The 144,179-nt window shown below is 34.5% G+C and overlaps 1 protein-coding gene across 1 annotated transcript; it reads left to right on the forward strand.

The window, feature by feature from the left end:
* Positions 1-45,869: 45,869 nt before the first annotated feature.
* LOC129951320 (uncharacterized) lies at positions 45,870-94,119 on the forward strand. The gene is made up of 2 exons (XM_056063414.1): positions 45,870-47,409; positions 92,630-94,119. The coding sequence occupies exons 1-2, from the start codon at positions 47,343-47,345 to the stop codon at positions 93,583-93,585; spliced, it is 1,023 nt and encodes a 340-aa protein (XP_055919389.1). The 5' UTR covers positions 45,870-47,342; the 3' UTR covers positions 93,586-94,119.
* The last annotated feature ends 50,060 nt before the right edge of the window (positions 94,120-144,179 follow it).

Here is a 144,179-nt window from a genome sequence, read left to right on the forward strand (position 1 = left end):
TTGACTCTACGAATGACAATCTCAAATCTGCAAGCTTGAAATTGTTTGCTATAAGTAGTTGAAATGATGTTAGTTTTAAGTTTAGATTAGATAGAAAATTATAAATCTTAATGGTTTGGACACCCTTAGGTCGAATTTATGTAAATTGTTCTCAGAACTTTTCTATAATTCTATCTCCCTCGATTTAAATTTACAAAAGAAAATATTAATCCTCAATTAATGGATACTTTTCTTAACAAGAATTCCTTTGGATCATTTTCTCCCCCCATAACCAAAAGAAAACAACTGTCTACATAAGGTGTCCCCACGCATAGTTGACTCAATTGGCATTCCTAAGCATCACTTTCCTTTCAATGTCAGTTCTTCTAAAATCAATACCAGCTGAAACAACACATATTCGTTTCTAGAAGACGAAGAAAACAAATTAAAATGACTCAACTCGGCAGTTGGTCGCCGCCGCCGTGCGTTGTGGACGTTTTCGTTTTCGTTCCAGGAACAAGAACAAGCACATCACGAAGGATAAATTTAGACAACAACAACAAAAAAAGACCACAAAGTTGAAGTTGGTGCTCTTTTGGGTATAGCTATGGGATGATGGTAACAGAAGGTAAATGTATTACCAACCGCAGTTGTCAATATAATCTACGCATTTTATTGCGTGTCGCGCTTAAGTGAACGCACCGCACATAACATACCTCCAACTTACTTGTAAGATAAATGTAGCTGTAGCCAGTTATCCAGAGGTTTTATTATCGGCAGCGTACTTCATCACGTTGTTAGTTTTTCTAGAGAACTATTGTAGAAAGAAGCTGTTTGGTAAAGGGGGGCTCTAGTTGGGCAATTAGGGGAATATTTTTCATAGAGAAGGCTTTCATCATTCTTGAGGGGGAAATGGGAAACTCTGGGAGTTTTGTATTAAATCGTCCCTGTAGATGCTGTCATATGCGGCCTTTAAATAGATGAAAAGATGGTGGGTGTCGATTTGGTGTTGTTGGGTTTTTTCTAGGATCTGCGTAATGTGAATATTTGATCAACTGTGGACTTTACTGGTCTAAAACCACACTGATAAGGACCTATCAGGTTGTTGACGATGGGCTTTAGACGTTCACATATTATGGCAGAGAAGATTTTATAGGCCATGTTAAGTAGACTGATTCCTCTATAGTTGGTGCAGTTTAAAGGGTCTCCTTTTTTCAGTATCGGGCAAACAATACTGAGGTTCCATTCATCGGGCATGCTTTCTTCCGAGCATATCTTACAGATAAGTTGGTGCATGCTCCTAATCAACTTATCTATAGCTGCTTTAAAGAGCTCGGCATTCAAGCCATCCGTCCCAGCGGCTTTATAAGGCTTCAGCTTAGATATGGCAATCTTTACTTCGTCTAAGTCGGGAGGACGGGATTGTTGGCTTTCGTCGTCTATGTTGAATGGATCATCATCCTGCCTGACAGCGGAATTCGGTTCGTCGTCACCGTTATACAGTCTGCAAAAGTGGTCCTTCCATATAGCATTGACGGCGGTTCCACTATGATGTTTCCACTTTCGTCTTTGCAGCCTTCGGTTCTAGGTTTATGTACCGCTTCTGCCCATAGAGCTCATGAGCAACTCTCGTCCTTTTATGCAGCGAAGCATTGCGTGCTTTTTGTTTGCTGCCGACATTCCTCATCAAACCAGGGGCTCCTTGTTGGTGGCTGTTTGAAACCCAGCACATCAGAGGCGGCTTCTCTGATTGCATTTTGGCAATGTTGCCACTGGTTTTTGATACATTATGTTGGCGGCAGAGAACTTAGAGAGAGGTTACTTCTAACTTGGTTGGAAAAGGATTTGGCGATCTCTGGTGATTGTAGCCGTGCGACGTTGTACCTTCTCCCAGCACCTCCCTGTTTTGTCTGGAAATCCGAAGTGCTACCTTTGCTACAAAGAGGTAGTGGTCCGAGTCGATGTTAGCTCCTCGGAAAGCTCCTCCAAGTTCCTTTTTGCTTGTTGAGGTGTGGAAAACGCGTACTGGCTACCATGACGTTTCGCCCCGGAGCAAAATCCATGAGCCTGAATCCGTTGTCCGAAGTGTTATTGTGCAGGCTGTTCTTCACGATTATTTCACCAAAGATGTCCCCTTCCTAGCTTGGCATTAAAATCCCCCAGGACAGTTTTAATATCATAGCTAGGACACTGCTCATATGTTTTGCGCATATTAGGCTAATGTTGACGAATTCAGCCTTGATGCGTATGGTCATGAGGCGCTCATTGATGCACCTATAACTCAAGACTTCTTGCCTACGTTAAGCTCCAATGAAAAAGCCGCATCCAAATAAGCGCTGTTGGTTTTCGTGGTAGCAGTCACCATAGTAAATATCGCAGTTTTTCATCCTCTTTTTGCCCGGCCCATCCCATCGTATTTCCTGGATGGCAGTGATATCTGCTTTATAGCGGTCTAAGACCTCCGCTAATTCTTCTGCCGCATGTGGTCTGTTAAGGGACCTAACATTCCACGTGCATATCCGAAGTTCGTTGTCCTTAATTCGTTTGCGTTGATTGTCAACAGTAAATCCGTCCGTATCCAAAGATTGTTGGTGCTTGTTAGCCAGGAAGTCAACCCGACGACACAACCCCCAACCTGGAGGGCCAGATCCTAAGTATAACTCCAGGGATGAGGAGCCGGATAAAACCCGCTCCTTATAGGCCTGGGCTCCAAATAAAACGAAAAAGCCCTATAAGGTGTTCACTAAGTAGTTCAATCTTACTGGAACTTTAGACGCCACCGTTGATTCTATCTCGGGAATTCCTCCGCTGCCGTCTGGATAAGGAAAGGTGCCTTAGTGGAAACACCTCTCCCCCCTTTCTTTCGTTTGCTGCCCCCAACAACTTTCCACTGGGGTTGGAACCCAATCTCCAGTTGAGGTGTTCACCACGGGGAGGTGAGAGTAGGAGTTGATAGGCAGAGGTGGGTTTTGAAAAAAACCTGTGGACGCTTGTGTTCTCTTGAATGCACATGTGTACCATTTGAACATCTCAATTTGGACAAAACTCTTCCGAAATTGGGCATATCGATCAGTATAATAATTACTATCCCGTAAAATGAATGCGTTTGAATTGCCACATTTTTAAGTTTTTGTGTGACACATCAAATGGCAATTGAGTTTGACAGGTGTCAAATGCCAGTGCTACTAACTTGAAAACATGAAATGAAGTGACACCATATAAAAGTGAAGTGAAATTAATAATGGCATGTAACACTTCTAGAATTTGTACAAAAACATTGGTCTCTGGCAAAAACAACAAACTCAGGTATCAGAGAAGTTCAGAGAAGGTATAAAATTATGGATAGCGATCATTTCCGACAAATGCTTTACAAATTCATCTAAAATTGGACTGAACAAATTAAAATTTTCTAATTATCAAAATTCACTGACAACTGTCAACCATTCCTTTGTGCGAGTAATACTTTCAGGGATGAAGGGGACCCACAGTTTTTAGCCGAATCCGAACTGCTAATTTGAAAAAGCCCTTTTCATTACAAGAATTACTCTTGGACGATTTGTCAATTCCTCGCAAGAGGCAGTACCCTTACAAAAAAAAACTGGCACTGGAAGGAATTAAATCCAAGACCTCTGGCATGACAGTCATGACGCAGTAACCATCACGCCACGCGTACAACTAAGTAACCACTGATGCGTGATAAAAAAAAATTACTGATATTTTCACAATCTTTGTGTTCCCACATCAAACTTCGGCCACAAAAGTTTGCAACACCATCCTTTATTTTTTGTAAATCAATCCGAAGAGAAATCAAAGGCGCTTCACAAATAAATAAACAATTACTCCTATTTAATGATCGACCGCATAAAAACACTTCAATTTTTCAAATGAAAGCGTAAAAAAGTACGCTCCCATTAACCCTGCATTGCTTCGCTATGCCGCCACCAACCGCTATCCACCGACATACCCCACGCATGTCTTCCAGGCTGAATTCCACCTTTTTCTGTATAGGATGATCATGGCGATGATGATACATCCCATCTGCGTATTGTATCTCAGCTGGGTAAGCGTATATTACTCCTTGTCCTTCTCGTTACTCGTTTCGTTACCCCATATCGTCGACTGCATCTCGTTAATGCAGTCAGCCTGGCAAAGATCTTCATGATGATTACTCCATGAGTGATTGAAATGCCCGATTCAATTTGTTGTTTTTCTGGCTCTGGCTCTGGCTGGGCTTGAGATGGCTGTGGACGTGGATTGATAAAATGAAGAGGCGCATGCATATTGCATAGAAGTATTCTGCCACCAGCAGCGCCACACCATGCCGCCAAGTCATATCATCCTCATTCCAAAATTAACAAAAAAAAACGAAAAAACGAATTATGCTTCACTTCTTTTAACCACACTTATCCCTTGGGAAGTGTCTTCGTCTACACTCTACACATTCCGTCCAGGTCCAGGCCAGGCGGAACAACAATTTCCGGATTAATTGAACTCAACACACATCGCACCAAATGGACTTGAACCGAAGAAACATTACAACTTGCTAGAAATCCAAATTAACCTTTTGTGGTGATGATGGTGGCAAATGGCAATGTAGATGGCGTGCTGAGGCTGATGCTGGGGCTACACGACGCGTTGAAGCACGAAGAACGAGAAGCAAAGAAAATTCATAGCTTTGTTGTGAAAGCGCTACTGTGTACCATCATGAGGCTTTATATATAGAACCAGATGTTTGGCTCTTGCCATATTTGATGGATGAGACAGCTTCAATAAAACAGAGCCGAACAAACACTTAGGATGGTGGAGATTCCTTGGGTCACCCTCGTTTGTTTCTTTCATATATAAGGAAGGGAATTCGCGTGATCTTTACTGTACTATATCGACACGCTCGTGTATCATCCGAAATACACCCCCACAAACAATCCATGGAACATAGTTTTTCATTTTTGTTTTTACATTAAGAACAGATGTTGCAGTCAATCTAAGAATATTGCATTAATAAGAGGGCTTAACATTAATAGCTGATGCAGAGCCTTCATAACATGGATAAAATGAAATGTTCAACGTGTTCAATTTATTGGTTTTGTATTTATATTGTATCTTGGGATTTCTGTATTTTGGGAAAGACGGACCTTTGAAAATTAGATTATATGTTGTTCCAAAAAACGGGATAATACTTTACACAAAAAATTATGTCATTCTTGCTTGGAGAAGTTTGCTTTTGGATTAGACAACCGAGGTTAGGCCGTAGCCTCTTTAACAAGTTCTTGCAACTATTAATGAACTGTGCGTCCTGGTGTACGACATATTTCCAACATGAACAAGCCATAAAATATCATAAAAAGCTCATTTCAATGTAGTTTCTCTTCGTACCTGTAAGTTAGAAGGTCTGCAAAACAGAAGATTGCCCAGCTTAGTTTTTATCTCAATATTTGTTTCTGTTGGCGAATTGTGTACACTTCAACTTTGAATTTACTTTTGAACACACCCTTTCACTAATAATTACCCAACTGTCATTATGTGATGTTACCATGCCAGTGAGACCACGAGTTGGTCGAAAATATAGCTGCTGTCCAGGCACTTCGTCCGAAGCATACGATCTAAATCAGTTAATTCTAAGTCATTCTCAAAAATTGGACATTGCTAAGACCACATGGAGAAATGAGAAAAAGACCCTGTGAAGGAATGAAAGAGCAACCGCAGTTTCTCAGCTCAAAGATCTAGAGGAGTCTCGGGCCAAGAACAACACCCGACATTTCTTTCAAAGGTCGAAGCATTTAGCTTCTGGTTTCAGAACCGGAACACAAGCTCTTCGAAACAGTGAAGGAAACCTAGTCACCGAAGCACAGGGAATTGTAGATGTTTTCAAGCAGCACTTCCAACAGCTGCTGAATGCGCAAAATGACGAGCAAGATAATGTCGAAAGAGAAGGAAGACCAGTCAATGAAGACCCAGTCCCAGCCCCCAGCAGATAAGAGGTAGAAATAACCATCCAAGAGCTAAAAAATAGCAAGTACGCGGGGTCGGATGGCATACCCGCGGAACTCTTTAAACATGGAGGAAATGTTTTGATAAACCCCATGCACCAGGACATCACCAAAGTGTGGAAGGAAGGATGCATACCCACTGACTGGTCGATAAGCTCCATATGCCCCATCTACAAAAAAGGCTACCCGATGTTATGCAAGAACTACGGTGGCATATCCCTGCTTAATGTTGCATACAAAATCTTATCCGATGTTCTGTGTGAGCGTCTTAAACCTTTCTGCAACACAAATATCGGCACGTACCAGTGTGGCTTTAGGCCATGCAGAACAACGATAGACCAAATATTCACACTGATTCAAATCCTGGAAAAGACCAACGAATTTCAAGTCGAAATCCACCATCTTTTCATCGACTTTAAAGCTGGTTATGATAGCATCCACCTCTAAGAGCTTATGATGGCGATGTCTGAATTTGGGATCCCGAACAAACCGATCCAGCTGTGCCGCATGACGCTAAACAATACAGTGCTGTGTGCATATGGGTAGCAGCTCGTCCGAGTTATTCCAAACTTGCGCAGGGTTAAGACAAGGAGATGCGTTGTTATGAGACTTCTTCAACTGGAGCAGATAGTGCGTAAGGCAGGTGTGGGCACGGAGAACACTCTCTTCAACAAATCCACATAGCTCCTAGGCTATGCAGACGACATAGACATAATCAGTCGATCCAAGAGAGCTGTGCTTGAGGCCTTCACAGCGATTGACGAACAGGCGAAACTAGTTGGTCTTGAAGTGAAGGAGGACAAAACATCTTATCAACAAACAAAGCAACATCTGTCCACCGCCTAGGACAAAACGTCACTGTTGGTGGCAGCAATTTCGAGGTAGTTAAGGAGTTCACCTACCTTGGAACATACATCAATCCCACGAAGGACACCTTAGTGGAAATCCGAAGAAGAAGTACCCTAGCAAACCGCTGCTGCTTCGGTTTGGCCAAACAACTGGGTTCAAAACTCCTCACTCGAAAGACAAAGTGTCTGCTATACATAACTTTGATTTGACCAGTCCTAATCTACGGCGCAGATTGCTGGACGATAAGTAAAAAGAGGAATTGATACTGGGCACTTTCGAAAGAAAAATTCTTCGGCGGATTTTTGGTCCCGTATGCGGCGATGGTGAATGGAGAAGAAAATACAACCGAGAACTGTATGCGCTGTACCAAGATGTGGGTGTAGTCCAGAAGGCCAAGAAAAGACAACTAAATTGGCTCGGCCACATTGAGCGAATGGACGACAACACTCCAGCCAAGAAAGTCTTCTCAGCCCAGCCCCCAGGTTTAAGACGACAAGGAAGACCGAACGTACGGTTCAAGGACCAAGTGACTGCGGATGCCAGAGAGCTTGGTCTCGGTGACTGGAGAGTGCATGTAAGGATCTTGGTTTCCTGCAGCCATAGAAGATCAAATTAGTTCAAGAATTGAAGCCCATGGATAGTTTGAAGCGACACGTTTATTCCCCACTTTGACTCTGGGAAAGTTGCGCCAAGATAATGAACTTCGTCTTAAAATCATTTTCAGTGGCGAAGCTAATTTAGGCTCAATGGGTTCGTCAAACCCATAGCAAAATATGCGTAGGGTGAAAATCCACAACTTTGCTTCATAGCGTTGTTTGGTCATACTTTTCGTCAACGATAACAAAATATTGAGACAGAGACGGAAAAATTAGTTTAACAGTTCTGTCATCAAGAAACGACATTAGTCTAAACTTTATCATCGACAGAAGTTACTTTGAGGTAGTTTCAAGACTTAACTGCAACACAGGAGACGACAAGAATGGGTTTAGCAGTTATGTCATCAAGAAAAGACATTGGTCTAAACTTTATCATCGACAGACGTTACTTTGAGGTAGTTTCAAGACTAAACTAGAACACAGGAGACGACAAAAATGGGTTTAGCAGTTATGTCATCAAGAAAAGACATTGGTCTAAACTTTATCATCGACAGACGTTACTTTGAGGTAGTTTCAAGACTAAACTAGAACACAGGAGACGACAAAAATGGGTTTAGCAGTTATGTCATCAAGAAAAGACATTGGTCTAAACTTTATCATCGACAGACGTTACTTTGAGGTAGTTAAGGACTCTGTCTTGAAATCAAAGATCAAATGAAGAATTGCTTTTGCCAACTCTTTGTCAAAGTGTCGCTACAAAAGACTTTAATCATCCCGGGCTGCTATGCGGTGCAGAACCCTGAAGTCCTGAAAGTATCAAAGGAAAGGGGAGAATAACATGGAAAGGTGAACTGTAGCGACGCAAATTTACATAGAAGGATAAAAGTTCAACGCCTGAAATGGCTATGTCACATAAAGCATATGGAAACCAAGACCCAGAAGGTCTTCGAATTCACGCTCACAGGACAACGCAATAGAGGAAGACCGCGGATCAGGTGGCGGTCAAAAATGGAAAGTGACCTCACCCAACTTGGATATCGCAAATGGAGACATCTATCTAGGGACCAAATTAGATGGAGAAGTTTGTCCGGTGCAGCTCTAATTCAGACAGGACTGTAGCGCCCTTTTAAGCGAGTAACGTAAAATGGGAATTTTCGACTCCTAGGTTTTGCTTTTGAAACGGAGAAATTAAGAATTTTAAAGAATAGTATGCCGTTTATGAAAAGTGGAAAACATAGCCATTTAATCTAGGACCGTAAAATATGGTATGGTATTTCGCAAGCTTATTTAATTTAAATTAAATTCTAAAGAAGCGGGAGTGAACCTCTTTAAACCGACCACACATAAGACCTCCAAGGAGAGGTAATACAAAAAAGTGGTCAACTTCGTATCGTCGGCGTTTATTTAAGCCTGTTTTCTTGGACTTGAAGTGATTCCCATGATATTCGGTGGTGTGTAGGCACAAACGTGCCATTGCCATCATACATTCAACTCTGTTATTGTTATGATAATGAATCGCCTCTCGTTTACCGTTTTCTCCATTAAAAACTGTTCTTTTTTCAGTCAAAAATTATGTTTGTCCTTTTTGTTTTTTCTTATATCCCTCTTGATATGGACATAAATAAACACAGGAGTCAAATTCAAACTGGGTACCGGTTTTATTGTGTCTTCTTCACGTCCTCGATGTTCGTCTTCGGTTTTGCTCTCTGTGTCGGTGGATGATGATGGTGTCAAAAGGATAAGGTGTCCTAATGTGACCTCGCTTGCACTTGAAAATCATAAAAATGGGATTTTATGAGAGGAAGACTTTGAATGGTTAGGTCGTCGTTCGTGTCGCCGTCGTTCAAATTATTATCCTTCTTTACAGAGATTCCATTTTCAGCCATGGGATTTGAAGAGAAGGCTAAAGGCACCTTATAGACTCTTGGGATTGAAAGTCGGTGTTAGGTTTGCAAGAAAATTTCATGCTACGAAAACGAACTTGTAATATGAGATGAAGATGATGGCGTAAGGTTCTTATACCTCAACTATACGTACAACTTGTTTGTAGAAGACTACCGCTCCACTATAATTAATTTGGCTTCTTTTAATGCCACACTCGGTTGCATGTGATGTGATGTGATGGTGTAATTTGGTAATCGATATTTGGAATGTTGCTCAGAATTATATTGGATCTTATTGGGTTTTAATCGGTAAATCTGAATTTATGTGTTTTTTGTTTGTCTTGATTTTATTAAAAGTGCGTCAACGAAAATTCTTTCTTTTCATTTTTTTCTGTTGCAAAAGTTGTCTGCAGGTGTTTGGGATTGAATCTCATGGGTTTTAGTTTTGGCGCCAAATTTAGCTCTGTTATGAATGAAATCATTCTAATGGAATTTTTGAATATCAGGATAAAAAAGTATAAAGAGTGTAATTAATATCGAAAGAAGAGTTGAAATTTTTTTTCTTGAAATTGTGTCAACGAAAAATTAAAACATTTCAAAGTTATTGAAAAAAGGTTTGAAATTAGAGCCAATTTTTTTTCGAAGTTTAAACTTTCTACAGTAAGTACTTACGCAAGTGACTCATAGAGTACTTATATGCAATGCCATTTGTATGATAGAAGATTTTCCTTGCAACAGTTTGAATGATGAGATTGTAACCCCGCCTCATGTAACATCAAGTTCTTCTATGGAAGATGAGTAGTATTGAAGAAACTCTTCTTTTTTGAGTTAAAAATTACCTTTTAAACTGTTCGTTTCAAGTTATACGAGTTCAAATCTAATATCGACAAAAAAAAGTTGGTGTGCCTCAGGGTTCTGTTTTGTTTCCGACACTCTTCTCCATTTTTATAAATGATTTAAGTTGTTTCACTGATGACAGTACCCTCAACTTTCGTTTTAAGATCCTCTTCCTTTTCCTTCGGACATGGACGTCTATATGCATCATATGATAAGCTCATTACCAAAAACCGCTCAATTCTTATAAAACTTAACGCTGTATGCTGACGCCAAAGCGCAAACCTCCCCGAAAGCCACTGTTAATAGGTGGCACTTTGATAGAGAAGACTGAACAAGTTTCAGTTCTTTTGTCGGGATCACGTATTTGACATTGCCAAAAATGCTACAAAGTGTTTAGTTATCCCCCGACGATGCAAGAAGCTTGTTAACCCTTCTGATGAGGCTAAAATTTACAAGGGTTTTTATTTTTCCAAAACCGAGTTTTAAGGCTGTTGAACCAATAACGTCCTTAAGTTCTTTGGACAGAATTGAAAAAAGAGCTCTTAAAATAAAATGCGATAGTTCTCTTGCTGAAATATTTGTTACTCTTGAACACCACCAAAAGGTTTCATGCTTATCATTGTTTTTTTTTTTATATTTTTACAAACAAATATCAATAGCATTCATCCTTCAAACAATTCAACTGTAATAACCCTTGGAACATACAGGTTCCGCAAAAGTCGTTTGAGAGTACTTTCCTATTAGGAAGTGTCTGGTTATGATTCATAACAATCTTCTTAGAGATATCAAACATCTTGAGTGCTGAGAATCTAGGGTAAGTTAGATATTTTTCGTGGCATAACAGGTGGGGATGCTATTCCACCTGATCTTGGTTTTCTTTATAGCGACTTGTTTAAGCAAAAAGCTTACACCAAGTGATGTCCAGCATTAAACAAACGTGGTAGAATGCGTAAAGTTTTTTTTTCAGCTTTACAACTTTCTTGAATTTCTCTATAGCCCAACACCCAGATAAGGTGAATCTCAATTAGAGATGATCCATAGTTCTGGACACTTATAGAGTTTGTATAGAGTTTCTAGAGATTTGATAGCAGCATTACTATCTAAAAAAATACGGATATAGAAGTGGATAGAATCGTCTTCCAGGAAGCCCTGTCGTACAAAAAAAGATGTTGAGAGGTTTAAAAGAAGGAATGAAGTTCGAAAGTTTTATGAACAGGTGAAACGAAATTCACAGGTACATAAACCTAAAACCCAAGGCTGCAAGACGAAAGTGGAAACATCATAGTGGAACCTCAGTCAATGCTGAGGATATGGAAGGACCACTTCTGCAGACAGTATAACGGCGACGACGAACCGAATTCCGATTTCAGGCAGAATGATCCATTCAACATAGACGACGAAAGCCATCAATCCCGTCCTCCCGACTTAGACGAAGTAAAGATTGTCATATCTAAGCTGAAGTCTAATAAAGCCGCTGCTGGAGCGGATGGCTTGAATGCCGAGCGCTTTGAAGCAGCTGGAAAAAAGGTGGTTAGGAGCATGCACCAACTTATCTGTAAGATATGGTCGAAAGAATGCAGCCCGATGAATGGAACCTCAGTATTGTTTGCCCGATCCTGAAAAAAGGTGACCCTCTTAACTGCACCAACTATAGAAATCAGTCTACTTAACACCGCCTATAAAACCTTCTCTGCCGTAATATGTGAACGTCTAAAGCCCATCGTCAACAACCTGATAGGTCCTTATCAGTGTGGTTTCAGACCAGGAAAGTCCACAGTAGATCAAAAATTCACATAACGGTAGATCCTGGAAAAAACCCAAGAACACCAAATTGACACCCACCATCTTTTCATCGGTTTCAAGGCCGCATATGACAGCATCTACAGGGACGAGCTGTATAGAGCCATGTCGAGTTTTGGCATCCCTGCCAAACTCGTCCGTTTGTGCAGGAGGACCATGGAGAATTCACGCTGCTCCAAAAAGGTTGGAAACAACTTAACAAAACCTTTCGATGTCAAAAAAGGTTTTAGACAAGGTGATGCGCTGTCATGTGATTTTTTTAATAGCCCACACGTCAACTCTAGAGGCACTATCTTTCAAAAGTCTGTCCAATTACTAGCTTATGCTGATGACATTGACATAATCGGAAGAACTCGGCGTGATGTCAATGGGGCTTTTGCGAGTATTGAGGCAGAGGCGGCAAAAATGGGTTTAAGGGTTAATGAGGACAAAACCGACCGTATATGCTGTCGTCAAGAAAGGACATACAACACCAACGTCCTGGTCAAAACGTCACCATTGACAGACGTTACTTTGAGGTAGCGCCACCTTTATCAATAAAGTAAGTAAACCTCATGAGCTTATGGTCTTAAAACATGGGAATGTATTAAAAGTTTAAACTTCCCCCAAACTGATTGTACAAAGTTAAGAAAGAAAAATTCGAAGTCGATCCTTCAAGATTGGTCCTGATGAAGAGGTGGTTTTAGTGGTTAAGAGGCCCACACTACTTGGTGTCGAATACTGCCAAGTCTCTTTTAAACATTTTTTCAAGTAAAAGAAAAGATTAAAGTAGTTTTAAGCCAAAATTTTAAAGTTTTGAAAAATATTTGAGTCTAATTTAAATTTGTATCTTTCTAAAAATCTTTTATTTTACATTTAGAAATGTCAAAATTTTCAATTCGACAAATCGGACCGATTACAATGACTTCCTCTGACAACTTAATGAAAAAATTACATACATAAATGTAGCATACGAATAAGTCTCCACACCAAGTTTTCCCTGAAGTCAGTATCACCCTAAAAGTTACATCAAAGTTGAATCGAAACATTGGCAAGAGCGAAGAAGGCGATGAAATGCAATCGGAATAGGACTCATGAAGAAGAAGTCGAAAGACGAAGACGTTCCTCTAATTTCAATACTTTTTATTATACTTTTTTCACCATTTGTTAAAGCCAATTCATTATTGTTTGATTAAAATTACATCTTAAGAAAAAAGAGCTTTTTATTCCCCACATAAATATTTCGGAAATGCTTAAATTTGCGAGTACTCGTAAATAAAGAAATAAATGCACTTACCCATTTCAATAATAATTATATCGCCATCAAAAACGCATCCGCCAACACTACCGAGACACTTGAATGTTCAACAAACAAAATTCAACTACACTCCAATTTAATTATACTACAAATAACTAAAAGCTTAAGACTTTTTTTTCTTAAGAATTTAACTTTAATACACACTTTTTAATTTAATTCACTATTTTACCGCACAAAATAATTTTATCACCAATGAGACTAAATTCAAATTTTCAAATAAAACCGCCAATCGAAATTACCCACCAACAAAACCACCGAACGGAGCTACATACTTATGTATGTACGTTATGAAAAACAAAAATTTAATTGTATTCTAATTCACATTTTACAACACAAAAAATAACACTTAGCTCACGAATTAACTGAATTTTTCTTCGATAAACTTAAACATTACAACTTAATCAACATTTTGCGTCAATTATTTTCTACCGAACATTGAACATAAATATTTTAATTTAATTTTTTATTTAGCAATTCGAGACGATCGCGAGTTTAAGAATTTCACAAAGACACAAACTGTAATTTCCCATTACCAAAGATAAACAAAGAAGATGAATTGTGTCATGGCGATTGCTTACACAAAGATGGCGATCTACCCGGTCGTGTTCAGCATGCTACTCTTTTGGGTTGAAATGCATGGATTCCAATTTCGATCCAGGTACGAGTATATGAGAATGTTGGATCGAAAGACGAATGAAAGTTTGAATTAAAATTGAATCACATTTATTTTAAACAAATAAAATGACGAGCATGATTGATTAATTCGCATTATTTCCCTTTAAAATGATGGTATTTTTTTCTCGGAGATATTCGGTTGTGTTAAATCTTATTAGTGTGATTTTTCTAACACAAATAAATTCTATTAAATCTGTCCATACGAAAGTCCTAACAATTTTAAAAAAATAACTCGTTTGTGGGTGTTTTTCATGGTTTTCAAGATATTTCCATCGAATCAATTTTTGGTAGTATTTTAGAATACCTTATTGTAATTAGTCTGATTTGTGGAATTGTAAATTTTGACATTTCTTGACGTTTTAAAGTACTTAGTATCTAGATAAAAGATATCGTACGTCCGAAAAGCTTCTTTCGTCATCCATATCTCAAGAACCAGGGAAGATATTGACTTCAAATACGAGATAACTATGCAGAAAAAGCAGAAACGACTGTAATTGGGCAAAAATTGATTTTTAACTTAGATATCGCTTCAAAAGTAAAGATTTCGACTTCAAACTATTTTCATCCTATAAAATATATTGTTTTCGACATTCAGTGAATTTTTTTAATAAAAATCCAACATTCAGTGAAAAATTAAATCTACAAAAATAGTACGCAATTTTGGTAAACATTTATATTCGATACTAGCTGACCCGGCAGACTTCGTACTGCCTCAATCGATAATTAAAAGACCTACACTTTTGTATAAATTAATTTCAAAACAAACAAAACATATCGAATAAAAAAGCATTTTTTAATGAAGAATGAAGTTTTATTATTATTTTCGACACATCATGTTGGTAACTTAAAAAAACAGCGTTTTCCTGAAATACTGGCTATTTATAGGGTTTACATTTTTGTTAACAGACACACACAGACACAGTTTGTTAATCAATTTAAAGCTTTCTCATAAACTATATTTTTTTGTTTTGTTTTGTGGTGCGTAAATAAACAAAGAAGACGGTTTTCTGATGTATAAGTCAAGATCCAAGTTGATTCCGCAAACTTCTAATAACTGCCCTTGCGATTAAATTATTGCCATCACAAAGGCCAGACGTACTGGATATTGTAAGCGTTTAAAATCTAATGGTAAATCTGTTGAAATCATCGGTATTCGCGGGATCAAGACATCCTCTCCTCGGTATTTTCCTTTTATGATTGTTGTCTCAATGACATTATTCATCAACTTTTCCACAGCCAGTTTTCTTATACATATTGCATAGTCGAGGTTGATTAATGTTACGCGGCATGATGACAACTGATCCTACTTTTAACTGCAAACTGTGAGGTGGTAATCCAGGCAATTCCAGTGAATTTAAAAACTCCATGGTTGTCGACTGTTTTAAAGGAAAAGAACTGTCCTGAAAGAAAATTTTGATTGGTTGCATTGAGATCATCGACATCTTTATTTTTCGCTGCCAATATTGCTCGTTCACCCAGCTGAATAAGCTCTTGTTTTGAATTGTGATGTAGCAGAAATCTGTGGGTAATTTGATGAATCCGGTCAAGGTGCCCATTGCAACTTTATTTCCAATATCTAACAACTACTTCGCAAACACATTTGCAGTTTCATCATGTTGCAAAAATACTCGCATGTTAGTTGTTAATTGGAGCAAAAATCCTCCATTGCCAAGATCGGAATCTCAGACTGACATTTCGGTTTGCCTACAAGCTAAGGCTATTGAAATGATGCAAAAACCAAACACATTCTCACATTTAGAGTTCCGGCCCATCAAAATGCTTCATTATAGTGTGCAGGCACAAATGCTTTATTTTGAATGTTTTATGCCCTCGTTCAAAAACTAAACAATCCGAACCAACAGAATCTGAAGTGCTGACATGGTCTTAAATTGGAAGATTTGTATAGCTTTTTAATTTCAATCCAAATAAACAGACAATGCTACGAGAAGCATACTTGTGAAGTTCCATTGCCAACTTTAGCTAGTCTAGATTCCTCAATTAAATTAGTATTTTCATCATTTAAGCAGTTTGATAATTGCAAGACCAAATTTTAGTTTTGTTTGTTGCAGGAATATTCCTGAAAATTTCTTTTTGAGGGACTATGTTAGAGTTAGAATTTCGTTTGTAGTTAGATTTTGAAATACAAATTTGAAGTAACCATGTTTTAAAAATAAGTTGCTTTGTTTAAAGCATTTTTGATAAATACTTATCTCATTAATTTTGTTATTATTAGCAGCACGTACCCTTTAAACAAGAATAAGTTAACTTGAACTTTGGTAACTAAACATTTTTACGGAATGAATGAAAATTAAATTTTGCGTTAAACTGCGGGAATTCACTTAAAAAACTTCTTTACGTCAACAATAAACATTAATGTCGATTATTTGATCTATTGAATGAGTTGTACATGAATTTAGAATGATTTTTTCACGTTTTCATTTTGTGGTATATGTCAAAATTTTTCATTTTATTTTTTCTGCACTTGTTCAACAGTTCGCTAGAATTGTTCGGATTAGTTTTTTAAAACATTGGTGTTCCTTTGATGAAAAGTGCCACCGTAATTTGAAAAAAAAAAATTAATTTTCGCGGGTACTGCCTCTTGCGAGGAATTGACAAATCCTTCAAGAGTAATTCTTGTCATGAAAAAGTGCTTTCTCAAATTAACCGTTCGGATTCGGCCTAAAATTGTAGATCCCTTCCATTCCTGACAACAGTACTCGCCCACAGGAATGGTTGAGAGTTTTAAGTCACTAGGCCCTGGTTCACAACGGACTGTTGCGCCACCCAATTTATTTATTTATTTAAATATACTTGGATTAGTTAAATTTAGACAGATTATGATTACTTGACAAAAAAAAATATTTGGGCCGTTCAATAACGAAAATTTATTATAATTCAATAAAAAAATTGCGCTCGCACCCTTAACTTGATGGTTCTTTGAACGCATCTTTGATACAGTAATCTGAGGTTAATTATGTAATTTAAAGAATTTCGTAGTAATTACTCTATATTAGTGACTTAATTATTGGACATTGGTTCGCTATCAACAAAATGACTGCAAAATTAAAGCTTAAAATTGACTTTTTCATCGAAAAAAGTAAAAAGAAAAACCTGGAAAAAACATATTTACCCCCCCCCCCCATTTTGTTTTTGCTTTGCAAAGTGCCGCTAGCCCACGGCATCGTTGTAAACAAACGGGTTTGGGAGAGTGAAACGTACGAAAGATTCTGATTTTGGTAAATGGAGTATTTTTGAATTGGAGTGTCTTTACGTACTGCTACAAATTTGATGATTTTAGGCATGCATTTTGTTCATCAGCAACAGTTTATCGGGTAATAACTGGAAGAGTCTGACGAAAATCACCTGACAACAGAATCATGGGCCTACCAAAAATATTTTGGTTGTCCCGAAGACCTTTTAATATTCCGTCCAGCGCCTCCAGTGACCTCTTAGGATCTTGGCCATTGCGCTATTTTTAGCGAAATATGAAACAAAATTTGGCGCTCCCTTACAAAACTGACTACCAACTGATCGATTTACTATGGGACTACAATTTTTTTTTCATATTTCGACCTATGTTCTTTGGGGAAAGTCGTTGAGTTTCATGAGCACATTCACCTCGTTCATTGTTGACACCCCCTTCCGTTACACACTGTATATATATTTTAGTACAAACTTGAATATTATAAAAAATACTTTGAAAGTGGGCATGAAATTGTCCTGTACAATATGTGTAGCGCCAAATGATGTCATCTGGAAACCGTTGTTATATTTCTGAATGTTGGCCAAGAAGTGGAATCATTTCCAATCCCAAAAACTAAAGAGCGTAAAGTTGGTGGGATTAATTGTGTCAATTTACCTCGACTCCAGCACAACATAATGCAATAGATTCACCAGAGTATATTAACGCCTTACAATGTTTACAATTATTTTCAATTCCCCAATTGTTACCGATTTGTCGGCACAATAATCAATTGCCGGACCATAGTGGAAAGCAGCTCGTTCAAGAATCTCAGGAGCACTGCGTCTGCGGATTCGCTGTTATTATGTCGTGCTCGCTGTTGTTGTGTTTGATGTGCACGAACTCGTTGCATTCTAAGCCTATCCACTTCATTGTCACTCACTAAATAACGCAATTCTGAATGCGACGACCTAAGTCAGGAGTTTACCTTTAAGCCATAAATCTCCGTGTTCTGATATTCATATTAGTTGGTTGTCAAATCTAATGTCAAATATTATGGTTGTGTTCAGAAAACAGTGACAAAACTTAAGATTTATCAAATTTAAACAAATAATCTGATAAAGTTACAACTGAAATTATGCAGCGGCAATAAATTGCAAATTGACTCTTGAACGTTAGGAACACACCTAATTTGCTAAGACAATAGTGAGTGATTATAATTTAATATGAACTTTATTGAATAGCAATAAAGTTTAAATTGACTCTAGAAAACGTTTGTATAGGAATAGATCAGAGCAAAGCTCTAACAAGATTATATAATTATGAAATGCACTTGAGCAACAAACTGTCATTTTGGTTCAAATTTTTTCCAAAAAAGTGAAAAATGTTTCTCCTTGGTTGCTTTCTCTCGATTGGCTCAGCCATTTTGGTTTGAGCAAGTTTATTCAGCTTTGAGCAAGCTCCGAGTAAGACGAAAAAGCATTCTATGGACCTTGAAACGTCGAGAAATGTAAATATTTAATATTTTCAATTCGACAAATCGGATCGATCACAATAACTTTAAATGGGGAGTTGAACAAAATTGAATTTGGCTTGAACCTGCTTAAATATTGAAAACCTAGAAAAATATTATGGAAAAAAAAACAACCACACAGAATGTTTCAGAAAATGTCAACCCCTCCGATTTAGTTTATAATAATTCTGAATAAGATAATTTAATACATTTTCCCTTATAAACCAATTGTTGCAAGGAACTTGTCCATTTAAGTTTAGGTAAGCACTCCCAAATTAATGTTCTCATTCTCTTACCCTTTGCACGCTGCCATGAATTTCTGATAAATTCGTGAAAAATTAATTCCAATTTTCAATGTGTGCGATAAATTAATATGAATATTAGATGTGTGCGTGTAATTGGTGTTTCAGTCTGTTTCAACTAGAATGACAGCTAGTTTTGCAGTCTTCATATGGAGACGTTACTGATGTTGTATATGGGTGTATATTCTATGTGTATTATTATTTAGACGGTGTTGTTGTCGCCGGGTGTGAAAACAAGAGCAAGAAGCTACCAAGAAAACGTTTTAGACTAAGTGATTGAAATTACTGAACAGCACTCTTTTCAATCGAATGCGTTGAGTGTTCCAGAAGGTTTTATCTTCAGTTCGAAAAGCTAATTTGACTCAATTGCGGTTGAAAAAGTTCTCACCAAGGCATCAATCTCCTGGCTTATTCTTTTTTGACAGAGCTTAAGCTGATGGCTTGCATGCGCATGACAATTGAGAAAGTCTGTAATCTGTAGAGCTATAGGGCCAATATTCTTCCATGAAATTTAACGTCTTAACGTATCAATAGTAGCAGTAGGTCAGACCTTTGTTTGTTTTTTTTTCGTTTCCCAGTGAAACAGAAGTTTTTAAATTACCAATAATTTCGAGAACTTTCACTTAAAGTGTTGAAAAGTCCTTTAATAGTTACTGATTTACTTCAAGATAAATAGAAGACAAGTTTAATTGATTGCTTCTGATTGAGTTTATATAACTTAAAATGTTAAAAACTCTTACGAAAACTTAAACAGGTTTTCCCAAAATAACGATGATTCAATTTGTCGTTCAGTATTCTATCATCTTTTTATGCAAATTTTCCTACAGTATTTCACTTTACATTTAGATTTGTTTTCGTGTAACACAAACAGTGCTGCCAATTTAGCTTAAAATCTCACTACGTTAATGAAAACACTTCCAAAATAAAAGGTGCTACTTTTTCTAAAATAGTCATGTTTTGTAAGATTTTAATATTGAAAACAAACAATAACGAATTAGTAAACAAAAATAGTAATGGATTTGTGAAATGTAGGTGGCAAATTGGTGGTGCCAAAAGAAATAAATAAGGTGGCGCTACAGTCCTGTGTGAACTAGGGCTTCACCCAACAAACTTCTCCATCTAGCTCGGTGTCTAGCTAGATGCCTCCAGTTTTGCGCTCGAAGTTGGGTGAGGTCACTTTCCACTTATGCGCGCCACCTGATCTGCGGTCTTCTTTTACTGCGCTATCCAGTGGATGTGGACTCGAAGACTTTCCGAGCCGGAGCATTGGTTTCCATACACTCTACGTGACCCAGCCATCTTAGTCGTTGGAATTTTACCCTTCTGGATAAGTCTACGTCGCTGTACAGTCCGTACAGCTCGTCGCGTCGTTCCATCTTCTCCTACACTCCCCTTCGATGCCTACGGAACCGTAGATCAAACGAAGAACTTTTCTTCCGAACCGACCCAATGTCGGTGCTTCTGCACCGTATAGCAGGACGGAGATGATAAGGGTCTTATAGCGTTAGATCTCAGCGCTGGTGTTGTTTTCTGCGTTTACAGCGGAACCTAGGTAGACGAAGTTCTTTACTACCTCAAAGTTACGTCTGTCGATGGTGACGTTTTGACCAAGACGTTTGCGTTGTATGTCCTTTCTTGACGACAGCATGTACTTTGTTTTGCCCTCATTAACCGTTAAACTCATTTTTGCCGCCTCTGCCTCAATACCCACAAAAGCCTCATTGACATCACACTGGGTTCTTCCGATTATGTCAATATCATCAGCATATGCTAGTAGTTGGACAGACTTTTAAAAGAGAGTGCCTCTAGTGTAAACGTGTGAGCTCTGCAATATTCTTTCAGGCACTATGTTAAAAAAATCACATGACAGCGCATCACCTTGTCTAAAACCTTTTTTGACATCGAAAGGTTATGTTAAGTTGTTTCCAACCTTTATGGAGCAGCGTGAATTCTCCATGGTTATCCTGCACAAACGGACGAGTTTGGCAGGGATGCCAAAACTAGACATGGCTCTATACAGCTCCTCCCTGTAGATGCTGTCATATGCGGCCTTGAAATCGATGAAAAGATGATGGGTGTCGATTTGGTGTTCTTGGGTTTTTTCCAGGATCTGCCGTAATGTGAATATTTGATCTACTGTGGACTTTCCTGTTCTATTACCACACTGATAAGGACCTATAAGGCTTTCGACGATGGGCTTTAGACGTACACATATTACGGCCGAGAATATTTTATATACGATGTTAAGTAGACTGATTTCTCTATAGTTGGTGCAGTTAAGAGGGTCTCCTTTTTTCAGGATCGGGCAAACAATACAGAGGTTCCATTCTTCGGGCATGCTTTCTTCCGACCATATCTTACAGATAAGTTGGTGCATGCTTCCAATCAACTTATCTGGAGCTGCTTTAAAGAGTTCGGCATTAAAGCCATCCGTTCCAGCGGCTTTATTAGACTTCAGCTTAGATATGGCAATCTTAACTTCGTCTAAGTCGGGAGGACGGGATTGTTGGCTTTCGTCATCTATCTTGAAAGGATCATCCTGCCTGACAGTGGAATTCAGTTCGTCGTCACCGTTATACAGTCTGCAGAAATGGTCCTTCCATATCCTCAGCATTGACGGCGGTTCCACTATGATGTTTCCACTTTCGTCTTTGCAGCTTCGGTTCTATGTTTATGTACCTGTGAATTTGGTTTCACCTGTTCATAAAACTTTTGAACTTCATTCCTGCTTTTAAACCTCTCAACATCTTCTACCGCACTCTTCTCATGCCCTCTCTTCTTCGTTCTGAGAAGTTGGCGTTCGTCTCGCCTCTTCTGCTCATAGAGCTCATGAGCAGCTCTCGTCCTTTTATGAAATAAATAATAAAGGTATGTTTGATGTTAGTGGGGCTAAGCCCCCATTTATTTCGTAATCAACTGAACAAGAGAGAAGTCGGTGTATGAAAAGTTCCTATAATGAGTTAAGGTTAAACAGATGGAAGCGGTCACGATAAGGTAATTGTCTGGCATTTGCTCTTATGGAGCTCAAAGCAATTTTCGGTAAACCAAATCGTCGAGATTTATTTAGAGGAGAGATATGTCTTCATGTGCTGTGATAACTTTGAAGACATTAGTATCGTCAGCGTAAAGGGATATTTGACAATGACCGTGCTTATGTCATTAATTGTAAAAATAAAGAAGAGAATTCCTAAATGACTACCTTGGAGGACACCAAAAGTGGCTTGAATAGTATTTGAACGTATAGATGTGAATCTGACATGATTTTTAAGGTAAGATGTAATCCATTTCGGGAAAAGATGCTCAGACCCTAAGGTGGATAGTTTGCAGACTATAAAGAACTGACATTTGTAAGTTGTCAAAAGTGGTTGCAAAAAAATCGGAGCTCTCTGAATAAATCTAAAAAAAAAAACATAAATTAAAATTCCTAAAAATTTATAAAGTGCTTTTAAGTTGTGTATCAAAATCAACTCTATAAGAAAAGATGTAGTAGATTGGGTACTTTACCAAAGCGCTGCATAGGTCAAGTATAAGAGAATGAAGTAAAGAAAATTATAATAAACATGAATTAAAGAAAACAAACGATAAATGTAAATGAAGTAAAATGAAGAGATTAGTCTAAGTTCAGCATTCATAGAATAAAGTTACATATATTATATTGTTTAAAAGTTTTTTTTTATATATATTTTGATTGAGATCTTCAGGTTATGGGCCCAGATCTCTCATAAAAATGTCAAATGTTATGGAATTAGTTTTTGCGAAAATAAAGCCCTTTGATGGGCGTAATTTTGATTCTTGGAAGTATCGGGTGGAAAATTTTCTCGAAGCGCAGAATGTTCTCGAAGTTTTGTCAAATGAGAAACCAGAGACAACGGCAGCTCAAGATGCCGCTAGATGGGATGAAAAAAACTCTAAGGCTAAAAATTTGATAATATGCCTAGTCGATGATAATCATCTTGAGTATATTAAAGGTAAATCTACAGCTAAAGATATGTGGAAAGCACTTGTTACCACATTCTCAGGGACAAATATGGCAAAGCAGAACATGTTACGCACACGTTTAGACAGGTTAAAATATGAGATGGGAAGTGACATGAAAAAGCATTTTACCAAGTTTGATGAATGCACAAGGGAATTAAGTGCAGCTGGAGCGAAATTAGATTCGACTGAAATTATTTATTATTTGTTTAAATCTTTCCCAGAAGATTTTCAGCCGCTCATAACGGCACTTGAAAATATGCCGGATGACACTTTAACCTTGGAGTATGCAAAGTCCCGCTTATTGAATGAAGAGATGAGACAACAGGTGAATAAAGAAACAGTCGATATCGATGTCGCTGGCGACGCAGCCTTTTCTGTACGTTTTGCTGGAGAATGTTTCAAGTGTAAAAGAAAGGGCCACAAAAGTTTTAACTGTCCCCAAAATCGACAAAAACCGACTTTTCGGAAGAAAGGTTCGTTTTCTAAAAATGCTAGGGATAGTAGTGCTGTTGCGTTTATGGTGGCCAACATGAATGCTGATAGGAATGTTTGGTTGTTAGACTCAGGAAGTACACGGCATGCAACAAATGATCTTGAGGCTTTGACTGAGGTTGAGGAGCTGCAGAATCATTTGGTAATAAACACCGCTGAAGAGGGTGGTGCAATGAAAGCAACACATAAAGGGGTGTTGAAGGGTCATACGTTTGTTGATGGAAAGATGGTTGCTATTGAGGTGACGGAAGTGTTGTATGCAAAAGAGCTACGAATGAATCTTCTTTCATTAAAAGCACTGCAAGAAAAGGGTCTTGAAATTTATTTTGTTCGTGGTCACAAAGCATTGATCAAATTCAATGGCATAACTGTTGCAACGGGTGTTTTGTCACATGGGTTGTATGAGTTGAAGCTATATCCTATAAAAAATCAAGTAAATATGTGTAAAACAGATGACGTGTGGCATCGTAGATTGGGTCACGTGAATGACTCATACTTAAAAAAAATTAAAGATGAAAATATGGTAACAGGCTTGGAATCGGCTGAGGAAAAGGTTTCATGCTACCCGTGTGCTCAAGGAAAGCAAACAGAAATGCCATTTTCAGGGCAAAGGCCAAAAACTACAAGAATTCTTGAAAGAATTCACACCGATGTGTGTGGGCCTATAAAGCCAAGTGCACATGGAGGACATAGGTACTTCGTGACTTTTCTTGATGACTTTAGCCATTTTGCACAAGTGTTTTTGATTAAACAAAAGTCTGAGGTATTTCAGTGCTTCAAAAATTTTGAAAGCCATGTGACAGCAAAATTTGGACATAAAGTCGTTTACCTGAGATGTGACCAAGGGACTGAATATATGTCGAATGAGCAAAAGAAGTTTTATGCTGCGAAGGGTATTCAATTGGAACCTACAGTTGGTTACTGTCCTAGGCAAAATGGTGTAGCGGAGCGCTTCAACCGAAGTGTAGTAGAGAGAGCTAGGACTATGATGATGGATTCTGGAGTTAAAAAGGAAATGTGGGGTGAAGCAGTTCTTACTGCAACCTACCTACTCAATAGGAGTCCAACGAAATGTGTTATTGGTAAAACACCTGCAGAAGTATGGTTTGGTGTTAAACCAGACATCAAGAAGCTGCGTATATTTGGATGCCAAGCATTTGCACATACACCCAAAGAAAAAAGGTCGAAATTTGATCCCAAAAGCAAAGCGATGATGATGGTAGGCTACGGAATAAATGGGTATAGGTTATGGGATTCGGATTCGCGAAAAATAGTTGTTGCCAGAAACGTAAGGTTTGATGAGCAGTATTTTCCGGCAAGAGGCAAGAATAATCATGAGTCAAGTACGATTGTTGTTAGTGAAAAAGTAAAGTCAGATTCAGAAGGGGAATCTATAAAATATGAAGAAACTGTTGATGATGTTGCTGCTGGTGACGTGGCTGCTGGTGACGTGGCTGCTGGTGACGTGGCTGCTGGTGACGTGGCTGTTGGGAACGAGTTTGATGATGTCGGGGTAGATGAGTTTGGTGACAGTGTGGTGCAGAATAGCGAAGATTCAACAGATACTCAATTTGAGTCCGCTTCTGAAGATGGATCCAAATTGGCGCTCCGACAGCACAAAAATTTGGCAAGTCAAAGGCAGAGCTGTCGTGAGCGCAGACCTCCGGGCAAGTTAGCTTATAATAGTAATTTTGAACAGATAAATCTGTCCCAGTTTAATTTTTCAGCTGAACCGAAGAACTTCAAAGAAATTGATCTGAGACCTGACCGGGAGCATTGGAAAGCCGCTGTTGTAGATGAGTTAAAGTCTTTAAAATTGAACGAAACTTTTGAGCTGGTAGAGAGGAGACCTGACATGAAAATAATAAGTTGTAGATGGGTTTTTAAGCTAAAGACCGACAAAGATGGTAAACCTATTACATATAAAGCAAGATTGGTGGCAAGGGGGTGTAATCAAGAGTATGGCATTGATTACGAGCAAACATATGCACCTGTGGCAAAGTTGGCAGCTATTCGAACTGTGTTGTCAGTGGCTATACATAAAAGCTATTTAATATCGCAAATGGATGTACGAACAGCTTTTCTTAATGGAGAATTGCAAGAGACGGTGTACATGCAAGTTCCTGAGGGTATGGCTGTTGCACAAGGTATGATATGCAAATTAAAAAAATCTTTGTATGGGCTGAAGCAGTCCCCTCTTTGCTGGTATCGTAAGTTCCATGACGTAGCTGTTAAAATTGGATTTGTGAGAGCGCAACATGATTACTGTATATATGTAAGGCAGTGCAACAATAATGTAAACTATTTGGTTCTTTATGTTGACGATCTCCTACTCATAAGTGGAAGCAAAGAGGACCATACTAAAGTAAAGAGTATGTTAGAAAGAGAGTTTGAGATGAAAGAATTTTTAGAGCTTGAACAATTCCTTGGTATAGGAATCAAACATAATATTGAAGAGTCATGGTTGAGTATGTGCCAAAAGAAATCTATCAAAGATTTACTCATATACATGAATATGACAGATTGCAATGGAGTTTCTACTCCGATAGACCAGTCAATAAAGCTCAAGAGAATCGAAGATGATGTTAAGAAAATAACGGTGCCATATAGAGAGCTCATTGGTAAGGTCATGTATATGATGCTTTGCAGCAGACCTGATATATGTTTCGCCATATCTCAGTTGAGTCGTTATCAAGACTCTCCAGGTGTAGAGCATTGGCAATGCGGTAAAAGGTTGGTGCGTTACTTGAAGGCCACGATGGATTATGCGCTCGTTTATAAAAAAAACAAAGAGGCAAAACCATTACTAGGATTTGTTGACGCTGATTACGCTTCGGATGAAACCGATAGGAAATCTACTAGTGGTTTTCTATTCAAAGTTTTTGGAAATGTTGTAAGCTGGTCGTCGAAGAAACAACAAGTTGTTGCATGTTCAACCACTGAAGCTGAATATATAGCTTTGGCACTAGCTGTACAGGAAGGTATTTGGTTACGTGGATTGTTAGCTGATTTGCTCATTGATGTTGATGTTATACCTATATTCGAGGATAACCAGAGCTGTATAAAAATGGCGTATAACATGGAAAACAAACGTGTAAAGCATATTGATGTCAAACATCATTTTATTCGACAGAAGGTAGATGAAGGTGATGTCACATTGCATTACGTTAATACGAAAGATCAGGAAGCAGACATTCTTACAAAGCCTTTGGCTAAATCACAATTCCAGTACCTGACAGAGAAGTTGGGACTTATGCATCGAGAAGGGGTGTAGTAGATTGGGTACTTTACCAAAGCGCTGCATAGGTCAAGTATAAGAGAATGAAGTAAAGAAAATTATAATAAACATGAATTAAAGAAAACAAACGATAAATGTAAATGAAGTAAAATGAAGAGATTAGTCTAAGTTCAGCATTCATAGAATAAAGTTACATATATTATATTGTTTAAAAGTTTTTTTTTATATATATTTTGATTGAGATCTTCAAAAGATCAACTTCAAGTATGTTCCATTCATAAGAATCCCTTAACATCCCCTGAACACCCACAAAGTGAAAAGCGCTAGTCATCTACAGCAATCACAGTTGTCAAATCTACTATGGGATCTTCTGGAATAGACGTTGAAGCGAAAAATGAAGTAATTGCTTAAGGAAAACAACGATGAACATTTTAAAAATATTGCAACCAAGTCCGATTTACAACGTGTTCATGAAGATTTTGCAAAGCCTAAAACAACGTCACGAAGAAGTGTCACAAAGAGTAGTCCAGCTAGAACGTCGTAACAAAACATTGGAAGAGAAGATGGACAAAATCCTTCAGAAAACGACGGAAGCAAATCTGGTGGTACGACTTCCCACAAACAACCCGGATTCCTGTGAGAAAGTTATGTCTGGTCTTCTGAATGAAACCAATGCAAGCTCTTTGGTCGAATCCGCTTATAGCATACGCAACCGCAACACACTTGGAGCATAATTGTGAGAATGAAGTCTTAGCCTGGAACGAAGTGAAACAGCCTGGAACGTGCTAAGAAACTCAAATACCCTGAAAGAAAATAAAAATAAGCATCCAGAAGGATCTACCACCAAATGTGCGTCATAGGCTAGTGAAGCTCCTAGGCATATGAAAGATGCTCCTTAAAAAGGTCCCACGAAAAGGAAAAATTGCTGTTCGCGACGACAGAATGATAATCGAGGACGACGTTTTTACCTGGGACTCCAAGTTCTGGCTGAAGTGTGGTGAAAATGATGGTGTCGATGTCCTGAAAACAATTTGTGGAGACATTTCTTCTTTAAGCTTATTAATGAATGAACTTTTAAATCAAAACAATGTGTATAATATGTCAAACTCTTCGAGAAATATAGCTGTCAACTCAATTGACAGCCAAGCTCACAGGGTGACAACGTATCAACCAACCAATGACTGTCATGTGTTTAATGTTCAATTGTCATTGGTATAACGTGTTGCCAAAAAATCATGGCTAATGTAATATGAAACGAAATCAACTATGCATGCAATTTGAGTTGGACTTGAAAGTTAAGTGATTTTGACGTTTCAAGCTTGTTTAAGACAAAGATGATAAAATTCGATGTTGGTATAGCATATAGCAAATGCGTTTCCAACTTTGAATTACCGTTAATTAGACCGCCAAAAATTTGACATACTCTTTTTTTTACTTTTTGTATGAAAAGTACGTCGGTATTGAAACAAGAAGTTATAAACGAATTAAAATAAAGTGGTAACACTGAATTCGGAATATCCTCTGGACCGTATCCCTGGACTGAAGCACTCACTTTTGAAAATTGTCGTTATCTACAACAACCGCACAATTTCCCTTTTCCTTGAATAACAACCTTGTTGTGTGTGCCAATTGGCATCGACCGAGAACACATAAAAATCGTACCGAAAATGGATGAGAATACAAAAAGATAAAACAAAAACAAAACAACAATTTGTGCGACGACTACGATGACGACGACTACGACTACGACGACGAGCGACGGCATGGTCGTCCTTCACTGAAATCGTGTTTAACCGCCAACACCAAAGTACCATACCATGCTTCATTCCATACCACTTCTAGAATGGATCCCCATACTTTTGGCTTTACATCTGGCACATGGATTACTGATGGCTCCATGGCCAGGCCAGAGCCAGAACTAGATACGAGTCGAGTACAAGGGTATGTAACGTTGTTTGTAGGTATGTTTGTACAGAAGGAACCAGCTAGATATTTAGATAGATTCGAACAAAGGATGGAAGCGGCACGGACCATCCATATCCACATCCAGTAAATGAACCCACTCTCGCCATTTCGCCATACTCCATTCCATGCTTATGTCCATGGTATGCGGCTGTGACACTCGAGGGCACCCAGCCAATATTAGACGCATCCACATCCTACGCAGGACAACCATGACGACGGCAACGTCAACAACAGGCGCCAGTTGTGTCATATTTACCCACAACCATAGCACATCCACCCATCGTTGTCGTCAGCGTCATCGTCGTCGCCGTCGCCGCCGCCGCCGCTCCTTTATTATACCACGAACGAATGATGGAACAGATTTGGATTTGGATTCCGATTCCTCTCTCTCCTTCTCTCTCCAAACCAGCTGTATGCATGGAGGATATGGTATAGGGTAGGTGCTCCTCTGTATGTCTACGGACGGAATGGACACGCACAAGCTTCGCCATCATCATCTGGGACAAGTTTACGTAGCAGAAAAAGCCATCTCATAAATGCACTACCGCACCGCGATGCGGATGAGCATATGAGGTACGAGTATATACGAGGTGGGTCATCATCTGTGGTGGCATGGAGGTCCAAGGAGTTAATCTGCTGATGCTGTTGGCGCTGCTGTTCTGATGCTGAGAGGTTGAGCTGAGCTGTGCTATTGCTGTAGCTGTGCTCTGGCTAAGTCGTTATAGCTGCTGTTGTTGCACCGCATTTGTGTTACTTGTGTGTGACGGTCCGTCGCGTCGCGTCGCTCCGCTGACGTAGTTGTCGCTGTAATTGTCGGTGTGCTTGCGTTGTAAAATCCTTCATTTGATAAATTCAATTGAAAGGGATTACTATGATGACAATAACAACAAGTAGAAACAACTAACATCCAAAGCAACACAAGCGATATACATACCAAAAGCTATATAGCCTGGTGCCTGTGATGTGATGCGGAGGTGGATGCTGATGCTGATGCTGTCAGCTTGCCAAACAGTATCAGCCGCCGAATCCAACCTACAACCTACGTGCAAATGGACAGCGTATAATATTCTTATATCTGTCCTATCCCAATACCGAGGACTGGAACCAGCCAAGCTAGCAGCCGCCAGCGATAAATTCCTAGTCGCCTAGTGGATCATTTGATACGACAGACAAACAGACAGACGGACGGATGGGTAAGGATTGCTGATGGAGCGATGAGCTAATGTGCTGTGTTGGTTGTTGTTAGATGGTAGTTGGTGTTATGTTGTCTTAGCAAAAATATGCCACAAAATATTGAGGCAGTAGGCAGGGACAGTGGGACCAAACAGAATTTATATAAGTTTGTATGAGGAAATATGCTAGGAAAGGGCTTGAGGTTGGGTCAAAAATGTCCTTCTGGAAAATCTATAGGTGGCGATATAACTGGGGTAGCGACTATAGGGACTTTTTTAAAAGGACGAATCAGGGAGCGTAGAAATTTTGTGACTCACTTATTGTTAACTTTCGGAACTGCTTCTATATAAAAAATACAGTCCTCTTCTTTCAATCCTTTACAATCCACCAGCAACTTTTGGAGAATTTAAGGCGTGCTCAACAAATTGGTCATATAACAATTGAGAATAATAATTCGGTCTAAAGCCCTTTGGTTTGAAAGCCATTGAGTTCTAATCTAACTTGTGATTTTGTTGGTATTTTCTTTTTTTGAAGACTGGTTTTGACAGTTCACACACGTTTCGAGTTTTGAGTCACTGTCAAAATTCTTCAGTTTGGTTTAAAATGTAACCATGAATCTTGTTCAAAACAAACAACGCTTCCGAATTATTGAACTTTATTATGAAAATTGGGGCTCTGTTAAGGAAGTATGGTCAATTTAATCGACTTTCTTAGGCGGCCGTTCAAGCTATTGGAACAAAATTTAGTACCAAATTTACTTTTTTGGACATTATACCACTAACAATGTTATGGTCCCAGCAATTGGTCGTTTCTTACACCAAGCTATTCAAAAACTCTCCAAAAAATATAGCTATTGCGAGAATTGAAGCCGAACGACCTTCGAAAACGACGTATTTTGTTTTTAACGGTCTCTTGAAAAGTTGGTAAAGATCCACTTTTTTGGTATTGAAAAACAGTGTTTTGTGACGAACCTCATTTCTAGTGAATGCACAAGTGAATAAGCTAAAATGTAGTTTTTTGAGTGAAAAGCATTGCAAGAGCTTTTAATGCCTCTAGAAAAAGTCAGTGTTTATAGATTATGCACCGGGCGGAGTCATTGGACGGTTTTTTTTTTTTTTTTTTTTTCAAAGATGGTATAAATCGCAACTTTACTTGAGTGCCGTGATAATACAGTTCATTTGCCCAAAAGGGAAGAGTTTGAGTTGCATATAGTACGCGTTAGAATGGACCAATTAAGATACGAGTTCGGTGCACAGTTTATTTCACGTTTGGGACATATCAATTGGCCGCTTATATCGTGTAAATAAACTCCTCGGGACTATGTTAAAACTTATGTCTGTAGTGGCAAGCCCGCTTCAATTGACACGCTGGAAGCCAACATACAAGTATTTATCCGTAAAATACCGGTCAAGACTATGTAAAACTTGTACTAAGGTGGTGGACCATTTTAAACGCAGCCCTGGCCAAAATTTGAAATGCAAATAATCATGCCATTTTATGTGTTTTTTTTTGTCTGTAAAGCTATAAACACCACAATCGGATTTTGAAATTCTAATGATGCAGAAATTTAGAGCTCTTTCTGTGCTAGTTAAGTGCTATAATAACGACTTATTTTAAAAATCCCTCCCCACTAACTTGTGGTGTTCCCAGCTTGACAACAAGCTGGAAACACAACACCTTTAGGTTCATAATTTAAAAAAACTGATGATGAAGGAATTTAGGGCTCTTTTTGGGCTTCTAAGTTATCGAAACTCCAAATTAGTATTTCCACCACTTACCGCCTAAATTGAGTCGGAAAGTTGAAATTTTTGGAGCCTTTCTAAACCAACAAAATTAAAAAAAAAAAACTAATGATGGGAACTCAAAATTGTTTTTTAAGCCCATATACCCAAACTTCAGTCGTAAAGCTAAAACTTTTGGAGACTTTCTTAACCAAACACAGTTTTAAAAATCTAATGATGGGGGTCTTTTCATGCTACGTCAAGCTGGAAACACCACACCTTAAGTTCATAATTTCAAAAAACTGCGATGATGAGGGAATTTAAGGCTCTTTTGCGCTCCTAAGTTAGTGAAACCCTATTTGGTATCTCAAGCCTTTACCCAATCCACCACGTCGCAAAGTTGACCTTTTCAAAGACTTTCTTAGCCAAACAAAATTTTAAAAATCTAATTATATGGTAAACTAGGGCCTATTTTATACTAGTTAAGTGCTCTTATAAAGGTTTGGTTCAAAAATCCCTTCCCCCTAAAGATTAATTTCCAAAGTTATAATATTTTTTTTATTGTTTGTAGTCAAGCTGGGAAGACCACAAGTTTAAGGAGGAAGGGATTTTTGCACTAAATCGGAATTAGAGCACTAAATTAGCACAAAAAGAGCCCCTAATTTCGGCACCTTTGCGGACCTTAAAAAATCTGTTATTATTTGCAAGAAAGAAAAGTAGTATGATTTTACCTTCTGTCTGTATTACATTTTGTATACATATGTAATCTCTCTCTAAGCAATTGGAAAGAAGAGATAAGGCTTTACGTAAGGCGTTTTTAAATTATAGCATGATTTGTATCTGTAGCAAAAGGCAAAGGCTCTTAAGTCGACTTAAGTGTTTTAGCTGTATATCTTTTTACCCTCATTGATAAATCTTTTAAATCGAGAAAGTTATTACCTTTTGTAAAATATCTTAAGTTTAATTCGTAGGGTTTTGCGAAAGTTAAAATAACTTAAGTAGAGGATGTCCTATGTATGTGATGTATCGGGTTTTCAATAAGGGCGGGTAAATGTTGTGTGTCGATGTGTCGGGGCGTTTGCTGTTTGGCACGTAGTGCGTGCTGGAACGAACCACTTGTCGTCTAAGTCCATGTTTTTCAATTTGGGCCATAAGAAATTAGTTATTAACCTAACGACGACTAACGTCGTTTTCAAAAAAGTACGGACTAATTACGCCGCCACCGGCCCAAAATTCACACCAAAAGGTAACTTTTTGAAGATGCATTATGACCTGGTGAACCTCACGTTGGTTGGTGTCGTCCCATATACAGCTATTTTGCTTGTTAACACAGCCGTTCATCCAAAAATGGGCTTCGTCACCAAACGATTGGAAGCCCAGTCAGCGAACAAACGGCGTTGTCTATGGTCATGAACCTTAAACTCCTGGGTCAGTTGGATCTTGTACAGGTGTAGGCCCTAGTCCCGAAGCAAAATTCGTCAAGTTGAAGTCTGCAAAAGACCGAGTTATAGACTGCCTCGGGTTGTGCTGTACACTTTCACGGACCGCGGCAATGTTCTCGACAGATCTTGCGTTTCTTAAACGTGCTGGTGTTATCTGATTGTTTACTGAACCGATCGTCTCAAATTTAACCACCAAACAGAACGTTGAAGAGTCAACTGTGAAGGGCCATAACGTCTACCGTAAAATTGGCGCAATACGCGCAACCTTTGCGTTAACGAAAACTCATTTTGATAATTAAGTTTAATAATTTAAACATTCTGTTCAATCGTGTAACTTGCCATGATGATTTGGCATAAACAAATCAATAATAAACAAAAGATTTGACAGTTGACACCAAACCAAAATGGCCGGCACTGGGCGATTAAATATACCAGCCCAAATATAAAACCCAATAGTTTCTATTTTTGAAAGAGACAGTTGCGAGAACTTCATCCAAATTGGTTGAGCTTTTTCGAAAAACCAATGATATGATAATTCCTGGTGTACCGCAGGGTTCTTTTCTGTCTCCGGTATTTTTTCCCATTTCTATTAATGATTTCCTGGCAGAAATTTCTTAGCCTGCTCCGTAGACAATAGGACTGTCAGCTTTTCATATTATTTTTAAGATTATCAGTACTCTTTTCTTTGGATGTGAACCTTCACTAACAATGTTGGCAGTTTTGGGTAAGCTTCTAACTTAGGAGCGACGAAAACTCAATACCCTGCTGTCGTTAAAGCATAATTTACCATCTTTGCCACTATTTATGAGTTGTGACTGAAAATCTAAAAATTCCCAAATCACCTCTTGTAGAAATGTCACTGTCGCCAAAAATTATGCTAAATCTTTGGGTTTTCTAAGGTGATGAAGGTTATTTTTCACCACCTCTTATCTCTGGGCTGGTTGTGCAACAGCGTAATTATGTCTCTTAAACAATATTGAATATAGAGAATAAACATTGATTGGTAATGATATACGGGCTGTACAGCGACACTGACCTAGCTAGCAGAATTAAAGTCCAACGGCTTAGATGGCTAGGTCATGTAGAGCGGATGGACATCAACGCTCCAGCCCGGAAGGTCTTCGAATCCAATCCCGAGGGACGGCGCAGTAGAGGAAGACCGCGACTCAGGTGGCGCACCCAGGTGGGAGAGGCCCTCAACCAACTTGGCGTGCGAAACTGGAGACAGCTAGCTAGGGACCGAGCTGGCTGGAGACGCTTGTTGGTTGAGGCCCAGGTCCGCCCTGGACTGTAGCGCCACCTTAAGAAGAGAGAGGAAGATAATGATATCATAGTTGAATCATTTCCTTCGCTTGAACATCATCCCCAAGTTTCTTGTCCTACCCTTTTTTATCGTTATTCTCAAGAGAAATGTTGAATTGCATTCCCCTCAAGTAATCCAACCGTCGTCGGAAAAGCAGTATATATTTAAGCTTACTCTCGGTTGTACTGTCAGGTACAGAGATTCGTTCTTTAACCGTACTAAGCGAATGTTCAATGCTTTACCACACTCTGTCTTTTCCAGTGATTGAAATATTCAGGACTTTACAACCAATATCTACCAACTTAAGAGTTAAGTATGTCCTACCTAAGTTAGCCCCTCAATGTAGTTTGTACTTCAATTGAAATAGTTACAGGGCTAGAATCTGAGTGAAAAACTAATTAAAATCATTTAATCCCTCAAGTTAAACAAAAATTTCAAAAAGAACCCCTACATAAAATTTTACTCCTAAACCTGGTTTTTCAAACTTTTACTGACACCCAACCACCCCACTGTTAATTACTGTGGTGGATCATCTCTAGTTAACGCCACCTCCGTCCTTCTTTGGCGCTGTCTATTGCTTCCATCGCATCGTCACCACATGACTGAGGAACTGAAGAAGATAACTATTGCCTTCAACTGTGTTAACTGCGCTATCATCTAAGATGATGGTGATGGAGCCTGGGTAGGATATTACTAGGTACCCATACCAGACACCACTGTCTCTATGTTGAAACATCACCCAACGAGCGACGACGGGCAGATGTAGGTATCGGCGCGGCAGCGGCGGTGGAATGTGGAATGTGTTTCTAGACCTACGTATCAACTAATAATTTATTACGTGCCATGGATTCGCCCTTCTATTTCCAAAAGCGAGAAGGATTAATAGAATCCAGTGGGATGATGCAGAGAGTAAACCTACACACAGGCAAAAACGAGGATAGATTCGAAGCAAAGCAAAGTCTCAAGAGGCATGCCTCAGCATGTACAATACAATGGAATGATGTTGCACCAGGATATTTGTCTAGTCAACGGAATCATTGATTCATCATCATTAACGGAACCAGTTTGGCAAGAATGAAATGTTTGTATATAGTCAGAGTCGGAGCTAAAGTCGGAGCCAGAACAAGAGCTATCACTGCGCCTGGTCTGAGTGGGTGGGTGGATCAGCCTGAAATTCTACCAGATCCACTATCTGCTTAGCTTATCCATCCATCCAACGACGACGAAGTGGTCATCATGGTCAGGGAGCTGTGTTGCTGGTCGGTCGTTGGCTGTTGGTCGAATGGTCGCCCATGAGCTTGACCATTGCTAGAGGTGCTTAAGGTGTGAGATGGAACTCCTACAAGCTGCAAACTTTAATGTTTATTTATTGCAGATCTTTATCTCGGTTTAATACATTTGACCGTGATGACTACGACTATGACTACACTCGTATACGAACTCTCGAAAGATAACCAGATCCAGCTTAGTTCAACTTGAGCTACGTGGACGTTAAAGTTACTTTGACTGGCCATCAACATCACCATCACTATCACAGCAGCCGGGGCTTGTCTGACGAGTCTATCTTCTCTATCCGGGTAGAGATGAGTCTGAGTCTCAGGTGGCGCAAAGACCAGCTCCCAGACCAACCCATAAACAAAAGACCAGACAGTAAATTTATTAAATTGCTGGAAATACCAGGTGTCGTCTTCGGACTCGATTGACTCGGCTCGGTTTGGCTTTGCTTGACTTGGCACTCCACTTGGACTTGGATTTGGACTTAGACTTGAGTATGAGTGTGAGTATGTTCTTATATGATGCTGGGTGACTGGTTGCAGAAGTATCATCATCATCATTGTCAGGTGTGTGGGGGCGGAATAATATGAATTGATTGTGGTATCGATAACTCGATTGATTCGATTGGAATAAATAAATAATTGAGCGTGCTGTCGGTCGGTCGCTCGAGGAGCTCGAGGTGACATTTTCTGTGCCAATTTCTATTTGTTATGTCAATTTTTGTTTGGATATTTGCATCTTTAAGGGAACTTTGGAATTTGGGTGTTGGTTTTTTGTTTAATTTATTATTATATTCAACAACGAGTAGGTTTTTATGTTGAAGATAATAATTTTTATTCATAGCTGATTTAATAGGACTTGATAATGAGTTTAGCGAGTATTTAATGTTAATTGGATCGCTGACTGAGACATAGACTTGAGACTGTTGGCTGAGGTGGTATAAACTTGTTGAATTTCTTTTGTTGATATATGGTTCCACCTACAGAATTTTTTGATAGCCAAAATTAAAATTAAATTTAAATAATATCAAACAAGCGCGTGTTATGTAGCTACATTTTTGAATTCTTACTAAGCAGGTTATGGATTTTTGGAAAACGAAGTTTTGATCTAAATAATAATTAATACGCTTTTTAGAACAACAATTCTTTTGCCAGTTTCTTGATCAGAATTTTAAATTGATTTTTGGAATCAGCTGTGAAAATAGTTGATGATTTCCGCGTCGCGTACATAGAAAAAACTGGAAAGGCATGAAATATCTTAGTTACGAGGGGTCTAATAACACGGATGACCTTAACTATTCTGTACAGCACCAGTTGCCAAATTATTTCTTTGCCTTCTTCGTCTTGAAAGTAAATATCAGTTAAGGCTTAAGCTCTTTGAGAAAAAACAGTAAACAACGGTGTGAACTTTTCATAAAGCAAGACATGTTCCCCATGCTAAAATCTTGAAAGCTGACAATAACGCTCCGAATTGATTGTGACAGTCGTTCCATTGTTGTTTTCGAAGAAGTAAGGTCCAACCACATCTCCGAACAAAAGGGCGCTCTAAAAAGTGACATTTTGTTAATGTAATGGCCTCTCTTCATGATTCTCAGAGTCCCAAATGCGACAATTTTGTTCATTAACATATCCACAGAGTGAGAAATGTGCTTGGTCGCTGAAGACAATTTTGGTCGAAAAATACCCGTGTACCGTCTGTTGGTTATTGTTACCACGTTGTGAATGGTCAGCTGGCTTCAGTTGTTGTGTGAGCTAGACGCTATAATGTGCTCTAAGACAGTTCTAATTTCTGAGAACTACAAGGAATAGACATATTTGAGTTTTCGGCAACACTTTCACTTACAGCAGCGATATTTTCAGTGGTAAGAGCAAAACGATGATGCACAGCCCTTACAATATCTGTAACCAATTCAGTCTCTTCAAATTTCTTCACAATTTTGCCAATTGTTTGATTAGTTGGACGATTATGTAAAACATAATCTCCACTTAAAGCACGATTTGTGGCCATTTTCTCAAGAAATGGCCTGACAGATTCTTATAAAATTTTCTCTCTTCTTATTAGTTTTTTTTCGATTATGGTATAGATGGAGGAAATTGATTAAGAATGATGACGGATTTGCAGAGTTACCAGCAATGCTTGACTAGGGAACTATATTTGTTGAAGGAAGTATCTCCAAGTCCATCCTTGGAACTTGGAAGAATTATAAGCTGTTATAAAGAAAGCATATCCACATCAATCTAACCTGCTTAAAACTCGAAAAAAAAACAAGCAAATCTGGTTTCGTTTTCGTTCCTAACCTTGTTCCGCTCACCTAATAATGAGAAATTTAAACTATGGCACGTAGAGTCAAACATAAAAAAAACTTGTGCTTGCAAAAAAAGCTAGACTATAATACAAGTGTAGTCACCACACGGTCAATGACAAAATCGTCTGCTGAATTTTGGAAAGGATTGAAATTAGTAAGTGGGGCTAAGCTTACTATAGGGTGCGGTCTTAAGGTATGCAAGACCTCAAAGTTCCACTATGCTGCGCCATATATCAAAGATAATTTTCAGGATTCAACCTTTTCGGAATAAGAATTTATTTCAGCAAAACTACACAAGGCAACTGGAACAGACCGAATTCCAAATGAATTTTTCAAGTATGCTTCCCGCGATTTAAAAGACTTCTTTGCTATTATAATGAAATCTTCGAGTTTGGAGTACTTCCTCCTAGTTTTTTTGTCTTCTGTGATTTTCCCATTATTTAGAAAAGGAGACGCATCTGTTCCAGAAAGTTATTGAGGGATATCTTTTTTAAACGGGTCTATGATGATATTTGCGAGTATGATATTCAGTAGACTTATTTCATGGGTAATCGTGAACTCCAAGCTGCACGCTGGATTTTTTTTTGGGTATTCAACTACAGATTAGGTGTTTTTGCTTCTTAATATTGCAAAAGTGTACTTTAATCGTGGTCAAAAATAATATGCCTTTTTAATAGATTTTAAGGCAGCATTTGACAGCATTGATCGAGAGGCACTTTTTCTAAAACTTTTGAATATCGGCATATCTTACAAAGTTATCAGTATTTTAAGAGCTATTTATGCTAAAGATTCAATAGCCGTTAGGGATAGAGAATGCCTTTCCGAAGATTTCAGTTCTTCAATGGGCCTAAAACAAGTATGTGCGTTGAGTACTCCATCATTAACTCTATTACTTTTATTCGGAATCCTCAGACCAACTCCAAGAAATGATCGTCAAACTTGGAAAATACTGCAATACATGGAATTTATCAGTCAACCTTAGCAAATCTAACATAATGATCTTCAGAAAAGGACACGGAAGATACGCTTGCTATGTAAAATGGAAGTATCAGGATCAGGAAGTTCAAGTTGTTAAGGAACTTAAATGAAAAAACTTATCAAATTAAAACTTCAGGAAGCAAAGGCTGCCCTCTGCGTTTCCTGGAAAAACTGCATTGCAAATAAATCCATCCACCACTCAGCAAAATATATACTGTTTCAAGCTGTGACAAAGTCTATTATGCTTTACTCCTTGCAAATGTGGGGCTACAGGGAATATGAGGATGGGGACAAATTATAACGTTTCTTTTTTAAGCGAGTCTTTGCTCTCATCAACAACGCCTAATTATTTGCTTTATATCGAAACAGATTTGCCACCGTTGTTCATCGACACGCTCAAGATTCATTTCCATTACACGTTATCAAAAGTTATGAAGTTTTTACTCCCTTGTTGCGAAATCGGATGAGAAATATTGGCAAAACTTCATCGACCACGCCAAGTCATCGCAGTATAGGGACTTCTATAGTAAGTTGGAGTTTAATCTTGGAGAATCAAACTACTTCGAACACAATGGATATAATTTCTTCAATTCTACAAGCCGGAGGTGTGATACTTTTTCTGAACTACATACCTCACAGACCAGACCTATCAAGTGCCAACTCTTCAACAAACATTTTGGAGAGAATATCGGACACTTTTTAGAATTTCTTCTAATTATCCAAGAAATTCGTAGAGACATTTTTGGGAAGAACCAATATGTAGCTGAAAATATAATCCAAACCCTTAATGGAGCAAAAGGATGGAATAAACTTTACAAATTTACAAAGTTTTCAATTGAATTCATTTAAAAAAATAACAAAAATTTAGCAACAATATTTTTGATACGATAAAATCAGTTTGATTTCCATGTAGCTTTTTTTCTCAATATTTTTAGTGGAAAAACAATGTTTATCAAATAGAGTACCAGTTTTTGAAACATTTCATTAATTGGAATAAAAAACACTATTTTCGAAATATTCGAATCGAATATCGGTTGTTACCATTTTTGCGGATTCTCTCTTTTTTATTAAAAACAAAACTGACAGTTGAATTTTTATAAACATTTTATTGGCAACAATATTTTCTTTAAGATATTTATGCTGAAAATCAATTTTTACCTTCTTTGGGTAGTGTTTTGTAGGTTTTTACTTTTTCTCAAAACTTTACCAAATGTCAAAAACGTTAATCTTCATTTAATTCTTCATTTCTCATTAGCTCATGAACCGATTTGAATGATTTTTCTCCTGCTCAAGGTCCTATGATGTCTAAAAAATAATTGTTTCACTTAACCTAAAGACGGGTTTGTGGGCATCGCTCAAAAATTTTGTTTATTTTTTTTAAACCTTGTGCTGTTTTCGATCTTAATGGATGTAGACAAGCATTTACGTCACATTGGTATAAAAAATATATTTGACAAAATAAACGACATGTGCCCTTTTCAAAATTGCATATTCATATGTAGATGAAAAAAGTCCGAAAACGAGAAAGTTTTCAAAAAATTAGTATCTTTTTTCGTAGAAAAATTAAACAGAATTTATTATGAAGACAAATTCTAAAAAGTTGCCTGAAGTTTCTGCACATATTTTGATCAAAAAAGATAAAACAAAAATTATAAATTTAATACATAAAATATATGTTTTTTTTTGAATTTAATAAAATAGGTGTAATTAACTACAAAGTTTCGCCAAAAATTAAAAATATAGAAACTAAGGTTAAAAAAATTCTTTCTGAAGAAACTATAGTGTGACACTCAAAAAATACAAGGAACAGAATCTCTTCTCAATTCAGTTCTGATTCAAGACAGCAAAAACTCTATCGCCTCTTCTCAGATTTAGGCGCCAGTTATAGCTATCATTGGTTTTCATCATTTAAAACAAACCTTGGATTTTTTTTGACAGGTTGCTTATAGCTGTCATTTTTCGTCATTGAAAAATGTTTCCTTATTGAAAGCCACCGAAAAATTTGTACTGACAGAAATCTGTCATTAAAATTGTGTGAAATTGGAACACAAATCCGTGGAACGATTCGTTTTACTTTTGAACATAAAAGTATCAGCTGTTCAAGAAAATGAATTTGCGTCCGGAAAATAGAAAAATCCATTTTTAAAGAAAAATAAATGCACCATTGCACTTTTCTTCTCAAAAAAATTCTTTGTCTGATTTCCGATCTATCAGTATAAAATTTTCATTTCTAATCGAAGCGAAACAACGTCTAATATCAATTCTTACATTTTTCCGGATCGATTTCAATGATAGCTATAACTGACCCCTTAGGTCTTTATTTCTGTTCCAACTTAAAATTTACACATCACATTAATCTTATTGTCAATAAGGCAAGTTCTATGCTTGGTTTTATGAAACTCAAAGGAGTTCAATGATCCCTATGTTACTCTTTCTTTGTAAAATTGCCATGTCCGTCCTCATCTTGAATATGCTTCGCAGGTATGGACTCCCTGCTACGAAATTGAAAGTAAATCAATTCAAAAAAAGAGGCTGGGATGCGACCCACACCGATAACTTCCCATTCCGTCTGTCGATTTGTCTTGTTTGTAGGATTTCGTGTTGGGTTAAAAAAGACAAGACAATGTTTTTAATTTTTGAAAAGCTATTTGAATCGAAAGCAATTTTTTTTCCAAGTTTTAGTATTGTTTTTTAAGGTTTTTATTTTTTGTAAAAAAAACTGTCAATTTAATTTTTCCCAAAAATTGTCTGAATGTAGAAAACAATATTTCTTATAAGTTTAATAAGTTGAAAGCCATAATCTCAAGTTTTTGAAAAGACATTTGAGTCGAAAATCAATTTTTACCAACTTTCATTAATTTTTTTGTTAAGCTTTTTATTTTTTGTAAAAAAAAATGTCAATTTTTCGAAATGTTGAAAACAATATTTTTAATGAATTAAAATTACTTTGAAACTATTATCCTAAATTTTTAAAAAAGTTATTTGTGTCGAAAACCAATTTTTACCAACTTTTGTTAAATTTTCTTTTATGTTTTTATTTTTTGTAAAAAAGACTGTCATTTCAATTTCAAAATAAAATTAGTTTGAAGACGTAATCTCACGTTTTTGAAAAGATATTTGTGTCGAAAATGAATTTTTACCAACTTTGAGTAATTTTTTGTTAGTTTTTTTTTTATTTAAAAAAAAACTGTCAATTAATTTTTTCTCAAAATTTAATCGAATGTTAACAACAATATTTCTATGGAGTTCTTTTTTCTTTTCTTTTCTGAACTCAGGCTTAAAAATTTCACAAGCGTTATACAGCAGAGACTGAACTCATGGCTGAATGAGAACTCAATTTTTTCGGAATTCTAAGCTGGTTTCCGTAAGGGCTTTTCTATACGGTGGATCACATTTATGTGTTGCCAAACGCTGTTGAGCTGTATATGGATAAACTTAAAAAGGTGTATGCGTGTTTTGTTGATCTTAAAGCAGCGTTTGATTTAATTGAAATTAGATCTCTTCTCTACAAGTTGGCAAACAAAGGACTTTCGTACAAGTTACTCAAATTTATCGAAGCCATGTATACGGAAAGAAGTGCAGCGATATGGAATGGAGAAATGCTTTCAGCCTACTTCTGAACTGAACTTGGATTAAGACAAGCTTGCACGCTAAGTCCCACTCTATTTTCACTGTACATAGAAGATCTGCCGGACATATTACCTGGCGGTATTCATTTGAATGAATAGAACTTAAAAGTTTTAATGTACGCAGATGATTTAGTGTTACTAGCAGAGTCTCCAGAAACGTGACTACTGTATGCTATGGAACTTGTCAGTAAACCTAGGCAAATCTGAGGTCATGATCTTAAAAAAAGGAGGAAGAATGCGTGCAAGGAATGAGTGTTGGCATTATGGTGGAGAAAGTATGGAAGTGGTAAAAGAATACGTTTATCTGGGTCCCACCTTAACAACTTCACTATATCTTGTAAAAATGTATGAAGTCCAAGGTAGCCATAAACATGACGTGGAAAAATTGCTTTAGTAACGATTCAGTACCAAACGCACTCTAACACAGAATTTTCGAAGCAACCTCAAAGTCAACTTTATTCTACGGAGCACAGTACTGGGGACAGTTGAAAGACTTTTATCATATTACCTTAAAAGAACTTTCAAACTACCGATGACAACTCCCTCATATATGCTTCACTTGGAGACTGGGCTACCACCGTTGTACATACAAACTATGAAGCTGCATGAGGACTATATACGTAGAACAATTGGTATGGACGAAGGTCGAATGCCCAAAAGAATCACAAAAATTGCAATTTCAAAAGGAAAACTGTGGTTTAATGATTGGAAGTAGTTGGCGATTCAGTGTGGGAAGACTTTTGAACTAAATTTTGCAAACGTAGAAGAATGTAGAGGAATTTTCTCTACTCGGAGAAAACTCCTATTCTAGTAACCGGTACAATACAGAGGTCATCTCCGCTATTTTTCAAGCAAGTGGAGAGCTGCTGCGTCTGAACTTTGTTCCACATCGTGAAGACCTGCCACTGAGTTGTAATCTATGTAATGCGGGAGTGAGAGAAAATACAATCCATTTTCTAGGCAAAAGTGCGATTTTTAGGGAAATAAGGAGGGTATATTGGAGAGTCAATTATCTCAACAGGTACGAGGTGCGGGAAATTTCAAACGGGAAGGACTTGATGAAATTATTCGAGTTCTGGAAGGAGCTGCTAAATTATCGCAAAAGAATCATCAACGACCTTTTCTAATTACATCAGTACATAATATCAACTTTAATTTTGCGAATATTTAATAATCAAATAGTTCTAACTACTCAAACTTTTTTTTTCTTATTGAACTTATAATAAAAAGAGGCTGGGATGCGACCCACACTGATAACTTCCCATCCCGTCTGTCGATTTATCTTGCTTAAAAGTTTGTCTATATGTACTCGTATCAATTTTTACCAAATTTGCGTACTATTTTTTGTAGATTTTATTTTTTATGAAAAAACCGACTGTTGGATTTTTATATAAAAATTACTGAATATCGAAAACAATATTTTCTGTGAAATAAAATAAGTTTGAAGCCAATATTTTTAATTTTTGAAAAGCTATTTGAGTCGAAAATAAATTTTTACCAACTTTTGTTAATTTTTTTTTAGGTTTTTAATTTTTTGTACAAAAACAGTCGATTCGATCTTTTTCAAAATTTTACTGCATGTTAACATCAATATTTTTTGAAAGATAAAATTAATTTGAAGCCAATATTTCAAATTTTTGAAAAGACATTTGAGTCGAAAATAAATTTTTAAATACATTTTTTTTTTGGTTTTTATTTTTTGTAAAAAAACTCAAAATTTGTCCTAATGATGAAAACAATATTTCTTATAAATAAAAAATTAATTAGAAGCTATTATGTCAAATTTTTAAAAATATATTTGAGTTGAAAATCATTTTTTACCAACTTTTGTTAATTTTTTTCGGTTTTTAATTTTTTGTAAAAAACCTGTCAATTCTATTTTTTTTCAAAATTGTATCGAATATTGAAAACTATATTTCTTATAAGATAAAATAAGTTTGAAGCCAATATTTTAAAGTTTTGAAAAGATATTTGAGCCGAAAATCAATTTTTACCAACTTTTATACATTTTTTTTAGGTTTTTATTTTTGTAAAAAAAAACTGTACATTCGATTTTTATCAAAATTGTTCCAGATGTCAAAAACATTATTCTTCGTTGCACAAAATTGTTTTGGAGATGAAATCATATTTTAGTCGTAAAATTTTGGAGTTACCAAATTTTTTCTTTCAGATTTTTTGATTTATAAAAAACCCGTTAAATGGATTTTTTTCAAAAAATATATTTCTTTAATATCACGTTTCAATTTATTATATAAAATTTAATTCAAGTCTCTAGTGTTTTGGGTTCGTAAGATATTTGGGGTTAACCAAAATGTTCCTCTTTTTTTCAAACTGCTATGGTAAAAAAACCACCCACGCAATTTTCTTGAGAGCCCTTTCTGCATCTTTCTGCCTAATTATCTGTATAACAAAATTTATTTGAAATCGATATCTTTTCTGGTTCTTGAGCTTTGAACTTCGCGAACGTACACACGCACGCTCAGACATCTCTCCAAATATCTTCAATTTCGACTCTAGGGGCCTTGAAACGTCGAGAAATGTCAAAATTTTCAATTCGACAAATCGGACCAATTACCATAACTTCCTTAGGAAGTTAATAAAAATACCCATTTTCAACATCATTTTTATATATTATAAAACCTTGGTATAATAGAATTGCTTAGACGACGGATTCGGTTCAAGAAACAAAGCTTATTTTTACACTATGTTGTCGTTCTCTATTTAAAACCGTTTACCACAATTGGTTAAGCATTTCTTTCAGATTTTTAGGACATATGCTTTCAATATTTCAACTGCAAATCGAAGAAATTGATTAAGTGTTTGGGAAATTAGCACGAATTTTATTGAACAAAAAAAAATTACTCCATGAATTTAGATAGCCTCAAAAACCCTATATATGTACGTGTTTTTGTTCGAATTTTAAAAAGTAATATCTTAAAAAGCTTATGTGAGTAATTTTGAAGTCGAATTAGAATTGAGGCCATCAAAATTCCTTGGAAAAAGTGGAAACGAATACAAATTATTCAACATTCCACCAGAAATGGTTAAAGATAACAAGCCCGTACTGAAAAACTCAAACTTTAACGACCTAAGTACCAAATACTATGTGACGTCAAAAACGGCGCATATCTTCAAATAATTGAATTATTTATGAAAGATATGTTTTGTAGTTTCTCATGTAAAATCTCACCAGAGAAGGAATGCAGAGTAAGCCGCGCTGCCGGCTTAAATTTTCCGCGATATGGAATACCTAAGTGGCGTCTTGGTCTTTCTATACTTCACTTGTGTATCTTCGTCATCGTTGTCTCGACCATTTTCACTATCGCTACACCATTCCAACAGAATCAGTAGAAAAACAACAACAACACAATACAAAACTCTCAGTCTCAACTACAAAAACAAAATATGTATATTATATACATCCAACAATAATATTCCAATACATTATTATCTTTATCTACACTTCACATTTCTTACTATCATCCCTCTAGTATTGACTTTAAAGCAAAATTAATAGTAACTCTCATGCGAGAAAACTCCCATCCAATCCATTCATCAATCCCATCAAACGCAACATGTTCGCATCGAACTGATATATATTGCACTTGTGATGAATCGAACCAAAAGTATCTTTTGTTTTTGTTTTCTTTTTTCACCCCGATGACGATGAACGAGAACGACGAACGCCGACGAGCGTCTACACCAACAACGAACGAAGTCGAAGTCGTAGCGCCCTTTTGCCTTGAACAGGTTGAAGTTAAAAAATATCAGACAACAATTCGTTTTCGTTTCAAAATTCAAGCAGGCTTCTCGTTCTCGTTCTCATCCTCGTACCTCGTCGTTCGGTCTCGGTGTTATGTTTTAGGGGCTGGCCTGGCCTGGCGCTCGGCTTCGGAAAATCATATGAAGAATTGAAAAGATAGATAGATTGCTGCTGCTACTCCTGCTGCTGCTGCTGTTCGGTTTAGCTTCAGCTGTAGACTGTAGAAAGATACTTTTGCACCGTATATCGTGGAATAATTCCCACTATATTCAGTCACATTGCGACTTTGTTAGATGACGGACGTGAGCTCTAAAAATTAACTGAAGCACTTTTTTAATCTTTTGTTTTGAAATTTGTGTACTAAATGTGAAGAAAGTGGATAACGTGAATTTTTGAATTGAAAGTAAAAACAAAAATATAATAAAAACCATATTTATGACGAAAACGTTCCTAAACAAAAGATAAATAATTTATCAAAACATCAACAAATTAAAAAAAAATATTATTTTGTTCTTTTGGTATTTTACTACCAATGTATTTATATATTTTAACGTAGAGCTGCATATTTTCATGTGGAATTGTGGAACAGGTGTATGAGATACATTTTGCTATATTGTATCTATTTAATAATAATAATAATAAACAACGGAAAATATTTTCTGAATGAAAAGAATTCAATTTTTGAAGAAAAAAAATTTGTTTACAAATTTAGTGTGTTATGTTTAAGTGAAGAAAAATAAATTTAATCATTTATTTAAATAAATACAAAAAATAAAAATAATGATTATATACCTAAGTGAATATTTCAAACAATAATTTAAAGTTTGAATGTTTTTTTTTTTTTGATTTTGTTAAAAAGTGTGATTTATTAAACAAAATCTATTGGAATAAATAAATAATTTAAATAAAATAAGATATTGTATCTTTGGAAGCAGAAACAAAAACCTTGTTAACTCTCAAATCATTATAACAACCCTTGTCCTCTGTCTCTCTTTATCTCTCTGACAATTTGTGGATTATAATCACTTTTTTGGATTAATAAATAAATCAAGAAGATTTATTTAAACTTAAAAAGAAAATAAACAAAAACATTTAAGGATATATAAACAATAACAATAATTATAATTTTAATTATTATCATCAAAACCATTAACCGGCACAAATTTTTGTAAGGACTATAAATGGCGAACACAGACAACATGTGTTTGCAACTTAATGCATCGGAATTGTCAGCAATTATGATGAAAGGTGAGTTCTTTAAACTTTTCTCAAAACTTAATGGCTTAAAATTTTTAAGAAAACTTTTGTTGCAAACAGGGATTTTAAAAGATTTTTCAATTCAACCTGCATCTTGAATTTTTATTAATGTTGAGTTTTTGAAGGATTAAGTAATCAAAAAATAAATTTCATACATTTTCAAGACCATCAGACTTTAGGAAAATAATACATTAAGACCTTTGAATTTTACGTAGAATTTCAAATTCTACTTTTTTAAAAAGAAGAATTAAGCTTCAACTTTGAAGCTGTAGCCAAAAACTTATCTCGTTTATCTTTTTTAATTGTCAAGGTGTTACGAATGTTGTTTTCTTTTCTTCGATGTTATTTATCTTTCTTAAATCTTTTCTACAACTTTCAAATGTTAAATAATCATCAGGTAGAGAATTTAGTAGGAGGTGTTTTGATATCAAAATTCGGATAGTACGACTTAAGAAATAAAAAAGAATTTAAATCTACGCTCTTATGCAGTGAAACATCCGATCTCCTGGATAAGAATGATCAAAATGAGCGTGTTTTAGAGAGTGAAGAGTTAAACTAGCTTTAACAATTGAAAAATGGGATGGTCTTAAAAGTTTTGAGAATTTTTTTTAAAAGTATTGATCTGTTTGTTTGATAGAGTCATTCATTTCGAATTGTGTTATGCAAATATGAAAACACATTTAAAATAAATCGGATCAAATGTTTTGGTTAAGAATTCAAAATGGTGCTAAATAAAAACGACACTTGTATAACTTAGCAATAAAATACGATAAAAACTTAGCTTTTAATTAATTTATTTCAACTTTTTACGGTTTTGACAACAAACTTACTTAGAGTTTTCAGAAAACCAAAAATGAAAGAATCTTGATATTACATTAATTAAGGAAGATAGAGGTCAGCCATTTTGAATTTTGTCATCCATTTTGTTTTATGTGATACGTGGTTGCCATCACCGCAGAACACTTCAGTTTGTGAATTTGTTTAAGGTCTTGGAGTGGAAAATTTTGAAACTTGGGCAATTTCTATTTTAGCAGGTTTGGTGAAATTACTCATTATGGCTCATAGGGATCCCTTAAGTAGTGGAGCTGCACATCAGGTGATCATGATCAATATCAATTGAAAATTTGTTTTATTTTGATAAGTTAATAGTTTTGATAAGGTCATTCGCGTGGAGATTTCTTCATAGAAATTTCGCTTAGTCCTCCACTTTCTGAAAAACCTTTTTATTCAACTTATAATTGACTCACTTTTATGATACCAGCACAAATGCCGAAGATTCGCATATTTGAGGCTTTATGTCCTTGATATCTTCTGAATTTCCATCCGTAAGGTCTTGAAAGTAGTATACCCGTAGCGTGATAGTGAATGCGTTGGACTGTCATGCCAGAGGTCTTGGGTACAATCACTGTTATTTTTCTTCAAGGGTACTGCGTCTTGCGAGGAATTTACAAATCTTTCAAAAATAGTTCTTGTCATGAAAAGTGCTTTTTCAAATTAGTCATTCGCCGCTTAAAACTGTAGGTCCCAACCATCCTTGACAATATTTCTCGCACACAAAAATGGTTGAAAGTTGTAAGTGACTAGACTGTTGCGCCATTTAATTTATTTATTTGCATCCATAAGATCTTGACTCGAATATTGAAGATGACCTTATCTTTCATGTGGACCCAAAGAAAAAAGTCTTAAGGTGTAAGATCATAAGGTCAGAAAACTTTTCTTGCAAAACTTTGTTTCCTAATAGTTTGCCGTGAAACCAAAAATTTGATAATTTTCTGAGATGTTCTTAAGGAGGTCTTATGGCGAAACCCAAATCCATGTGTACAAAATGTATTTAAGATCTCCTAGAACAAAGAGTTAATATAGTAGTTCTTGAAGTTTCAAAAGTGACAGCTGCTTAAATAGTGGGCTAAAATGAAAACCTCTTATTGGAAAACCACAAAGAAACCTCACAACTGATCAATTTAAAGATCAAGACAAGACCCTTTTGTTCTTCTATCGTATATTCTAAAATAATTGTTGCCATAATACAACCGTCATAATGTATCTATTTGAAAAGAATGTTGTTTAAAATGCGTCACAAAACCAATATCTCTTAATTACTTGTCACTCACTATAGCTTAATTATAAACATTTAACTATAATAAATAAATTAAAAATAATTCATATAACATTATTATAACACATAACATAACAAACAATATAATTTTATTTCCAATCTGATGAGTATTTGAAAACTACTTGTCAAAAAGTTCTTAATCTGTATTTATTTATGTATATAAATGCGATTAATTAAAATAAAAGATAAATAAATTAATTTAATTTATTATTTTTGCAATCATATGTTTTTTTTATTATATTTTAAAAAAGGTCATATAACAGAAAATATCATAGTTTCAAACTAGTTTTGAAAATATTGATATAGATCAGTTATTTTACTATCTTGTTGAGATTTATGTATCTATCTAAACACACCTTAGGTGTAAATCAGTATTATATACATTGTATACAAAAATGTTCTAATTGTGGTAGGCACTGGTGTTTGTACGACGCGAAGCCTTTCAATAAATTTTCAAACAAATTAATTCAGCGATTTATTTAAAAGTGTATAATTTGACTTTATTTTATTGAGAAAATCGTGATAAAGTCAGAGGTGTTTAGTTTGTTCTGAAAAGGGCCTCGATATAATCAAACCCGTTTAAATGAACAGAAAGCAAATTTTTGGTAAGCATTTTTTGAAATTTCAAAAGCTGAGACAGATAGATTATGTTGGTAAAAAGCAGAAATGTAAAACTAAAGATTTTGTCCTGAAATTATTGATGATGCAATTCATGAACCAAATTGATTTGAATTCAAAAAAAAAAAACAGCTGACACACACAAAACATATTCTTTGACCTAAAATCTAATTTAATTTATAAATATTACAAAAAATCACACATAAAACTGAAAATTCAATCAATTTTCATAGTTTTCCAGTTAAAAAAAAACACAAAAACAAAAACAATTCTTAAAAACACATTAAATTCATTTGAATATTGAAATATTACCGCCATATGGTCGTTTTTCAATGGAAAGAAACACAAAAACAAAAAAATTCCAAGAACTTTTAATTTTTATTGATGTTTATATAAATTTAAATACAATATGTTTGTGCATATCTACATATTTACCTAACCTAACCTAATGGGAGTAATAATATTTTTATGTTTTTTATTTTTATATTTGTTTTTGATATTATTTAGTTTTTTTTTTAATGATTTTAATTTTTAAGTACCAAATTAACATTTAAAAAATATACACACAAAAATCAAAGACAAATCAAAATGTATGTATGTTTTGTAATGTGCTAATTAAAAAATCATAAAATAAACCTTGAACAACAATTAAAATCAATTAAATAAACATTTTAAAACTTCCCATATGTATTCGAAATAATGAGTGAGGGGTTGAAAAAAGAAAGACATAAATAACCTACATTTTATGAGTGACTGTTTTGTTTTTTTCTAGCACATATTCTCACGGGGGCTCTAAAAACTTTTTGATCCATATTTTTATGTTGGTTAAGTCGTAAATTTTAACTCACTTAAGCTAGAAATAAAATTAATCTATATAACTTTCAACTGTCCAATTGGCTAACTACTCTTTTAAAGAATCAGAGATCTTGGATACAAATTCTAAACTAGAAACAAAATACATTTAAATGACAAATAAAGGAAGCGTTTTTAAAGAAATGTTGCTTAAGAATCTACACAATGCAACCAACATCAATAAACAACAAAAATATCTTTAATTTTTGTTTCTAAATGCTTAATGTTTATAAGCCTCAATAAGTTTTTAACATAAGCTAGAAGGGAAGTATTTTCTAGAGATTTGTCATTTGTTGACATTCATTTTTACTCTAAACACGCTTTCCTTTACTTCATGTCTTTCTCTCCATCAAACCAAAGGTTGATAAAGAAACGTGTTTATAAACACTGACTCAGTAAGAGTTTCACATAACACATTTAAATTTAAAGTTTTTTCCATTCGAGGAAAAGAGATTCTATTGATTTTTTGACGTTTATTTGTATCCTCCACATTCTACATTCATTTAGTTTATCCTTTTCTCTAAAACCAACTTAAAACTCATTGAAAAATGTTTATAAACAATGTGCATAAACCTTAGTTAAAAAAAATTAATTTCAAAGTCCTTTTCACTCGAGGAAAGTATTTTCTTGTGATTGTTTGACATTAATTTTTACTCTTAACACTCTTCCCTTTCACTTCATGTCTTTCCCTCCATCAAACCAAAGGTTGATAAAGAAACTTGTTTATAAACATTGACTCACGAAGATTTTCACATAAGACACTTAAATTCAAAGTCCTTTCCATTCGTGGAAAGAAGATTCTGGTAGTTTTTGATGTTTATTTTCACCATCCATATTCATTTCTTTCACTTCATGTTTTTCTCTACAACAAACCTAAAGTTGATTATCAACATTGTTTCTAAACAAAGTTTCAAACAAGTGTTTCACATAGGGAATTTAAATTAAAAGTCCTTTTCAATCGAGAAAGTTAGTTCCTAGTCAACATTCACTCCTTTTACTTCATGTATTTCCCTCCAAAACAAACCAAAAGTTAATGGAACAAATTGTTTAGAAACAATGTTTATAAGACTAAGCAAGTGTTTCAAATTTTAAAGGCCTTTTTTACTCGAGGATAGTAATTTCTAGTGTTTTTTCACTTTTAATTATACCATCCACATTAACTCGCTTTGCTTCGTGTCTTTCTATCCAATAAACCAAAAGTTTATACACAAGATTGCTTATAAACAATGTATGTAAGCCTCAGTGAATGTTTAATATATTAGGAATTTAACTTCAAAGTCCTTTTCACTTGAGGAAAATAGTTTCTAGTCCATATTCACTCATGTGTATTTTTTTCAAAACAAAAAAAAAGAATGTTTATAAACAATGTTTATAAGCCTAGGCAAGTGTTACACATAGGGAATTCAAATTTGAATGGCTTTTTCACTCAAGGAAAGTAGTTTCTAGTGTTTTTTCCTTTTAGTTAAACACTCCACATTCACTCCTTTTGCTTCGTGTCTTTCTATCCAATAAACCAAAAATTAATACACAAAATTACTTATAAACAATGTCTATAAGCCTCAGTAAATGTTTAATATATTAGGAATTTAACTTCAAAGTCCTTTTCACTTGAGGAAAGTAGTTTCTAGTCCACATTCACTCATTTAACCGTGTGTACTACTCTCCAAACAAACCAAACATTGATGGAAAATTTGTTTAGAAACAATGTTTATAAGCTTTAGGAAGTGTTTGACATAAGGAATTGACATTCAAAGTATTTTCCTGTGATTTTTTGACGTTTCGTTCTTCCATCCACATTCACTAATTTGATGGAAAAATCTGCTTCCCCGTATGAAAACGGTCTAGTCCCATACCGCCAAGTGCGTCTTGCTTATAAAATTCCATCTATTCTGACTTCTCTCAACTTATTTTCACTAAAACATAAAACTCCAACCTATATTTGCCAATATTCATATCAAATCACGTTAGTGTTTAAACTCAAAATCAACATATTCCACAACTTGATACCTTTTGAGCAAATGAACAAAAAAAAACGGCACAACCTGACAAAAAGATTTCATACGCACCAAAAACTCGACTTCTGACTGCATTGATGATAAATTGCCTACCTGTTCAATAAAACTATACGAACAAAAAGATTGCTTTTAATTCAACTCTGTGTTCATATAAATGTAAACCTAGACTCTCTGACCAAAGACCAAACGAACCTATAACCTATATTTATTATTATATCGACTGAAAACGAACGGATACTTAAAATGTATATGTATACAAAAAATAGGATCATGTTTCGTAATATTTTATTGACACACCTGTTTTTTTTTTGCATACTATGTAGCACATTTTTTAAACTCTGAAGAACCCCCAATGGAGTTTTCTTTTTTTTTTAAGTGAGACGAACTTTTAAACTTTAATTTCAATAATTGGTCAATACTAGAAATATAGGAGCAGCTGTATAGTTTATATACAACCAACAGCTAGCAATTTAAATTAAATCAAAAGTATTCGTTATGACTAATGTGAACTTCAAGTCGTATGAAGTTGATCTTAATTTGTTAAAATGTGCTACTTTAATTGCCTGAGAACATTTATTTTAAGTACAAGCTTTGGCTCACTTCAAGACCCCGTTAAACTCATGAGTTGGGTCCTTCATAATAGAAGTTATTTCCTTTTTTGATTTCGAAAGTAAAGCTTTGCATATTTTAATTTATTATAAAGTTCGGACTTAAGGTTTTAGCACATTATTTGTGTTTCGGCAAATAATTGAATAAAATTGATTTCTCATGTGCCTACAGTTCGCAGATTACTAGATTGCAAAGCGATCTTGAATGACAATTAAATGACAGTTTGACAGATGTCACAAGATGGCGTTACCAGCTTAAAACTACATCATCATTTTTTTTTAAATCCGAACTTATCCCTTAGAATTTCAAAGTGTATGCAAATTAATTTGTTTATACAAAAAAAAAAAAAACAATATAGAACGAAAAATAACGCTTTAATAAGCTCAAAATTTGCCACTTGCTTCAAAGTTCAAAATGCACCAATAAATGACAATCCAACCACACCACATGTGTGAAAAAATGTGAGGGACCGAAATTCAATTCGAATTTATTCACACACGATTTTGTAAGTTTTATCGAGCTATTAAAATTATTGTTTTGGATATGGCGTTCGAAATCGTATTGTATTGCCTTAAGCGAAATTTAATCAGAAAATCGCGTCATTGTTTGTCATATAATTCTGCTGATTGAGTGTGAATTGATTTATTTGTAATTTTATACATACACCACACAATTTGGTTGCTTGACAATTGTGGGTCATTTGTAAATTTTGAACCTATTTAACATAATACCGACTCCGTCGACAGTTGTATGTACTTAATATAGGGGTCGATTATAATGAAGGTATCGTATCTCGAAGTTTAACAAATAGTTGTGGCCTGGTGAAGCTATATAATGAACTGACATTGGATAACTGGTTGTTGAACCTTTTGTTTTTGTTGTATATTCATTCAAACAAAACACAACAACAAAATTGTCAACCTATTAATTTACTAAGCGCCATATCGAATGAGTGTCTCTACGTTAACTACCTGTGATTATACAAGGTGACATATTTATTGGGAACAATATGCCAGTCGCTATAGACAGGTATACCCATAATTTAGTCAATCTAAACGTTGGTTTTCAGTGAGTGACTTAAGGGAACATTTTCCCAAGCTCAATAGTTTTAGCGGACTTACTCATTTTCTTCATCTTCTTGTTGACACCTTTTGTTTCCATAAATCTATAATGTTAAGGTTATTACTTCTTTAGAGCCTCTTTTAAGATTGTTTGTAGGAGTTTCAAATTTTCGAGACGTTTCCTAAAATATGGAAGAAATCAGGTTTAAGGGTGCACTTATTTATACTTCCAAAAAGAAAGACTGTTAAGACTATTACTTCTATAGAGCTTCCATTAAGATTATTTATAGAATTTCCCAATTTTTTGGGGGCTTTTCCTAAAATATAGATAAAATCGTATTTGAGGGAAAATGTTTGAGCTTCCATATGATTTCTTTAAACTATAAACGTCGAGGCAAGTACTTCTATGAAGCTTCGATTAAAATTGGTTATAGAAATTACAATTTTTTTATTTGAAATCTTCTCTTGATTATTTCTAAAACTATTTTCATGTTGTCAATAAACTTTCTAGAAAACTTCAATAATACATTTTTTTTTTTTAAATCTTAATGTAAAACAAAATTTTTAGGAAAAAACACCCTGTACCTATGATAACCTATTAATTTTGTTTATCGTGAGATACAAATATGATCTTAAGCCATTTGCAAAGTCATCTCAATGCAATTTAGATTTTTATCATTTTGTATTTCCTTGAAGGCAAACATGATGAACTGAAAATAAGGTATCTAAAGTATCTAAGTGAAAAAAGGACGAAAACAAAATTAGGGAAAAACATAGATACTTTTAAGGGATGAAAGAAAAAAATAAAAACACTGTTGGGTGTCTTTAAAATACGAATGAAGCATATAATCTGGTCGCATTGGTTGGTGGTATGTCCGACATGTGTCAAGTTAAGCCTTAAAATTCAAGTTGATAATTTGTGTTGTTCTTCTTGTTTGCCACATGCTGCCTGCCTTTCCTTCCTTCCATTCATCCATCCATCCATCAATTACTCTTTATCTTTTCTATGTCTTCTATTAAAATTCTTCATCATCATGCCTTAAGTTTGCTTATGGAGTTTTATGTGTTTTGTTACCCCTGGGCTAAATACATTTTTGCAAGGGATTTTCCATCATTTTTACCCAGATTGACACTCGCACGTGTGGTTAATGGGTCGAAATAAATTATTAAGAAAAAATATTGCTGCATGAAATACGCACTATGACAAAATCAGTGTGAAATATTAAAGTCACTTGAGCTAGAGAGGAAGTCAGACGAAAAAAACAATAAACTTAAAGCTAAATTATTAATCAGCAGCGACGATCTGCAGGGGAACTTTAGAACTTTCTTTGTATTTGTTGTTTTAATGTTGATTTTGAAATGCTTGTTTAACTCAATTCAGCTTAATTCAGCAAAGTCTAGGTAAATTCAGCAAAGCTTATTTTTATTTTTTGTTTGTTTTTAGTTCAAATAAGATCAAATAACTTTTTTAAAATTCAGAAATGTTAAACGATTCTGCAAAACGTCCATAAATACTTCGTAATGTTATTTATTTAATGCATTGAGTTTTAAAACAAAGATGAACAAAAATGTATCCCTTTTCCTCTATTGCATCTTTAACATAAATAAATGTTATAGATTTCAAAATATTATTTAAGACATTCGTGTTTAAAAATCATTCAGCTCAATTCAGCTGACCTCATTATGATTTTAAAAATTTAATTTCTTTAACCTTATATTTCTCATCTCATTACAGCGTATTTACTTTAGTAATAATAAGAAAATTATTTACTCTTTCAAACAAATCATTTGAAAATATCACCGCTTTTAAATATTCGTATTTAGCTTAATTCAGCACACCTCATTTTTATTTCAAAAACATTTTTTTTTGTAAAAATTCATCCACAATTGAAATATCTAACAAATTTAGGTTAAAAAAATCGTATTCAGCTCAATTCAGCACACATTATTTTTATTTCAAAAATGTTGTTTATCAAAATTCAGCCATAATTTTAACTCAGAAATTCTTTTTCAGTTAAATTCAGCTTAGGTACTTTATTTTTATTTCCAAATGTTATATGTCAAAATTCAGCAAACTAAGCTTAAAAATCTTATTCAGCTCAAGCTCAATTCAGCACATATTATTTTCATTTCAAAAATGTTATTAATCAAAAGTCTGCCAAAATTTTGAAATTTCAACGATTTATGCCTATTAAATTTTACTTAGCGATACTCATTTTAATTTTATAAACTTAAAAATGTCATTCAGCTCAATTCAACACACCACTTCATTTTCATTTAAAAAAAGTTATTTATCAAAATTCAGCATACAAAGCTTACAAATCTTATTCAGCTCAATTCAGCACACATTATTTTCATTTCAAAAATGTTATTAATGAAAATTCAGCCAAAATTTTGAAATATCAACAATTTAAGCTAATCAAATTTTATCAAGCGATACTCATTTTCATTTTATAAGTTTAAAAATGTTATTCAGCTCAATTCAACACACCACCTTATTTTCATTTAAAAAATGCTATTTATCAAAATTCAGCAAACTAAGCTTAAAAATCGTATTCAGCTCAATTCAGCACTCATTTTTTTCATTTCAAAAATGTTATTAATCAAAATTCTGCCAACATTTTGAAATTTCAACAACTTAAGCTTATCAAATTTTATTCAGCGTCACTCATTCCCATTTTAAAAATTCAGTGTGTCGAAATTCAGCAAATTGAGCATTTCAATTCGAATTCAGCTCAGTTCAGAACTACTCATTTTCATTTCAAAAATGTTATTTGTCAAGTTTTTCCAAAATTTTTAAAATTCAGCAATTTTAACCTTATTCAGCTGAGTCATTTCTTATTTTATTAACCAGTTGAAAAGAAAAACGCTATTAATACACACCTTTCTGTCAAAACTTCGAAATTTAAATTGATATTTCATAATATAAAGCTTATTCAGCTCAATTCAGCAAATTCGTTTAGGTTTTCTTTAGTGTTTTCGATACGCAAAGAAAAGTGACACGCATGATTTTTTTAACATTCTTAACCTTACTGTCTTCTTAAAAAACACCCTTAACACACAAAACACCAAAAACATACAAGAAAGTATCACCTACCTAAACCTCCACCACCTTCTATTTCCGCTTTGCTAAATTTTAAGAAAAGAAACAACACTTAACAAAAATAAAATAACAAAACTGTCTGCGGTGTAACAGATGTCTACAAAGGCTGAAAAATTTATATTTTAGATATATTTTGAAATTTGTTGTTGTTGTGTATGTTTAATTTTAAATTCCCATTTTATTTAAATAGAAAAGAAAAATTTGGTTTAATGGTGGTGGCAACATGGTGTTTTTTTGTATAGGGTGTTTTTTGAGTGTGGAAGGTTGAGGTGTGGTTGGGGGTGGTCTTGTGTGTAAAATGGGATGAATTGAGTAAAAGTAGCTGTCGCTCATTAAAACATCCATCCTCCCCCATTTTTTGATCTATGTTTATACGGTACGAGTAAAATTTTTGTTTATAAATATATAGAAAGAGATTGTTTTCTCCTGTTTACAAAACACAACTTTTTTCTACCTCCAACCCCACCACTCTGTATATCACCACCCAGACCACCACCACCACCCCCCCAATTCATCCGCATCTAAAACAGCATCATCTGTGCCAGCTGCTGATTTCAAAAAATATTTCAATGGAACAAGAGAGGGTGTGTGCGCAAATAAACAAAATATTAACAAAAAAAAAAAAAATAGAAAACAGAAAACTTGAAATATGGAAGAAAAACCAAGCAGAAGGAAAATTATTGGGAAAAACATACAGACACAGTATTTATGTAGATTGATGTAAACGCATATATTTTGTATCTTTTTCGATATAGACATTAGATACTTAGGTATCTCCATCCTTATAGACGTGCTTATAGATATAAATTGAATTTGATGTTATGTTTTGAGCTTCTCTTTGAAGTTGATTATTATTTGGATTTTTCAATTTTTATTATTTTCGCCAATTTTTTATTTGGAAATAAAATTCGAAGAAGCGCCACGCCATGCCATCCACCACCATCACCGCCACTGGTCAGCTTCCCCATCATAGCCCCCATCAGATACCCAACCCATAAAAATCATGCTTAACATGAATATTTATATTGAATATTTTCAACAAGTTTCTAAGGAGAAGAAAATTTCCATTAGCAAGTAATAAAAATTAAATGTGGATAAGATATGGGATAGTCAAGTCATCCTCACTATTAAAATTGATCATTTCGAAATTTTATTTGTAAAAGGGAAGATACTGAAACTTTTAATATTTGAAATAAAATTTAAGACTTAGATTAAATTATTAATTAATTTAAATGGTTACTCCTTATTTACTATTTAATAATTGATCTTTTAAGAGCTATCAATTGTTTATTTGATAAAAATTAATGTTTGAAGATTATTTAATAATTCTGATGAACTGACACAAAACACGAAAAATGTGTCATCTGCCAAAATCAGTGCTGCCAACAAAACAAAAATTGCAAACAAATCATCCATTCAGTAAATCGAATACAATATACAGCTCAACTAACAGCCTACAAAAAAAGATCAAGAGACTTTTCGTCTTGTGCGAAACCATTTGTTTAACAATATCAAAAAGTTTGCCACTTCAAAACGTAGCCTTAAAACGTGGCTTCCGAAGAGCTGTCAAAAATTAAACCATAATGTCAAACATATTCAATTCAGCAACACTAAAAAATTTCTATTTTATACATTTCTCAGAAGTGGGATTACATCACTTTGATCAAAACTGATTAAAAGTTTCTACAATCAATCTTTATCGATCGATCGATATATTTTAACAAAGATCTTCAAGTTCCTCGCTTGCAAAAGAAAGATTAATGTTTCCAATGAACTTGCAATAAAATATTGTTCTTCAATCTTTTCATCTCTGTTTGTAGATACCTTTTGGAGATCATACTATTTTGCATATATTATACAAAAATTTAGATCGTCTTTCAATTACTATTGTAAAATTTATAACATTCATCAAGATTCCTCTTAAATACTGTGGCGCCTTTACTTGCAATATGATGCAAACCTGCACATTCTATAGATACATTGTATCTACATATATGTTTGTTTGTAGATAGATACATATTTTTAATATATCTCAAGCTAAAAATCTAAATACACACATTTTTATACGGTCTCGACTTGGTTTGGTTCGGCTCGGGTCTATAGGTTGTACACGTACCTCAATTGAATCTTATGTATTCGTATACGCGGGTTTATTCTATACGACAATCAAGATCCAACAAATGGTTGACAATTAAATGCGCCAACAGTAGCGCAACCCCCAGTAGCCAGTAGAACCTAGAGAGTCAGAAGTATAGATATGGGAGCACCATAGACGGCAATAGCATCACAAACAATCATTATGATCGTCATCTTAAAAAGTAGCGCCGCTTCCTTACGTCCACCATCACCTCGTCTGTCATTTTGCGCGGTGCGCCACAATAAAACAACTGCACCACAGCACTCAGCTTACAATATGGCAAGCTCTAAAGTCTGCCTGATGTTTTATAGGTTCATATATCTACCAAGCTATACAGAGACTGTAGACTGTAGAGAGTGCGGGTTACATAAAAGCGCCACACTGCAGCACAGGCACACTGAGCGGAGCGGTATAGTGCGATGATGGTGCGCTCTGATCACTATATCACTGTACGTTTAAGACTTGGAAAAAAAGGTGTACGTCAAAACTTGTGCTGGCTGAATAAATATCTACACTAAGTAGACTGGACTCGGGCCAACCTCTGATGTTTTGAGCTCTGGGTGATGGGGAGTTAAGATGAGCTTTGTATACTTATATTGCCTTCGCTCGCATGTTAGAAAGACGAAAAGAGTAAGAGATACTTTTATAGATAGTTTATTGTTTAAACAGATGTCAATTAAAATTGACTACTGACGTTCGTCGTTGTTGTTGTCGTCTACGTCGTCGGCGGCGGCCGGTAGCAGCGGTGATGGTGAAGTCTAAAGTCCTGGAGAATGGTAAATATAAAAGTCTCTCCCTAAAGCTATAGCCGTCATTCTTTATACAGAAAAGCAAGATAGACAAGCAACGATGACAACAACACGCCCGGCATAGCTCTGTCATTTAACAGCTCATCAAAATCCGTATAGAGAAGCCGAAATTCTGCTATAAAACCAACCCGTCGCGTATTCTTACAACTGCTTTATATAGGTACTCTATAGACCAAGTCACAAACTACCAACTGATGCTGCTGCTGCCAATAATGGAAAGACTGTGTGTGCCATGGAAAGATAACCAATCATATAGAGTGGCCTAGCATCATGGGAATGACATTTAAGCTTTATAGGTTTGCAATTCTCTTGGCTATATGGCTGTTGATGGTCCGGCTCCTTCTGGTGCTTCTGTAAAATGGATGGGGAACGCAAAGATATTATCTTATATGACAATAGCAAAGCGTGCACACACACACTATGGTCCGTTGGTTGTTAGGTACGTTGGAAGGTTGGTTTAGTTGACTTGGCGACGACATATCCATAAAACCCAACGAAACTAAAACTTTTTATAGTCATACCCTCATTCGGAAAATAGGTATAGGTATGTGAAAATGGCGACGTAGACGATGACGACACCCTTCTGTCCTCTTAGCCTTGTAAAAGAATCTCCTATAACTATAACCTTTCTCTCATATACCCTTGCGGCCAGCTTCTGCCTCACTTTATAGATCTGACCCCCTTCCATAATTTTTGGTCTACTAACCGGCTCCAGTTGTTCTATTCGACAACGATGACAATTCTTTTGACTGTCTGCCTGCCTGCCTGATACTTGTTTGCTTGGTGATGACGAAGACAATGACGACGACGATGGCAAAGACAACGACACTGCCCGGCGACCGACTCATTGCCGCTGATGCTGCTTCTGGTGCTTCTGAAGTTATGGATTGCCTTGCCGTTGCCAATTGGGGCTTGGGAGTGGTGGATTGGATAAACGAATAGCCATAATGGGAAAAGACATACAACAACAATGTATATTTAAAGAGTATTCGGGGAGTTGTGTGTACTTGCCTTAGTTTTTTTTAATATAAGTTTGACGCCATTTTAATTAATTCAGCTTAGGAACACAGAATTCAGCACATTTTTTGTTGCCCAATTTTTCTATTTTAACAAAGATATTACGCTTTGAACACAATTTTAATTGAATTCAGCTAATTTAATCTATATTCAGCAAAAGCAAAAATAGCATGCTTCTTTCTGATATCCTCTTTGGATGGAATTTAGAAAAATTATGGGCAAATATGCTATCAGCTTAGTTCTGCAAAATTAAGGCTCAATCTAGGAATATTAATTCATTGAATTTTATAGATGATAACGTACACAGACATTTAAGGGTTTTTCAAGAACATAGGTATCTAAATATGTGACACAAATAAAATTTCGACTTTTCAAAGAACTTTTTTACAACTCAGCAAAGTTTTGTTTAAGTACAATAACTCTCTATTTTGCTATGAAGCCTTAAGAAGCACAATTCAGCTAGATTTACCAACATTCAGCAGTCTATTCTCTGTATATGCCTTGGATTTACTATAATTTCTTAATTTTTCCTTCGAATTTTTAAAATATTCAGCAAAATAAGCCTTATTTAGCAAAATTAAGCTGAATTTACCCAAAATCTTTGCTCTATTTTCCATTCGATTTATGGACAAGTGAAATCCACTATTAAACATTTCAAAAATGTTTAGTAAGACCTATTCAGCAAGTATTCAGCAATCTTCCTTCAAAATGATTTTATCAAGTTTTATTTTTTTCTTAAATATTCTATTACTCGTGTTAAGAATAAAAGATAAAGATAACGATAAACAAAAAGAAAACCATCTTCACCATGGGGAGCACCACAAAGCACACAATTCAGCACAAACAGAGCAAAGAGGGCATATCAAACAAGAATAACACAAAGATGCAGAGTCATCTTGTCGATGATGCAGTAGTAGTTTGCTGTTTCTCGATCTCACATCCGAACTTATATATAGGAAACTCTGGGGAGAACGTTAAAGAGACACGCAGGCAAAATCATCCGAATGAGATGAACAAAAATTGAAAGAAGTGGTATCAAGGGGGGTTGGGTTTTTGCGTGAATCGGTGTTGTATTGGTATGGCATCCACTTCCACATAGCCCCATGACCAACTATCAGCAGCAGCATCATCATCTCGAAACTCGAACAGCCAGCCAGCCGGAGGATTGTTGTGGTGTAGCATAAAGAGAGTGACTGTACGGTGCGAAGCGACGCAGGGAAGCAGGTTGAAGCTGAGGTGGGAGATGAAGCTGGATCTGAAGCTGACTGGGCAATTGGGGAGTATTGGTTTGGCGCCATCTGTTCCATATAAAAGTCAATGGATGAAGTTTTATGTTTATTGTGGCAATGGAGGAGAGAGTCCTTTTTTGTTGCTTTTGTTCTTCTGTTGTGCTAAAGTTTTATATCCCTTTTTGTGTTAACCTCATCTGGGGATTGTGTGATGCTGTGTTTTCGGTTTCATCTGAGTGGGATTTGGGGGAATAGAGATGTACTCGAGAGATATCGTGTGGCGCGCTAAGAACCACACAGTTTGCTGTTTGTTTGCTTGCTTGCTTTTTTGCTTTTGCCTTTGTCCTGTGCGATGACACACTCTGCCTTGTGTGGGATGTTCGGCGTTCGTTGTCTTGCCGTTGGTTTGGTTCGATTCATGATGATGTTGGGTTAGGGTTAGGGTTGGGGGGAATATAAGAATTATTCAGCAAAACCAGCTGAGGAATTGCCACTTGGTTAAAAATGGGATTTACATACCCATCAGCCATCCACAGTCCCACATGAAGTTCAGACAAGTGGAGATACACGCACATCCAAAACAGCTTGGAGTCAAAGTCTTGTATAGAAATAGATCTTCTTTATCGCCTTTTGCTTGGCGGAAAAGGAGCAAGAGCAACAAACAGTACGGATACTAACTACGGATGACTACACGACGACGACATAAAAAGAACATCCTTTTTGGTCGCCAGTTTTATTGATTTCATGGTTCATGGTTATTTTTATTATTTTCTTATTTTTTTTTGTTCGGTTGCTGTTCTGCCTTCATCATCGTCTTCTTTTTCTTCTTCTTATTTTTCACTGGATGCTGTGTTGAGTTTTATTGGTCTTTTATTTTTAATGTGCGGCACGGAATAAAAATCTGTGCTTCGGCTTTGGCCACTTCTTCAGACTTCACCAGATGGAGAATTGTTTCTGGAATTATTTCCATCTATCTACATACATGTATGTATAAACTATATAGGTACAGATATCAGCTTATGAGATGCGTTTATCTTTTGGTACACATCTTCAGCATGCCCGACGTGCTTGACATCGGGAACATATTGGCCCACGATAATGGGTTCATGTGGCCTCTGATTCTTTTAATACTTGTTTTTTTTTTTCTTTCGGTTCTGTCTTTCTTTTTATTGAGGATGATTTCCTCACTTACCCCCACTTTTTCCTTCTTGTTTAATTTTATATCTGGTTTTATAGGGATTTCTGGGGGGATCACAACCTACAGCGCCGAGATACCCCAACCCCCACAAGTCACCATCATCATGCCACCACAACACCACCACTTGGGAGAGTTTTGTTTTTATGGACTGAGAAACTATGTGAAAAGAGTGGTTGTATAGATTTTAGTGAGTTCGATACGATTTAGGTTTAAGGAGTGATGGTTTGGTTTTTTTTTTTAGATACGTCTTGAGAGTATGAGATATGTGAAATGATTTTTTCGACAGATAAGGGATTCATGTGGGATTGTCAAGTCTTTTTTTTCTGGGTTGTGTGCTGTCAAAGGTTCCTACAAGTCATCGGACTTTTAGGATTTTTTTTTTAATTTTTTGTTTGTAAAGTTGATTGAGAAATGTTGGCCACTGAAAAGGAAGGACTTTGTCATATGACCAATATTTCAGGATGGTTCATGGTGTTCAAATTTGTTACGTGAAATGATTGCAAAAATTAAAAAATGAAAAGATACAATTGGTAGAAAGTTGATATTACTTTCAATTTTTTGGTGGAGGAAGTTAAAGTTAGTGGAACTGAAGAAATTGTATTTGAAGGGGGTTTTTGATAAGAGATTTTAATTTAATATTAAAAAACCAGGTACCAATTCTTTAAAAGAAAAATAATTAACGTTTGTTTCCTTGTAAAAATCAAAGAATGACATTATTGATAGTTGAGGGAGATATCATCGCCATTTTCGATGACAAAATCATATATTACTTCCAGAAATATCACAATCATAAAAAGAATTTGAACTTTTTAAATTTCTTGTTCCATTTGCATAAATGGCGCTGATTTCCCTTATTAAATATCAAAATATGACAGCTTCAAAACTGAAAACTACCAAACTATCGGGTTATTCAAAATGAAACTTCTTATTGGAAAATCCTAGTTCAACCAATTTGACTGTCTTTAATTACTAAACTAAGTCGGTAAATTGTTGCATTTTAATTTGCCATCTAATTACATACATGCACCTAAATGACTCAAATGTCAAAAATACATAAAAGCTCACAATATTGCGGACATGCTTAAAACACTTATAAACTTAATATTCATGTAGTATCGTATTAAAGTCTAAAAAATATACTTATTTGGTAGGTATTATGTATTTGAAACGTGATTTGTAGTCTATTAAAAACTTATTTGACAGTCTTTAATATACTTAAACTTCAACTAATTAGCTGGCGGAAGCAATAATACGGACACGGACATAATAGTATATGTTTACAGTGACCTCCGTGCTATTTAATTTTATCTAAACCTATTTACATATATTATTCATGCTAATAGATGTGGTAATTGTCTTTTATTTTATTTAGTTTAAGTCGCAGGTAGATATCAGTTAACGATGTTTATAATTTTGTGTATGTAACAATTACAGAATTGCTTCGACGAAGATATTAGAAGATTTGCTGAAGAAAACAGAGACATTTTTATATTCATTCAACTATTGCATTATTCAAAATTGAAAGTGCTTATTAGAAATATATTTATTTAATTAAACATCAGTAATTTTTTACGGATTCTCAAAATTAAAGAAGTTATCATAGAACCCTTATGAAAAAGTCACAACATTTTCTCTCCTAACAAAAAAAAAACAATTGTTTTTTCTTTTTGTTTTAAATAAATGGGGTGAAAAAATTCCAAAAAATTTAACTTAAGTAAATTCTACGAACAAAAATCTTAATCGTAAACAAATTTTAAAAACATTTGGAAAAAAACCTTCCGGTCGTCACAGATATTAGTACTCTAAACAATTTATTGACAATATAATTATTCTTATCATCAATATATGTTTTTTTTTTGTTTGAAGAATTATTCCACTAAGTTGCGGTATGCTGTGATTTATCTCGGCCACTTGTCATCACACATTATGCCTAATGAAATTATCAATTTTTCCAAAAAAATGCTTTAAAACCGTGATTTTTTTGATGATAACGTTCAAAACGATGGAATAATTTGGAAAGAAAAAAATTACGGAAATCCCTTTGAGAAGACATATCTGCGTGCGTCGTCGGGCGTCCGTCGTATGCCATACGGTAGTATTTTTTTATAATAACTTCATTATCAAGTTTGAAAAAGGTTATCTTATAATAAAATTCTTTTCCATTGTAAAATTGGTATTTAGGTATTTAATTTACCATTTTCGTATATAATATGAACATGACATATTTTAAACCTAGGTATGGATGATAAGGGATGATGCAATGATTAGATCCTGTCAGTCATATTTTAACTATCACCAAGCATTGATTGCGAAGTTTTTGCAGAATAAAACATAAAACATTAGCCTAAAAATAGAACAGGCTTTTAAGACTGAACAAGAACGATGACTCATTTTTTTATTTAGTTTTCATTTTTTGGTTTGGTTATTCGGTAAAGCGATCCACTATAAAAACTCAACGAATACTACATGACAGTTAAAATGACAGCTCAGTTTGACATCTGTTAAATTATATCGTTACCAACTTGAAAATCACATCTTTCATTGCTCACAAATATAACAAAAGATTTAGCTAAAAATAGAATAGACTTTTAAGACTAAACAAGAACAGTGACTCATTTTTTGGGTTGGTTATTCGATTGTAGGGTAATCGTTATTTAAAATACAAATTCATTGAATATCATATGACAATTCAAATGACAGCTCAGTTAGACAGCTGTCAGTTTTGAGCGTTACCAACTTGAAACTCAAAAATACAAAATTCGAATGCTTCAACTTTTTGATTTGAAATGAATTCGTGAACGCACCCTTTCGAACTGTCACTGTCATCTTACTCAGTAAACTCAACATTTACATCAAGGTAAAGGTCACTGCACAAGCAACGTCTCCAAATTGTACAAACTTTTCTATTAGTTAACCGTACAGTCCTTTGGTTGGTTTTGATCTTGATTGATTGGTAGATTGCAGCGTTGCCAGATAGAACTGTCCCTAGGAGATTATGTGTTGTATGAGATTATGCCATATTTCTCAACAAATATATTTATTTGTTTTATAATAAAATACCACAAATTACCCTTAAAATTTGGACAATACTCAAAAATCTCAACATTCAACAACAAAAACATTTTATTGCTCGTTTAGTTAAGACAATAAAAACACCAAAATTTATTGATGCCAATCGTGTTACCATCATCATCTACCCCCAACAATTCTTATCACTTAAAAAAGACCAAATTATAATATTTCTTCAAACCATGGCTACAACAATCTTAAAAACAACCTTTGGTAATTAAAAACTCATCGGCGTCTCGTCGGAATCGAGCGTTCTAGTCCTCAATTCTCTCTTCCCTGGCGCAATCAATTAAAATCCTATAAAACAAAGTAACAGCACGACGAATATAAAAACAACCCATCCATCAGTTAGGTATCTCAACCATACACCACCCACCGCCCACCACAACCCCCAGCCACCCATCAACAACGACTAGAGCCACCCAAAAACAATAATAAGGCATTCTCAAGACATCAGACGAGAATGAGATGAATTTCTACGTTTTTGTTTCCTTTAGAGACAAAAAAGCAACGCGACGACGACGATAAACGACAATAATAATTATTTAGAACAAACCAACTATAGATTTCAATTCGAATAAGAACTATGGCGCCTCAATTTAATTTTCTATTTCCGAGACAAAAATTTTCTTAGCTCAAATATGTCGGTCTCGGTACATTACCTATAAGTACATAGATACACAACACACTTAGATACATTTGTACACTTAGATATCTCAGGGGGAGATGTTTAATTTGATGTAGTTTGATGACAAAAGAGTAGTCGAAGGGGGGACATCAACCCCCTTATCATCCCCATTCATTTTATTTTGTGAATGCTCAAACATTTCTGCGCCAAGTAAAAGTCTTACATCGAAAAAATTGCATTTATTTTCTATAGATACTTTTTTGTTGTTTTTGTATCTCATGGCAAAAATAATGAATAGAATCTAAATTGATGCCAATAAACAAACAAATGGGTCAGCCAACAGGGTTAAGATAGTAATTTGACTGTCAACAGAAAGTAAAAAAACAGAGAACCGAGAACAATCTTAGCCAGAGGCTCACATTTAAAAAAAAAAATGGCATCCCAATACAACAAATTTTAACTGAACACAAAAAACAAAACTATCTCAATGAAATTTGTAAATTTCGAATATCTAGTTTGTGGGGAAGACGAGGGGGTTGGTTCGATGGTTTTGATTGACAAGAGTACAAAGTTTATTTGAAGTAGGTACAAAGTTCAGTTCTTTTTTTTTTTCATTTTAATTCATGGTTTTGTAGAGTGAATTTTATCGCAACAATTTAGATAGAAAAACATGTTTTGACATTTGTTCAATTTAACTTCAACATTGTTAAAAATTTAAGTTTAACTTTTGACACTAGTATTTTATTACTTTGGTTATGTCAAAATAGAAAGTGTCAGATATTAGGTACACAAGATTGACATCTCGTATTAAATTTAAAAGTGACAGATGAGCCGCCATTTCCTTTCGTTTATGACAGCAACATTATATGCATCTAAAACAAGATTTTTAACATTTCTCCTGTTTTATATGCACCTGGTAGATTAATGAAAACAAATATTCATTGATTAAATGTTCAACTGTCACTTTTCGATCTTAACCATTGTATTAAAAATGTACAAAAATAGTAATCTCTATATTATGCTCTTCTAATCTTGTACAATTTTACCATTGCAAACAGTTTTCCACCAAGGATTTGACAGCTTGCCAAATCGGAAAACTTACATTCGCTTCAAATAAAACATCACCTTCAATGTTTGATCTTATATGGCTGTAAACTGTCAAAGACAGTCCGATGATTAATGAAAGTGTGCGTTCAAAAATTAAAATCCAATGTGTCAAGTCCCTTTTAGAAAACCCGACGTAAGAATTGTATAATAATAGTTGATTATGAAATGCACTAGGATAGGTAGTGCTCTCATGAAACATGACATTTTAGTACATTGACAGTTGTACTGGTGGCGCTGGTGATCTTCTTCCACCACCTTTTTAACTCTACCAGAATAAGTTCTTTGACAACTGCACAGGTGTCGCTTTTTTTATATAATATTATAACTGAACAAAGAAATTGCACTGCGACCTCATCCGAAGTAAGAATCTTGACGTGTCATTGTGACACTTGACTTGACCATCTAAATTAAGAATTTCGAACTGTCATTGTGACACTTTACTTGACCTTAGAAAAACTGTTGGAATTTTGAACAATATACGAAACAAATCAAATTCCAAAAATGTCAATTTAATTTATTTGTTCCATTAAAAATATGCACTTAAAACATAATAAATCATTGACAGATGTGAGTGTGTCAAATTATATTAGGTCATGTTTGACACTTTAAAAATGTGTTTCAAATTTGTTTCTAAGTGATTTGCTTTGACATATAACATAAATTTTGATGATTTATATTGTACATTCATTCATCATTCGTATAAAGAAGTATCTCGGAGTAGAAATAATTGAATTAAATCAGTTCCATATAAATTGTCAATTATAGTTAAATAAAGCGATCTGTTTTATTTTTATTTTAGTGGAGTAGAGTAGTCATATCAATCCAAGGTCCAATCAAAACCGACAAATTATAATAAAATCTGTCTTTCATGTGTTTTGTGTTTGTGTCACTTTTGAAACCACAAAATGTCTTCATCATACACACAAAACAACAATAATTTATTTGATATCATTCGCATATCATAAGTGTAGAGTGAAGAGACTATGCGGTTTCTTTTTTGGTTTAATAACCCTCTTGATTGGATTTAATAAAGATGTCTGACAAAAAATTAGCTTCAGACCAGACACAAAACGAACACATCTCCATCCAACAACAAAAATTTAACGATCTAAGAGAAATAAGAACGCATCACATTTTGACATTTGGGTGAGCGATTTATTATAAATTTTTATTTGTATTTCGATTTCATTTTGTAATTTAATAAAAAAAATAATAATTTTTATAATCACCATTCACAAAAGTCAAATGTTCTGCCATTAAACACCTCTTTAAAGACATTTATTATCGTTTAATAGCCGGGGCTATTAAAATGACAGCTGCATTCCATTCCGTTCCTTAGGTACGCGAGTATAACATCAATGTCATATTACATTTGACACATACTCATGCAGAATGCTAAATTAAATACCCATACACAAAAATTTTCCTACATTCCTATACATAAAATAAAAATAATGACAGTTTAATTCTTTTGGCGCCACCAAGCATCGGATATCGTGATGATTATGATGATGATGGAAGCATATTTTTAAAGCCTTTAAAAGTCCTGATGAGTTATGCTAATGGTGATGGTTGTATGGTAATTCGTATGGTGTATGGACTATGAACAATTGCAAATAAATAAAATGTTCATAATTGACGCAAATCAATCAAGCGGCAATAAGATAGGTATAGGTTAGGTGCCTGTACACCTTTAAGTTTCAAGCAGAGAGACAAAGATACATCAGATAGATAGATAATAATTATTGTGATGATGGTTGGGTTTGAAAGGTAAGGTGCCTTCAAACTCATTTATGTTGATTGCATTCGCGTTGCGTTTCGCATAGGCATGCGAATAGCTTACCTCCCTTAGTATACGCGTTAAACCATAGTCATTGGTGACTCTGACTATATTTTACATACCTCCTATATCTACATATGTTTGATGCCTTGATAATGATGATGATGATGATGACGACGACTAGTTAAAGCTCTTTGTGGGTGACAGAGTGTCACATTAAAATTCGTAATGCAAAATGCGATTTATGCAACAAATGTCGTGTGTCTGTCTGTCTGTGTGTCTGTCTGTCTATCCTTATGATGTCTGTTAGTCCCGCACGCACAAGGCACAAGCACAATAGTTATTCGCAAATTGCAATTTGCAAACAAAACTCCATGACATGAGAAAGTAATGAAATTCATTTGAAAAAATTGCCAACTTGAACAAAATATGCGCATACACGCGTTTCGTCTGTACTTAGATACAAATTGGTGCCTAAAGTAGATACAGATAGGTACCTATGAGGTTGTTGTTGTTGTTGATTTTCTTACACGCAAATCAACCGTGTCTTCCTGTCAGAGAAAGAGGTATCCAATCCAATCCAACGATGTTCAGTGAGACTCCACACCATCCCATCAGGTATCCACTTTGGTGTGTGTTGAACAACGTTTTGCTTCTTCATCGCGCCATCATCATCAATCACCTCTCGTGGAGTCGAGAGATACCTCGGTTATATTTTTGTAGGTATACAGTGCCCGTGTCCGCCTTCTCACCGCACATTCGAAGACGTTAAAAATGTCGATGATGAAGCAGCCAACATCAGAGAGGAGCCCCAGAGAAGAAGACCGATCGGCCGCAACAACCATAAGAGCAAGACCAACCATCATGGTGGTTAGGTGCTCCTATGCCACCATCACACATGACAAGTGAATGAATGTTTTGTGTCTGTTCCAAGCCAGGTTGATTGCTGCCACCGACCGCTGCGCCACCACTGCCACCGCCACCGCACCGTCTGCTCCTCGCTTGTTTGGCTGATTTCAAGCCTGCCTGCATAGCGCCACACATAATTAACGTTTGTTGCTTCGGCGCGGCGCGCATGAGGTAAAGATACCAAAACGAGCGAGGCTGTTTGGTGGAGCAGAGGAGGCATAGCTCCTCATCCTCACTTCGGTCGGTTGCACGGAGTTCGCACTCTATCGCAAAAATCTAAGTGCACGTAGAGGTACGTACATCATCATCATCATCATCAGGGATTGTATCTATAATCATTGTCTGGCACTTGCCCCAGAGTTTTGTTTCGCTTTTTTTTTTCTTGTTTTTGTATTTTTTTTTTTTGAAATGCCACATCGTGTGGCGGCGCTGGCGCTGTGGTGGCGGCCGGCGTCTCAATATAACATATTGTCGACTCAAATGATCGTCAAACTATCTGTCAATAGAAGTGATGATAATTAACAACTATTACTTGTGCCAATTTGCGCGCAACGTCACACTCTTGTTTGGTGAACGTTCGTCGCGTCGCGTCGTAGTTCTTCGTTATGAAGCGTGATTGTTGCATGTATTTTGAGTTTTAAGTTAGATGATGATGGCGGATGATTGCCATTGCATAGGCTTGAGTAAGGCGAGAGATCAAATTTCTTCGCACATTTTAAATTAATTTAAAGTGTTAATGTATGGTTATTTGTTATTTGAATGAATGGTTTGAGATTTGTTTGTTAATAAGTTGTAACGGAAGATGATATCATTTTGGTTTTGTTTTTGACTTGAAAACGTTTATCCGTATGTAAATTTTTGTTCAAATCTTTACAAATTACAATAGGATTTGAAAAATATGACAAAATTAACCTTTTTGTTTAAGAAAACACATTATCCGTCCTTATCCGGTCTTATCCGAGAGTGATTTTCAACTAAAATGTACAATATGAACTTGCATTTCAGTTTTTCTAATGTTTATTCATTTGATTTCAATTGATTTTGAAATTTAAATATTTAATTTCACGTCACTAGAGCATTTTTTCATTTATAACTTTTTATCCCTTTTTTCCTTCACTATCCGTACTTATCAAGTCTTATCCGAGAGTGATTTTCAACTGAAAAATGTACAATATTAACTTGCATTTCAGTTTTTCTTATGGTTTTGAAATTTAAATGTTTAATTTCATGTGCCTAGAACAGTTTTCCACTTATAACTTTTTTTCTTCATTATCCGTACTTATCTGGTCTTATACCAAAGTGATTTTCAACTGAAAAATGTACAATATGAACTTGCATTTCAGTTTTTCTTATGGTTTTGAAATTTAAATGTTTAATTTCATGTGCCTAGAGCAGGTTTCCACTTATAACTTATTTCTTCATTATCCGTACTTATCCGGTCTTATACCAGAGTGATTTTCAACTGAAAAATGTACAATATGAACTTGCATTTCAGTTTTTGTTATGGTTTTGAAATTTAAATGTTTAATTTCAGGTGCCTAGAACAGTCCTCCACTTATAACTTTTTTCTCCTTTTTTCTTCATTATCCTTACTTATCCGAGAGTGATTTTCAACTGAAAAATGTACAATATAAACTTGCTTTTCAGTTTTTCTGATGTTTATTAATTTTACTTCAGTTCGTTTTAAAATTTAAATATTTAATTTTAAGTGCCTAGTGCAATTCTCCATGCATAATCTTTTATCCACTCTTTTCCTTAGGTCTTAAACTCAGTAAAGAAATACTATTATCCGTTGCTTGGCTACAATTCAGAAATGAATTTTTTAGTGAATTTCTCATATTTATCACTTCGGATAATTGAAAATTATTTATCCAAATACAATTTGAACCTATTTCATTAGTTTAAATCACATACAATGTCTCGGATAAAAGTTGTAGTATATCCAGATTAGTATATCCAAGATTAAGTAATATTTCTTATACAAAAATGTGTCAAAAATAGACGGATAACGTGTTTTAATTGAATTTTACATCAAATCAAGCTCGGATAAAATGAAATCATTTATCCGAGAATAATTGAGAATATTTTATGCCTTGGATAAACGTTAAAGTCTGTCCAGTTAATTTTTTTCTTGTCAGCTTAGTACCGGTTAAAAATACAAGAAAGTTTCTTATCCGAAAGAATCGATCATATAAAAATATATCACGGATAAAAGTTTCAGTCTATTTTCAGTAAATCATTTACGAATTTTTTTTATAAGTACAAATTTAAACGACATTCCTTAAATCTAATAAATTACTAAAATTCTTAAAATAACTTTACACTTAAGCTAACAATATTATGAATTGTAGTTATCTTAAATTATTCAACTTCGTAAAGAAAGATTTATGAATTGCAAAACAATACAAATAGATTTTGTTTAATTTTCAAAACGTGTACCAGTTGTTATTGGATTATGAATGATATTTGTTTGTCATTTTATATAAACTAGAAAATGAAGCAATTACTAGAATCTTGTGTTATAAGCTTCATAATATTTAATCTACGTACAAACGAAAGTAGGAATTGTATAGAAATGTCTGTCGTACAGTGTTGTTCTCTGTCATTTTTAATCATTGTCATTTTAATATTTCAATGACATAAAATAATATCGAGAAAAATAAATTCTAAGAACAGAAACAGAAACTTTTATTCATAGACAAAGTTTTTTAACGTGTGTCCAGATGGTTTAACCACACGCGCTCCAAATAGATCTCAATTCAAATATAAGACACCTTAAATAAAACGAAAAAATATGGAACTTATGTATACTTAGTATATCTACAGATGTGATAAATATTCTTTCAAATATAAAAATACGGAGGCCAACACGAGTTCAATCAAGTGTCTAACGTTTGTTTGTCTGATTAGACTGTCATGTATAATAATATTTGATGAAGCGACACATTATCCGATATGATGGCGTTGTCGGCAACGGAAGACAACAACGCTGCACTGCGGTCTGCGGATAAACTATAAAACAAAACGGCACCAGAACGACGACTACGACTACGACTACGTTTACGACTGTCAATGTAACGACAACGACGACAACGTAACACAATACGGTGACATTATGAAAATACTAAACACCTGTTCACATTGTTTACGATTTCTATTCTTAAAAATCATTCGCATGGATAACATGCGCTATATGGTTGACTGTCTTTTTATTTATTGTAGTTGTTGCTATTTCCTTATAATTGTGGGACAATTGAGGGGGGGATACTTTATAGAGATGAAGGTGGGTGGTATTAACAGGGGTAAGTCACACCGTACCAACAATATAAATGGCATAAGTTAGGTTTTAGCTTTGAGATTAAACTATTTGTGTGCTTGATGAGTGTATACAGATGTTTGCTATAAAATTATAGAAAGAAACAAAAATGACAACGTTTTTATAGGTGCGGAGTCTGAGTCTGTAATTGACACAAATAAATCGTATTATAATTGTTTTGCGCATGGAGGGTAAGTAAACAAAAATGTTTGAATTTGAATGGCTGTTGTTAATTTTTTTTTTCTAAGTTTAATTGAGACACGGGGTGAACAATTATCAGTCGAATAAACACATTAACAAAAGAATGAACAGCAACAGACAAAAAAAACCAACGAATTATGTATATGGAGAAAATTCAATATGTTTTATTTTGAACACATTTCGATGGAAAGTTTTTTATTTTTATTGAACAAATTTTATTTGCTTGCATGAGTAAGCAATATTTTCAGGTGTACAAATTCAAAATTATGACAAAAATGTTTTAAAAAACAAATGTTAAAGGTTCCTTCATTTAGTTTAAATACTTGCGGTAACTCAAATTATTGACAACAAGCGTCAGAAGAGTCAGAATATTTAAAGTAGCTCAAATAGCTCAAATTAAATTTCCGAAGAATTTTAAATCATAAGAGGTGGTGTTTATTCTTATGTCAAGTTATTTATTAAAAACCATTTACATGCAGTTTTTGTCCAAATAACCAAAGTTGCTCTATTTGTCCTTTAAATGAGAAGAAATGTTATAGAAATGTTTGCAGACCTTAAGCTACAATACTTGTTGCTCAAATTAACGTATACTTCAAAACCATTGCTTTTTTCTTGAAATTACACAAAAATCATCTGAATTTTTAGCTTTTTAACATACAAATTTAGAATACTTAACATAGCTCAAATAGCCCTAGTAGCTTATTTTAAATTTTGGCAGAATTTTAAATTATAGTTTGTTGGGTTTAATATAAACATATTTGTTTTAGTGAAAAAACTATAGTTGCTTAGTTTGTTCTATAAATGAAAATAAATGTTATTGACCTATAAATTAGCTGTAGCTCAAATTGACGTACAGATACAAAAAACAATAATTTGTTCTTGAGATTACAAAAATATGATTTGAATTCTTAGCTTTTGGAACAAGAAAGGTCAGAAATACTTGAAGTAGCTCAAAATGCCGTAGTAGCTCATTTTAAATTTGTGCAAAATTTTTAATAATAGTATGTTGGGTTTATTCTTGTGTTAATTTTAAATTATTACAAACATTTTTGTTTTAGTTTAAATATTGAAAGTTGCTCAATTTGGTCTATAAATGAAAATAAATGTTATTGGCCTATAAATTTGCTTGTAGCTCAAATCGACGTACAGACACAAAAAACAATGTTTTAATCTTGAAATTACAAAAATATAATATGCATTTTAAGCTTTTAGAACAAGAAAATTTAAAATACTTAAAGTAGCTCAAATACCTTAAGTAGCTGATTTTAAATTTCAACAGAATTTTTAACTATAGTATGTGGGGATTATTCAAGTTTTATTTACCGTTTATTTAAAGTCATAAATATTTATTTTTGTTTAAATAATCAAAGTAGCTCAATTTGTTATATAAATGAAAAAAATGTCTTGGTCCATAATTTAAGCCAAAATGCTTTTTTGTAGTTCAAATTGATGTTTACATAAAAAACATTGCTTTCTTCTTGAAATTACACAAAAATAATGGAAAGTCTTAGCTTTTAAGACAGGAAAGGTTAGAATACTTAAAGTAGCTCAAATTTCAAATTTCCACAAAATTTTTATTTTATTCTTGAGTTTATTATTATCCTGGCTAAAATGACAACAAGTCTTTATTGAAACAAACTAAATAAGTTCCTTACTTTGTTCTACAAATAAGAACATTAAGCCATAAAACTTGTTGTTGCTCAAATTAAGATACATATTAAAAGCATTGCTTTCTTCTTGAAGTTTCTAAAAATGGTCAGTGAAGTAGCTCAAATATCTCAAGTAGCTCAAATATCTCTAGCAGCCCAAATAGCTTTTGTAGCTCAAATGGCCTTAGTAGCTCAAATACGAATTCAGGAATAATATTTAACTATAGTAAATTGTAATGGTCAATTTATTTATTAATACTATTGTACATGTTTTTTCCAACCTCAAATAACATAATTTGCTTAATTTGCTCAAATTAAATTTCCGAAAAAAAAATTGAATTGCTTTTTTATTTATTTTAGCTCAAATAACCTTAGTAGTTTAGTTTGATTTATAAAATAATAAAAATACAGATGCATTTTGTTCACAGTTTATCATTTAATGAATTATTGACGTCAGTAAAGATTGGATATGCTTTTGTAGCTCAAATAGTCTAATTGTTAAAGAACAATTAATTTATCTAAAATGACATAATTCATATACATAACTAACATGACATTCATAACATAACAAAACAAATTTAGAATACCTAAAGTGACTCAAATAGACTTTGTAGCTGAAATAAAAATTTAAATTGCTTTCATTATTTATTTTAGCTCAAATAATATTAGTTGCTCAATTGGTTCTTAAAATGAGAACTTCTTTATAGCGAACAAACATAATATGAAATCTTAGTTTTAATAACGAAAATGGTTAGAATACCTAAAGTAGCCCTCATCAAACTTTCGAAAAAAAATTGAATTGCTTTTATTATTTATTTTAGCTCAAATAACCTTAGTTGCTCAACTTGTTTTTTAAAATGATAACTGGATAAATGCATTTTGTTCACAGTTTAACATTTTACAACTTATTGACGTCAATAAAGATTGGATATGCATATAGTAGCTCAAATAGCCTTATTGTTTAACAGCAATTATTTTGTCTAAAATGACATAAGTTATATGCATAACTAACATGACATTCGTTCGTCAATTGAAACACGATTTATTAAGAATTCTTAAGACTTACGTATATTTAAATATTCATTTATTTAAGAAAGTTAGTCCAGTTATTAAATTTTCTTACGTCGATGTAAATAAGTATTTACATAATTTTAATTATTTTGTTATGATTTAAGCAAAAAAAGAATCTGTTAAATCTTGATTTTCAACTACTTAAATCATAAATGGTTTATTATCACATATGAAATAACAAAATTTATATGTAATTTAAATCATTATTAATTGCTCATATCTAACACCGCTTGACCGTTTGACAACTTGTTTACAATCTTCAATTTAAATTCTATAATAAAATAACAAGAACGATATGATTTTAATGCTAATTTCAATTCAATCAATTCAAACGACATTCAAAAGTGAATTGCTCATTTAAAATATCAAAATTATTATAGTTTACACGCATCAGGTACAAATAGGTTAGGTATAGTTAGACCAATCTGTTTCTACAATGATTGGAAAATTTTCAAACTATTTCCCTATTTGATAAATCTACCTTTGAAGCTGATAGATATTGAATTGCATTCCGAGAAATGACTCTATGCACAGATGTTCTGTCATTGTAACTATTCCTTTTTCCAAGAGTTTTGAATCGGGTTTTCGAATGTTGTAATCTCTTGTAGTAATGTCATCATTTTTCAAAAAGCAAGTTTAACGAGTGTACAAACCTCAAAAGTCTTTCAAAACTTGTTGTAAATATTTTTTTGAAATAATCATGATCATCATCTTTATGCGTTGCAACTCCAAAGTTCCTTTTAAGTTGGTGATTTGTAATGAAATTAATTAATTATTTTAATTGGTTTTTGGTTTTGGTCAAAAGGATTTTTCAAGCCTTCATCATCATCATCATCATTGAGATCTTCAATGCTATCTTTTCTACCTTCGACTTGGTATATAGAAACGTATATGGTGCATAAATGCGTATAGAGAGTTTGCTATAAGTATAAAACTTGCGTGGTATGCATAAATTAATACATTTTTACGCTTTTTATATTATGTACATATTTTTAATACGAGTTTAAAGTTTTAAGTTTGAATTTATGGAAATAACATAAATGCTCGTCTGGCATGTTAATAAATATCTTACGGGTGGTAATGGAATAAACGTTGAGGTATTTTTAGTCACTTTTTTTCTTTTTATGTACTTTTGTTTTTTTTTTTTAAGAAAGGAATCTTTTATGATGTTTTCGGAATATCAGAAGTTTTTTAAAAAATGGTTATAAGATCCATATTGGTAGTAAACCTATATTTGTACTACAAACACAATTACTAAATTACAAAAATGTGGTGATGTTAATTAAATCCTTTAACGATATGTGGGGTATAGGATTTTGAAAAACTGGTATTGTTCAATATTGTGCTTGGCTTATAGTCTTAAGGTAGGTTAAATGAATATTCATGGAATAATTATTTTATATGATATGTCATGTTAAAAATGTCCCGCACAGGTTGTTTTATAAAATCTTAACTTTGTTTTCATATGAATATGCATGAGATCTGAAGTATTGACTATAAGTTTAGGCTTCAAAAAAGAGGACACTACTTTTTGGAATTTTTATAATTTAGTAAACATTTTTGAAATCATACAAATTGTTGGAGAATTCCTTTGGTTACACGATTTTTATTGAATGGTTTTCTTTTTGACATCGTTTTTCTTTTAATTTACTAATTTTCATGATATTTTTTTTTATTATGAAGTTTGGACGTTGACGTTATTGCAATAATTTTCGGCCACTTTTTGACTTGTATTGGGCGGTATCTCAGCCATAACTTGATAAATGTTGGTTTTTAAGTGCTTGAGAGTTAAAGCTTTATCTGCATAAGCACGGTCTTTCGCGTATCAGCCCTATACAAAAAAAGTCCACTGGTGTCAAATGGAATGATCCTGGTGGCTGCTTGATATCGCCACGACGAGAAATTACGCGTCCAGGAAATGTGTCTCTTGCAATAAAGCCACATTCGCTCGAGGTGTGTGTCTTGATGAAACCTCATATTCTGCAAGTTGTGTTCTTCGAAAGTAGGCAAAAAAAGTCGGTTATCATGTGACCATAACGATTCGAATTGACGGTGACAGTCGTTCCATCATAGTTTTCGAAAAAGTAAGGTCCAATCACACCTCAGCGCACCAAACATTGACTTTTTTGAATGTAATGACCTCTTTTCAATTATTGAATATTCTCAGAACCCCAAATATGACAATTTCGTTTATTAACAAATGTGCTTCATCGCTGAAGAAAATGTTGTTCGAAAAACCCCGCTGTTCACCGGGTGATGTTCAAGCTACCATTTGACGTTTCTACGACGATGTTTTGAATGGTCAGCAGACTTTTGTTGTTGTGTAAGCTGGACTTTATATAGATTCAAATGCAAAAAACGCCATAAAGTTCTGTAAGACAGTCCTAATTCCTGAGAAGGACCCTATGAGTAATCTACAGGTTCGGGTTTTTGGCAACACTTTCACTTACATCAGTGATACTTTCAGTGTTACGGCCGAAACGATATCTGTAACCAATGAACTTTCTTCAAATTTCTTCACCATTTTGCCAACTGCTTGAGTAGTTGGACGATTATGTAAACCATAATCCCATCTTAAAGCTATAAAGCTGTGGCAGAATCACGATTTTTAAAGTAGGTTTCAATAATTTTTAGGCGTTTAGCAAAGTTAAGCGATCCATTTTCGTAAATGTCAAACTTTCAACTTTAAAAACAAAGAAAAAAAATGGTTTAACAACTTAGTTAGACAAAAGTCTACTTTTGAAACCACAAAATGGATAACCTGTTATAATATAAAATTTAATTGAAATCACTACCGTTATTGGTTCGAGAAATATTTGAAGTTTACCAAATTTGTCATGAAAAAACACCCACTTATTTTTCTTGAAAGCCCTTTCTGTGTTTTTTTAAGAAATGGCCTAAAAATGGCATCTCTCTAAAAAGCTGTAATATAGATTCTATAGGAACCTTGAAATGTCGAGAAATTACAACATTTTTAATTTGAAAAATCGGACCGATGTTTTTTGAGAAATTTCCGAAAAATGGGAGCTCTCTAAAAACCTTTTATTTAGGCTCTAAGGGACCTTTAAACGTCGAGAAATTATAACATTTTTAATTCGACAAATCAGACTGATGTTTTTTGAGAAATGGCCGAAAAATGGCATCTCTCTAAAAACCTGTAATATAGATTCTATAGGGACCTTTAAACGTCGAGAAATTACAACATTTTTAATTTGACAAATCGAACCGATGTTTTTTGAGAAATTTCCGAAAAATCGGTGCTCTATAAAAACCTTTAATTTAGGTTCTATATTGAGCTTGAAACGTCGAGAAATTATAACATTTTTAATTTGACAGATCGGACCGATGTTTTTTGAGAAATGGCCGAAAAATGGCATCTCTCTAAAAACCTTTAATTTAGATTCTATATGAAGGAACCTTGAAAGGTCCAGAAATTTTTGATTGGACAAATCGGACCGATGACAGTAACTCAAATAGTCAAAAATAAAATCATAGACTGTTAGTTCTTTTACAGCATTTCCTAGTACAGGGTTTTAAAATGGAAGGTTTAAATTTGACATTTAAAAGATATATTTTGACATTTGTTGAAAAACTTCATAAATTTTGACCGATATTTTGTAATCTTTTAAGTGACTGTGATTTTTGACGTGAGCTTCACTTCTCAGGCTTAAAAGTTTCTAACTTAGTTGTACCTTTAATTTTGTTTCGTCTTTTTTTTCAATTTCAAGGAATTCTTCATCGTGGAGTAGAACAAAAAATAACAACTTTCAATTAACCTGAAAGAGAGATAAACAACAAAAAATCCAATCGACTTTTGAATATAAGAAAACCTGTGTGTATCCTTTTTTGTTTTGTTTTTGAAATGTGGGGAGAATATATCGCGTATATTTTTCCTTTTTTGAATTTTTTTGTTTTTATTTCTTGTCTTGTTCAACATTTTTAGACTCGACTGGTCTCGGGTTTAAAAATACAAAAAAAAAAAAAATAATCCAAAAGAACACATACAAAAATGACCCAACTCATTGAATCGGACTCCTTTGATGATGATTCTCTCTGTGAACAGAGAAGTCCAGGACAGGACAGGAGTGATATGGAGTGGTGTATATAGTAGGAAAAATAAATATAGTGGCCTCTTGGACTTCTGGCTTTCGACGTATGTCGGTGGCCGTCGGACGGTAGGAAGGTACCTTTTTATAGATTGTTGTTGCATCTACTCGAGGTCCCCTCTCGCACACATCATATACAGGTTACTTTTACAGACATGCCTTGCCTATAGCCCTATGGTCCTATGGCCTATAAAAGGAAAATCTACTCTCTGTGCAAGTCGTGGACATTGGGGTTTTGTTTCCCTTGCTTTTATTTCGGTTCATCCATTTTTGGTTGTATTTAGTTATTTTTGGTACAGACAGAATCCCAAGGGTTTTTATATCAACTGCATCATGACGATGTTGATGATGATGATGGTCGGCTTTTTAAGCCTGGGTTCTTTCGCTGGTTCATGTAGTGTTGACTCGTATTAGGGATGCATGTTCGTCTGATATAGGTACCTACCTACCTACCTACCTTGCTGCACTACTTGTAATCTGTTTTTGTGTCCTTTTTTTCGTGTTGATCTCATTTTGATGTGCAGGAGTTGTACCCACACACTTTGGTACATGACATAAAATATCCCTTTTGATATGGGCTACTTTTTTAAGATTCAATTCAATACAAAAAAAATGTAATAAATGAACTGACAACTTAACGAGGGATAAATAAGGAAGACAAAAAAAAAAAGGAGTCGAAGAAGAAAAAATCTCACACATTATTTTGAGGATTTAAATGCTACACAGGTGTTGCAGCTAACAAAATTTGAACATCAAAACAATACAGAGACAAACAAAATATACAATTATTATCTTGAGAGATGCCAAGAGTGTCAAAAAGATACACATCTACATCGAAGACATCAAAAATTCACAGCACATCTTCTTTTTTTTTTTGATTTTCTCAAAGACGTCGCATTTGTCGTCGATCCATGTCTTCTATTAGGTAAGGCCATATGACGAAGCCGAGACTAACGATGACTGTGCAACTCACGAGCGACGACATCGCGTAACACTTTCTAACACCAACCATAATATAAATTTCTGCAGGTGAATTTTTAATTTGCATACCTACACTCAATTCAACTTGAGTACCGTCTACAACAGGTAATAGCCATCATCATCGTTTCTGGTTTTTGCAAATTACTTATATACCTCTAAGGAAGTCGCCATCAGGGCCAGTTGTTGGCTATTTAGTGGGCCAAATGGACAGACATTAGGATTGGTAACATTTTTTGGTCTTTCGCACGTACACCGAACCGCGCAAGTTTTGTTGTTGAAAAGTAACACTTAATACAAGAATATGCAATTTGAGCGGGAATTTTGTTAAGTAAGATATTATTTTCAGCCGACACGATGCCAGGTATACGTAGGCAAGGTAGGCAGGCAGGCTTAAGTGAATAATTTATATAGATTGACTTATAGATACTCTACTCCGTGCCAGATGCTAGATGCCAGATTTTTGCAAACAGGTACCATATGACTTAACATAATGCATATAAAATATCTACAGGAGTTAAATATCTATCTATGTGTACCTATAACTATACACAGGACAAACTGTAATTAGCAAAATACCGACTTGTGCGAGATTACTTCAAATTAATTACATAGATAGACATACATATAAGTTAGAGGAGGTGATAAAAATGCTGTTTATTAGTGTTTTATAGGAATTTTCTCCTTGCAGCGTTGGTGGAAGATCTGCAAAAGACATGAACATAGGTGGTCAAAGTAACACCAACGTTGTGCTGCAAAAAAGAAGGAAAACATAATTTTAAATTCATATTTTTTAATGAAGATGAGAATTCTGGTAGACATTTTAGGATTTTAAACTTGATGGTATTTATATACATTTAAGACTTACAGTCATGCACATTTTTATAAAGGTAATGTTCAACGCTTCTTATTTTGAATCTCTCCAAGTTGTAATTAAAGTCGTGATAATTTATATCAAATATAACTTCCAACAAACTATATTTGGAAATTCCTTCATAACCAGCAAATCTGATGGCTATTCAGCAAATTTTACTCATAATAAAGATAACATAGTTAGTACTCAAGAAATCTGTAACGCGTTTGCTAACACCTTTCCAAAATCTTTCAGTAAAACTCTCGCAAAAATAGGTGAGGGTACTTCATTCTAAGATAAAAAGTAAAGGTCCTTAATAACTACCCTGGGGAACTCCTGACTTGGCAATATAACATGATGTTAATGTATCGTAGAGAAAGGGGTACATCATTTATAGCTGAAATAAAGAGTAGAGGTCCTAAATGACTATCCTGGGGAACTCCTGACTGGGCAATATATCATGATGTTAATGTATCTTACAGAAAGGGGTACATCATTTATAGCTAAGATAAAGAGTATAGGTCCTAAATGACTACCCTGGGGAACTCCTTAGCAATAATCTATAACCTTCTAGGCACAGATAAGGCAATCATGAACATTTTAGCTGAATATATTTTGCTAGTCATTCAAAAACAAAAAAAAATACATATCTTATATTAATTGAGTACCAAATATGGGTCAGATAACAATCAGTCAACTATCCCTTTTGGCACAAATATAAAACAAAACAAATAAATTATAATTCACCTGTGTGTTGTACCTAATATCGATCTACCCACCTACATCTATAAATTTATCAAAATAAACATAGAATTAAACACCACACGTACCTTACTCTGTAATATAATAACATATTCCAAAAAGCCACTTAAGTGTCCCTCTTGGGCGATAATTGTCCACTTCAAAAAAAGCTATTATCATATTTCCGTCGCGTCGTCGTCCTCACCCCCGTTTACTTTGTGCCACTAAAAGTGCACTACTTAACCCAATGTATGTTGTATGTCGTGCGTGTGTTACCTGTGTATACCGTGTCTATATATTATATTAAAGGTGTAACAACCCACATTTTACTGTCATCGTACTCGGTCTTCCAATTAACTATCACTTTACCCACCGCAAAACCACCAATTATTTTATGTTTGTTTTTGTTGTTTTACTTACATAAATTTTGGTCTAGGGGGCTTTACAAAACCGCACCTTTATGTTTTTATCTTGATATAGAAAGGTACCTTACTCGCACCTTACAATCCAACTCATATCTTGGTCTTGATGATCATAGATCAAAAGTATAAATAACTGTTTTAAAAGTGGTATCACAATCAATAATACAAATGCTTAACATCGACAACATTTCTACATTATCCAAATATGGTCAATCTGGCAACACTGTGATTTAATTAAATTCTAATAAAAGACTTTTATATAAAACGCGATAAAAAGATCCTTTTGGATATTTTAAACAAAGAAAACCACTCTCATCTATTTGTTTCTAAAGATATGAACATAAAATTGTTGTTAAATAATTATTTTTACAAAGTGACAATTCAAATTTAAAAAACAAAAACATATTAAAAATTAAAAACATGTTTAAATATACAAGAAATAACCATCATACTTTTTATGATTGATTAAGTAATTTCCATGCAAATTGATGTCTAGAGCTCGAACTCAAATTGAACAAGACTTACATATATTTCATAGATATACAATTATGCATGTTTAGATACTTTTAAAGAATTAATAATGATTTGTAGTTGTTACACGTTTCTTAGGGTTGAGTAATAAGTTATAAAAAAATTTATAAAAAAAGCTTTAAAACAGTGTCAAGTTTTTTTTTATTTGAAGTAAAATAATAAAACAAAATTCTTATTGCTGGCAACACCATTTAATTATTTTGACAGTTGACAGATGTTGTTTTTTCATTTAAAGCAAAACAGTAAAAAGTTTTTCATAGAGTTGGCAACACTATTCAACTATTTTGACAGTTGGCAGATGTCGTTTTCAGCTCATGGTAAATAACAATTCAATTTTTATTTATCACTTGTGAAATTTTGACAGAAGCAAAAAAGAAAAAAAATTGACAGATGGCAGTTTAAGATTATTTTAAATAGAAGTGTTGTTTTAATAACATCTGTCACTATAAATGTCATTAAAAACCAAATGCAACTCAGGAACACCTTTAGCTTTAAACTAATTTCTAATTTGAAAAATCCATAAGCTTTTAAAATACCAAAAGTTTTGCTTTTTCTCTTTTAGTTGAAATAAGATAACAAAAAGCTTTGTTTAAAGGATATTCTTAAAGTTGTATATTTTGACAATTGACTTGACAGATGTAATTTTTGAAAAAGAACAATTGTGTATCATTTATGAAATGTTTGCAATATTAAACAAGAAACAAACTCCGTAGAAAACAATTTAAATTTAAAATAAACAAAGTTTGCCAGCCATGTTTTAGGATTAAAAATGTTATCTGTCAATGTAAGTGTCATCAGTCAATCACATGCAACTCAGTATAGTACCTTTATTAACAAATTCATTTATAATTTCAAAAACCTATAAGCTTTGAAATTTTCTCAAGTTTTTCTCTTTTTGTTTAAGTTGAAGTAAAATAACAAAAAAAATAGTTTGAATGATTTTCTTAATAATAATTTTGACAATTGACAAATGTCATTTTCTGCTTTCAAAGTATATTTATCATTTGTGAAGTATTAAAAACATTAAAAAAGAACAAAATTGACAGATTGCAAATGGACGTGTTTTTCTAGTTAAGTAATATTTTAAAAATAAATAAATAATGGCAGCCATTTTTGTAGTATTAAAAGTGACATTTGTCGCTGTAAATGTCATCAGTAATCATATGAAACTCAGTGTAGAAACTTTATTATCAATTTTATTTCTAATTTGAAAAATCCACCAGCTTTGAAACTGTCTCAAGTTTTTCTCCGTTTTTTGTTTTTAAAAGTTGAATAAAGATATTAAAAAGCTTTTTTAAAAGATTTTCTTAAAGATGGTTTTTTGATAGTTGGCAGATGTCATTTTCTGTTAACAACAACTTAAACTGTGTTTATCATTTATGAAGTATTGATATCATTAAAAGAAAAAGGTGACAGTTTGACAGTCATGTTTTATGATTAAAAATGACATCTAGACATCTGTCACTATAAATGTCATCCAGTTATGACATGCAATAATGCCTTTAGTTTAGTTTCAAATTTATTTCTAATTTTAATATCCACATGTTTTGAAATTGTCTACGGTTGGTTTTTTTTTTAGTTGAAATAAAGTTATTACAAGTTTTTTAAAAGTTTTTCTAAGAGTTGGATATTTTGGCAGTTGATTTGACAGATGCCATTTTTTGTAAGGAACAATTCAAATTTTGTTTATAATTTGTGAAATCTTAACAGCCTGCAGTTTAAAGTTATTGAAAATGGACAAAGTTCGGTAGCCATAGTTTTAGGATTAAAATCGACATCTGTCACCGTAAATGTCATCCAGTAATCACATGCAACTCAGTGTAGTACCTTTAGTATCAAATTTATTACTAATTTGTATTATTGCGCAAAGGAACGAAAAAATAAATGAAAAACACATTAAGTGATAATTTAATAGTTTTTTGATTAATTTAATTTGAAAATAAAAAATGTCATATATAAGAATCGGGTTATGGTTTCCCTATCATTTTAGATACGAGTATAAAATGACTAATTTCAGTAGTTTAATTTGTATTTTTTTTTTTTTTTTTAAAGAGTTATCGATTTATGTATTAAAAACCTGTTACATTATTATTAAATGTGGCGCCGCCATGCCACTGGTAAGGTCATTATGTTTTTCTTGTGGTTAGCTTAAATAATATATCTTTTCTTTTCCTTTGGAAAAATATACGGCAAGCAGGGATTGGAAGTTAAATTTGTTTTTAATCACAAAACTAAAAGTTTATGGTGTCTTTAAATGCCGAATGGTTCAAATGGGGTAAATAAATGCCTAACATGACTTTCATTGTATCTATACGTACCTTACCTACCTATAGTTTCAATTTAGTACGAATAAAAAAACAAGGTGCAGGTGAAATGTTAATTAAATAATTGGATGGACATTCAAGTGTTATAGTATAACAACCATAGGTTACGTACATGGGTAGCTCAAGACAGACATAAGACTATTGGGAAATCAGGAAGTTATAAGCTAAATTAATATGCAAAAAAGGAACCTGAGTGAAAGTGTGAGGTCATCATAAGTCTCTAAATATGGGAAATTTGTATAATAAAATAATGGGGAAAGCGATGTCATTATTATAGGATTAGTTTTCAATATCTTCAGATTACTTTAGGCCAAATCAGAAGGTTTGGCATTAAGTAATATATGTAATTGATATGGATATTATCTATTGTGTAACATTTAAGATTTCTACCTTTGAGGTCTTGAAAGTATAGTAGATTATTGATGTAGACCTTATTTTTCACTTGTCCCCATAGAAAAGACATCGGTGTCTCATGCTGATCACCTCTCTTCAAGAAATAACATCGGTGAAGAAGCTTTGATTAGTTTGCTTATTGTTACAATTTATTAAGGTTAAGAATTCAAATTTGTTTTTCAAGCGTGTATCTTTTATTATTAGTAAACTGTTTTTATTTCTCAAATTTCAAAACTTCACAGCTTTAAAAATAATAGTTTAAGAGCCTTTATAAATGAAACCTCTTATTGGAAAACCTATATTTTAGTTACTGAAATTATTAAGCCTGAAAAGATTGACAGGACCGGAGTGGAGAAAAATATACAATGTAGTCTCTGATGATTATTAGATAATATCGTCCACATTTCGTCTCATTTTCATTTTTATTCTATATAAATTTTCCATAAAGTTACAAAAAACTAGTTTTAATTTATATTGTAGAACAATTTTTTAAGACCTGTTTCTTCATAAAAGAAGGCAACGTAACTGGAAACAAATTCGTTTTTGCATCTGTTTCAATTTTTCTATTTAAATGATTCTAATTTCTCAAAGTTAATTAACTTCAAGTGTTTTAATGAACTGTATGTTTCCCATTTATCTATATAGACTTATAGACTTTACATAACCTATTTAATTTTTAATAAGACCACTTATCTTGTTTAGAAAAAAAAAATAGTAATAGAAAAACATTTACTTAAACAAATTAATCTACCCCTATTTATATGCATGGATTTAAAATCTCAGACAATTTATAAAATATAAATCACCTATAACAGACAAACTATCTTTAACTTCAATACTTTAAGCCTCAAATAGTCAAGCTCTCAACTTATGTTCGTTATACGTATCTATAATAATTTTCCATATTTTTTCTCGTTCATAACTTTTAGTCGAATAAAAAGTAAACAAATAATAATAATTGATTGTTTCGATCTTGATAACAACAGAAATAATAATAAGAAAATAATACACAATAATAATAAGGCCCCGCACACACGTCACACACTGTCAGCAGTTGTGCAGCCTGAAGGCCAATATTATTAACTATTTGATATAGGTTGATACCGATAGGTATACAGGGACGGGGACGGTGAAAAAAAGACAATATAATCGCATTTAACATGCTCACCACCATATCACACCAACTCCACCCATTTGTTCGTTTAAAAGTGGAAAACATTTGTCCGCCTTCCATCAACATAAAAATGTAGGATTCTTGGAACTTAAACTATTTTTTTAATGTGTTAACAAGGTGTTTTGTATGTTTGATTGATTCTTATAAATTACCTCAAATAACGGGTGTTCAATACAAGCACTATTTCCATTCTTGAATTCAATTCTGAAAATCTCAAAATTAATGTTGGTGTGCCCCAGGGCTCTGTTCGGTCTCCGATACTTTTTCTTATTTTTATTTATGATATCCTGTTTACAACTTCTATTCAAATACATTATTTCTATGATTATAGTATTCTTAGATGTTTGGGTTATCTAAGTCAATGCAAGAAGTTTCAATTCCCCCCCCCCCCCCTCACTTGATCTGGTTTTTATAGACAAGACTTTTATACGTCCAAAGCTTGAGTATAACTCCCTTACTAGACTGGTGTTTCTGCAACTTACTTAAAACTCTTATACAGTTGATGATTGATGATCATGTCAATATTGGTTCGTTAACGTCGCTAGAATATAGTCGTAAATTTTCTTGTCCCGACCTTTTTTACCTTTATTTCAAAGGTTGATGCTCTAGGCTCTAGAGAAATAGCCAGCTACATTCCTCCCCCTAAAAACGATTTACCGTAGAACTCGTGCTTTAAGAAATGCTCATCAGAATACACTCAAGAACAACTTCAGTCGTGCTGTCAAGTAGAGATTCCTTCTTTAGCCGTACTACGCGAATGTTGCATACTTTAGCTTACTCTGTGTATTACTAATAAATATCTTTAATAAATATAAATTCTTGGCCATAACATTACATTCTATGTGTTGTATTGCTTCTTAAAAACCACATGTCTACAAAAACACCCTTTACAAAGAAATAAAGAAAAACCTGGACAATCAAGAACAAAACAATATCTCCCACATTTTCATTGTTAAAACACATTTTTTTATTATTATTTATTTAAACACTTTGATTAACCACTTCCTGAGATTGTTTTCATAAAATTTATTTTATGTTGACATTTTAGTGTAGTTGGCGTAGGATTGTTTTAAGATTGTCATTTTCACCTGATAAATGCCGAGCAATTAATGTCGCTACATGAATCGAGTTATAATTTGATATCCATTCGATGGCGCCACATAAATTTGTTTCTTTCCTCTCTGCATCTTCAAGACTTCCCCTCTTCTCGTCACAGCATGTAGCATATGCGCCAAGTCAAAGTAAGATTCAGAGCCAAGTCGAAGTTGAAGTCGAAGTCTAAGTCAGAGCGTCACTTAGAGGTGTGCAGACTTTTTATACGCAACTGAGTTATGTTTCCTTTCATCATCATGAAGTTTTGTTTATTTTTTAATGTTGATTGCTTTTCGAAGACTCTTTTGGGGGCTTTAAAAATGAATAGCATAATTTTTCATTTTGATCAAATATGGCTTAAATGAAGTTTATATCCGCTAAAAACCAATTAAAAAATTAGATTCTTATTTGCTTAATTCCACAAAACAGTTTAAACTAATTAACTTTAGTTTGTTTGGAAGTTTTTGAAAATTCCACCTACGAATTTTTGTTTTTGAGAAGTGACACTGATTGAAATAGTATATTTTATTAATTTATGTATAAAATTACAACCAAAGATTGTCAACAGGAGACACACAGATTTGGTTCTTTTGGTAGTTAACTTTTTTAAAATGTATCATGGCTATGATGAAATTTTAATAGCGACTTGACGCGACGCGACGGATGATGATTATTTTAATGGACATTTTATTTATGCGATATAATTTTTGACGAATTTGCATATCTGGAAGTTTGAAGATTTGTTAAGCTTGATAAAACAAAAAAAATTGATTAGGCAAATAAAATTTAATTATCTTAAACCAAACAAAGAAATTTATAATTTGAGACTTAAGTATTCTAACATTCAAAAGGGAAGGTATAAATTTTACTTTACTACAAACCAGTGGCGCCTCTTAAACGCCAACAACATAAAAATGTACAAGGTGATTTTGTTTTGCTTTTAAAGATGGTTTCTTATGTTTTATTTTCTTTTAATTAAAATTTGATAAGGATTAAGATTACTTTTACAACATTTATATGGAAAGAGTTTTGATTAAAATATAAATTGTTGCCAAATAAAACAACTTATAAGGTTAACTTGTGGGAAGAAGCAGATAGGATAGTTTGTTTAGCTCAAAATTCGAGATACTTAGTGGGCAGCTCTTCTCCTCAATTTTAACGAGTGTTATTAGCTTGAAAGTTTTTAATCTGTCCAAGGTTAATATTTTAGACGTTTTGAAGGGAGAAAACTTAAAATATAAAAGGAATTTCATATCGTGTTTTCATATTCTGGTAGTTGACAGCTGTCATTCAAACTTATAATGTTACCCAAACGACCTTTTTCACTCAAATAATACCCGAATTATTGGTCAAGTTGTGACCAAAATATCGACCGAAATGTGTGAAAATTTAATGACTCAAATTCGTCTAGTACCGGTCACTTGAATCATACGGTTCTTCAATCTTAATCCCATTAAGTCCAAGCTTTTTGATGAAGCACATTTATATGTTTTCTACCAGAAAAGTGTGTTCTATTAGCTCGACTTTTAAAACCGCTATCAATTTTATGATGCAACCCAAGTTTTATGTAAGCTCCAAATATAAAACGACCACTATTTCTTAGCCTTTCACCTTTTCCATTTTGCAAAGAGATATAAAGTACTTAATCACCCGTTTTTGCAGAGCAATTTTGTGCAAAGTGAAAGTATTTTTATCTTCCATATCCATTAGAAGCAGAAGTCAATCATAAAACGAATTACGCTTTGTGACACTTTCAAACGGCACCAATCCCCAAAAATACACCTTTACCTAACTATATAGATACAAAATTTAAATATTGAACCTGATATTGATATGATTTTTTGACGATCTTGAGAATTTAATGATCATCGTCACTGATCGTCGTGGTGATCATTATCATTCAGGTAGTGAATGTCAATTTTTGGTTTTTGTCTGTTTGTGTGGGCGAATAATTAAACTTGTTTTTATTTTCTTCAAATTTCTATCAAAAATCCGAAAAAAATGAAAAAAATCTTTCTTTGTTGTGCAACAAAATTTGACTTTTATGTTTTATCTTTTTTTTTTGAAAAAAAAACTAACCTAATATTATTTTTTTATTTTTAGGATCACAACAATCCAATGATCGTGATGCTGGTTTTTGTTCCGGAGGATCCGAGGGTGGTGATGATCTCTCAATGGATCATTCAAGACTCGATCCGAGCAGTCCAACCGATGCCTCGGAGGATTCGGTGGAAGTTAAAGTCACCCCCATCACGCTTATTCGAAATAAGAGAAAAAGCACCGAGCCCTCAAAAGTGATATGTGATCGTGAAGAAACCGGACCTCTCAAGAAACGCATTCGTTACTCGCTGAATGCTGGTTCGTATGAACCATCAATAAACACCAAACAGCAGCAACACCACCATCATCATCGTACCTCATGGGATTCCAATTCCAATTCCAGCCAACAATTGCAGCAACAACAACTACTGCCTCACGAATTGATGCCAAATCCAGCTGAGGTGCTGGTTCGACATCCGGGAGTCACGACACTCCATCGATTGCCAACACACCCAGACGACGATGATATTCAAGATGAACCACTCGCTTTGGTTCTGAAGAAACCATCATCGTCGGAGGACGATGATTGCCACGTTCAGGATGACTTATTCCAGCATAAAGAACTCCATAGTCACAACATCACACCATCGGTAGCATCGTCAAGTGGCAGCATAAGTGGTGGCAGTTTCAACCATGAAGGTCGACCCCAGCAACGGAACTACAAGAACATGACTCGGGAGAGGCGAATCGAAGCCAATGCAAGGGAGCGAACTCGTGTTCACACCATTTCGGCGGCCTACGAAACTCTCCGCAAAGCAGTTCCTTCCTATTCGAATAGTCAAAAGCTCTCGAAACTGTCAGTCTTGAGGGTTGCCTGCTCGTATATATTGACCCTGAGTCGAATGGCCGGTGAGGATTACAGTGAAGACCAGAGTGAGCCATCAATTGCGTCTTGTATGGAAGCTGTGACAGCGACGATCCAGACAGAGGGTAAAATCCGCAAAAAGAAGGATGAATAAAAGTTCTGAGCAGTAAGCTTGTACATAAAATACCCGCCCATTTTCTAAATCTCTTAAGGATTTTTGTGTTAATTTTTGCTGAACATTTTTTTGACAAGATAATAAAACAAAGATCTTGAAAGACAAAGCGTAGTTAAAAAAAAGGTTTCAAAAGATCTCTAAAAAAATTAAAAATAACCAAGACTCATGATTGGAAAACAAATTCACTTCAGAAAAATAAATAATTATAGAATCTCAAAAAATTAATGGACTTTTTTGGTCCAAATTTTGAATTGATCTTCTTTGAAATAAAAATGTCAAATCTCATTTGTTTAAGAAGTGAACTTGAATATTAAAAATAAAAACGATTGTAAATTTAAAAAAAAAAGCTTTAATTATATTTTGAATTGTTAAGAACATTAAAAAAATTACTTGCAGCGCAATATTCGACTTTTGAAAAGCTCTACACAAAATTGTAAGTAAAAATTTAAGCTGAAACATTTTGAAAAATAACAAAATCTACGCTTCTAATTATAATTATATGAAAAAGAAAAACATGTTTAACATCAATTAAAAGAGAGAAACAAAATAAATCATAGCCCACCCAATAAGTCTATAATTATATTATATTTATTAAAAATCAATAACAAATAAAAATTCAATTAAAACAAATTACAACAAGTCACAATTTTTATAGTACAAAGAAGTTTAAAAACAAAAAAGAGGAAAAGTAAATAAAACAAAATGCAGCAAAGCTACCATTTAAATAATGTTAAACGACAATAATTAAATTTAAAATAAAATTAAATATTATTGTAAACAAATAACGACTTAAATATATATTTGCTATTATGAAAAGAAACAATAATAAAATTGTATTGACAATAAATAAACGTTTTCTCTGATTTAGAACAAGAAAATGCGTCATAATAAAGCACAAATAATTACAAAATTGTTTATATTTTGTTTTTATAATTTAAATATAAAATGTATGTATAATAAATTTCAAAAAATAAACCAATTCAGTTTTAAAATGAATACGATAAATCTCAAGAAACTATCCTTTTGTAAATTATACATAATTTAAAAAAAAGTCTTAATTGTAATTTTAATTTTTATTATATATATTTTTTTTGAAAAAAAGTGCCATAAATTATATATAAAGATGTATATTATATATCTATATATACATAATTAATTTATATGTGAAAAAGTAATTTTAAGAAATATTAAAAACAAAAAACAATGCAAATGCATAAGAAAAGTTAAAAATGGAAAATAAATGTATAGCGGTGATTTTATTATTATCGCTGTATTTAAAATCAAATGAAATGTTCTTGTTTTTCTTTATATTTTAAGTGGTTTGGAGACATTTTCCAGCGTCGTTGTCAAATTTTCTTTGTTTTTCTGGTTTAGATTCTTAGATTTTTGGAGGGTTTTCTAATAAGGTCTGTTTGATTTTGACAGCTCGTATCGGCCATATATTTTCTTTTAATCAGCCTCAGTGACAAATCATCAAAACTTAAATGTAGTAGTGTCAAATTTTGAGTCCACCAATTCAGTGAACAATCAGCCAATACCCGAACGCCAAATAAATGCAAGATCTGTCGAAAACATCGCTGCTGTTAGTGACACAATCAATTCCGTGTCGCTCACAAAAATTTGGTCTGTCGCAAACCACACTACGGTAAATGTTGCGTTCTACAAAATCCAGCTGATCCAGGAGCTGAAACCAAACGTTCGTGAATTCGCTAATTAGTTATTGGATTAGGTGGAAGTCGATCCCAATTTTGGTCCAAAAGTCATCTTTAGCAATGAGGATGAATGTGTACCGAAATAAACAAAATGGCCAGGGATTACACCAATCCACTCGAGATTCACGAAGGTGCCAATGCATCCAAATAATGTTAGTGTTTGGTGTGGAATTCGGGCTGTAGCCTTTATCGCATCGGTCCGTGCTTCTTTGAAAAGATACTATAAGTCGATGATCAACAACTTCTTGTGGGCTGAATTGCATGATATGGACACCGAAGAGACACGAGACACAATCGATATTCTGCGCGACCGGTTTTATGGCTGGTTATCTTATCAGACCCTAGTTGGCCGACAAGATTGTGTGATTTGACCACAGGTTTTGCAAATTAAGATTGATTTATGTACCAAAGTCATCGAAAATTGGACCTTTTGAATGCGCGTCACCCAGCAAAGCCGTGGCTGTGATTTCAACGGTGTTATTTTTAAACATAATGTCATTGATAGGGCTCTCAAATAAAGATAAAACCTTATTGGTAAATCATTTATAGCTTGTTTTATTTAATTTTAAAATCTTTCTTTCTAAACTGATCAATTAATAAGCTTTACCCAATAAATAATAAATACATTGGGTGGCGCAATGATCCGTTCAGAACTAGGGCCTAGTGACTTACGACTCTCAACCATTCCTTAGTGCTAGTACTGTTGTCAGCGATGGAGGGGAAATACAATTTTAAGCCGAATCCGAACAGCCATTTTGAGAAAGCACTTTTTAGGACAACAATTACTCTTGGAGAACTTGTCAATTACTCGCAAGAGGCATTTTTTTTTATCGAACCCAAGACCTCTCACATGACAGACAGTCCAAAGCACTAACCATCATGCCACGGCTTCTACCAGTTTTAACCCCAATAATGAGTTCAAGTCACGGCTTCTACCAGTTTTAACCCCAATAATGAGTTCAAGGTACTTTTTATTAATTTAACAGAGAGTTTGTTACTCTTTTGGATGCAAAACCAATCTACATCTCGCTCTTAGGTAAGCTTACATTTATCAAATCACTTCAATGATAAGAACTCAAACTTAGAAAAATTGAGCTCTATAGTGTGCTTTAAGTACCATGAAATTATTATGTTGAAGTTTGGAAAATATGAATGAACTAAATAAAGAGATTTTATTCATTTACAAGCTGCACCTAATCAATTTTTTTTGCGCAAAAATGGTTACAATATAATAACTTTTAAAGATAGACATACGCTGTCGCGGACGTTGTGTAGAACTATTAGAGGCTAAGCTTAATGGTAGTTATTTCCTTCTTTGATAAATGAGCTGGCCAACACTGAAAGAATTTTTCAAATCAGATCAGTTGTACTGGAGATTAGCGCGTTCAAACAAGCAAACAAACAAACAAACTCTTCAGCTTTATCGTGTTGGTAGGTTTCATTTTAAATTGGGAAATACGAGTATAGCTCTAAAATTGCCACAGCTGCTGACAGAAGTTTTTTCGTAGATTCATTTTTGAAAATAAATATTCCAATCACGCCATCTCTTTTCAATCAGCACCAAACTGTCATTCGATGCACGGGTTTTCTTTGCTTCAGATGCAGCAAATGTATTAGGTATTATATGATTTAGAACGTTAAAGAAGAATTCTCCTAGTTAATTCCTGCTTTTTGAGCTAGAGCGTGCTTTCCTATTAGGCAATGCCCGGTTATGACACCTATTATCGAGCTTATATGCGATATGCTTAGAGATACCAAGCACCTTGATCGCTTCAAATCTAGTGTAGGCCAGATGTTTTTTGAGACCTGACACGTAGTGATGCTGCCTTCTAGTTTAGATGTAGCGATTGGTATGCAGCATTTTCCAAACGTGGTAGAATAGGTTATAGGTTCTGTAAGCCAGGATAAGACTTCTTTTACCACCAAAAGTTCAGCCTGGAACACGCTACAATTATTGGGAAGGAAGAAAGGAATGACAGTCTTTATTTCAGTTTTTCGGAGTATACAGACCTCCACTTCCTTTGTTTTTGATCCGTCTGTATAAAAGTGAATTGACTCGTCTTCCAGGAATGCTCTTTCCTCCAAAAAAGATGGAAGGTATAGAAATCTGGAAGTTTCTGTTGAATTGCAGTTCGGGGATGGTGTAGTCCGTGTGCTTTGGAATTGATTTTAAATACCTAAAAATTACGGAGTGGCGATGAAGTTTTGAGGCCATTAGCTATTTATTTGCTAAATATATCAAGAGGTATAAGTCAAAGTTTTGTGTTCAGTGCCGCAGATGGGGTCGTGCCAAGCGATCCGCTTATACAAAGGCAAGCTAAACGTTGGACTTTATTTATTTTGTCGCTGCTTTCTCTAAAGCAGTCCACCATACTGCCACACCGTACATTAAAATAGGTCTGATTACCCGATCTGTATAGCCAATGCGTGATTCGGGGTTGTAGCCCTATTTATAACCAAAAGCGTTTTTGTAAGAAAATAGTGTTCCAATAGCTTTATTGACTCTTTCTTGTACACTGCGTTTCCAATTAAGTTTTTTGTCTAAAATAAGATACTAAGCCTCGTCTAAGACCTTTAAGTTCCTGTGTGGGTTGACCCCACATCACACTGATCAGCCCAAAGTATTAGTCTGCCTAAGCCATTTTGTAATAGTTATTTTAAGGTGTTAAGACACTTTCCTAAAACCGCTATAGCAACGTAATACGCATAGGAAACCCTCCGCACACAGACTAGTACGGATTTCATTCACCACTAAGTTAAAGGGGAGAGAGGATAGAACACCACCTTGCGGTGTCCCTCTACTAAAGAATCTTCTGACAGAAGAGTTTTGAGTTAATTATCCTGCTAGTCAGCATTAAATGAACTTACTCCCCAAAGGAACTCTCTAAGAGATGTTAGTGTAGATGTGATTGCAGACGTGTCCACGTTGTTAAAAGCAACTTCGATGTCAAGGAAAACAACTATAGTGAGCTCTCAATGATGGAGTTAATATTCGACGGTGCATACTAAGGTATATAACCCCGTTTCCATCGATTAACCCTTACAACTTGCATCAAAACTTGCCTCAACGTTTAATTAATAATGTCTGAAGTCTAATTTCAGACAAATATCTAAATTGGGACATCGTAGTAGAACCGCAGTCGATACTGAGAATATGGAAAGATCACTGCTATATCTAAACTAAAGTCAAACAAAGCTGCTGGAGCTGACGGCATCGCCGCCGAACTATTCAAAGCAGCAGGCGATGACTTGGTACGGAGCATGCACCAACTCATCAACAAAATATGCCCGATGAGTGGAATGTCAGCATAGTGTGCCCAAAACATAAGAAAGGAGACCCTCTAAACTGCGCCAACTACAGAGGTTTCCTTAACACTGCGTATAAGATCCTCTCTGCCGTATTATGTCAACGTCTTAAGCCATTCGTCAGCAACCTGATTGCTCGTTATCAGCGTGGCTTCAGACCAGGAAAGTCCACTATCGACCAAATATTCACACTACAGCAGATCTTGGAAAAAACCCTGGAGATTCAAATAGACACCCACCATCTCCTTATCGATTTTAAAGCCTCGTATGACAGAATCCATAGGGAAGAGCTCTACAGAGCAATGTCTTGTTTTGGCATCCCTGTCAAACTTATCCGTTTGTAAAGAAAGACGATGGAGAATGCACGCTGCTCTAGGTCGGAAAAGATCTTACCGATGCATTTGATGTCAAAAAAGGTTTTAGACAAGGCGAAGCACTGTCATTCAACTTCTTTAAAATTAATCTGGAAAGAATTGTGCAAAACTCAACCGTTAACACTAGAGGCACAATCTTCCATAGGTCCATCCAATAACTCGGATACTTAGATGATACTGACATAATTGGAAGATTAAAGCGTGATGTCTGTGGAGCGTTTTTGAGCATTGCGACGGAAGCGAAGAAGATGGGTTTAGTGGTCATTAGGGCAAGACCAAATATATGCTGTCATTAAAAACGGAAACTGAACGACGACGTCTTGGACAAAACGTCACGGTATTAGTATCGGCTAGAATATATTTTTTTTTATTTGATATTTCTTAGATTGTTATTCTTCTAATAATAACTCCATTTAAATTTACATTATAATTTGAATTGCAATTGAAACGCACCCAACTCATGTCTCACTATTTGATGTCTACGCATAATATTATTAATCAGAAAACATATCTATGTATTATAGCATTTAATTGCTAAAACGTGGAATGAAAACTTGAAATAATTTTCGTCGAATAAGTCCAACAATAAAGATCATATATTTATGTATGTTAATAGTGTTGAGGTATGGCTGGCTTAATCCTTTTTCAAATAATTAATGGACTTCCTTTAAACCTAAACTTTGTTGATGAATTTTCTACATTACCTTAAACAATTTCTGAAAACGACCTTATTTCGGAATGACATTATTTCCCGTTGCAATGCTTAGTTGAAGGCTTTTCTATAGAAATAAACATAACAAAATAAGTGAGGCTACTTTAAATATACACACTTTGTATGTTCCAATCGTTTTTCCATACATTTACTCACTTATTAATATGTTCAGTAAATGTTCGAAGCGTTTGGCCTTAAACACAACATACTATGTAATAAATCGTTTTTGAATCTAACCTATTAAGAAAATTACCTCGTCACTCTTGTTATGGTTTGACTTTTCATGAATTAACAAAAAATATACATGGCTTCAATAATTATGTCGACTTCTAAGTTGCACAGCTTGATATTTGTCACCAAATTAATTGAGTGGAAAAGAAATCAATTTGCTTTATGCCTTCAAAAACATGCAACAAATAGAAGAAAAAAAGAATCAGTTTACACACTTTTACCATTTGGCATTCGTATCTAAAAATAATTACAACGACATCGAAGTCTTGACACTGCATTTCGAATGTTTTAACATCTGCAATTTATAACATTTATTTTTATTTCAATATTAATTCGAGATAATTCTCAGAGCGCGTAGTTAAAAAATAATAATTAATCATAATATTTTTTTTTTATTATTATTATTAGTAAGTAAAAGTCAAACCCACATACTCGTAACGTACAACAACAAAAATATCTAGAGCAACAGTTGCAGCTAAAAGAAAATTCCCAGTTGGAAGAATTCAAGTCGTTTTGTTGAGCCCCCGGCTGGCAGCACTATCTCTTCTTCCATTGATAAGCCTGATGCAATATTGTCGATTGATTTCGTGGAAGCTCTTTGGAACGATGCTAATTAGCGTATTTTTATTCTTTATAAAGTATTTTATTTTATTATAGTTTTGCATATGTTTTTGTTTCTTATTTTTCCTTATTTTGTATTTTAAAACACTTTTATCGATACGGGTTTGATGCGATTGTGGGATCAAAACCGCACCACCTGTGTCAGGCTGGCTTGAGCAAGTAAACAAGGGCAGTCATAATTTTAGTTGTTCTTATTGTCATACATGTACATATGTACGAGTATGTATGAATTTAAATAAAAACAATGGCGGGTGCGGCCGAAATGCTAATGGCCAAGTCAAAAATCAGACGTTTTTCTGAAATTGCTTTTTTCTTGAAGCAGGACAGGAAGTCGGAAGGAGCAGAAACGAAATAAACGAATCAAGTCGTCAAAAACAAAATGTTTTAAATGCCATTTAATTTAGATATGAGATTAGCCGATAATGTTTCAAAAATAAGTGTGAAATAAGAGATTTTTCTTTTTAATAAACATCACAATGAAAAACGTGCCTTTTGTTTGATTTATCATTCCAAAAATCAATGATCCCATAATTGTTTAAGTTTTTAATTTGTCATCATAATTTTTTGGTTATAAAACATTATAAAAGTGTTTTGTTTGTAACTTACGATCATCAAACTTATTCAAAGTTCAAATTCCTTGGAGACTTAGCATGACAATCAAACCTCATAATGCCCCTAAAATTTTGTGTTTTCTTCTAACACCTTTTTATTATTAAAAGGGCCACTAAGTTGAAGAAGTATTATATCAATATTAACGAATGTCAAATTAGGGAAAGAACATTCATCTCCCTTTCTTTGCTAACCTTATGTTAACTTTAAAAAACCCTTAACTAATTTATAATTTGCCATTAAAAAGTCGTGTGTGAGTTTTGAAAATTTCAAATTTATTGTAAAATGTTTTCTATTTAATGTAAGAAATTTTTGCTCTCAAAATAGAACTTCAAAGGAAAAGTGCACAGAAAATTCTATATGTTTTTAAGCAGCGCTTCTAGCAGCTGTTAAAAAGCCATCATGTAGACGAATCAAAAGAACTATTAGACCAGTCAATGAAGACCCAGTTTCAGCTTTGAGTATTCAACAGGTTAAGAAAGCCATGAAACAGGCTAAAAAACAACAAACCCTTCGGCCGTGGTGGCCTGCCTGCGGAGCTTTGCAAATATGGAGGTTATGAACTAGTAGGGTGCAAGCACCAGCTCATCAACCAAGTGCGGGAATGGGACACTATGCCCGATGACTTGTCAAATAGCTCAATTTAATTTTACTGCAAAAATTATAGAGGCATATCCTTGCTTAATGTTGTCTAGATGATTCTATCCAACGTACTATGTGAGAGTCTAAGGACTTTCTACAACGCTATAATCGTCGCGTACCAGCGTGGCTTCAGGTAAGGCAGATCAACGATTAATCAAATATTGACATTAAGGCAAATCCTGACAAAACCAACGATTTTCAAGGCCAAATCCGACATATTTTCGTTGAATTCAATGCCGTATTTGATAAGTCTTTAAGAGCTTCTATTGGCGATATCTGGGATCCCGAAAACACGATCCAGCTATGCTGCATGACGTTAAAAAATAGGGGGTGCAACGTGCAAATGGGTAACAAGTCATCCGAGCTAGTCCAGACATGTACAGAGTTCAGACAAGGAGATACGCTTTCATGTAATTTCTTCAACATAGAGAAAGCGCGCAAGAGTGGTGATAACCTGGAAGACACTACCTTTAACAGGTCTTCTAAACCCATTTATAGTTATGTATATATGAACAGGCGAAAGGCGTTAGTCTTGAAGTAAATGAGGACAAAACAAAGTATATGCTATGAATACAATCAAACAACGCCCCACCCGTCCAACTTAGGATAAAACTTTGTTGTTGGTAGCAGTCATTTTGAGGTAATCTGACGAAGAACTACCCTAGCAAACCGCTGCTATTTCGGTTTGCCCAAGCAAATATGTTCAAAAATCCATTCTCGAAACACAAAGTGCACGTTACAAAGAAGTATTCAATTGGCGTGGGTAGATTTTGGCCCTCTGGTGGCTATTCTATGGTGACAGCTGTCAAATCTTTTATTTATTATTCAAATTTGAGACGACCGGTTCAGTAAACAATCAACCAACACTCATACTTTCAAGGAATGCAAGATCAGCCAAGAACATCACAGCGGTCCGTGAAAGTGTACAGCAAAACCAGATTCAGTCTATTCCTCGCAGTGTACAAGAACTCGGCCTTTCGCATACTTCAACTCTCCAAATTTTTTGTCGGGGCTTTGGCCAATACCCGTACAAGATCCAACTGACCCAGCAGTTCAAAGTTTATGACCATAGACAACGCCGTTTGTTCGCTGACTGAGCTTCAAATCGTTTGACACCTACCTAGGTGATAATGCATTCTCAAAAAGATACAGTTTGGTGTAAATTTTGGGCCAGTTTCGTAATTGGTCCGTACTTTTTTCAAAACGACTTTAATGCGGTGCGGCGTCACCGTCAACAGCAAGCGCTACACAACGATGATAACTAATTTCTTATGACCCAAATTGAACCATATTGACCTATACGACATGTGGTTCCAGCAGTTAGGCGCTACGTGGCACACAGCAAACGCTACGATTGACATTTTGCATGATGTTTTGAGGGTAAGGTTATCTCTCGTAGGGGTGATGTGAATTGGCCACCAAGGTCATGCGATTTAATCCCACCAGACTTTTTCCTGTAGGGTTTCTTGAAGTCGCAGGTCTATCCAAATAAACCACAATCGACCGATGCCCTAAAGGTGAACGTAACACTTTGCGAAAGAGTCATTGAAAATTTTAATACTCGGATCCGCGCTACCGTAAGAATCCGAGGCGGACACTGGAATACATGCACATTTCAAATAAAAAATAATTTTGTTAATACCTCACACACAGCTTCTTTTATTCCATTTCAACATTTACCCACCCTCATTAAAAAACCCTTTGCAAAACTCTAATTTTACCCTATCTTCTCTACAGTGCAGAGCGCTGGAAAAAGTGGAATTGATACTGAACACTTTGAAGCGAAAAATCCCTTGGCGGATATTTAGTTCAATATGCGATTCAATTGTGAAATGTAAGAGCTCTGTCAAGAAATGTGGGTATAGTCTAAAACGCCAAAACACGCAGACTACACTGGGCCGGCCACAAATTCAACGAATGGACAACAGCAAAGAGACGAGAAGGAAGACCGAACCTCCACGAGAACCAGGTTACCGACGAAAGACCCCTTGGTCCGCAAACGATGGAAGAACTTAATATTTCAAGCTGAGACTATCAATGGATCGTTAGCCGCATAAGTAAGTAAGTATGCTTTAATGAATATCAGTAAATAAATCAATTTGTTTAAGGTCGATTGTAATTTCCTTCAAGAAGTCAACAAGGCTGATACCGATTTAATTCTTCTCCTAGCAAAAATAAAATAGAAAATATTTAAACTCATTTTATTCAACGAGAATTAATTTCTGAAATTGTTCCATAGCGTTTTTACATCCCAGTTGCTCCTTACTTTAGGTTTAGGCAAGTTCTCTCGGAACTCCTACAAAATGCCCTAAACAGGCTAACTAAATGGGCTAATCAATGTGGATTGGACGTCAACCCACACAAAACAGAATTAATACTCTTTTCGAGAAGATATAAAATTCCTCAGATTAGCCCACCCAAGATTAGAGGAATACCATTAAGCTTTTCCGATCAAGCTAAATATTTGGGACTCATTTTAGACAAAAAACTAAATTGGATGGCAAATATTGATGAAAGAATCAAAAAGGCTACTGTAGCGCTTTTTACTTGTAAAAAGGCCATAGGATCAAAATGGGGCTTCTCATCAAAAATAACCCACTGGCTATACACTTCGGTAATCAGGCCGATACTCATTTATGGAGCCGTCGTATGGTGGACCGCACAGGACAAGATGGTAAATCTAAATAAGCTCATCAAAGTCCAGCGGTCAGCAGGTATGTGCATCACAGGAGCACTTCGCTCAACACCAACCGCAGCACTGGAAGTGCTTTTAAACCTAGCACCACTTGACATCTTCTCTAAAAAGGTGGCTGCTAACTCATGTGTAAGGCTTAGAGCCACCTCTCAATGGACCAGTAACATTACTGGACATACTACTATTCTAGACAGTTTCAGATCTATCCCAGATCGCTTAGACTATACCACCCCAAAAATGGTATTTGGTAAAAGATTTCATGTGTCCATCCCTTCAAGATCCTCCTGGGAAGAAGACAGACCCCTGGAAGACGATGCGGTACACTTCTATACTGATGGTTCAAAGACCGATCACGGAGTTGGAAGTGGTATCTTTTCGGAACAAGTGAATCTCAGTCTATCATACAGACTTCCCAATCAATGTAGTGTATTCCAGGCAGAAGTAATGGCGATTAAAGAAGCACTATCCTGGCTCAAAGAAAACGTTATATTTTGCAAGGATATACGAATCTTCTCGGACAGCCAAGCCGCTCTTAAATCTCTCGCGTCTGTCTCCACGAACTCTCGAACAGTCCACGATTGTCAATCATCTCTGAATGAGATGACGGAACAGTTCAACATTCACCTCATTTGGGTGCCGGGCCACAGAGACATTCCGGGAAATTGCAAAGCCGATGAGCTCGCCAAAAACGGAACACTTCTGCCTTATTTTAGACAAAAACATAACATAGGAACACCACTTGCTACATGCAAATATCTTCTCCAGCAATATGCTCTAGAAACAACAAATGCTAGATGGTCACAGAGTACCACCTGCCTAGCAACCAAGCAAATATGGCCAAGTATTGACTTAAAACGGTCAAAAGGCTTGATATCACTGAGCAGACAAAGTATAAGCTCTATAATTGGAGTAATAACGGGACAATGCCTCATAGGAAGACATGCTCTGAGGCTAGGGGTCAACACAAATGACTTATGTAGAAGCTGCATGGACGAGGAGGAAGAGGAAACGGTCCAACACCTTCTATCTACATGTCCAGCACTCTCCATTAGAAGGAATTACTTTCTCGGTAATCCCTTCTTCGATAACACCAGTGAACTGGCAACGATTGACACAAAACGTCTCTCGAAATTTATAAAAAGTACAAAATGGTTTGTTTAAATTCATTACTCTCCCATGAGTTACCTCATTAGTGGTATCACAATGGACCCTTGAGGTCTACGTGCGTCAATGACATCTGGACAGCCACTCCAACTTAACCTAGGTTTAGGTAAGCAAAACCATCTTTTTAAAATCTATCAAATTCTCGAAAAATTACTTCTAAAAAATAGTACACATTTGTAGAACATTTCCAACTCTACATTTTGTAGTGATATGAACAATGATATCAGAAAAAACACCCCAACATTAACAATTTACTATCGCAAGGTCGAAGCTCAAAAGTTGCCCCATCGCAATATAAAGCAGTTACAGAGCTGTCTACGGACTCTAATATATGTACATTATATGAAGTGACTCGTATATTTACATTTTGTTATTATATTCTTATTAATAAGATCATGTTTGTTGTTTATGCGTAACATTTTTGAATTATGAAACAAGAATCAATGAAATCTCAGCTGGGTATGTCATCAGCCCTTCAACAATGAACTCGTACGAAAAAATTATAATTTAAATCAGAACCAGTCTACTGCCTCTACCTCTGCCGATTAATTCAGTCAATAATTCTGTTCGTAATAAAATGTGAGTCGCATCGACATTTTATATTTACAAATAAAATTTACAACATTCAATAATTTTCAGAACTACTTGGTTAGGCGCAGTAAAAAAAAGGGAAACACAAAAATTGCAATTCAAATTACTTCTATTTTTAATTCACTCTCTAATAATTGTTAAATGTAATTTTAATTTGATGCAATTATTTAAGTTATTCCTCGTGCCTAGGGTGCAATGACTGAGTGCAATTTATTCTAATTAGTGTTCAAGGTTCATTGTCATTGGCGAGACCTGAACTGATGAGTAGGTAGGTATTAGGTACATATATATGCATAGTTGTTTAATACGGTATACCTTCCTACGATAATGTACATTATTGTTAATGGAATTTGAGTAGAAATTTCGAATTTTTTTTCGTTGCTAAAAAGATGACGAAATTCCTGCAGACTAAGAATCTAAAGCAAATTCCAATGCAGTTAACATAAGATCTTGTTTAGAAAAAGTTAAGTGCCTCATCTAATTTGGATTTTGCGGAAAGTGTTGGTGCGAAAATCAAAAAAGCTTAGTTACGTTTGGCATCAAGCGTTCTTATACAAAATGCGAGTCTTCGGTTTCATGAACCTCTCTTTCATTATGTTAGTTATTACCTTTTATATCGTTCAATAAAAATAGTATTAAATGACTTTAAGTCTCAAAACCACATAATCAATAGTAATGTGCCCCATCGCTCAGTTCTGTCTCCAACATTCTTCCTCAGTTTTAAACGATCTCCTCTCAGCGACTTCTAATCCAATACATTGTTTCTCTGACTATAGTACTCTTAGTTTTTCATATTCGTTTTTGGACTAACATCCCTGTTCTTCTAATAAGCTCATTATATTTCGACCTACACAGTACTGGACTATAGAGAATAATAAAGCGAGTGGAAATGAATGCTTTGTAGGCCCAATGCTGTCTTGTATAGTAAAAGCTAAATACCTACCAATTGACATTATCCATGGATGGCACTTGCATCTTTGAGACCGAACATCTCGAAGCTCTTGGTATGTGTGTCAATAACCACTTCTTATGGAACAATCACATACTCGATGTTGCCAAAAAAGACGCTGTTGTTTGATGTTTGTGTTTCTTAAGGCGATGCAATAAGTTTTTCTCTCCCCATTCAAGCACCTTATAACTCACTCTGCACTCAACTTAAAATTCAGGAAAATATAGTTTTATCGAGACGTTAAAATGCTCGGAATAATGAAGAAAATTGAAAAAGTTTGAGTTCGATTTTAATAAGAGAATACGAAGGACTTCTGGAAAATTGTGAAGGAAATTATTGAAACCATTCGTTGTCTTCTCTCTAATGAAACCAGATTAACGACTTTCACAATGGAGCCTTTATTGTAATCGAAGAAATCCAAGATTTGCTTAGCAAATAAAAAAGATGTGAAGGTGAATATATGGGACACCTTACGAATTTAAAAAAAAATACACCCCTCAACCTCTCAACCGTTTAACAATTCATTTCAATAAAATCATTATCAATGCTGACATATCTTCATTGTTCAAAAATGCGTATTTTTTCCTCTACAAAAGAAGTTCACCAGACTCTTTTGAAAATTATAGAGGAATTTTATTCAGGAATGTAATAGCAAAAATATTCTACTGTACGCTTGAAAATGGGTCAAACCGATCACATTTTTTCACTTTCATTATAGTTAAAGTTTTTCAAGTGTATTGACTTCAAAGCTTGTTTTGATCTAGTTCGTAAGAATATCAATATTTCATTATCCATCTAGAAAGGTCCTATGAGTAAGCGGTTTGGAATGGAGTTAACTTCTCCGAATGGTTTAGCACCTGCACAGGAGTCGGATAAACGGAGGCCCCCACAATAGGGACTTGGAAACATTTTTTGTTTCAAATTTCAACTAATAAACACTTGTAAACATCTTTTCCTTTGATATCTTTTTGTTCTGCTCTTTTACCTTAACCTACAGCCTACAGTACTTTGTACATACATGATTATTTAATTATATTAACGATAAATAACAGAAATCATTGATCTATATTTGTTCACTCTTATCAGGCAATCAGTGAAATATCAAAATCTCAAATGGAAGCACTTCGAATTCACGGCCCATGTTGAGGGAGTACCCCAATCGCTTTAGGTATGAGTGGGGTGGTACGTGACTTCCGTGTCTCGACAACTTTTTTTTTTCTTATATATATACAAACATGTGTACATATTTATATATGTACATACAATTGAAGTATATGAAAAATCGGTGTTCTTTAATTCTTGGAAAAATCAATTATTATTGACTAATTTGTAGTTTGTTCATCGGCTGTTCAAGTCTTTGATTTTGTGCAGAATTTGTACATTTTTTTCACAGCCAGAACGGCATCGAATTCTGATTGAGAAATTATCGTAGAAGAAAAGCGGCCAGTTTTTAGTCTTGAAAAAGCTCAGCGACACTCGTTGGCCTTGCCGAGCTGAAGCTACGAAAGCCTTAGCCAACGGCTATTCGGAAATCGAAAAAGCTCTAACCAGCATATCTTCCAATAAACAGGAAAAAGACATCGTGAAGATATCTGACATCGTGTTCTCGAAACCGCTTTGTTTGCAACATTTTGGAACGATATCTTAGAGCGATTCAATGCTACAAACAAGATGTTGCAAGACCCGAAAATGAATCATTGAAATCATTCGTCGAATGCAAAAGAAATGATTTTGATAAATACAAGGAAGCAGCCAAATAATATACCAACCTGATGAATATGTGTAATCCCGCACCCGCACCAGAACGAGAGATATGAGGTTGAATCCTCTATATAACGAGTTTCCCCTGCTGAAAGATTGCATGGCTATGAAGCTGTACGTTCGAAATTTGGATTCCTGAATCACATCGAGGAGATGGATGCTGAAAGTTTTTTTTTGACAGGAGGAAATCTTCAGACACTTGGTAGTATTCGACACCAAATGGTGTGGGACTCTTAACCACTAAAACCATCTCTTCGTTAGGACCAATCTTGAAGGATCTACTTCCGATTTTTCTTTCTTAACTTTGTACAATCACTTTGGGGGAAGTTTAAACTTTTAATACTTTCCCAATTTTTTTCAGACCGTAAGCTCATGATGCTTGGTTCTTCTTAATCTCCGAACATGGTTTCTTATATTCAAGATGGACTCCATTTCAGAATTATTATGACTTTGCAGTCTCTGGTTGTGCGATACAGCGTACTTTTTAACAACTTCTGTAACCATCTCTATTTTTAAGTCACGATGTAGATCGGTATTTCTTATGTACCAATTTTTGGATGATTTCGGTATTTGTTTTCTTTGTACAGCCCCATAATTGGATTCCATAGGCCCAAACAGGCTTTAGTACTTCATTATAAAGCATTATTTTGTTTTGGATTGATAAATCAGAGTTGTTACCAAGTAACCAGTACATTTTCCCATATTTCAAGTTTGGTTCATTTCTTCTCAGTTTGATGTGCTCTTTCCACTTAAGCTTTGCATACAAAGTCATTCCAAGGTATTTGACCGTATTGGCGTAAGGTACAGCTTGATTACTATTGATTATTGGAATATTGTTCATCTTTTTATTTGTAAAGTTTATATGTGAAGATTTTGTTTCATTGAGTTTGATACGCCATTTTTCGGTCCAAGCTCCTCACTGTGTCGACGGCATTTTGTAGTTTTACCGCTGCCTTAGAGACACATTTTTCGGGTACCAAAATTGCGGTATAATCTGCAAAAATAGCCATTATGGTGTGATTACCAACTGTCCTAGGGTAGGACCTAGGACACTTCCTTGTGGTACACCGTCTTCTATTTTCTTCAATTCCGAGCATTCTAGATCGTTCCTTACTCTAAGCAATCGGTGTGAGATGTACGATTTTAATTTTTCAAAGTACTGCCTGGGAAGATCCCTTTGCAGCTTGTACTCAAGTCACTCATGCCAAACCTTGTCAAAAGCTTGAGCAACATCTTAGAAAATAGCTGAACATACTAGTTTTCTTTAAATGCTTTTTCTATTACATCCGATATTCTATGAACTTAGTCTATCGTAGAATGTTTATTTCTAAAGCCAAACTGATGGCTTGGGAGCAGTTTTTCAAAAACTTTTGCCATAATTGGTATAAGTGATATTGGTCTGTAAGCCGTCACTTCTGTAGGTGGTTTACCCTGCTTTGGTATGACAATTACTTCAGCAATTTTCCAATGGTTCCGGACATACCGGAGCTTAAGGAATACATGTCGTTGAATGCATTAATATACGTCTAAGAACTTTTAGACACAGACGAAGGTTTACAAATTCAGTGATGAATAAAAATGAATACGGAACCATTCAAAAATGTTACAGGAATTTCAAAAAATAAAAATTCCAACCTGTATTTAGAAACAGGGCTCTCCGAACTCCTGACAAGCACGCTGGAGTCTTAAGCTGATTATATTGTCAACACCTGCAGAAACTATTTGAGCCTAAGATTTTCCAAAAAGTTGGCTTTTATAGGTATTGATATACAAAGTCTTGTTGATTGCAAGATGGCAGAATATTATTGGGTGATGATTTGAGCAACATAAACCACCTTAAGAAACGACTGTACTATAAAGCATCAGAGAGAAAAATTGGGATACACTTTATCTACAAAGTTGAAGAGTTATGCGGTAGAACAAATCTACAGTCAGCTCAACTACAATCTTCTTACAAGAAACTATTGCCAGGATCCACTGAGTTATACGGATGTATCATTAGCCAGTCTTTAAAGCAAGATTCGAGGTTTTGAACTTAAACCAGAATGCTTAAAATTCTAGTTTTAACAAAATTTACACTGTCAAGTCTTACAACCATGACACAGGGACAAGTTTTTTTCGTTTTTTATTTGCCGACATTTCTTACACCCTTAAGTTTTTTGGAAAAATCCAAAATTGGAATGAATGAGGTATGCATTAAGTTTATAATGAAAACAGAAATTTCGGATTAAGTTTATAAATACAAGTTTTTTGACGGTTTTTCCGAGGAAGGTCATAAAAATTACCTGTTTTAGGGACAACATCTAAATTTACTTATTAGCTTGTTTTAAATCAGATAAAAGAATACTCTGATTGTTTGACAGCTTAGTACGAGTACTAATTTTATAGAATCAAAAAGTATGGGTATGAAAAACCACTCGTTTTATGCCAACAAAATACGAAGAAGTTCAAATGTTGTATACAACTTTCTCAAGGATCAGAGATGTATGGTAAAAACCTAAAGGAAGACTCAAGAATGCCACATCATTTCAGAAAAAGCAGGCGATAGTGAGAGCTGCTTCAAATTCAAGGCTTTCCATTAGTAAAATCAAGAAGCAGAAGCTGGGGTAAATGCTAGTTGATCGACTATTGCTCAGGTTATAAAGAAGACAGACCATTTATACGATACCAACAAATTAAGTAAAACCCAACAGAGAATGCTGCACGCAAGAGCCAATTATACAGCAAATCACCGTAGGTTTAATCGAGCTTGGCATACTTTCACCTTTTATAATAAACACAAATTAATTTGGACGGACCTGATTGATATTGATGCTATTTACATGATTTAAGAAAAGAAGAAATCTATCTTGGAAAATGGCACATCAAAGGAGGCGCTGGAATGGTATGGGTTGTAATCACCTATTACGGCACAGTGGAGCTGGATTTTCAAAGCCCTAAAATGACGGCAATTATTTAAAAATCGATTCTGGAACGAGCTTTTCCGCAGTTTTCTAATTATTGAGTGGACAACGACGATGGACTTTCCAGCAAGATAATGCACCAATATATACTACACGGAGAACAAATATCTGCATTCAGGGCAAAATGGAAACTTATTACCATGGTCCCCATAACTAAACACTGAAACACAATGGATCTTGAGAACAAACTTCAAACTTTTGTTATCGCAAACAATATATTGATATTTATGTTTCGTAAAACTTTAAAAGATGCAGGCACGAATTTCTCAATCGCTTTCAGTGTCGGTCGCATTATTTTAAAATTAACAAGAAATGTTCATTGAATTAAAATACGTTTTAAAGTTTGATTTTTCAATATGAATTTTAAAAGAATTATTAAATTTGTTTTTTCTCCAATTAGATTCAAGGTTTTTAATGTAAAAATGTTTCTCAAGTGTGCATTTAACTTGCAAACAAGAATAAATATTAATTTCTATAATAAACTTAATTTCATATATAGGTTAATTTTCATATTAAAATGTAATATTTATAAGATATCCCTTTTGCAATTTGAAAGGGTTTCTCATTAAATAAATATAATTTTAAATGACCATAACTGACACAATATTTTTTAATTATAGTTTTTATTCTTTTTATTACTTCAATAAGGTTGTGACAGGTTATTGGATAATTTACTCAAATTACCATCGTAAATCTTAACCCTATTGAAGTTTATTGCACTAACTTGTTACAAAATAACTACAATGTAAAAATAAATTCTATTAAATTCAAAAACAAGCCATTAAACGTTTGATTGATTTTATTTCTTAAACTTGACACACTGGGCCTTGATTAAAATATTATTGTATTTAAATTATATTAATATACAAAGGCTTGGCTTATAAAGACTTTTATGAGGCTCTAGAACTAATTAAAACAACTTAATTCCAAAGGTATAACTAATTTGCTCAGAAGGGGGTCTTGATAGTGCTTACCTTAGTTTTGAATAACAAAAATAACTTACTACTTACAAAGACTAGAACCCCTTTAAATGCAGAATGTTGCCTTTTATCTTGATAAGCTCACTCACTTTTAAAAAGTCATGAAATTGTATTCCTTATTTTCAATACTTGACAAACCGAGAACTTAAAATTTAATAGGCTATAATGATCTTAAAACTCGTTCAAGAAATCATTGGTTAGAAGAATAATTTTTAAGATTTGAATGATTTTCTAAGTGGCGGCAATGAAAGCTACTGTTTTCGAATTTACGTTTTTGTAAAAACGTGTTCAAAAATCGTGAAAATTAAGGGTGGTTAAGATTAGAGACCTAAAGAGATTTTTGTAAACAATTGAAAATAATTGACTTTTGTATCGGTTTTGATCTATTCTTCTCAATCTCAATCTGGTTTCGATCGGGTCCAGTTCGATTGAAAAAGATTCACGTGACGAGACTTTTTTTTCACGCAGAAATTTCTAGTAAAGACCAGTTATTGGAAATATGGACCGATTATTCTTTTCATGTGGTCTTTATCATTTTTGTGTCTTCCCAAACAAAAAAACTGCGTGTACGTAAACGTTTTGAAATCGTGACTACCGTCAGAATGCTTAATTTTGCTTCAAATAGGCCAAGCCTTGAACTAACCAGCAATTAAAAACTATAGGTTCATTGATAAGGTTTCAAGTTTACAAGCCTCCAAAGTCAAATTTATAATATTCATGGTGGTATTTTATTTCCTCCAGTTTATTCGAACTTCATAGTCCTACTCATAGTTTAGAGAGATACTTCCACTAACTTTGAGTTCGTTACGTCAGTAAATTTGTAATCTTATCAAAAATATTAACACTGATTGTGAATTGTTTTGTTTTGTGTTTCAAATTGGTATTCGATTTATGGTTTGCTTAATTTTCTGATTTCTGATTACAAAAGACCCTCCATAGATAAGTTTGTACCTAAACAAGAGTATTTTGAGTCATTTTGTATACAACAACACCTGTTTGTATAAAAATTATAAGTGAGTTTGAGTGCAAACGTCCTCTTATCTTTCATGCAAGAAATTTTTTATTCTGACACAAAATAAATGAACCAAGAAATATAAAAATTAAATATACTTCGATAGATATGTTTGTATACCTGTATTTTAATGAATTGCAAGTACATTGCCATAAAAAAAGGTATAATAAGTCTAAGTACAATAAAAGTGAAACTTCCGTTATCTTAACACTTATCGGGCAAAATTTTTAATCAGAAATGTTGGCTATTTTTATTTTTGTTTTTATTACTCCCGAAAATGCGCACCTGTTTTTGATTTGGTCGGCGTTTGTGTGTGACACGAGCCTGATATTTAGGTCTAATCAATTAGCTTATTCTAAATAATTGATTATTTTGTTAATGGAAATTAGAAGAATAAAAAAAAAACATGAAGTTAGAATATTTAGGCAGTTTGGCGGTTTGATTTGATTTTTGTATCTATATACATAGCTGTGAGTTTTTGAAAAATAGAAAAGCTTAAAATCGAAAAATACAAAATTAATGATCCACTTGACTCTCGGCTTGCGTCATAGCTACAGGAGTATACCAAAATAAGTCAATGTGAAGTTTTTGAGAATCAGTCAAATATTTAGCTAGTTTCAGCACTAGCTGCAATAATTCGCACTAATGTTCCAAATTTGAATGAACAACAGAATATTGTTTAAGACGATTTTTTGAGCTGTTAGCAATGGAACTGGCATAAATTATTTCTTAGATGCTCCTGGAAAAGTTAGCTTGATATTACTGCTATTGGCGAGGATCCGATCGAAGAATTACATTGGCTTCATCTGATCATGTTAGAAGGAGAAAGAAGCACACATTCTGCCCACAAGAGGTCACTAGAAGCACTAGATACAATAAATTTGAAACATCTTCGTGATAAATTTAACATTTTTGACACCAAACGCTTGCTAGAAATCATCTCACTTGACAGCTAATATGCGTGTACTTTTACAACAAGATCAAACTGCAGATGGGATTTTTAAAACAATTGTTAGATATCGCTGATAAAAAAGTTTCAGCTAACACCTTGACTGGATTTATAACAATCTCTTACGATTTTTGTCAGCTTACGGCAACGCTTAGGAGCTTATTTAGAGTGTTTTTAATGGCGTAGTACAGCAATTCGACAGGCACACTTTGAGCGAAAGAGCAATATTGGCAGCAATATACTGAGACATCGATGGCCTCAACACGTCAATACAAAATTTTATTAGGTAGGTAGAAATGGCGATCTCAAGGAAACCTAGCCTGAGATCCAATTAGCGCTGTAGTGCGCCGCCGTTTTGATACCAAAAACTCGTTTGACCTGTGATAGAAAGGGAAAGGTTTATAGAGAAGCTTCATTGCGATTATGTTAGAGCCATTTTTTCGCATTGAGAAAAAAGATTAGGTCTCTAATCTTTGTCTCAGATAGATCATCAAATTCGTAAAAAAATGCTTTTCCAAAGTATTTCATTCTAGTGTTTGCCAAAGCAGGACATTTGCAGAGGAAATGGATTATCGTTTCACTTTCTCTTTGGTCACTACAACTACGGCAAAAGGTGTTGTAAGAGATACCCAACTTATCTGCATGAACTTCTATAGGCCAATGTCTGGTACATCCGCAACAATCCTGGCTACGCCTTGGCCTGTATAGAAGATCGTTTGTACGGGTTTTATTATAGGGAGGCCATATCTTCCTAGATATAATGCAGTTGGGTAAATTGCTAGTTCATTTCCCACGATACCACTATGGCCCGCACAGGTTGACAGAGGTTAATATACAAGCTCGCAAGTTCATCGCGACATTGCTGGACCAATTAAGTTGAGGATATGGCCGTGTTAATGGCTTTGACAGCTGCCTGACTGTGTGTGAAGATAGCCCCATTTGGGTTTTGGTTTGGGTTTTGTTTAAGTATCTTCCATGCCTCCCTTATTGCCAGCAGTTCAGCCTGAAAAACGCTAGCAAAGTAAGGAAGCCTTAAGGATTTAGCTACATTAAGGGACTCAGAAAAGATCCCAGAACCAACTCCGCACTACGTCTTTGAGCAGTCAGTAAAGATGGTTGTGTCGAAACCTATCGTTACGATGTCATCCTCCCAATCTTCTCTGGATGGGAAAATAATCTTAAATTCCTTACTAAGGCTCAAAGTAGGAGGGCAGTAGTCAGTGTCTACCGAGATAATATCTGATGGAATCAATTTCGTTGTATTGCTGTGACCATAAGGTTTTGACAACCAGCTATGTATTTAATAAAAAGGTCGATTGGTAGAAGATCCAAAATAATGTTTAAGGCGTCCGTTGGCCAAGTACGCATGGCCCCTGTGGTACCCACGCAAGCTGTTCTCTGAACCTTCTTTAGCTTATCAATATTATAGGGTTTGCTAAGAGCAGGCCACTACACAATCGAACCATATGTTTAATCATCTTCGACTGAAGTCAACACTTTTTGCCGAAAGTTTTGCTGCAGGCGTAGAAGGCAACACAGGCCTTCTTAACCCGTACTTCAATATTTACTTTACAGTTTAGTTTAGGGTCGAGCATAACTCCCAAATATTTTGCACTGGCACTGGCAATGATAGGATTTGACCTAGAGTGGGCTCGAATCTTCCTACCACTGAGCATGGAAATAATCCATTCTCGAATGAAGACACCAAACTTAATGAGCGATTCTTCTAAGGATTCGGTAAGGACGTTGTTAAAAGCACCTTCTATGTCTAAGAAGAAGGCAAGAGTAAATTCTTTATAATGGATTGTTTTTTCTACAGTACGCACCACCTCATGGAGGGCAGTCTCCGTAGATTTCCCTTAAGATAAGCATGCTGAGAGCTTTCGAGAAGTCGTCCAACTAGGATTACTTTAATATGGTAATCAAGAATGCACTCCAAGGTTTTAAGCAAAAAAAAAAGATGTTAAGCTTATTGGTCTGAAATCCGTCGTGGATTCCTGACCTCGCCTACCCACTTTCGGGATTCTTCCATTTATTCCCCGATCAACTGTTGCTGATGAACGAAAAGCATGCCTAAAATCATCAAATTTGTAGCAGTACGTAAAGACACTCCAATTAACAACTAACATGCGAGTATTTTTGCAACATGATGAATGATGATACTGCAAATATGTTTGCGAAGCAGTTGTTAGATATTGGAAATAATAAAGTTGCAATAGACACCTTGACCAGATTCATCAAGTTACCCACAGATTTCTGTCACATCACAATCCAAAAGAGGAGCTTATTCAGCGTGTTTTCCCAGATATAGCGCAAAAGTTCAATTACCATAATTGGCTGGGTGAACGAGCAATATTGGCAGCCAAAAAAAAAGATGTCGAGGATCTCAATGCGACCAATCAGAATTTTCTTCGAGGACAGTTCTTTTCCTTTAAATCAGTCGACAACCATGGAGTTTTTAAATTCACTAGAACTGCCTGGATTACCACCTCACAATTTGCAGTTTAAAGTAGGATCAGTTGTCATCATGCTGCGTAACATTAATCAACTTCGACTATGCAATGTGATTGAGGCAACAATAATGAAAGGAAAATACAAAGGAGAGGATGTCTTGATCCCACGAATACCGATGATTCCTACGGATTCACCATTAGATTTTAAACGCCAGTACGTTTGGCCTTTGCGATGACAGTAAAAAAATCGCAAGGACAGTCTTTAGAAGTTTGCGAAATCAACTTGGAGTTTCCCTGTTGCGCGCTAGACAATTATACGTCTTCTGTTCACTCCTCGTAAAACCGTCTTCTTTGTTTATTTACGCACCATAAAACAAAACAAAAAATAAAGTTCATGAGAAAGTTTTAAAATGATTAACAAACTGTATCATAACAGTGTGTGTCCGTTAACAACAATTTAAACCTTATTAAGCCAGTATTTTAGAAAAAAACTCTGTTTTTTTAAGTTAGCAACATGATGTGTCGAAAATAATAATAAAACTTCATACTTCATTAAAAAATATGCTTTTTTATTCAATACGTTTTGTTTGTTTTGAAATTAATTTATACAAAAGTTAAGGTCTTTTATTTATCGATTGAGGCAGTACAAAGTCTGCCGGGTCCAATGGCGGATCCAGGGGGGGGGGGGGGGTCGTAGGGGTCATGACCCCCCCTGGGATATAATTTGTTTGCTTTTTCGTAGGAATTAACTTCAATTCAAAACTAATCGTATTGCGTTAATCGATATGACCCCCATTATACTTTGAATTATTTATTTTTTGTATATGAAATTAACATTTGTATTTTACTTCCTTAAACTTTGTTGCTAAAAGTACACTTTTAATTGAAGATTGGACCAAGAACATAATATGAATCGGATATTCAGCCCTATTCCAAAAACATAGCACAAATTCATCAACTTTAAGCTTAAACAGTTAAGTTGTAAAAGTAAAGATTTCATTTAAAGATTTATTAGTAAATTAACGACATTCACTAAAATGTGGTTTGCTGTCAAAAACAACTCATATTTTGATTTTCGTTCAATTCAATTTAGAATTAAAAAAAAAATTTTAGTCATGTTTTAAATTATTTTTATAAAAATTGTTTTTAAGAAAAAGAGCAAATATTCCGGTTCTTAAGAAGAAAGCTGAATAAGAGATCATCAATTTTATATTAAGTTGCCTTTGAAATTCTTAAACTAGCCTTCAATTTTACTATTACATTTTTTTGACACACTTAAATAAGCATTATTGAAGTGATTTTTATTGCGACATATAGGAACTATGTATATAAAGGGTGTCCCATAATTAACGCAAGATTTGAATTTGCCGCCATTTGTGCAGTAAAGTGTTGGCAACCCTGAAAAAAAAGCAATTTGACAGCTAACAGTATAGGGTTATTAAAAATAGAGCGTTACACGATAGAACAACGTGTCTTAATTATTAAAGAATATTTCAAAAATAGTGAAAGCTTGGCGGCTGCAGTTCGAAAATTTTATACAAAATATGGTCGGAATAGTGTTTTAACTTCATCAAATGTGAAAGATTAATTGAAAAATTCATGGAGACTGGATCCGTTGGAGACGCCAAACACACTGGTCGTCCAAAAACAAGCCGTTCAAATGTGAATGTCGAAGCAGTGCGTGAGAGTGTTGCTGACAATCCAGGAACCTCAATTCGACGTAGTGGAGCGTATACTACCAAAGATCTGTGTCTTCATGCTTTCAAAATTCAATTAACACGACAATTTAAGCCTAATGACCATGGACAGAGAAGAGAGTTCGTTGAATGGATTATTGAACATCAACAAATGGACCCTTTTTCGAACAAAATCATCCTAAGCGATGAAGCACATTTTCATCTTGATGGCTTTGTCAATCGCCAAAATTGCCGCATTTGTGGTTCGGAGAACCCACATGTGATTGTCGAAAAACAAATGCATCCACAACGCGTGACTGTATGGTGTGGATTTTGGTCTGGAGGCATAATTGGGCCATATTTTTTTGAAAATTATGCTGGTCAAGCAGTGATTGTTACTGGTGCTCGATATCGCGACATGATTACACAGTTCTTTCTGCCAAAATTGTATGATATTGATGTGTCCAATATGTGGTTTCAACAAGACGGTGCCACATGTCACACAGCCCGTGAAACAATTCAATTACTGCATGAGACATTTCCAGGCCGTGTACTCTCGTCTCGGTAATCAAAATTGGCCTCCTAGATCGTGTGATTTAACACCATTAGACTTCTTTTTATGGAGTTATTTGAAATCACTAGTCTATGTCAACAAGCCCACAACCACCCGTGCATTAAAGGAGGAGATTCAACGCTGCATCAACGAAATTCAGCCACATTTATGCAGAATGGTCATGGAAAATTTCAACAAAAGAGTGCGCATGTGCATGCAAAGCCGTGGAGGCCATTTGTCCGATGTGTTATTCCATACATAACCCTATCCCATGTACTTTACGAATCAATAAAAATATAACTATCAAAAGACTAAAAACGGCGTTTTCTATTTAATTCAAATCTAGCGTTCATTTTGGGACACCCTTTAGCAAGTTTTACATTAGTAAACAATTTAAAACTAGAGTTTTTATTCAAATATGATATTACAAAAAAAGTGGGTACCCCGATTCCTTCCGTTTGTTTGTCTTTCCTATCCTTTACAGTCCAAACAATTGTGCTGATTGAAATTAAGATTTTCAGCCGTTTTTCAGGCATTTTTTTTATTTTATCAATACGAAAAATAACAGCAATCCCCACACTAATTTTTTGGTTCAAACATGTTTCCAAAACTTTCTCTAAATTTTGTGTTCTTAATTTGGCTTCTTTCTACAAGAAAAAATTGCTCCAGAATGGTACCCCTCAAAAAACCTTTATTTTGAATAAGTTTTCTCAAGAACTAATGGAACGATTTCAAAATTCTTCTCTTTCTGTTCAAGCTCTTGTCAATGATCAAACTGATGATGACTTTTTATGATCAAAAATATTTTTTTTTATTTTTAATAAAATACTAATTTTGTTTACAAAATTCGATATCTCAGAAAGGAGACAACATTTTTTGACGAAATTTAAATGTAAAATGTTCATATAGTTATAATCTCTCTATTAATTGCTAATACCAACATTATTTTTAAGACAAAATTTAAAATGATTGTCGAAAAAAATAGGTTTATCTAATTTTTTTGACAAATAAAATGGCATTTAAATTTTTGAGAAAAACTTATTTTGCAGGTACATTTTTAAATCTTAAAATATATTAAATATTTTTAAACAGACTTTTTGGAAGAAATTATGAAGTTCTAGCCACCCATCGTGCATTTCATTTGTTTCAAAATTGATTTTCTGTTAAATACAAAAGAGCTTAAAAAAATAAATATGTCTACTTTTGAAGTGAATTTGCTTTGAATGCTCTAGAACTGAGATTATACGAGTGAGCAGATTGATAGTATAAAAAGTACGTCAAAAAAGCCCGACGTTTTTACATATCAGATCCTCCCTCATTTTCTAGATTTTTAAATATTGTAGCGTTTTTCGCATTAATAGAAATGAAAACAAGAAATGTGTGTTTTGTTTTTGAAAAAAAGCAACGTTTCGAAACAATTTCCTACATTTCTGCACGAAATGCACCATAAACCCTCTAAGCTATTGTATTTTAGCTCTTAAATATGGCATATTTAGAAAACTGTTGGAATCTTGAAATGCTTTCATATGAGTCAGCCAAATTAAATAGTTAGACCATACCTTGCTGGACAACAGAGTTCTAAATAATTTGATAACTAAAGTTGTCATTTTAGCAATTACATTGAACATTATAGAACATTTTTAAGCGGTGAGTAAAAACTCAAAAGCGTGACCCCCCCCTGATGAAAAGTCTGGATCCGCCCTTGGCCGGGTCAGCTAGTATCGAATATAAATGTTTACCAACATTGCGTACTATTTGTGTAGATTTAATTTTTTACTGACTGTTGGATTTTTATAAAAAAAAATTCACTGAATGTCGAAAACAATATATTTTATAGGATAAAAATAGTTTGAAGTCGAAATCTTTACTTTTAAAACGATATCTAAGTTAAAAATCATCAAATCAGTCATGCTCGTCATTTTATTTGTTTAAAATAAATGTGATTCAATTTTAATTCAAACTTTCATTCGTCTTTCGATCCAACGTTTTCATATACTCGTACCTGGATCGAAATTGGAATCGATGCATTTCAACCCAAAAGAGTAGCATGCTGAACACGACCGGGTAGATCGCCATCTTTGTGTAAGCAATCGCCATGACACAATTCCTCTTCTTTGTTTATCTTTGGTAATGGGAAATTACTGTTTGTGTCTTTGTGAAATTCTTAAACTCGCGATTGTCTCGATTTGCTAAGCAAAAAATTAAATTAAAATATTTATTTTCAATGTTCATTAGAAAATAATTGACGCAAAATGTTGATTAAGTTGTAATGTTTAAGTTTATCGAAGAAAAATTCAGTTAATTCGTGAGCTAAGTGTTATTTTTTGTGTTGTAAAATGTGAATTAGAATACAATTAAATTTTTGTTTTTCATAACGTACATACATAAGTATGTAGCTCCGTTCGGTAGTGTTGTTGGTGGATAGTTTCGATTGGCGGTTTTATTTTAAAATTTGAATTTAGGCTCGTTCGTGATAATGATAAAAGTGAATCTAATCAAAAAGTGTGTGTTAAAGTTAAATTTTTAAGAAAAAAAAGTCTTAAGCTTTTAGTTATTTGTAGTATAATTATTTAAATTTGTAAATTTTGTGTAGTTGAATATTGTTTGTTGCACATTCAAGTGTCTCTATAGTGTTGGCGGATGCGTTTTTGATGACGATATAATTAATTATTGAAATGGGTAAGCACATTTATTTCTTTTTTTATGAGTTCTCGCAAATTTAAGCATTTTCGAAATATTTATGTGGGAAATGAAAAGCTCTTTTTTGTTAAGATGTAATTTTAATTAAACAAAAAGAGGCTGGGTTGCGAACCACACTGATAACTTCCCATCCCGTCTGTCGATTTGTCTTGCTTAAAAGTTTGTCTATATCGTCGCCCGAGAATTGGTTTGTTGTATACGCCAAAATGCACTTTTTTAAAGTGGGTATGCAGTTCTATGTTTTCGAAGGTCCTCTTTCTATTTCTGCAATCGGAATTGACCTATCATTTACCGTTGCTGAGATAATTAGTGTGAATTTTGTCGTATATCCACAAAAATAGCATACTCTTAATATTGGTTTGTCGTACACGCCAGTTTTTGGCAAATACGACAAAAATTCCATGTATTTTGAGCAATTTTTTGCTTATAAATTGTTTTGTCGTATGTCTATAGGCTTAAAACATACGACCAAAAATTTAAAATAAAATCTGAAAATTGTTTTGTCGTACGTGTATGCGATCCACAATGAAAGTAAGAATGATCATATACACATACATAATGTATCCTTAAATTCCGCGGTCCATACAAAGCACATAGAGCCCTTTAAAATGATCGATACGTAATCAGAGATATTGAAAATTGTTAGTTAACTCAAATTCCTTATGACGATGTAATTGAAGCCTCAAAACTGAGAGTTCAAATAAAATAACTAATATTTCTTAAGATTGATCTATAATTCTGAAAAGGCCATAACAAATGCGACTTTCAAGCGGGCAGCGTTTTCAATAATTAATCACTTAAATTAAAAAAAATATAACTATAAACTATAACCATGTGTATTTTTCAAAATTATTTTATTAGTTTTTAATAGCAAATTCAGTTCTTTTTTACACTGAAGATTACTGAGTCAAAGAAACGTTTCTTTAATGACAAAAATATAGAAGCCACATAAAAAAAAACTGTTTATCTAGACTTGAATTTTCAACCTTTAACAAACAAAATTTAAAAACATCTCAATTTACCTATTGTCTTATGTTTTTATAGGTCATTAATCTGCATCGGATGTTTTTCATTCAAAAAATCTGTTTTATTCTGTTAATAGTTTAAACCAATTACATCCGCAAATGGTAAAATTTGCCTAATTTCTTAATGGCTAAGATTAACATTACATTATTACATTATAAGCTAAAAGTGTTAGAAAAATGTAATCCCATCTTCTCATTACCACGCCATCACATAAAAATTCTTTAAAAAATAAAGAATTTCATATACACGACATCTTAAAGCTATGCATTTTAGAAATGTAACTTTAAAAATAATTCAAATTCAAATTTCTCTATCATTCCTTTCACTAAAGTAAAATTTCTTAAATTTAACCAAAATGATCTCTTTAATTTACTTTACAAAACAAGTGCTAAGGAATTGAAATATCGAAGTACCTCAATAGTAAAGAAAGCAAGCAAAAATACTGTGCAAACTAAAGAAATTTTTTTCAGTCTATTCCTTCGAGTCGCAAGCTTCTCTAAGCCTTTATCAAAAGAGAAAATAAACGACCTTAAAAGTCTCTTTATTTTTATGCCTAAGGCAGACCAGGGTTGGAATCGGGTAAGGTGATTTGTGATAGGTGACAGTCCCAATCAACAAATTCGGTCTGTGTAAGGTGATAGTCACCGGTGACAATGACGATTTGGTGACTTTTTCTGGTGACAGCTCTTTAGCTGTCACTTTCATTGGAAATTGAATTTTTTTTTTAGTTGCTGAAATTTCAAGACAATATATGAATGTGTTTGTGCCTTTGATTTTACATTCTGAAAATGCTGAAAATGAAAATATTAATCATAATAGAAATGTCCGGCTCTTGAGGATTAACCTCCGCAATAAAATAAACATTCTTGATCTTCCAATTCCAAAGTAAGTACCTACGCATATGTGCTATATTTGCGGTCAACACACATTCCCCCTATTCTTCGATTAGCAGTGACTTTAAATTTTGGAGGTGGTTGCTACCAAAGGCAAGTTGGCGCTGACTGGTCAGCTCCAATGGGCCAAAGTACTCTTTGTGAGATTATTTCTTTGACCTTAAAACAAATGGAGAGGAAATTGTGACCACTTAAAATCAAATCAAATCAATGGGCTTCAGAAGCAACAAAAATGTTCTTCTACGAAAAATATCAAATTCCTGGAGTTGAATTTTTTCTTACTAAAAATAAACTAATTTTATTACTTGTTTTTTATTTTATTATTTGTTTCCTAGAAATGGGCTGCATTGATGGGAGTCACATTATGGTTCTCCGCCCTTCGGAAAATGAGCATATGTAGGTATTTCAATAGAAAAGGAAGACATAGTGTAAACGCTATGATCGTTGGTCAATTTTTGTATTCATTAATTTCTGTTGCCTAGATCTGCAACGAGAACAGAAAAATTCTGGCAATAAATACAAAATATGGCGGCAGTGCTCACGACAGCTTTGTATGGAGACAGAGTGCTCAACGAGAAAAGTTAAATGCTGACTATTGTGCAGGCAGAACATCATGGTAGCTACTTGGTACATCAAAACTTATAATTACCTAATAATCCGGATAGCTTCAGATCGGTTTTTGAATAAAACCACTGAAATTGTAACAAACGTCAGTGAATTTCTTTTAAAGTGATACCAAATTCTAAACAAAATTTGGTGATCACCTTACACAGACGCAAGAATTAGTTTGATCACTTTTCATGACCACAAAGGTGGCAATCAAAAATCACCTTAGCCGATTCCACCCCAGGCCTATTATGAAGCCTTATTCAAAATGAAACAATAAATAAACCTGAAGTATTCTTAAATTATTTGTAGTTATTTTTAAGCAAATGGTCATAGAATTACTACATTTTTTATTGAACAAAATGTTATTTAATTTGTATACTTTTATTGCTATGGTCATAGGATGACATTAAATAAATAAAAAGACTGTTAAAAATTGACAGTTGACTTTTTTTAGATGGTTTTCATAACAATTCGTATGTGATTATACTTTATGCTTGAATATTGGAATGTCGTACGTGCGTTCACTTTGTCGTACGTGTATGGGATGGAGAAAAAAGTTGAATTTGGTGGCGTATACGACAAACTCATTTTGGCTAAAAACCTTTATAATTCCAAAACTAAAAGAGGAGGGGTAGTTTTGAATACAGTAATCAAAAGAATATATTCCACACAATATTATATGAAAAATAGAAAAAATTCTATCGGTTTATTTTTTTTATATATGAACGCAAACCTTTAAATGCGATTTCCCAAATTCCTAAAAATGGCGTATACAACAAACCAATTCTCGGGCGACGATATTCGCACCCATAGAATGAAAGTGACCTAACTCAAAAAATGCAACTTGTGGGAAATGACCAAAAAATCTTCAACAAAGTGTAGTTGTGAGTAACTTTAATTGTATTTCTCACATAATTTGGCCAATAATTAACTTTTATTAAAATATGTATGTGAGAAATACAATCAAAATTACTCAAAATTACACTTTTTTGAAGACTTTTTGTTCATTTCCCACAAGTTGCAATTTTTGAGTTAGGTCACTTTCATTCTATGGGTGCGATGTACTCGTATCGATTTTTTACTAAATTTGCGTACTATTTTTTGTAGATTTTATTTTTTATGAAAAAACAGGACTGTTGGATTTTTATATAAAAATTACTGAATATCGAAAACAATATTTTCTGTGAAATAAAATAAGTTTGAATCCAATATTTTTAATTTTTGAAAAGATATTTGAGTCGAAAATCAATTTTTACCAACATTTGTTAATTTTTTTCCGATTTTAATTTGTTGTAAAAAATGTTGAAATGTTACCGAATGTTGACTACAATAGATTTTGAAAGATAAAATTAAATTAAAGCCAATGCCTCAAAGTTTTGAAAAGATTTTTGAGTCCAAAATCAATTTTTATGAACTTTTATTAATTTATTTTAGGTTTTTATTTTTTTGTAAAAAAAATTACAATTCGATTTTTCTCAACATGTTATCAGATGTCAAAAACATTATTCTTTGTTGCGCTAAATTGTTTTGGAGATGATATCATATTTTAGTCTTGAAATGTTGGAGGTGACAATTTTTTTTTCATTTTTTTTGAATTATAAAAAAAACCGTAAAGTGGATTTTTTTTTCAAAAAATATACTTCTTTTATATCTCGTTACAATATATTATATAAAATATAAATCAAGTCTCTAGCGTATCTGGTTCGTAAGATATTTAGGGTTAACCAAAATGTTGACCTTTTTTTCAAACTGCTATGGTAAAAAAACCACCCACGCAATTTTCTTGAGAGCCCTTTTTTCATCTCTCTGCCTTATTATCTGTATAACAAAATTTATTTGAAATCGATATCTCTTCTGGTTCTTGAGCTATGGAAGACGAAAAAAACGTCGCGAACGTACGGACGTACGGACGTACAAACGTACGTACACACGTACGCAAAATCTTTCTAAAAATCTTTTATTTCTACTCTAGGGACCTGTTAACGACACAATTATTTTTAAGGAAACATCAACAACAAAAATTAAAGGAATCCGAACGCTCGATAGAATGTAGATGTGGATCAGTCTTTTGCAATAAAAAATTGCACTGAGCTCAGATTGCATTTTTTTTTTTTTTTTTTTTGTATTCACAAGCACTCAAGGGGTTATTAGTACCCTTTATATGTTTATATTTAAACACAGTGCGAGCGTTAGGAAAATAGGGAAGGATTTAAGAGGAGATACCGGTGCACATTGGTCTTAAAGTTCTGAACATCAAAATGGGAGGGAAAAACAGAGTTGGCCAATGCATTCCACATCCTCGATGTGCGATTTAAGAAAGAATCTCTGTACTTGATAGTACGCCCGAAATTGAGCTCAAGGGTAAACTGATGAGCATTCCTAGAAGTGCGAGTATTACGGCTGAATTGTTTAAGGGGTGGAATGCAACTGGCTAATTCGACAGTACATTGTTTGTAAAAATATCTATAAAATAACGAAAGGCATGAAACATTGCGACGGTGTTCTAACGTTGTAAATGTTTCGATTATAGTTCTGTCGCCTATCATTTTTAAAGCCCTTTTTTGAATTCTATCCAAGAGATTTAAATTTGTTTTGGGGGCACCTGCCCAGATATGCGAATTATATTCAAGCTTTGGACGGATAAAAGCTTTGTAGATTATAGCCAGATCAGAAGGGGTGAAAAATTTCTTGCATCTTCGGAGAAATCCTAAGCATCTGGCAGCATTTTTGGCGATATCGAATATGTGATCATTCCATAAGAGGTGATCTGTGATATTCATACCAAGTACTGAAAGTTGATTAGTTTCCTGGATGCAAGTGCCGCTCATGGATAGCGGCATCGGGGGTGGGTTACGCTTTAACGACAGGAGACAGCATTGAGTTTTGGAAGCATTAAATTCGACACGGTTTTTGATTCCCCATTGGACAATGCTGTCAAGATCAGAATTTAATGAGCTTATCATACGCTGCCGTTGAAATTCCACATTCGAAGGACAAGGATGTGAATCTAGAAACGAATATGAAAAGCTGAGGGTACTGTCGTCGGCGAAACAGTTTAATGGATTAGAAGTGACAGACAAGAGATCGTTTATGAATATAAGGTAGAGAGTCGGAGACAAAACGGAGCCCTGTGGTACACCAGCATTTATTTTATAACTTTCAGACATGAAACCATCCAATACAACTTAAATTGAACGGTTAGAAAGGTAATTTCTAATCCAACGAAGAAGAGATTCATCAATACCAAAAGCACGCATTTTCGATAAGAGAGCTTGGTGCCAAACTCTATCAAATGCTTTTGAAATATCAAGTGCAATAATCTTACTTTCTCCAAAACGATGTAAAGATTTGTTCCACTGTTCGATGAGATGAACCATGAGATCACCAGTGGACCTATTGCTACGAAAGCCATACTGTCGGTCATTAAGAAGCTTCCGTTCTTCAAGATATTTCTTAAGCTGAAAATTAATCAGCGTTTCCATGACCTTGGAAAGAAGGGACGTAAGTGCAATTGGACGATAGTTTGAGGGAGAGGAGGATTCGCCTTTTTTAGGGACAGGCTGGACAAATGCAGTTTTCCATCCACTCGGGAAGAGACCTGTAGAATAGGACAGATGGAAAAGCTTACGCAGTGGTTTTGCCAGCGTTGAAGAACACCTCTTCAGAACAATAGGGGGAATACTATCCGGGCCAGCGGATTTGTGTATGTCAAGGTCTTTCAGTACTCTTTCAACTGCACGAGTGCGAAAGAAGATTCGTCCCATAGAATCATTTACGCTCTCAAGAACAGGAGGACTCATGACCCTATCCGGTAGCGTCGAATTAACAGCAAAATGTGCTGCAAGCAAATTGGCTTTATCAATCGAGCTTACATAGGGAGTGTCATTGTGGACGAGCGTTGGAACCGAGGATGACGTGGTGTTTCGTACGTTTTTTACAAATGACCAGAAATTTTTACTACCTTTGGGACATTGTAGTATTTTTTGCCTTAATTTCTGATCATGCAAAAATTTGGTTCGTCGAATATGACCATTACAGTTACAGCATAGTTTTGAAGCAGTGATGAGATCTATGATGTGTTATGCAGCGAAAGTTTGGGGCATCTACCAATTCAAAGAAATGCAAAAGCTACACCCAAACTACATGCTCCATCTCGAGGCTTGCATTCAACCATATAAACGGTGATTTTTTAAGAGCTTGAGAACTTTTTTTAAAGAAAAAAACGCATAAAATTTGCAAAATCTCATCGATTCTTTATTTGAAACGTTAGATTGGTCCATGACATTTACTTTTTAAAGATAATTTCATTTAAATGTTGACCGCGGCTGCGTCTTAGGTGATCCATTCGGAAAGTCCAACTTTGGGTAACTTTTTCAAGCATTTCGGCCGGAATAGCCCGAATTTCTTCGGAAATGTTGTCTTCCAAAGCTGGAATAGTTGCTGGCTTATTTGTGTATACTTTAGACTTGACGTAGCCCCACAAAAAATAGTCTAAAGGCGTCAAATCGCATGATCTTGGTGGCCAACTTACCGGTCCATTCCTTGAGATGAATTGTTCTCCGCAGTTTTCCCTCAAAATGGCCATAGAATCGCAAGCTGTGTGGCATGTAGCGCCATCTTGTTGAAACCACATGTCAACCAAGTTCAGTTCTTCCATTTTTGGCAACAAAAAGTTTGTTAGCATTGAAAGATAGCGATCGCCATTCACCGTAACGTTGCGTCCAACAGCATCTTTGAAAAAATACGGTCCAATGATTCCACCAGCGTACAAACCACACCAAACAGTGCATTTTTCGGGATGCATGGGCAGTTCTTGAACGGCTTCTGGTTGCTCTTCACTCCAAATGCTGCAATTTTGCTTATTTACGTAGCCATTCAACCAGAAATGAGCCTCATCGCTGAACAAAATTTGTCGATAAAAAAGCGGATTTTCTGCCAACTTTTCTAGGGCCTATTCACTGAAAATTCGACGTTGTGGCAGATCGTTCGGCTTCAGTTCTTGCACGAGCTGTATTTTATACGGTTTTACACCAAGATCTTTGCGTAAAATCTTCCATGTGGTCGAATAACACAACCCCAATTGCTGCGAACGGCGACTAATCTACATTTCACGGCCTTCAGCAACACTCTCAGAAACAGACGCAATATTCTCTTCTGTACGCACTGTACGCATTCGTGTGGTTGGTTTAATGTCCAATAAAGTAAACTGAGTGCGAAACTTGGTCACAATCGCATTAATTGGTTGCTTACTTGGTCGATTATGTAGACCATAAATCGGACGTAAAGCGCGAAACACATTTCGAACCGAACACTGATTTTGGTAATAAAATTCAATGATTTGCAAGCGTTGCTCGTTAGTAAGTCTATTCATAATGAAATGTCAAAGCATACTGAGCATCTTTCTCTTTGACACCATGTCTGAAATCCCGCGTGATCTGTCAAATACTAATGCATGAAAATCCTAACCTCAAAAAAATCACCCTTTATCTACAAACTTGGATTACACTTCGCAAATATCTTGGAAGCAGGCAAGTACAATTCAACATTGAATGGTCTAAGCCCGGAACTGAACATAATATCTTACAAACATAATTAAATATTGATAAAATAAACAGAAATCAGCAAAAACTACTCGAGAAAATTGCAAACTTCAAAAGCTACAATTTTCTGATGCAAAGCCCACAGGTCTGTACCTAAGTTGCTCAACACTCAACTTCGAGAACAAATAATATTGTTGCAATACCAAAAGCATTGAGATAATTTCTACAGTATTCAAGGCCAGATGTGAACTTTTGCCACTCAACTATTTCCCCATAGGACTGATAGTGCATCTTGTGCAACATAAGAACTCGCAAAGATATCAAGGACTTTATAGGAATGTGCCCTATTTTCAAAGCGATACTTTAAGGAAAAAATGCACAATGGAAGAAACTTTCCAGGAACTAATTGGAGGCAACTGAAACCTCATCTATCATTATATACAAATTGCACTTAATTCAACAACATATTTAAGCCTTTTAAATAAAATAAATAACCATTTTATTTTTATTATAATTACTTATAAACCTTAAGCTAAATATTTCTAAACCCAGCAGTTCAGCCAAATTGAATGAAATGTATTGCTCTGATTCTAGTATTAACGCCCTAGACTATCGATTTTGCTGTAGCAGAAAATATCGAGTTCTAACTACAGAACTATGGCTTGGTAACTTTGTAATGAAATCAATTGGTACTAATTTCGTGAAGAAATATTTCAGGAAAAATTGTTTAAAAATGTTTCCGAAATGTTTCCCATTTGTTTAAACAAAATTTGAAAAGCATTTCTGAAATGTTTTTGTTTTTTGTTTCCCACATATGTACTCGTCCACTATCGACCAAATATTCACACTACGGCAGATCTTGGAAAAAACCCAGGAGCTTCAAATCGATACCCACCATCTCTTTATCGATGTCTAGTTTTGGCATCCCAGTCAAACTTATCCGTTTGTGCAGAATGACGATGGAGAATGCACGCTGCTCTATCAAGGTCGGAAAAGATCTTACCGATGCATTTGATGTCAAAAAAGGTTTTAGACAAGGCGATGCACTGTCATGCGACTTCTTCAACATCGTTCTGGAAAGAATTGTGCAAAACTCAACCGTCAACACTAGAGGCACAATCCTCCAAAGATCCATTCAACTACTCGGATACGCAGATGATATTGACATAATTGGAAGATCAAAGCGTGATGTCAGTGGAGCGTTTTTGAGCATTGCGACGAAAGCGAAGAAGATGGGTTTAGTGGTCAATGAGGGTAAGACCAAGTATATGCTGTCATCCAAAAAGGACATTGAACGACGACGTCTTGGACAAAACGTCACCATGGACAGCTATAACTTTGAGGTAGTTAAGGACTTTGTCTACCTAGGCACCGCTATTAATGCAGACAACGACACCAGCGCTGAAATCAAACGAAGAATAACTCTTGAAAATCGCTGCTTCTTTGGACTTAGAAGGCAATTTAGAAGTAAAGTCCTCTCTCGAGCATGTAAAATCACCATCTATAAGATACTCATCATCCCGGTTCTCATTTATGGCGCTGAGGCCTGGACCCTGTCAAAGAAAGATGAGAGCGTCTTAGGATGCTTCGAGAGAAAAATTCTTCGGGTAATTTTTGGTCTCGTACGCATAGATGGAGAATGGAGGAGAAGATATAACGACGAACTGTACGGGCTGTACAGCGACACTGACCTAGTTAGCAGAATTAAAGTCCAACGGCTTAGATGGCTAGGTCATGTAGAGCGGATGGACATCAACGCTCCAGCCCGGAAGGTCTTCGAATCCAATCCTGAGGGACGGCGCAGTAGAGGAAGACCGCGACTCAGGTGGCGCACCCAGGAGGGAGAGGACCTCAACCAACTTGGCGTGCGAAACTGGAGACAGCTAGCTAGGGACCGAGCTGGCTGGAGACTCTTGTTGGTTGAGGCCCAGGTCCGCCCCGGACTGTAGCGCCACCTTAAGTAAGTAAGTAAGTACATATGTACTCATATTCAGTTTTTTGTATTCTTCATAAAACTTCAAAAACATTGCAGAAATATTTCGAGAGCGTCCAGAGAAAAAAAAAATATTTCAGAAATCTTTCTCTGTCTCTGAAATGTTTTTTTAAATGTTCGCAAAATATTTATTTAGTCTGGACTGGACACACTTATAGAAACGACTCCTTACAAATACTCGGCTTAAAATAAAAAGCAATTGAGGCTGTAGAAAAATGAGTTGATACAGAATTGAGTATACCTATTCGTAAGGACCTGTCCTAAGGTTGGGACTATGTCTATGGGTGTTACTTCTATTAAACCTTCATACCAATTTATTTTAAAGGGATTTCATAGTATTTTTTAAAATAGACTATGCACTTTTTTGTGAATATCTTTTTTAGATCTTGAAGGCCCAAGTGAAACATTGAACAGTCATTTGTCACGTGCTTGGCTCTACAAAAACAAACATTCCACTTTGACCCTCCTTAAAACGTCTAGACAGTAATAACATTAAAAGATTTCTTTTGTGACAAAATGGTGTAGTTTACTTAGTGTCGATTCTAATCATAAAATTCCATGAAATAATTTATTGACCTTAGTCTTGAATTTTCAACTTGATTTAGTAGTAGTAAAAAAAACTGCTAACTCACAAGACCTGATGTCTATCTGCACATCTTGAGCTTATATTAGTCGTATCTGTTTAAGACAAAAATTCCATTAAAATTAGATTTTTGCGGAGGAGTTAAAAGGTTAATTTCTAAAACATTTGAATAGAAAAACTTATGCACAATTAACCTAATCATTAATTTATTTAATTTCGACTATCACAGAGCCGAAGTCGGACCCCGGATGTCTATATGCGATGAAGATCATCCACGTGCATTTCTCAAAATGAGAAAAAAACCCCATCTGTTAATATTTGAAATGATAACCAAGTTCTGATATTTTAAAGCATAATTTTCAAATAACAATGAATTGAGCAAAATTTCTATTTCAGGAACAAATATTGACTTTCTTCTATTTTTACTCATCTTTTTTTTTCTCTAGTATAAAATAAAGATTATAAATTAAAAACAATTAACAATATCACAATCATTTAATTCCTGTTGTTTCGTTATACTCAAGGACTTTTAAATGTTGGTTTTTTACTTTTGCCTTGAATTTCACATGTTTTGGATTTTGTTTGATTGTGTTAATTTGATATAAAATGCTGATTAATTTATTAAACAAAAATTAAGTTCATAGATTTGTTGTAAAAATGAGAGATAGGTTAAACGGATCTGCGTTTTGCGTTTTAAGTTTAATCTCGCCCTGAAAAATAAACTAAAAGTTGTGCGTAGTAGTTTCTTATGAATGAATTTAAAGATTAAACTTTGTCTAATTGACAATAATTATTTTTACTTTTCGAATAGAAAGATTATTTTATTTTAGAATTAAATGCATCAAATGTTATCAGTAAAATTTTGTACATACTAATTGCTGCCACAATGAGCATATAAATATATAAAACAAATAAGATTAACTAGCTGACCCGCTCCTCTTTGTTCGAGGCAATGGAATATTTAAGTGATTCTCAGTTGTGAAACATGAATCTGAGCTTATGGGGTCGACGTACCTGAGGCATTCCAAATATTTCTTATCATAAAATATCTTTTGTTTTGAATTAATAACTTGATTTTTTGACACACAATAAAATGAATGCATCTGAACCCTTAGCATCACATAATACAAAAGTATATAATATTCCTCTTCCTCGATACAACTAACAAAATTCCAACCATATCGAACTTGAGTTGATAATCAAAGCCACACAAATTAACATAAATCTTTTACATACTCATAATAATTTAATATGCAAATAAATAATATAAAAATTAGCAAATTTTTTGTTTTGTTTGTTTATCTGTTTGATAAAGTTTTATTGGATCAGCTTGTGCATTTAATCAAGGTACATGTGCCGCACGTTATTTCAAGAGCATCACCTACTAATACAAACACACACAGACATATGTACACCTTTATATTAAGAATCACACCCAAAATAATTTATCTACATACTTAACATACACAGGTAAACGTAAGTATAAGTAAACTACTCAAAAATATACCAAGGCCTTATATTCTTTGGTTGATATTAAATTAATTAGAGCAATAGTGTTAATTTGCAACAATTTAATTACAAAGATTTACAAAATATAAATCAAACAATTTATTGAACATTCATTTGTGACATAGCTACATTTGAATCTGGCAATTTGTCAGGATAGAAAAGGTGAGTTCCAATGGTGAAAAAAATAAAATAAAATAAATCTAAAAATACTCATACGCCACAGTCGTCCATATGGAAGATGAGTACTTTGTAATGATAATTTTATAGGGTGCTGTTGTAAGGTTTTGTTCTTTTTACAATTTAAATTCAGGAAATCCCTAAGTGTATAAAATTTAATCAAGACTGATTTTGTGTGTATTTCGTTTTGGAAGTTCCCAGGTCCCACGGGAAAATTGCCTTCTAATGCAATTTGTTGGTTTGGATGACAATTTAAAACAGCCATCAAATAAAAAAAAATAAAAAAATTCAAATGGGGTGGCGCAACAGTCCGTTGTGAACCAGGGGCTAGTGACTTACAACCCTCAACCATTCCTGTGTGCGAGTACTGTTGTCAGGAATGGAAGGGACCTACAATTTTAGGCCGAATCCGAACGGCTAGTTTGAGAAAGCACTTTTTCATGACAAGAATTACTCTTGAAGGATTTGTCAATTCCTCGCATGAGACAGTACCAGTGAAAAGACTTTAGATGGCATAGGACAAGACCTCTGGCATGACATTCCAACGCACTAACCATCATGCCACGAGTACTACCCTCAAATTTAAAACAGAAATGGAATGGTTGAGAGTTGTAAGTCACTTTACCCTAGTTCTTTGTGGACTGTTGCGTTACCTAACTTATTTATTTTTTAGTCTTCAAAACCAAAGATTGCTAACGAAAACATGCAAATATCAATACTAATTGGTATAAAAAGAAGACGTTTTAAATACAAGCCAAATATTGCGCTCCGAAGCGATCTCCAACTGAAGAAGTCTTAAATTTGTTAAATAATAACTTAACCATTTGTGGCTGCTTCAATGTTTAATACATCTAATGGGAATCTAAGCTTATAACGACGAAAGGTAAACGGCTATACCAAGCAGGTAGCAAATTTTATTCTTCGGCTCGCCAACATATTGTCCATTAGGTTCTTATAAAATACTAATAATCATAAGCTCGTGAATAAGAATTCTAACTGGAGAAATTCAGAGATAAACTTGAATTAATAAACTTCAAAACTCCAATTAAAATCATGAAGTAAAATAACTTACTGCTGATGGTATGCAATAAGCTACGGAAGAAAGTACACTAGCTATTTCAAATTCAAAAGAAACTGAATAAAATATCCTATCGAAATATCTCGAAGGAAATTGCAATCTATGAGATTTTCAAATGATAAGAAAATCTTTAACCGTCTTAAAATATAGCTAAAAAAGAATCTCCCTGTATCCTCACACTGAAATCGTTATTACGGGCGATTTCAATGTTCACAATTCTTCGTGGCTTCGCCATTCGGGCCAGACAACGCCCGAAGGAATGTGTGCTGAGATTTTTGCTGAGTTTAAACATCTTACTCAGCTTGTCAATGAGCCTACTCGACTATCAGACGTTAACGGCCGAGCAGAAAATACCCTTGACTTGTTTCTCACTTCTGATCCTGATAAGTACACAATCAGTATATTGACGCCTCTAGGCACATCGGACCATAGTGTTATATCTGCTAATTTCTCCTGTCAAACAAATCCAGTTAAAGAAAGATCTCCAAAGAGAACCGTTTGGCAGTACGAGAAAGCCAACTGGGACAGTCTCAATATTTTTTTCAGGATCTTTAACTGGTCGCTATGCTTCCTCGGTAGCGACGTAGACTCCAGTGCAGATATGATTTCTAGTATGATTCATTTGGGAATGGAAACTTTTATCCCGAATAGGGTTAAAAGTATTAAACCCAAGGTTAAATCATGGTTCGATTCGAGCTGCAAAGAGGTTATCAAGGAGAAAGAGGTGGGCTTCCGGTGTTTTAAAGCCAACTCAACTGAGGAAAACCGGAAAAAGTTTAAGCAAGCTAGGAAGGCCTGCAACGCCTATATTCGAAGGACCAAATTTTTACATGACCAAAAATTAAGGCGAAAAATACTGCAATGTCCCAAAGGCAGTAAGAATTTTTGGTCATTTGTAAAAAACATGAGGAATTCTTCCTCTTCCTTGGTTCCTTCGCTTGTTGTCAATGACACTCCTTTAGTTAGCTCTATTGATAAAGCCAACTTATTTGCAAGGCAGTTCACCCAAAATTCCACCTTACCAGATAGTATCATGACTCCCCCAGTTCTTGAACGCGTAAATGATTCTATGGGACCAATCTTTTTTCGTACTCGAACTGTGGCGAGAGTTCTTAAAGATCTCAACATTCATAAATCCGCTGGCCCAGATGGTATCCCCGCTATTATTCTGAAGAGGTGTTCTTCCACGCTAGCAAAACCACTGCGTAAGCTTTTCCATCTATCCTATTCTTCTGGGCTTGTCCGAGTAGTTGGAAAACTGCATTTGTTCAGCCAATTCCAAAAAAAAGCGAATCTTCTTCTCCCACAAATTACTAACGTCCCTTCTTTCTAAGGTCATGGAAATGCTGATTAATTTTCAGCTTAAGAAATATCTTGAGGAACGGAAGCTTCTTGATGACCGGCAATATGGCTTTCGTAGCAATAGTTCCACTAGTGATCTCATAGTTCATCTCACCGAACAGTTGAACAGATCTTAACATCGTTTTGGAGAAAGTAAGATTATTGCTCTTGATATTTCAAAGGCATTTGATAAAGCTTGGCATCTTGCTCTCTTATCGAAAATGCGTGCTTTCTGTATCGACGAATCTCTTCTTCGTTGGATTAGAAATTTTCTTTCGAACCGTTCAATACAAGTTGTTTTGGACGGATTCAAGTCTGAAACTCATAAAATAAACGCTGGTGTGCCCCAGGGCTCCGTTTTGTCTCCGACCCTCTTCCTCATTTTTATAAATGATCTCCTGTCTGCTACTTCTAATCCAATACATTGTTTCGCTGACGATAGCACTCTTAGCTTTTCATATTCGTTTCCAGACTCACAACCCTCCTCTTCGGATGTGGAACTGCAACGGCAAAATATGATTAGCTCATTAAATTCCGACCTACACAGCATTGTACAATGGGGAATACAAAATCGTGTGGAATTTAATGCTTCGAAAACGCAATGCTGTCTTGCATCGTTAAAGCGAGATAAACCGTCTTTGCCACTATCTATGAGTGGCACTTGCATCAACGAAACAGAAAATCTTGACATCCTCGGAATGTGCATCAGCAACCACCTATTGTGGAGCGATCACATACGCGATGTTGCCAAAAATGCCGCAAGATGTCTAGGTTTTTTGAGACGTTGCAAGAAATTTTTTTATCCGTCTGATCTGGCTACAATCTACAAAACCTATATACGTCCAAAACTTAAATATAACTCTCATCTCTGGGCTGGTGCTCCAGTAACTTATTTAAGCCTCTTGGACAGTATTCAAAAAAGTGGTTTTAAAATGATTGGTGACATTAACATCATCAATTCGTTTACATAACTCGAACATCGACGCAAGGTTTCTTGCCTCACCCTTTTTTGCCGTTATTTTAACGGACTATGCTCTAGTGAAATAGCCAGTTCCATTCCTCCCCTTAAACAATTTAACCGTAATACCTGCGCTTCTAGGAATGCCCATCAGTTTACCCTTGAGCCCAACTTCGGACGTACTATGAAGTACAGAGATTCTTTTTTTAGCCGTACTACGCGAATGTGGAACGCCTTGCCACTCTCTATCTTTCCCTGTCATTGCAATGTTCAGAAATTTAAAACCAATGTACACCGACACCTCCTATCCAACCCTTCCCTCTTTTCCTAATGCTCACACTGTGTCTTTGGCATATTAAAAGCTGATCTTTTTGCTGAACAAATGATTGTTTCCACATTTTAGCAAACGGCTACGGATCCCTTAACGTCTTTTTTTTGTATAGGAACGAAGAATGTGAAATTCCATATTTTCCAAAAAATATGTGCCAACATAAGTTATCTCGTAAGAAATCAATAGGTTAGGTTATTATCATTTCTCAGGTTTTGAAAGAAAAGCTCTCTATAGCTTTAAAAAAAAACACTAATTTGCAATAAACACATGCCTCAAATAAAGATATGTACCAAATCATTGGGAAATTGCATTAAACATTGCTATACCTAAACAAGGTAAGTCACTAATGAAACTAGCACCTTACAAACCAAAATCCCTTTTACAAATTTTGAAAAAATGATACTGAAAAGTCTTAACGAAATAAAAAAGAAAGAAAACATATTCCAAACCATCTTTTTGGATTCAAAAATAAACAATCCACGGTAGACCAAGTTCATCAAATTTCGAATGTGGTGGCAATACACTTATAGCAACACGAATTTACTTCGTTCTATATTTTTAGATGTTGCTCAAGTCTTTGATAAGGTTTGACACTTGGGACTTGAGTACAAATGGCATGTGGACCTTCACAGGTGGTACTTTATGTAATGAACCACAAAATATATTTGTAAATAAAGTAAAATTAAGAAGATGTACCTCAAGGAAGTGTCATAGGTCCAACCTTTTATATTTTATATACGAGCGATATTTCAGTAGGCATCAACGTTACCGGATTGCTGATACTGCAATATTGGTAGCAGATAGATCCGTCACAAAAGTAACACAAAAATTGAAAAATTCATTTGATAAGGTAAATGTTTGGACCCAAAAATTGCGCAACAAATTTAATGAAACAAAATCCTGGCATTAACATTTTACTAACGAAAACCTCACTAGTTTTTGCCTACAAATACAGGTACAGGAGTAACATTACTCCAATACTGTGAAACATCTTAGAAACTATCTTAACATTTTTTTTTACGAATAGTCTTTATTTTTTAAAATGTATCTGATAAACAAGTTAATGAATAAAACCTTGACTTATTAGACACTAGAACGTTTTTAATTTAACATAGGAACTTATTGTAATGGGTCCGATTTGTCAAATTAAAAATTTTCACATTTCTCGACATTTCAAGGTCCCTAGAGTCAAAATAAATTTTGTTTAGAAAGATGTCTGTGCGTGCGTGTGTACGTACGTTTGTACGTCCGTACGTTCGCGACGTTTTTTCGTCGTCCATAGCTCAAGAACCAGAAGAGATATCGATTTCAAATTAATTTTGTTATACAGAAAATAAGGCAGAAAGATGCAAAAAGGGCTCTCAAGAAAATTGCGTGGGTGGTTTTTTTACCATAGCAGTTGGAAAAAAAATGTTGTTCAACACTAACTAAACAATTTTGTGCAACGAAGAATGATATTTTTGACATCTGATAACATTTTGAGAAAAATCGAATGGACAGTTTTTTGTTTTTTAAATAAAAATCTAAAAAAAATATTACTCAAAGTTGGTAAAATTTGAATATCGATTCAAATATCTTTTCAAAAACTTTAAATTTAGGCTTCAAACTTATTTTATCTTATAAGAAATATTGTTTTCAATATTCTCCGAAACATAAAATCCTAAAAATAAAATTAATAAAAGTTGGTAAAAAATGATTTCCGGCTCCAATATCTCTTTAAAAATTTGAGATAATAGCTTTTAACTAATTTTTACTCATAAGAAATATTGTTTTAAACATTAGGACAAATTTTGAGAAAAATCGATTTTTTTGTTTTTTTTTTTTTTACGGGAGGAAATCTTCAAAAGAAAAGAAAAAGAATCTTGGCAGTATTCGACACCAAGGACTTGGTTTTGGAATTTTTGGATTTCGGTATTTGTTTTCTTTGTACAGCCCCATAATTGGATTCCATAGGTCCAAACAGGCTTTAGTACTTGATTATACAGCAGTACATTTTTCTATATTTCAAGTTTAGTTCTTCTCTTTTCGTTTTGATGTGCTCTTTCCACTTAAGCTTTGCATCCAAAGTCTTTCCAAGATATTTGACCGTATTGACGTAAGGTACAGGTTGATTATTAATAAATATTGGAATATTGTTTATCTTTTTATTTGTAAGGTTTATATGTATGTAAAGATTTTGTTTGATTGAGTTTGATACGCCATTTTTCGGTCCAAGCTCTCACTGTGTTGACGGAATTTTGTAGTTTTACTGCTGCTTTAGAGACACATTTGTCGTGTACCAAATTTGCGGTATCATCTGCAAAAGTAGCCATTATGGTGTGATTACCAACTGGAATATCCCTTGTGTATAGTAAATACAGGGTAGGACCTAGGACACTTCTTTGTGGTATACCGGCTTCTATTTTCTTCAATTCCGAGTATTCTTGATCGTATCTTACTCTCAACAATCGGTCTGAGATCTACGATTTTAATATTTCAAAGTACTGTCTGGGAAGATCCCTTTGCAGTTTGTACTCAAGTCCTCATGCCAAACCTTGTCAAAAGCTTGAGCAACAACTAAGAAAATAGCTGAACATACTTGTTTTTCTTCTAATGCTTTTTCTATTACATCCGATATTTTACGAACTTGGTCTATCGCGGAATGTTTATTTCTAAAGTCAAACTGATGGTTTGGGATAAACCTTCTTTCTTCTATGATTTTGCTAAGTCTCTTCAGAAGCAGTTTTTCAAAAACGTTTGCCATAATTGGTATAAGCGATATTGGTCTGTCACTTCTGTAGGTGGTTTACCTTGCTTTGGTATGACAATTACTTCAGCAATTTTCCAATGGTACGGGACATACCGTTGCTTAAGGCATGCATTTATTATATATTGGAGTTTTATGAAGGCTTTCAATGGCATTTCTTTCATAACCTGAGCAGTAATTAGATCGTAACCTGGTGACTTTTTATTTGGTAGTTGGTGTAAGCACATACTTTTTATTTCTTTTTGTCTTACAATTGGTATTTCACTTTCATCTATCTTATCAACAAACTGTAAGCCATTTTCAGCCGCGTTTGATGAGTATGGCTTAAAAACATTCGCAAGATGTTCAGCGAAAAGGTTAGCTTTTTCTTTCGGGTTACCGATCCATTTCCCATCTTGAGATTTCAAGGGCGAGTTTTGTAACTGCAGTCTTTTCAGGCGCTTGGCTGCTTTCCATAGCGAAAAATCGGTTGAAGCATCAGTCGTTAAATTCCTTAGGAATGTACTAAGTGAATCATTTTTGAATTAGTAAATTTGTTTTTTAAGATTGTTGCTTATACGGTTAAACGTTGTTTTATCATCTGGAAATCTAGTATTTAGCCATTTTCTTCGAGCTCTTTTTTTCTTTATTATCAACTCTCTTATCCACTGAACCAAAAAGGTACATGATTTTCATGAATATGTGCCTGTTTTTCATGTAAAAATACATAAAAAACGAGCTAAACATCGCGTTCATGTAATTTAGTTATAATTGTATGAATTCATTCCTACGAGTAGGAACGATTCTTACGATGTAGGATTCATTCATAAAATGTAGGTATTTGATATTCCTAAATCCAATGTTTGCATACTTAAGTTACAGGAATTACGTTCATGCAATGTGATTTTTATGCAATTGCTATACATAGAACTTATGAATATGTGCCTAGATTTTATGAATGCATTCCTAAAAACTATGTACAGCATACATACAAAATATGAATCTATACATAAAACCCAAAATTCTGTCCCTAGATTTTATGAATGCATTCCTAAAATCTATGTATAGCATACATGAAAAATATGAATCTATACATAAAACCCAAAATTCTGTCCCTAGATTTTATGAATGCATTCCTAAAATGTGTGTATATCATACATGAAAAATATGAAATGTATGAAATACATATTATACATGAATTTAATTTTCTAGTTCTAAGATACATGCACTCTATGTATTCATTCCTAAAATTTATGTGTGAATTACCTATTAACGAAAATAAGGCCTCTTTCACATGCACGAATTGTGGTGTGCAAATAAACGCTCCCCAATCAACACCAAACGAAAAATCCCATACAAAAATTACAATGAAATCGTAAAAGAGCAATGTGGATTATTAGCGATGGTTAAAACGACTTACTATATTGTCCAAAAAAGTGAAAAAGTTCAAAAATGAACATTTTCACACTTATTTTGGGATAGTGATTCTGACTTTAAAAGTTCTAAAAATGATAGAAAGCTTATATTTTGATTAAAAAATGAATATTTTACTTTTGTAATTTAGAAAAAAGGCGCCAGTGCAGTAAAAGCTTTACAATCGTGAAAAAAAGCAAAACGTATTTACTTATTTCATAAAAATTAAACGAAAAGCGATTCTTTCCCTTTTCAGTAACGCACTGATAAAATTTATAATTTATTGCCTTTGGAGTCAGAACGTAAACAGACCTTTTGTTTTGTTGAATTCACCTAAACATGCATTTCATTTGGTGTATTTTTTGTGAAGTGGTGAAGGTGAAATTGTTCTTAATGCAGAAACATCATGGGCTAGGTGTTAAGGGTTTTGTCTTTTGTTACATTCAGGATAAAACAAAAATATTCTTTTTAATTAAGTGAGTATTGTAAATTAACAAGACAAAATGAATTAATAAATTATTTCTTTAACAGCTTTATTCAGGTTCAGGTTGAAACCTTGTTAAACCATTATTCGCCTGATGTTCGTTTCTGTGTCTGTGACGTCTGCTGCTCATCTGCTCTGCGCTGCCCTTCAACATTTATTATATCATATTGTTAAATCTGTGTCAAAAAGGAATAACAAAATAAGTGACTTTTTGTAGTTTTTATAAAGACGACTTATGTTTTTGTTCGCTTTAATTAAAAAATGAATATTTTGTCCATTAGTACCTGTAATAAATTAAATTTCGACATAGGTCCGATTTATGTTGTTATTCCTTTTTGCCACAGAAATCATTTGTTTATAGGTTATTTGGGTAAAAGATATTTTATCGTTTCAGGAACAACACCATCGTCACTCTCAATCCAGAAAATCACCTTCATGCAGTACATTTGCTGCTTCATATTCCACTTCAGCTGGTCACAGCAATACAAGTCCAACATTTGGATTGAGAGTGACGATGGTGTTGTTTCTGAAACGATAAAATATCCAATTATCCATACTAATATTATAAATGCGAAAGTGAGTCCGTCTTTTCACTGCAAAAGGATCTCGATTCATACAAAAATTGTTCCCAAGAACTTTGTTCAAGTCTGGTGGTCATAATTTTCATAAACGGTTCATGTTACCGATTTCATGTATTTTATATTCATAGGAACTAGGAATAAGTATACACAATTTATAGAATTGGTGTTGGAAAATTTTAAAAATCCAGGTTCATGAGTCATAAGATATAGGAATAGACATTAAATTCATGAATATATGCATACAAAATAAAAAATCCAAGTTTTGTAAGAACTATCCCTACAACTTAGGATTTTGTTCCTAAATTATATGTATTATTCATAAGAAAGTGCAAATGTTAAAGCAGGAACCGTTCATGCTCGTATGTAAAAATACATGAAATCTAGGATCAATGATTTTAAACGAAATTCTTCTATACAAATTTTTTTAGGAATTGAGATACATAAAAACAACACCCATACATGAACTTTATGACCGTTTTTTCATACATTTTCGGGAAAAATGTGCCATTTTGGCTCTAAGAACGCCGTTACTAGATATTATGTACAATTTTTTTTTCAGTGTATGTATGTAAAGATTTTGTTTCATTGAGTTTGATACGCCATTTTTCGGTCCAAGCTCTCACTGTGTTGACGGCATTTTGTAGTTTTACTACTGGCTTAGAGACACATTTGTCGGGTA

Source organism: Eupeodes corollae, chromosome 3 (assembly GCF_945859685.1).
Source record: "Eupeodes corollae chromosome 3, idEupCoro1.1, whole genome shotgun sequence".
NCBI classification, from domain to species: Eukaryota; Metazoa; Arthropoda; class Insecta; order Diptera; family Syrphidae; genus Eupeodes; species Eupeodes corollae.

Bases quoted from the DNA above. Each gene is read 5' to 3' on its own strand.
- LOC129951320 (XM_056063414.1), top strand. From the start codon at position 47,343: ATGGCGAACACAGACAACATGTGTTTGCAACTTAATGCATCGGAATTG. The intron at 47,410-92,629 runs GTGAGTTCTTTA...TTTTATTTTTAG, and splicing joins GTCAGCAATTATGATGAAAG to GATCACAACAATCCAATGAT.